At 50.3% G+C, this 137,802-nt stretch overlaps 7 protein-coding genes across 18 annotated transcripts in view; 2 read left to right on the top strand and 5 right to left on the bottom strand.

Annotated features, from left to right (window-relative positions):
• Positions 1 to 209: 209 nt before the first annotated feature.
• LOC117658171 (asialoglycoprotein receptor 1-like) lies at positions 210 to 26,361 on the bottom strand. 2 transcript variants are annotated; one of them, XM_087891606.1, is made up of 9 exons: positions 26,144 to 26,361; positions 10,023 to 10,117; positions 9,628 to 9,744; positions 8,614 to 8,709; positions 8,245 to 8,316; positions 6,542 to 6,628; positions 2,123 to 2,274; positions 1,553 to 1,659; positions 210 to 550 (listed from the first exon to the last, which is right to left on the bottom strand). In XM_087891606.1, the coding sequence occupies exons 2-9, from the start codon at positions 10,114 to 10,116 to the stop codon at positions 400 to 402; spliced, it is 876 nt and encodes a 291-aa protein (XP_087747732.1). In that variant the 5' UTR covers position 10,117; positions 26,144 to 26,361; the 3' UTR covers positions 210 to 399. The 2 variants fall into 2 exon arrangements, with proteins under 2 accessions (XP_087747732.1, XP_087747731.1); XM_087891605.1 differs by lacking the exon at positions 26,144 to 26,361 and adding an exon at positions 10,968 to 11,112 and having other exon boundaries at positions 211 to 550.
• LOC117658687 (diamine acetyltransferase 1-like) lies at positions 21,156 to 26,595 on the top strand. Its single transcript, XM_087891607.1, has 6 exons — positions 21,156 to 21,293; positions 22,080 to 22,134; positions 23,318 to 23,401; positions 24,458 to 24,559; positions 24,714 to 24,754; positions 26,072 to 26,595. The coding sequence occupies exons 1-6, from the start codon at positions 21,231 to 21,233 to the stop codon at positions 26,246 to 26,248; spliced, it is 522 nt and encodes a 173-aa protein (XP_087747733.1). The 5' UTR covers positions 21,156 to 21,230; the 3' UTR covers positions 26,249 to 26,595.
• Positions 26,596 to 27,428: 833 nt separating this feature from the next.
• On the bottom strand, positions 27,429 to 42,367 carry CHRNB1 (cholinergic receptor nicotinic beta 1 subunit). Of its 8 annotated transcripts, none has more exons than XM_060684668.2 (11): positions 41,777 to 42,367; positions 41,485 to 41,624; positions 38,628 to 38,672; positions 37,631 to 37,740; positions 36,929 to 37,037; positions 36,172 to 36,319; positions 34,663 to 34,854; positions 33,092 to 33,315; positions 31,282 to 31,448; positions 29,261 to 29,408; positions 27,429 to 28,082 (listed from the first exon to the last, which is right to left on the bottom strand). In XM_060684668.2, the coding sequence occupies exons 1-11, from the start codon at positions 41,826 to 41,828 to the stop codon at positions 27,942 to 27,944; spliced, it is 1,476 nt and encodes a 491-aa protein (XP_060540651.1). In that variant the 5' UTR covers positions 41,829 to 42,367; the 3' UTR covers positions 27,429 to 27,941. The 8 variants fall into 8 exon arrangements, with proteins under 8 accessions (XP_060540651.1, XP_087747727.1, XP_087747730.1 ...); XM_087891601.1 differs by having other exon boundaries at positions 31,282 to 31,434; positions 42,000 to 42,287; XM_087891604.1 differs by having other exon boundaries at positions 42,000 to 42,284.
• Positions 42,368 to 45,799: 3,432 nt separating this feature from the next.
• Positions 45,800 to 73,019, bottom strand: FGF11 (fibroblast growth factor 11). Its single transcript, XM_060684695.2, has 5 exons — positions 72,288 to 73,019; positions 54,075 to 54,185; positions 52,620 to 52,723; positions 48,382 to 48,580; positions 45,800 to 47,303 (listed from the first exon to the last, which is right to left on the bottom strand). The coding sequence occupies exons 1-5, from the start codon at positions 72,478 to 72,480 to the stop codon at positions 47,197 to 47,199; spliced, it is 714 nt and encodes a 237-aa protein (XP_060540678.1). The 5' UTR covers positions 72,481 to 73,019; the 3' UTR covers positions 45,800 to 47,196.
• A 10,463-nt stretch (positions 73,020 to 83,482) lies between these two features.
• On the bottom strand, positions 83,483 to 88,292 carry TMEM102 (transmembrane protein 102). The gene is made up of 3 exons (XM_034404701.3): positions 88,201 to 88,292; positions 87,444 to 87,656; positions 83,483 to 85,374 (listed from the first exon to the last, which is right to left on the bottom strand). Exons 1-3 carry the CDS (start codon positions 88,208 to 88,210, stop codon positions 84,353 to 84,355), a joined length of 1,245 nt encoding a protein of 414 aa, XP_034260592.2. The 5' UTR covers positions 88,211 to 88,292; the 3' UTR covers positions 83,483 to 84,352.
• A 2,999-nt stretch (positions 88,293 to 91,291) lies between these two features.
• Positions 91,292 to 104,863, bottom strand: LOC117656534 (uncharacterized). Of its 2 annotated transcripts, none has more exons than XM_060684682.2 (3): positions 103,853 to 104,863; positions 96,823 to 96,883; positions 91,292 to 92,319 (listed from the first exon to the last, which is right to left on the bottom strand). In XM_060684682.2, exons 1-3 carry the CDS (start codon positions 103,868 to 103,870, stop codon positions 91,472 to 91,474), a joined length of 927 nt encoding a protein of 308 aa, XP_060540665.2. In that variant the 5' UTR covers positions 103,871 to 104,863; the 3' UTR covers positions 91,292 to 91,471. The 2 variants fall into 2 exon arrangements, with proteins under 2 accessions (XP_060540665.2, XP_034260591.2); XM_034404700.2 differs by lacking the exon at positions 103,853 to 104,863 and adding an exon at positions 97,822 to 98,875.
• A 91-nt stretch (positions 104,864 to 104,954) lies between these two features.
• NLGN2 (neuroligin 2) overlaps positions 104,955 to 137,802 on the top strand; it is a 55,702-nt gene continuing 22,854 nt past the window's right edge. For 2 of the 3 annotated variants that reach the window (XM_034404688.3, XM_034404687.3), the window contains exons 1-3: positions 104,955 to 105,326; positions 120,665 to 121,396; positions 129,754 to 129,810. In XM_034404688.3, coding sequence (XP_034260579.2) covers positions 120,931 to 121,396; positions 129,754 to 129,810 — 523 coding nt within the window. In that variant the 5' untranslated portion in view covers positions 104,955 to 105,326; positions 120,665 to 120,930. The remainder of the gene's footprint in view (positions 105,327 to 120,664; positions 121,397 to 129,753; positions 129,811 to 137,802) is intronic. The other variant, XM_034404689.3, reaches the window with a different exon arrangement.

Genomic DNA, 137,802 nt, shown 5'->3' on the forward strand with positions numbered 1-137,802 from the left:
GATGCCCTCCAAGGTCCCTTCCGGCTCTATTCCGTTCTAAATCCCTGCTTGCTTGAGCGGGGAGGGGGGGAGGGGGGGCTGGATGCGCCCTCTGACCCACAGGCCCCTAGAGACCCCAACCGTCGCAAAGAGACCGACCCCTGAGTGGAAGACGGAGAGGCGGCTGCTTTAAAAGGAGCTTTATTGTTTTAAAAAAGACAGGGGGGGACCTTGAACCCCCACCCCACCCCCACCCCCACCCGGGTGTTTTTACAGCGTTTAAGCCCTCTCTGGGTCCCGGGTGCGAGAGACGGACCTTTGCAGGAGGCCTTTGTGATGGGCTGCCAGAAGCCTCCCAGGACATTCGCACGTGGACCGAGAGCCGCCGGCCAAGGGAGGAGGGGCTGGCTGTGGGGTGGTTCAGATGCCCAGCTCCATCTCGCACACCCAGGTGAACATGCGCAAACAGACGTTGTCGTTCCAAAGGCCGTTGGATATCATGTGGGCGCAGTCCTCCCCGCCCCCACTGCCGTGGCCGTACCAGTGGTCTGGCTGGCCTACATCCCAGTCTCTAAAATGGGGGAAAGAGAAAGAGAGGAAAGAAAGAGAGAGAGAGAGAGAAAGAAAGAAAGAGGGAGGGAAGGAAGGAAGGAGATGTGAGGGAGGCGGAGGGAAAATAAAAGGAAGGGAGAAATGAAGGAGAGAAGACAGGGAAGGAAGGAAAGAAGGGAGAGAGAGAAAGAAAAAGAAAGAAAAAGAAAGGGAGGGAGGGAAGGAAAGAAGGAGATGTGAGGGAGGCGGAGGGAAAATAAAAGGAAGGGAGAAATGAAGGAGAGAAGACAGGGAGGGAGGGAAAGAAGGGAGAGAGACAGAAAAAAGAAAGAGAGGAAGGGAAGGAGGATGGAAGGAAGGAAGGAAGGAAGGAAAGGAAAGGAAAGGAAAGGAAGGAACAATGGAAGGCAACAAAAGAAAAATGAATCACATTGAATATCTCCTGGCACCTCAAAGCAACCATCTCCAACCTCATTCCCCCCCCTCCACATTTTGGACTACAACTCCCATCGCCCCCAGCCTGTCACCCTGTTCTGCTCCTCCTTTCCCTGTTTCGACCTCTCCCCCGAGCCAAGCCAGGCGGGAGCAGAAGGAGAAGCCCACCAGGGATAAACCCCATGAAAGGGGGATTCCAAATATCTCAGGCCAGACAGGGGCTTCCCGGAGGCATTTTGTGCCCCCATGAAAATAGATGCCGTTGTTTTATCCGTGGCATAAAACAGAACGGGTAGGGTGGTGCCGTGGCCTCACAAACAGCTTTAAGAGATTAACAGAGTTCATATTCGTTAATCTTTCTCTCCCTCTGGGCACACTGAGAATGTATCTGCGGAACAAAACTCCTCACTGGCGACAAGAAGGGCATCCGGCCAGTAAAACCCTCCTTTAATGACCTCCATTCAGTAGGGGTCATTAAATGAGGATGATGATAAAATATAATGAGTCTCCTGGTAAAAATGGGGGGGGGGCTAATTTTAATTCCCTGTGTGTGGGGGGGAGAGAGCCAACGGTCGACTGGACTCACTTTGGGTCCACGCTGTAGGCCGATCCGTCCACCCACTTCCAGTCCCCGCTGGAGTCGGTCAAGCCAATCCAGGTGTTACTTCCCTGTCTGTGGCGCTTCACGAAGTCCTGGCGGGAGAAAACACGAGTGACTCACCGCCACAACTGAGCCCCGAATCTCCGTTGCTAAGCGAAACAGCTGTTACGTTAATTTTGCCCCATTTTACGACCTTTCTTCCCACGGTTGCTAAGTGAATTAAGAACGTGGTTGTTAAGTGAACCTGGTCAAAAGGTCACAAAAGGGGATCAGGCGACCCCTGGGGACGCTGCAACCGTCATAAATCGGAGCCAATGGCCGAGCGTCCGAATTGGGATTGTGTGCCCGCAAGGATGCTGCAGCGGTCGTAAGGGTGAGAAACGGTCGTAAGTCGCTCTTTCCGGTGCCGAAGTCGCTTTGAACAGTCACTAAGCAAACCGTTGTAAGTCAAGGACTGGCTGTAAGGGCGGAACATGGCAAAGCCAGTGTGGGAGGAAGAGCTGCCCTCTCTCCTGCCCCCTGCTGGAGTCCCAGGGAATAGCCCGGCCTACTTACTGTCTCATCGGCGGAGTTGAGGATGACCAGGTGGGCTTTCTTATCTTCGCAGTCTTTTTTGGCCCCCTGCCAGGTGTCCGTGGACTGGGTGGTCCAGTAGCAGCTGGAGCGAAAGTTCACCCAGCCTCGGGGGCAGCAGCCACTTTTGCTGCCTGGGGGGGTTTGGGGAGGGGGAGAGAAAAGATCGGGGCGTCAGAGCCAAAAAAAAAGAAGTTGAGACTTTGGAAAAAAGTGCAGAGAAGAGCAACTAAGAGGATCAAAGGCCTGGAGACTAAAACAGACAAAAGAACGGTTGCAGGATTTGGGTTTGGCCAGTCTAGAGAAAAGAAGGATTGGGGGGTGGGGGGGGACATGATAGCAGCCTTCCAATAGAGAAGAAGAGAAGAGAAGAGAAGAGAAGAGAAGAGAAGAGAAGAATAGAATAGAAGAATAAAAGACTAGATGATGGGAGGAGAGAAGAGAAGAGGAGAGGAGAGGAGAGGAGAGGAGAGAAGAGAAGAGAAGAGAAGAGAAGAGAAGAGAAGAGAAGAGAAGAGAAGAGAAGAGAAGAATAAAAGATTAGATGATGGGAGGAGAGGAGAGGAGAGGAGAGGAGAGGAGAAGGGAAGGGAAGGGAAGGGAAGAGAAGAGAAGAGAAGAAGAATAGAATAGAAGAATAAAAGACTAGACGACGGGAGGAGAGAAGAGGAGAGGAAAGAAGAGAAGAGAAGAGAAGAGAAGAGAAGAGAAGAGAAGAGAAGAGAAGAGGAGAAGAATAGATGATGGGAGAAGAGAAGAGAAGAATAGACGATCGGAGAAGAGAAGAGAAGAGAAGAGAAGAGAAGAATAGATGATGGGAGAAGAGAAGAGGAGAGGAGAGGAGAGAAGAAGAGAGAAGAGAGAAGAGAGAAGAGAAGAATAGAATAGAAGAATAAAAGACTAGATAACGGGAGAAGAGGAGAGGAGAGGAGAGGAGAGGAGAGGAGAGAAGAGAAGAGAAGAGAAGAGAAGAGAAGAGAAGAGAAGAGAAGAGAAGAGAAGAGAAGAGAAGAGAAGAGAAGAGAAGAGAAGAGAAGAGAAGAGAAGAGAAGAGAAGAGAAGAGGAGAAGAGAAGAGAAGAAGAGAAGAAGAGAATAGAAGAATAAAAGATTAGATGATGGGAGGAGAGGAGAGGAGAGGGGAAGGGAAGGGAAGGGAAGGGAAGGGAAGGGAAGGGAAGAGAAGAGAAGAGAAGAGAAGAGAAGAGAAGAGAAGAGAAGAGAAGAGAAGAATAGAAGAATAAAAGACTAGAAGATGGGAGGCGAGAGGAGAGGAGAGGAGAGAAGAATAGAATAGAATAGAACAGAACAGAACAGAACAGAACAGAACAGAACAGAGCAGAACAGAACAGAACAGAACAGAATAGAATAGAATAGAAGAATAAAAGATTAGACAACGGGAGAAGAGGAGAGGAGAGGAGAGAAGAGAAGAGAAGAGAAGAGAAGAGAAGAGAAGAGAAGAGAAGAGAAGAATAGACGATGGGAGAAGAGAAGAGAAGAGAAGAATAGATGATGGGAGAAGAGAAGAGGAGAGGAGAGGAGAGGAGAGGAGAGGAGAGAAGAGAAGAGAAGAGAAGAGAAGAGAAGAGAGAAGAGAGAAGAGAGAAGAGAGAAGAGAGAAGAGAGAAGAGAAGAGAAGAATAGAATAGAAGAATAAAAGACTAGATGACGGGAGAAGAGGAGAGAAGAGAAGAGAAGAGAAGAGAAGAGAAGAGAAGAGAAGAGAAGAGAAGAGAAGAGAAGAGAAGAATAGAATAGAAGAATAAAAGACTAGATGACGGGAGGAGAGAAGAGGAGAGGAAAGAAGAGAAGAGAAGAGAAGAGAAGAGAAGAGAAGAGAAGAGAAGAGAAGAGAAGAGAAGAGAAGAATAGATGATGGGAGAAGAGAAGAGAAGAATAGACGATCGGAGAAGAGAAGAGAAGAGAAGAGAAGAATAGATGATGGGAGAAGAGAAGAGGAGAGGAGAGGAGAGGAGAGGAGAGAAGAAGAGAGAAGAGAAGAAGAGAAGAATAGAATAGAAGAATAAAAGATTAGATGATGGGAGGAGAGGAGAGGAGAGGAGAAGGGAAGGGAAGGGAAGGGAAGGGAAGGGAAGGGAAGGGAAGGGAAGGGAAGAGAAGAGAAGAGAAGAGAAGAATAGAAGAATAAAAGACTAGAAGATGGGAGGCGAGAGGAGAGGAGAGGAGAGGAGAGAAGAATAGAATAGAATAGAATAGAACAGAACAGAACAGAACAGAACAGAACAGAACAGAACAGAATAGAATAGAATAGAATAGAATAGAACAGAACAGAACAGAACAGAACAGAACAGAGCAGAACAGAACAGAACAGAACAGAATAGAATAGAATAGAAGAATAAAAGATTAGACAACGGGAGAAGAGGAGAGGAGAGGAGAGGAGAGAAGAGAAGAGAAGAGAAGAGAAGAGAAGAGAAGAGAAGAGAAGAGAAGAGAAGAGAAGAATAGACGATGGGAGAAGAGAAGAGAAGAGAAGAGAAGAATAGATGATGGGAGAAGAGAAGAGGAGAGGAGAGGAGAGGAGAGGAGAGGAGAGAAGAGAAGAGAAGAGAAGAGAAGAGAGAAGAGAGAAGAGAGAAGAGAGAAGAGAGAAGAGAAGAGAAGAATAGAATAGAAGAATAAAAGACTAGATGACGGGAGAAGAGGAGAGAAGAGAAGAGAAGAGAAGAGAAGAGAAGAGAAGAGAAGAGAAGAGAAGAGAAGAGAAGAGAAGAATAGAATAGAAGAATAAAAGACTAGATGACGGGAGGAGAGAAGAGGAGAGGAAAGAAGAGAAGAGAAGAGAAGAGAAGAGAAGAGAAGAGAAGAGAAGAGAAGAGAAGAGAAGAGAAGAGAAGAATAGATGATGGGAGAAGAGAAGAGAAGAATAGACGATCGGAGAAGAGAAGAGAAGAGAAGAGAAGAATAGATGATGGGAGAAGAGAAGAGGAGAGGAGAGGAGAGGAGAGGAGAGAAGAAGAGAGAAGAGAAGAATAGAATAGAAGAATAAAAGACTAGATAACGGGAGAAGAGGAGAGAAGAGAAGAGAAGAGAAGAGAAGAGAAGAGAAGAGAAGAGAAGAAGAGAAGAATAGAATAGAAGAATAAAAGATTAGATGATGGGAGGAGAGGAGAGGAGAGGAGAAGGGAAGGGAAGGGAAGGGAAGGGAAGGGAAGGGAAGGGAAGGGAAGGGAAGAGAAGAGAAGAGAAGAGAAGAATAGAAGAATAAAAGACTAGAAGATGGGAGGCGAGAGGAGAGGAGAGGAGAGGAGAGAAGAATAGAATAGAATAGAATAGAACAGAACAGAACAGAACAGAACAGAACAGAACAGAACAGAATAGAATAGAATAGAATAGAATAGAATAGAATAGAAGAATAAAAGATTAGACAACGGGAGAAGAGGAGAGGAGAGGAGAGGAGAGGAGAGAAGAGAAGAGAAGAGAAGAGAAGAGAAGAGAAGAGAAGAGAAGAGAAGAGAAGAGAAGAATAGACGATGGGAGAAGAGAAGAGAAGAGAAGAATAGATGATGGGAGAAGAGAAGAGGAGAGAAGAGAAGAGAAGAGAAGAGAAGAGAAGAGAAGAGAAGAAGAGAAGAATAAAAGACTAGAAGACGGGAGGCGAGAGGAGAGGAGAGGAGGAGAGAAGAATAGAACAGAACAGAACAGAACAGAACAGAACAGAACAGAACAGAACAGAATAGAATAGAATAGAAGATTAGACAACGGGAGAAGAGGAGAGAAGAGGAGAGGAGAGAAGAGGAGAGGAGAGGAGAGGAGAGAAGAGAAGAATAAATGAGGGGAGGGGAGGGGAGGGGAGGAGAGGAGAGAAGAGAAGAGAAGAGAAGAATAGAAGAATAAAAGACTAGAAGATGGGAGGCAAGAGGAGAGGAGAGGAGAGGAGAGGAGAGGAGAGAAGAATAGAATAGAACAGAACAGAACAGAACAGAACAGAATAGAATAGAATAGAATAGAATAGAATAGAATAGAAGAATAAAAGACTAGACAACGGGAGAAAGAGGAGAGAAGAGGAGAGGAGAGAAGAGGAGAGGAGAGGAGAGGAGAGAAGAGAAGAATAAATGAGGGGAGGGGAGGGGAGGGGAGGGGAGGAGAGGAGAGAAGAGAAGAGAAGAGAAGAGAAGAATAGAAGAATAAAAGACTAGAAGATGGGAGGCAAGAGGAGAGGAGAGGAGAGGAGAGGAGAGGAGAGGAGAGAAGAATAGAATAGAATAGAACAGAACAGAATAGAATAGAATAGAATAGAATAGAATAGAATAGAATAGAAGAATAAAAGACTAGACAACAGGAGAAGAGGAGAGGAGAGGAGAGAAGAGAAGAATAAATGAGGGGAGGGGAGGAGAGGAGAGGAGAGAAAGAAAAGAAAGAAAATCTGGCTCTCTTTTTTTACCGTTGCTCTTCATTTCGATAATTTCACAGCGCAAAGCTCTGGTGTTCTTTTCCAGGGTGTCCAGCTGAATCTCTACCTGTACCATCACTGGAAGAAGAGCAAGAAAAGTAGAAAGAAGCTTCACCCAAACACGGCAGGATCCCAAGAGGAGAACCGAAGCCCATCCCTATCCCTGAAAGACCCCCGTCCTTGCCCTGATGCTCCCCCATCTCAGTGGCAGACCTTGTGGGTGGTCCAGTGTTGTTCAAACTTTTTTTTTTGAATTTTTTTTTGAATTTTAAAACAAAACCTAAAACACCAATCCATCATCCATTACAATTGCAAACAGTGTGTCTATCGGTTGCAAGTCTTTTGTGCTTCATCCCCATATTCAAAATTTAATAATTATCTAATTTCTCACATATCAAACAAATAAGTATCCTCATTTATCCTTTATTTAACCAGGGCTTTATCGCTTCATAAAAATTATTTTCAAATATTATAGTTATAAAATTCATTTCATGTTTCATTTTTTTTTTTTTTAAATTTGATTTATATGCCGCCCTTCTCCGGAGACTCAGGGCGGCTTACAAGGCGCTAAGCAATAGCCTTCATACTTTTGTATATTTTATACAAAGTCAGCTTATTACCCCCACAATCTGCGTCCTCATTTTACCTACCTTACAAAGGATGGAAGGCTGAGTCAACCTTGAGCCTGGTGAGATTCGAACTTACTAATTGCAGACAGCTGGAGTTAAATTACAATGCATTAGTCTGCTGAGCTATCCAGGCTCCTGGCTTCATTTCATTCATTTCATTTCCAGGTTTTATTATCTAGCCATAGATAAAATAAATCCCATATCTTATAATATTGTTTATCTTCTTCTTCTCTAATTTCAAATGTCAATTTACTCATTTCAGCACATTCCATAATCTTCCTAGTAACTTCATCTTGAGTTGGTACTTTCTCGTTTTCCCAATTTTTAGCAAACACAATTCTAGCCGCTGTTAAAACATTCCCAATCAGATATCTCAATTCTCTAGTTCAAACTTGACAAGTGGAAAGTTTGAACCCCAAGTTCAAATCCCAGAATTCCACCCATCTCCCAGTGTCCAAGTTTGGAAAACACCGTGTTAATTGGGGTGCCAAAAACCCCCACTGAGGCATCTGATTCAGAGGCAGCTGCTTTCATAAGCGTGAGCAGCTCCCTTCACGGGGGCATGCTGGCTGGGGAATTCTGGGAGAGTTCTTGAGAATTCTGGGGGTTGAAGTCCACCCATCTTCCGGTGGCCACGTTTGAAAAACACCGTGTTAATCCACGATTCCAAAAAACCCGCTAAAGCATTTGATTCAAAAGCGGGTGCTTTAATGAGAAGCTGCGACAGCAACAACTCCCTTCGTTGGTGCTTGGAGAGGCTGGGCTGATGGAGGGGATTCAATTGGGGAGGGGGAAAGAAAGGGAGGGGGAGACAGGTTGCCTGGTTGGCTGCAGCTGCCAGTTGAGCTGGCTCATGAAAGCAGCTGCCTTTTAATAAAGAATTGCTAGAATCCTCTCCTGACGTTGACTGCAGCGGTTGTGTCCTCTTTCTCTTGCCAGGGATTTTGAGACTGGAGAAAGGCAACAACAAGCATCCCTTATTCCTCCATAGGGACCCCAAGTCCCCCCCCACAACAACTGCACCCCAGCTGGAAGAAGGCTGTTTCCGGGGAGAAAAATGCTGACCATTGAACAGCTTATTGTTCTCCTGTTCCAAACTTTTCCGCAGCTCAGCCAGTCTCGTCCTGGTGCTGTTCCCTTAAAGAGGACAAGAAGGAGGGCCCGGTTGGAGTGGGGCCCATTCCCACGGTCCCCCAAGAGTTCTAGAGCCAAGGACTTTGGGAGAAGGAGGGCCCCTTCTTTGGCGGGAATCGCACCAGCAACCTCCCTTTCTTACGACCCTCCCAAGAGAAAGCTTGCCCCCCATTCTCCAACAAGTGCCCCCCAGTGGATGCCTATCCCACCTGGGAAAATGGAGCCCCAGGGATGGGGCTGGGTGGGGGAAGAAGGGGTCGGGTGCTGGCATGCTGCTTCTCGCCCCCTCTGGCTCCTTACTTTTGGCCTGGAGGTTGGTGACCTCCTGCTGGACCGTCTGGGTAAGATTCTGCACCCCCTTCTGGGTGCCCTGGAGGCTTTGGGTGAACCGGACACCTGGAACAGAGAGGGGGAGGGAGGAAGCAGAGCCGAGGGAGGGGGGGGCAACCAGTAACCTTACCTCCCTCTGTTATTCTCTCTATTCCTACAACACCCGAAACCCAGGTCAAAACAAAAAAAACCCTACAGCAATTGCCTGAATTTATTGCCATTCCATAGGAGGTGTCTGTGGGGGCTTCACACATGGACCAATCCACGTTTCTCTTCTTCTTTCCCATTTTCAATTATGACTGAAACTGCAGGCTCAATTACAGTTGTAAATCGAGGTCTACCTGTGATGGGGGTGGGACTACTGGATGATGTGGAAAAGCCCTCTAGCTTTGGCCTATTCTGACAAAACCTTCTTTCCTTCCCGTCTTCAGTTACGACTGAAACTGTGGGCTCAATTACGGTTGTAAATCAGGGACTACCTGTAGTTGGGGTGGGACTACTGGATGATGTGGGGCAGCCCTCTAGTTTTGGCCTATTCCGACAACACCCAAAACTCAGGTTAAAACAAACAACACAGTGGTTGCCTGCCTTTATAGCCATCCCAGCAGCTTTGTGTTTCACATGGACCAATCCACGTTTCTCTTCTTCATTTCCCATTTTCAGTTATGACTGAAACTACAGGCTCAATTACAGTTGTAAATCGAGGACTACCTGTAGGTGGGGTGGGACTAGATGACATGCAACAGCCCCTCCAGCTTTGGCCAGATCCTACAACACCCGGAAACTAAACACGGTGTCTCCCTGCATTTCCATCCCTTAGACTCCAGCAGCTTTGGATTTCACACGGACCAATCCACGTTTCTCTCCTTCTTTTACTTCCCCTCTTGCACGCTCGTTCTCCATCTCCGGGTCTGCCTGGCGTTTCCTCCTCCCTAGGGCCTCGCACAACCCACAAGTCCCAGATTGTTCGTGTGACACACTCACCTTGAATGCCCAGGATGCTGACCGAGAGGATCAGAACGCCACAGAACACCATCAGTACCAGAAGGAGCCGGCTGGTGGGACAGACACGCTGGGGGAAGGACTTCGACAACGGGAAGTCTGGGCAAAGAGAAGGATGGCCTGAAGACCCCCTACCCATCCTTCGAGGACCAGAAATGGACATTTGCAGGGTGGGGGTCTCTCCCTTGGGGAAACGAGGTGCTAGAATCTCTGAGAAGCCCTTTCCACCTTCTGGGCTTGAAGCCCCCTGACCCCTCCTCGGGACCATGACATGGCTCCCCCAAAGGAGGAGGTCTCCAGGTTCCCACCCCACCAACCCATGTCTCCCCCCCCACCCAAAATCAGCCGGTGCATGATTCGAATCTGCTTCCAGGTACCTTTTTCAAAGTGTGTTTCGTATTCCTTCTCCTCATTTGCAGACTGGAAGTTCTCGTACGTCTCGGGCGTCGTGGGGGCCTCGGAGGCTTCCATGCTGGGGAAAATGGGCAGAGATGGGTGGGAGAAATTGTAGGGGGGGCAATGGGGAAGGGGCTTGCGCTGGCTGGGGAATTCTGGGAATTGAAGTCCACCCATCTTCAAGTGGCCATGATTGAGAATGCTGGTCTGAAGAGAAACAACCCAACATTCCCCCCCCTCCGCAACACAACGTCTCCTCTTCAGCTGTAAACTGCCAAGAGTCATTTTACTATACAGCTAGTTCTCAATTTACAACCATTCATTTAGTGACGGTTTGAAGTTACAAAGGCACTGAAAAAAAAAGTGATTTATGACACTTTCCACATTTACGGCCATTGCTGAGTATTCAGACGGTCTCTTGGTTGAACAGGGGGTTGGATGAGAAGACCTCCAAGGTCCCCTCCAACTCTGTTAGTCTGTTAACTCCCAAGTTAGAGCACGTCCAGTCAAATGAGAAGAAGGACCAGGGGTGGCATGAGAGCAGAGTTCCAGTATTTGAGGGGCTGCCCCAAAGGAGAGGAGGGGGTCCCCCTATTCTCCAAAGCCCCAGAAGGCAGGACAAGAAACAACGGATGGAAACTAATAAAGGAGAGAAGCAACCTGGAATTAAGGAGAAACTTCCTGACAGCGAGGACAATTCACCCGTGGAACTGCCTGCCACCAGAAGTTGTGGGTGCTCCATCAATGGAGGTTTTTAAGAAGATATTGGACAGCCACTTGTCTGGAATGGTGTAGGTTCTCCTGCTTGAGCAGGAGGTTGGACTAGAAGACCTCCAAGGTCCCTTCCCACTCTGTTAATCACCCCACGGCATCGCTCTCCTTGGGACTCAGGGGAGGAAGCTCCTGACCACGTCCTGGCTACTCACTTGACCACCGAAGTCGCCATGCTGCCCTGCACCCCCTCCTCTTCCTTCGTGGATCTTGCAGGCCACTGGCAACCAGATCCCTCTGCTCACCCAAGCTTGGTTAGAAGGCTATCCCGGGCAAAGTTTGGGCACCGCAAAGATCCGTCACCAAATCCATTCCCCACCCACCCTGCCCGGCTGCTCTGAAAGCAGGGCTGGCCTGAGGGGGCTGGACCAGCCTGTAGGAGTAAGCAGTGTGGCCACTTCTGTCCTCTCCCCCCCCCCCAATCCCTCCCCACGGGACCTTTGCTCTGTCAATATTATTTCTCTCCAGAGTGTACAATTTGCTTAAAAAAAATGCACTGTAAATTGGAAGCAGGTCAGGGTTTCTCAACCTTGATGGCTTGAAGATGGGCGGACTACAACTCCCAGAATTCCCCAGCCAGAATTCTGGGAGTTGAAATCCACCCATCTTCAAGTTGGGTGGATTGAAAAAGATCACCGAAGAACGGGACATTAATAAAGGCAGGATAGAAGGGAGGGAGGGAGGGAGGGAGGGGAAAGGAAAAGGGAGGGAGGGAGGGAGGATAGAGAAAGGAAAGGAAGGAAGAAGAGAGAAAGGAAAGAAGGAAGGAAGATAGGAAGGAAAGGAAAAGTGTCAGATGTAAATGCCTTATTCCCTAATGTGTAAATAATATATATATGGGATATCAGGGGTTAACTTATTCTTTGACTCTTAATGTATTCATAATTCACCACTCCCACTCTTGGCTCCACCCTTTGTATATATAAGGAGCCACCTTCACCATTTTCTTTGCTTCTATCTGTGAACATTCAGTGAATATAGAATGCCTATTATAATTAAAGAGAAATATATTTAAACCTCTAACTCTTATTATTATTATTGAGTCTGATCCTGAAAATATTGCAACAAGCTGGTAGCAGAGGATGGTTAATTGACTCAATAAATACCTAAAAATGTCTAAGAAAGATAGGCCCAACACCAGGGCCTACAGCAAAGAAATAGAAACTGAACAAGAAATAATCAACGAATCCACAAACGCGATTTCGAGAGAATCCGGAGAATACACCACTGAAGAAGAAGAATTAATAAATGAAAATGATGGCCAGGAGGAAATCGAAATAGAAAATAACGAACTCAGGTCAGAGATATTGAAGTTATTAAAAAGCCAGAAGAATGATGAAAGCCTCATCGCGAACCTCCAAGAAATGCTGAAGAACAGCGGAGCAGCGAGAGAGAAAAACATCGCTAAAGAGAAACCCAAAGACCAAAAAACTGTGAGTGATATGACTACAGAGAAAGTCGTTATGAAAAAGAAAAGATGTGATCCCGCGCGAAATTTTGAATGGCAGCCATCTTGGTTTCAACAAGCCTCCAAAGTGAGCGAAGCAGAGCCAATCAAAATGCTCAGTTCAAAATTTCTGGCGCGAAAAACGTTATCAGACAACGAAAGTGAAAAGGAGGATTCAAACTCTTCGGAAGAGCCAGAATCAGAAAGTGAAGACGACTTAACGAAATCCCAAGTAAAGTCAGCAATGAAGACACTTTTTGCAGCATTTGGGCCAAAATTAAAAATTTCCAAAGCGCCAACGAAGAAGCAAGCGAACAAGCCGATACTTCAAGACCTGCACGCTCCCATCCTGACTTCGAGAGCGATGACGCCCGAGCCCAGAGAGCCATGTCGATTCCGCCCTACACCGCAGACCGAAGCAAGTGCCAACGCACCCAAAAGAAAGAGAAGAACAGTCGCCGCCATCAGAACTCCTAAGACCGAGCCAGAGACCGACTCGTCTGAAGAGGAGCGGAGCGAGCGAGCTACAATGGAGAGAACCTTCCACGACGACGCCAAAGAAGAAATGAACAACGCGCATGTGCGAAACTACGTAGACGGTCCGGAAAGACTTGAACTGGCCAGAGAACCGCGCAGACTCGTTGCGAGCATCCCCATGCCGTTTTGCAATTTCCTACACTTGCGAGACCACGGACTACCTCAGGTTGTAAGTAATGAACAAAATAATGTGGGAAACTTACCCAGTGACTTCCCAAAACTTAGGGTTGATGGCATTAATTTGCAAGAATGGTACCAACAGCTCCAGGTTGTCTTTATGAAAGAAAATTTACTATTTTTTATCACTAGTCCCCCAAGAAGACCTTGGACTTTAAAAATAGATTGTTTACACCATAAGGCATTTTTCTTAATAATATCTAGCGTGTCTCCTGCAATGTATCATAGCATGAAACCAAATCTAACTGTTTCAGAAATAATTCAATGCATGTTCAATTTGTTTCACAGCGATAGTGTAGCTACCACCACAAGAATGTCTAAGGACTTCTTTTCTTCCAGAGTAAAACCAGGGGTTTCCATAAGTGAGCATTTAATATCTTTAAACAAAATAAGAGCTGAGCTGCATTTGAGGGGGGAAGTGATTTCAGATCAAACAATGAAAAGTGTTATTATCAACTCACTTGATTCATCATGGGATAGTTTTATGTCACACTTAGACACCATCAATCTAGGATATTTATCAATAGAAAGTCTGTCTAACAAATTGATAGCAGAAGACAATTCAAGAAAAAATCGTTATAGCAATCACACAGAACACAAATCTTTTAGGAAGGTAGCTTTCCAAGAAAAATATAATGAAACTTTTAAATGCCACAATTGTGGGTCCAGGGAACACAATAGAAGAGATTGTCCCAAAATTTCAAAGGAAAGACATAGGTCAGAATATAGGAATAAATACAATTATAGACAGTCTTCCACAGATAGACATAAATATAGAAGCCCACCAAATTACAGAGAAAGTAGAGGGGGCAGAGAAAATTCAAAAGAGAGAAAATCTGGTTCACTGAATGGACTAAATAAACAAGACAACACTAAAACGCAACAAAATGAGAACAATAATTGGCTTATTGATTCTGGGGCAACTAATCACACCACTAATAACAAAAATATATTGTCTTCATTTACAGAAGATAAGTTTGTAATAAAGGTAGCTAATCAAGAAAAAGTTCAAGTATTAGGCAGAGGGAATGTGACCTTGCCTGGTCTAGGAAAAATAGAGGGGGTATTGTTAATACCAGAAATACCTCATAACATACTAAGTGCCATAAAACTAAGCAGAGATTCTGACATCAATATAGTTTTCTCAAAGGGAAAAGCAACTTTAGAGAAGAATAAAACAAATGTAGGCACTGTGATGATTAAAGGAGGCCTACCCTATCTGATAACAAAAGAAAGATGGTTACATAACATTGATTCAAATATGGAAGATTGTATTGAGGCAGATGATGAAAATACTAGTAACAGTGACAATGATGAATGTAAAATATCTCATGATCACACAGATACACACAATGAGAAGAAACCAAAAATAGGTAAACCAATTCATGACGAGTGTGCTCACATCTTACATAGGAAGTTAGGACATGCAAGTTTTCCTGTAGTACAAAAAATGACTGAACACGCAGAAGGTGTCAAAATAAAAAATTGTGAAAATTATTTAGAATGCTCAGTATGTAAATCTACTAAACTAAAAACTAGTCCCAGGCCAAAAACATCCACCAGATCAACTAACAAAATTTTTGACTTAGTACACATGGACTTAGTTGGCCCATTAACTCCATCAATCACTTATAGAAAACGTTACTTCCTAACAATAGTAGACGATTACAGTCGCTATGGTTTTGTTTACACATTAAAACACAAGGATGAAACCTTTCAAAAATTTAAGGAATTTTACAAACGCATAGAAACACAACATAATATCAGAATAAAACAAATTATGACAGATAGGGGATGTGAATTCATGTCTAAAGAATTCTCCCAATGGTTAAAGGATAGAGGAATGCTACATTACACGTCTAGTCCATTTTCTGCGTTCCAGAACGGGATTGTAGAGAGAAAGAATTCCACATTACAAACCATGATTAGGTGCACATTAGAGGATGCTGGTTTAGGCAAACAATTTTGGTCAGAAGCCCTACATTATTCAAATTACACTCAAAATAGAACCTGGTCCAGTATTGTGAATAAGACACCATATGAGGTGATGTATAATAGGAAACCAAAATTAGCACACATGCACATATTTGGGGTCACTGCAGACGTACACATACCTAAACAGTTGAGAAGAAAGGGAGAAAACGTATCCAGAAGACTAAGATTTATGGGATATGAAACTGGCACCAAAGGGTACAGATTCATTGATAATAATAACAAATTTATAGTTTCCAGAACAGCTGTGTTCCATGAACAGGCCAACTGGTCTAAATTACATCTTAATGAAATATTTCCAAATAAATGCATAGATACAAAATCTCGTGAGGAAGGGACAATAGAAAATCAAAATATCAACAAAAGTAAAAACAAAACCAAAACATGGACAAATAGTCAACACAAAATAAAGACAGACACATTAACAAAAAAGGAAGCGAGATATTTGCATGACTACCATAGCAAACCTGAAAGAGCTATTAGGAACAACAGAAATCAAATACCAAATAAATACAGAGATTACATAATGCATATGGATGGTGAACAAATAACACCTAATACATATGAGGAAGTATTAAAACTCCCTCGTGAAGAAAAGGAAAAATGGGAACTAGCTATGAAAAAAGAGATGGAAAGTTTGCAAGGATTAAATGTATTCACACCTGCGATTGCACCTAAAGATAAAACAATTATTGGTACCAGGTGGATTTATAAAATTAAGAACCTAGAAGGAGGCAATACCCTATACAAAGCTAGATTGGTTGCACAAGGTTATGCACAAAAATATCCGGAGGACTATACTGACACGTACTCCCCCACAGTAAGAACAGAGAGTGTTAAAACAGCTCTAGTAGTAGCATCCGCACTCAATCTTGATGTATTTCAATATGACATACAGACTGCGTATCTACACGCAAAACTAGATAAGGAAATATATGTAAGAGCACCTCACAGTCAATACACTAATAAAAATGAAATTTGGCTATTGAACAAGAGTTTATACGGATTAAAGCAATCTGGCAAAAGATGGTACGATTGCTTGGTAAAAGTACTTAAGACCATGGATTTCAACGCTACCACTGCTGATAACTGTTTCTTTGTCAAAAAGAGTGATGATTACATTGAATTTGTATTGATTTATGTAGATGATATTTTATATATAGGAAAACACAAAGAGAGAAGAGAAATCTTTGTAAACAAGCTAAATGAACATTTCTCGTTGAAATCTCTAGGTAAAGTAAACAAATACCTTGGTGTACAAATTAACAAAACTAGAAGGGGATTCAAACTTACTCAGAAAGATAAGATTATTGAACTTCTAAACAAATGCAATTTAAACAATGCCAAACCCTGTGACACTCCTATGCAAACTGATTTCCTTAGAAATACTGATGAATCTTCCCCTGAATTCAAGGATAATACATTTTATAGATCAGTCATAGGTTCACTTCTTTATATATCTAATTGGACTAGGCCAGATATTGCATTACCACTCAATTTATTATCAAGGCACGTTAGCAAACCAACAATGTATCACTGGGAAGCTGTCAAAAGAATTTTAAGATATCTGAAAAGTACATTAGACTTTTGCCTAGTATTAGAACCTAGTGATAATAAAGAACCAAAACTTACATGTTACGCAGATGCGGATTGGGCTGGAGATATATCATGCAGAAAAAGTACTTCTGGTTATATTTTTCTGTTAAATGACTGTCCAGTTTACTGGTACACTGGTAAACAAGAACTGGTAGCCACTTCAACCACAGAAGCGGAATATGTTTGTTTATCCAAAGCTGCAAATAACCTTGTATGGTTTAATGATTTAATTTCAGATGTTTGGAAAAAACCTGCTTTGCCTTTTGTTATGCATGAAGACAATAAAGCAGCCATTGAAATATCTAGATCCGATGCCATTGGACAAAGATCCAGGCATATAGATATAAAATTTAAGCATGTGAGACAATTGTCTCAAGATGGATTTATCAAAGCAGTGCATTGTGATACCTCTGAACAATTAGCTGACATATTGACGAAGCCTTTACCTTCTAAACAGCACAAATACTTAACTTCCAAATTGTATGTCTTATATTGTCCTGAATCTGAATGTAATTGGTGTTGTATAGCGAACCGGCATTTAGAGGGGGATTTGTCAGATGTAAATGCCTTATTCCCTAATGTGTAAATAATGTATATATGGGATATCAGGGGTTAACTTATTCTTTGACTCTTAATGTATTCATAATTCACCACTCCCACTCTTGGCTCCACCCTTTGTATATATAAGGAGCCACCTTCACCATTTTCTTTGCTTCTATCTGTGAACATTCAGTGAATATAGAATGCCTATTATAATTAAAGAGAAATATATTTAAACCTCTAACTCTTATTATTATTATTGAGTCTGATCCTGAAAATATTGCAACAAAAAGAAAGAAAGAAGAAGGAAGGAAGGAGAAAGAAAGGAAGGAAGAAGAGAGAAAGGAAAGAAGGTAGAAAGGAAAGGAAAGAAGAAGGAAAGAAGTAAGGAATGAGGGAAGGAAGGAAGATAGGAAGGAAAGGAAAGAAGGAAGGAAGATTAGAAGGAAAGGAAAGGAAAGAAGGAAGATAGGAAGGAGAGAGAAAGGAAAGAGAGGAAGAAGAGAGGAAGGAAAGAAAGGAGGAGGCAGGAAGGAGAGAGAAAGGAAAGAAGGAAGGAAGGAAGATAGGAAGGAAAGGAAAGGAAAGAAGGAAGGAAGGAAGATAGGAAGGAGAGAAAAAGGAAAGGAAGGAAGAAGAGAGGAAGGAAAGAAGGAAGGAAGGAGAAAGAAAGGAAAGAAGGAAGTAATGAAGGAAGGAAGATAGGAAAGAAAGGAAATGAAAGAAAGAAAGGAGGAGGAAGGAAGGAGAGAGAAAGGAAAGAAGGAAGGAATGTGGGAAGGAAGGAAGATAGGAATGAAAGGGAAAGAAAGAAGGAAGGAAGGAAGGAAGGAAGGAAGGAAGGAAGGAAGGAATCTCGTTGAGGGTCCCCTTTCTATCCTTCTGGGTTATGCATAATTTCGCACAACAAGGCATCTCCCAGCTACTGTGCACAAGGGAGCCAGGGATGCAAATTCCCGGGGGTGGGTGGGTGGGTGGGTGTCATCAGAGCCCCCTCAAGAGGGCCAAGGGGGCAGCTGAGTCAGACAGTCGTGGCCCCTGTCTTTTTCCCCTTCCCCCCAGGCCTCCCCCTTCCTCTGGCCCTGTCAGTTTCCCCGCCCCCAAGAGAGGGGTCTCTACCCGCTCCCTTTAAAACCCCCTCCCCTCTTGCAAAACTCATTTAAGAGCCCCTGCCGCTTGCAAAGCTCCCCCTCCCTTTAAAACCCCCTTCCCTACTTGCAAAGCCCCCCCTCCCAATTTGCCAGCCAGCCTCTTATCAAACCAAGGAAGTGGGTCCCCCAGTCCGAGGGTCCTTCTTAATGTGGGACTCCCCCCCCCATGCTAAACAAGGGGGAACGAACAGCTGGCCGCTAGGAGGGACATGGCTTACCACCACCCCTCCCAATATTTATCAGGTGGTCCAGCTGGGCTCCCTCGGAAGACCCTTGACCTCCCCATACCCCTGCAACTCCAACTCCCATCATCCTTCAGCAGCCTTCTTTTATTTATTCTTTTATTGTTATTTTTCTTTAGATATTTTTCTTTCTTTAATTACTGTATCTTTATTTTAATTCAGTATTTTGTCATATCTACTCTTTATTATTCTATTTAATGTTTTTTATATCTTTATTTCTATATCTTTATTCGATTAACGACTCTTTATTTTATGGATTAATTCATTGTTTTATTTTGCTATTATATTTATTGTTTATTGCCATTTCATTTAATTTGCTTTTATTTTGTTTTATTTCTTTATTTCTACCTCATTTTATTTATTGAAGGACTTCCTATTTATCTTATTTATTCTTATTTATTTATATTTAGTTTGTTATATTTGTTGTTTCTTATTATATTTAACGCTTTCATCTTATTGTTCGGCTTTATTTTATTTATTCTTTTTTTCCATTTAGCCGCCCTGAGTCTCCGGAGAAAGGCGGCAAATAAATTGAACTAATAAATAAATTTATTAACTTGTTAAGTTTTTTAGCGTTTTATTCTATTTCAGATTTATACGGCCGCCCATAAGAAGCGACTCCGAGCCTCGTACAGCAAATACAGAAACAAAAACGCGCACAAAGAAACATCAAATGTGTGAGTTTTGCTTCCTCTTTTGGTCTTTCGGCTCTTTTATTCCCGAGAATGAGTTGTGGGTCCGTGTGGTGCGTAGGTGTGTGATGGTTGCGCAGAGGGCTTGTATGGCTGGCTCTCATCTCGGCAAGGCCCCTCCGGGCGCTGATCCTTCCCGGCCACATCTGACGAAGCACAACTTTTGTGCGTGCGAAAGGTCGCACACAACTGAGCCTGCTTGTGATGTGGGAGTGGGGGCATGTGTGTGTCTCAGACTCCAACTCCCATCGCTCCCTGGCTTGGCTGGCATCCAATGCAGAGTAGCAGGTTGGGGAAGGTGGCTGTGAGCTTTGATGGGGGGGTGGGATGTGGTAGACTCTGTGTGGTTGTGGGGTTGTGTGTTTGTGTCCGCAAACAAGAGGGGGGGTTCCCCAGGACCTGGAGAGACGGGACTCCGAAGCCCAGAACGAGTGATGCAAGATCCCAGGCTTTGTAAAGACGCTAAACATTAATGATGCAGCCAGCCGAGAAGGACACCGTGTGCCCAACGGTCTCGGCACCTGGTAAAAATGTGCAGCCTGGTCACGAGTTCGAGATCCGAGCACTCCAACAAAATGAACCCCGAAATCACCTCTATTTAGGGGTCGGGGCTGAGCCGCTTCATTGGGCCACCTTAAAACGAGTGAGCATCGGATGAGTCAAGCGAGGGCTCTTGGTCACGTTGGCTTGGTGGAGCCTCCACTTTCAGGACCAGTCTACCTCTATGTCAGCTGCTGGGAATGGAGGTGGGGGGTCTTTTCTCACTGGGGGTCTCATCTGGAGACATTTCTGTCTCCAGAGTCCCATTTGGTGATGTTTGTAGCGCTGGGGAACTTTTTTTAAAAGAAAGATTCTTCCAAAACTCTTAAAAGCTGCCAGGCTGTTTACAGCTTTTCTAAATTAAATTTTGAGAAGCTCAGTCGTTTGCCGAGATTTAGCGGGGGGGCTATAGAAATGAAAAAGAAGGAAGGAAGGAAGGAAGGAAGGAAGGAAGGAAGGAAGGAAGGAAAAAGAGGGAGGGAGGAAGAAAAGAGATGGAAGGAAGGAAGGAAAAGAAAAGAGAGGGAGAGAGAAAGGGAGGGGAAGGAAGGAAAGGAAGGAAGGAAAGAAGGAAGGAAGGAAAGAAAAAGAGTGAGGGAGGGAGGAAGAAAGGAGACAGAAGGAAGGAAAAGAAAAAAGAGAAAGAAAGGGTGGGGAAAGGAAGGAACGGAAGAGAAAAAGAAAGAAAAAGAAAAAGAAAGAAAGGGACAGGAAGGGAGAAAGGAAGGAAGAAAAAGGAAAGAAAGAAATAAAGGAAGGAAGGAAGGAAAGAAAGAAGGGACAGAGGAAGGAAGGAAAGAAAAGGACGGAAGAGAAGAAAGAGAAAGAAAGATGGACAGAGGAAGGGAGAAAGAAGCAAGAAAAAGAAGGAAGGAAGGAAGAGAAAGGAAAGAGAAAGAAAGGGACAGGAAGGGAGTTAGGGAAGAGAGAGGAAAGGAAGGAAGGAAAGAAAAGGAAGGAAGAGAAGAAAGAAAGAGAAAGAAAGAAAGAGGGACAGAGGAAGAGAGGAAGGAAGCAAGGAAAAGAAGGAATGAAGAGAAAGGAAAGAAAAAGAAAGAAAGTTGCTTGCTCCCTTCCAACTAACACAACCTATAACTTAATTTTAATTTCTTTTCATTCTAATTTTTTCAAGCCCTGCTGATGTTTCCTAATTTGAGTCCTGAAACGTCTCCAAGAAAACAACCCAGACAGCACCAGGGATCCCCCCTCCTCAATTTGGTTTAATTTAAGATTGTTTTAATTTCTTAATCTTAATTTTTTAATTTTTTTAAAATCTAATTTTCATTTTCTATTTTTTTTCCCCACTCCCTGCCCTTCCCCTCCTTCCTCCAGAGAGGAGGGGCCAAGGCAGGGATCTTGCCAAGTGGGTCAAACTATGGAGGAGGAGGAGGAGGAGGAGGAGGAGGAGGAGGAAACCCCCTCCCCCCCCACTTCTCCTGCCCTTAAAGCAGCCGGCTGGAGCCCAGAGGCAGGCAGAGAGGCCAGCAGAGAAGGACCGGGAACCATGAGCTTTGTTGTCCGTCCGTGCGCCCCCAGGGATCTGAAGGACATCATGCGCCTGGTCAAGGTGAGGTTGATGGGCCGAGCCACAGCGGTGCAGGAGAACAAATACAGCTAGTAGATAGATAGAAAGTAGATGAAATAAGAGAGTTGGAAGGGTCCTTGGAGGTCTTCTAGTCCAACCCCCTGCCCAGGCAGGAAACCCTAAACCACTTCAGACAAATGGTTATCCAACCTCTTCTTTAAAACTTCCAGTGTTGGAGCATTTACAACTTCTGGTGGCAAGCAGTTCCACAGGCTCATTGTTTCTCACAGTCAGGAAATTTCTAAGTTGCTTCTCTCCTTGATTAGTTTCCACATAGTCCTCGCCTTACAACCAAAACTGGGACCAATTTTACCAGCCTATTTTTTTTTTTGCTCTGGTGGTTGAGCGAGTTATCGCCGTCATTAGATAGATCGTACAGTCATTAAGCAAATCCGGCTTCCTCCGTTGACTCTTTGCTTGTCAGCTGGGGAGGTCGCCAATCACGTGACCGTCATAAATACGAGCATCCGAATTTTGATCATGGGACCGTGCGGCGTTTCACAAGTTTGAAGACCGGTCGTAAATCAGGGTTTTTTTCCCCCCAGTGTCCTTTGAACTTCGAACGGCCACTAAACGAACGGTCGTAAGTTGAGGACTCCCTGCCTTCTTGAACACTTCATTTATTGCAATTGGATAGGAAAATGAGACCTCATAAGAGCAAAAATGGACCCCCCCTTCCGTGTTTCTTCCTTGTAGCGACTCAAGCACCCTGAGATCTGACCGCCGTCATAAATCCGAGACATTTTTTTCTCCCTCTTCTCTCCACAGGACATTGCCGTCATTTACAACGTTCCTCTGGAAAGCCTCTCCACCAACGTCCAAGGTATGGGATAGGGAATTCAAGGGATTTCTGAGCATGTGCAAAATTCACTTTTACTCGTGGACTTCGACTCCCAGAATTCCCCAGCCAGCATGGCTGGCTGGGGAATTCTGGGAGTCGAAGTCCACGAGTCTTAAAGGGGCCACGTTTGGAGACCCCAATTCATTGGTCCATGAACTCAACAAACTGGGTTCCCACCATATGGTACCATAAATTAACCATGGTTAACCAAAATGGTATCATAAATTAACCATGGTTCATATCAACCAGCTTGATCCCCGGATGCAAAATTTTGCAGCTTCAATTTTAATCCATCAATTCATCGTTCAATTTACAGCTTCAATTTAATCTGTCGTTCATTTTTTTAAAAAAAATTAATAGCTTCGCTGAAATCTTTTAATGAATGGCAAGTAGTCCTCGACTTACGGCCGTTCGTTTAGGGACCGTTCAACATCACAACGGCACGACGGGAAAAAAAAAGTGACTTACGACCGTTCTTCACACTTATGACCGTCATGGCATTCCTGCGGTCACCTGATCGGACGCTCGACGACTGACTCGTATTTATGACGGACGCAGCGTCCCGGGGTCACGTGATCCTTTTTGCGACCTTCTGACAGACAACAGGAAAGTCAGATCCACTGAATAACTGTGTCACTCACTTAACGGCGGCAAAGAAATGCCATAAAGTGAAGCAACACTCACTTCGCCGTTTTGCTTAATAATAGAACTTCGGGGCGCTATTGTGGTCGTAAATCGAGGACTAGCGGTACCCTGGAAGCCACCCAGAATCACTGCAAGAGTGAGAGGGCAGCATATCAATCAATCAATGTCAGCCAATCAATCAATCAACCAACCAACCAATCAATCATCAATGTACCCTTAAGTGTGCGGTGTGTCGCCTTCTTGTTTTTAATTTTTATTTTACTCCAAAGATTGAAATCCAAAATCCAAAAGAAAAAAATATTTATCAAAGACGAAACTAGAGAAGAACGTTAAAAAAAATGTGAATTAAAAGAACATTTTTTAAAAAAAGTGAATTAAAAAAGGGGAGTCACCATCTGACCGCAAACACAACACAGAAGGCCCCATAAAAATCTCTGCCCCCCCTAACTGCCCCCCCCTTTTCTAGCTGGCAAAAGTCGGCCTTTCCCCCAAAACAGCATTTTCCTCCTTTTTCCTCTAGAACTGGAAAAAGCCGGATTCGGCCCCCGACCGAAATTTGAGTGTTTTGTGGCTGAGATCCCTCCGGAGCGGAAGAGCCTCGAAGGTCTGTGAACCCCAATGGAGACCCCTCTTTTGGGGGTTGGGGGGGGCTGACAGGGCCAGGGGAAGAGGGGGGGCAGGGGGAAGGGGTAAAATATGGGGGTCACGGCTGTCCGTCTCAGCTGCCCCCTTGGCGCTCTTGGGGAGGGGGGGCTCTGATGATACACACAGACACCCCCCCCGAGGGATTTGCACTCCTGACTCTCTTGTGCACAGTAGCAGGGAGTTGCGTTGTTGTGTGAAATTAAGGAGACCCCACCTCAACTAGATGCCTTCCTTCCTTCCTTTCTTCTTCTTTCTTTTTCTCTCTTCCTCCTTTCCATCCTTCTTTCCTTTTTCATCTTTCCCCTCCCTTCTCTCTCTCTCCCTCTCCCTCCCTCTTTCTTTTTTCCTTTCCTTTCTCTCCTTCCTTCCTTTCTCCTTTCCATCCTTCCTTCCTTTTTCATGTTTCCCTTCTCTCTCTCTCTCCCTTCCTCCCTCCGTCTTTCTGTTTTCCTTCCTTCCTTTTCCTTCCTTCCTTTTTCATTTTTCCCCTCCCTTTTCTCTCTCTCCCTCCCTCTCTCTTTCTTTCTCTGTCTGTCTTTCTTTCTTTTTCTCCCTTTCTCCTTCCTTCCTTTTCTCTCCTTCCTTCCTCTCTTCCTCCTTTCCATCCTTCTTTCTCTTTTCATCTTTCCCCTCCCTTCTCTCTCTCCCTCCCTCCGTCTTTTTCTTCCTTCCTTCCTTCCTTCCTTCCTCTTTCCTTTCTTTCTCCTTCCTTCATTTCTTTTTCATCTTTCCCCTCCCTTCTCTCTCCCTCCCTCCCTCTATCATTTTCTTTCTTTCTTTCTTTCTTTCTTTCTTTCTTTCTTTCTTTCTTTCTTTCTTTTTCTTTCTTTCTTTCTTTCTCTCTCTCTCTCTCTCTTTCTTTCTTTCCTTCCTTCCTTCCTTCCTTTCTTTCTCCTTCCTTCCTTCCTTTTTCATCTTTCCTGTCCTTTCTCTTTCTCTCTCCCTCCCTTCTTTCTTTCTTTCTTTCTCTCGCTCTCTCTCTCCCTTCCTTCCTTCCTTCCTTCCCTCCCTACAGGTCACAGCCTGGCCGGATACGTCCTCTCCACCTATACCTACAGCAGCTGGAAAGGGAGAAATCTCTACATTGACAATTTTTACGTCATGCCAGAATTCAGAGGTGAGATTGCAGTTGGGTTCACCTTCCCTGCCAAGCCGCAGGTAATCCTGGTTTCCCAAGGAAGCCCCCTTGGGCTGCATTCACACGGCCTACTCCTCCGGAAACCATGGTTTAAAACTCCTGGGTTGGTTCACACAACTCTCTTCTTTTCCAGGGATGCGGATTGGGAACTCCCTGCTGAAGGAGGCAGCCAAGGTGAGACCCCCCCCGTCTTCTGGCCCCTTCTGGGCATCCCGCAAGGGCCTCCCACTGCGCCCACTTTCATGATTTCTCTCTTTATTTTTACATTATTTTTACAAATTGCCCAAGGTGGCAAACACACCTGCCTCCTCCTACTTTCCCCACAACAACCAACCCTGCGAGGTAGGCTTTGCTGGGAGGGAACGAGTGGCCCAAAGTCACTCAGCCGGCTTTCACACTTAAAGCAGGACTAGAACTCACCGTCCTCTGGTAATTAGCCTGCAGTCACCCAGCTGCTTTTCATTTATTTATTCATTTATTTATTTATTAGTCATATTTCTATGCCGCCCACTCTCCGAGGACTCTGGGCGGCTTACACCAAAGACAGTCTACTAAATAGCATATTGCCTCCCCAACAATCTGGGTCCTCATTTTACCCACCTCGGAAGGATGGAAGGCTGAGTCAACTTTGAGCCGGTGAGATTTGATCCGCTGATCTGCTGAACTAGCAGTCAGCTGAAGTAGCTGCAGTACTGCACTCTAACCACTGCGCCACCTCAGCTCTTTTTCATGCCTAAGACGGGACTAGAACTCCCAGTCTCCTAGTGATTGGCCCAAAGTCACCCAGCCAGCTTCCATGCCTAAGGCGGGACTAGAACTCCCAGTCTCCTAGTGATTGGCCCAAAGTCACCCAGCCAGCTTTCATACCTAAGGCGGGACTAGAACTCCCAGTCTCCTAGTGATTGGCCCAAAGTCACCCAGCTGGCTTTCATGCCTAAAGTGGAACTAGAACTCCCAGTCTCCTAGTGATTGGCCCAAAGTCACCCAGCCGGCTTTCATACCTAAGGCGGGACTAGAACTCCCAGTCTCCTAGTGATTGGCCCAAAGTCACCCAGCTGGCTTTCATGCCTAAGGTGGAACTAGAACTCCCAGTCTCCTAGTGATTGGCCCAAAGTCACCCAGCCGGCTTTCATACCTAAGGCGGGACTAGAACTCCCAGTCTCCTAATGATTGGCCTAAAGTCACCCAGCTGGCTTTCATGCCTAAAGTGGAACTAGAACTCCCAGTCTCCTAGTGATTGGCCCAAAGTCACCCAGCCGGCTTCCATGCCTAAAGCAGAACTAGAATTCCCAGTCTCCCAATTTCTAGCCTGCTGCCTTAAAAACCTCTAGACCAAAATTTGCCCACTTAAGGCGGAAGAGGTCGCTCAAGGGAGGCCAACATCTCCTCTGTCCCAGTTATCCCCGATGTCCAGATGGGGCAATCCAGGTGGGGATGCTGACCCTTTGCCAATGGCTTTTTTCTCTCCCCCCTCCCCTCCCCACATTCCAGGCCGCCTGGCAAGAGGGCTGCTCCGAGCTCCGCATGCACGTTTCCTACCTGAAGCCCGAAAATACAAGTTACCTGGAGAGGCGTGGAGGCGAGAACCTCACCGTCCAAGATGGCTGGAATCTGTTTCGGATTTACGGCGACCGGCTCGGCCAAATGGCGGATCGGAGCCGGGTCTAGCCTCAAACGGGGGGGGGGGCGAGAAGACATGGGATTGAGCCCCCCCTCTCCCAGCCCACCAGACCCCACTGGCTAGGCTGGCCTCGCGCCCGGTCCAGGTCGACCTAAGGGAGAGTGTGTGTTCCTGAGCATGTCTCAAGTGCCCTGAGCAATTGGGAAGTGGAGGATGGGAAGCGGCCGGGAAGCATGGATGCCGGGACCGTTTTTTTTGACCCGCACGAGGGTCGAAAGGTCCATACAAAAAAATAGTTAAACTTTTGCAAAAGTTTTCTCGTGGCCTTTATTCTGTAACTAATTTGGCACCATCTTTTCTTTTTAATATTTAACCGGATTCTCGATGTGACTTTTGAACCTGGCTGCTTCCGTCCTTCTGGGGCAGTGGGCCCCGATTCCAGCACCCCTCTGGTTTCCCCACACACCCCACAAGACCACTTTAGGGGGGCTGTTCACCCAACGGGAGGGGGAAACGGGGGGCGGGCATGCAAAGGGCTGAATCTTCAGACATCAAAATCAGGATTTTCTCCAAAAGTTTTCCTTTTAGGCAACCTGAAAATCTTTAAAGACCCCCCACTCCAAACCCTTATTTCCCCCCCCCCAATTCCGACACCTTTCTTAACTCCAAACTCCTGACCATTTGGGGAAAAACGGAAGAGAGAGTCCACAAGCGGGAAGGAATTAGGTTCCTTGAGGCTTCTACAGGTAGTCCTCGACTTACGACAGTTCGTTTAGTGACCGTTCAAAGTGACAACGGCGCTGGAAAAAAAGGGACTTCAAAGTGACCGTTTTCCCCACTTAACGACTGTTGCAGCCTTCCCGTGATCCAACTTCGTCGGCTTGGCAACTAGCATGTACTTATGCCTGTTGCAGCGTCCCGTGATCCCGTTTTGCGAGAAGGTTGCAAAATCGATGGGGGGGAGGGCGGATTCACTTAACAACCAGGTTACTCACTTATCAACCGCAGTGAACGACGGTGGCAAGAAAAGTTGTAAAATAGGGCAAAGCTCACTTAACAATGGTGTTGCTTAGCGAGAGAAATTTTGGGCTCCATTGGGGTCGTATGTCGAGGACTATCTATCTGTACCTGGAGAAGAGCAGGAAGTTACTTACGAGTCCCCGAAGGAAGGATTCGCACTCTACACTTTAAACCCCTTAAATTAAGAAAAATCGTTTTTAAAAAAAATAAAATAAAATGAGGGTTTAATTTTCACAAAGGTAAAGCAGAATCGGTTAAATCCTCATTGGCTGCCTGTGGCGTGTGCACAGGGTGATGGGAACTGTAGTCTCACCCTTCTGGAACGCCCAAGACTGGGAGGAGGGAATTTAGGGGGAGACCAGGAGGAAATTCAGGGTGACAGAAACCCTAATTACGTCTCTCCACAACCTCCTTCCGACGAGAGCAAAATTCCCAAGGAGTCATTCTTCCAATCCACAACTCAAAAGTAGCAAGACTTTGAGGGAAACCTTTCCTGGGGGGAGACAGGGTCTTCCACCCGTCTTGGACTCCAACTCCTATGAGCCTCAGCCCCCCTTCCGGTGGGGAGAAATGGGAGTTCCAGTCCAACCCATTCAAAGAACGCAACGTTGGAGGAGCTGCTGTTCCGGATGGAGACGGTTGAAGGCATCTCCACCAGCTTCTGGGTCGCCTTCTCCGGCTGGCCGGGGGAGGGTCTACCTTCCTGATGGGAGGGTCTCCTCAGGGGAAGGGCTTCTCCGGGGGCAGGTGGAGGCTGGCGTCCAGGAAGATGATGAGGGTGCCAATGGTGGTGAAGACGATGAAAGTCCAGAAGAAGAGACGGTCCACCACGAAGGCCACGTACTCCCAGTCTTCCTTCATCTGCAGAGGTTGGGAGAGAGGAGAGAAGTCCATGGATCGGGGTGGGGTGGGGGGCTTGGAAAGGCCCGTTCCGCCACCTGTGCGACCCTGAGGGAGGGAGGAGGCTGGGGGGGCCCCATTGTCCCCTTGTGCTGTCCAACCAGTTGGAGGATCTACCTACCTACACCCTTCTTTGGGAGACAAAGTTCTCACAAGCCATCGCTTGATGGTTTGGAGGGGGTGGGGTGGGCAAGCGGCCTTGGGGGTCTGACGGGGGAGAAGGTCCACCCCGTTCATGAAAAGGGTTAGGGCTTTTTTTGGGGGGGTGGACATCTTGAGCTTTGGGACCCACAGAAGATCTGGGAACTGATTGCTCCTTCCCTCCCTCCCTCTTCCTTCCATTTTCCTCCCTCCCGCTCTTCCTTTTATTTTCCTTCCTTCCTTCCTTCCTTCCTTCCTTCCTTCCTTCCTTCTTTTTCCCTTCCTCTCTTGCCTTCCATTTCCCCCCCTCCCTCCCTTTTATTTTCCTTCCTTCTCCCTCCCATCTCTTCCCTCTTCCTCCCTCCCTCTCTTCCTTCCATTTTCCTCCCTCCCTCTCTTTATTTTATTTTCCTTCCTTCATTCTTTCTCCCTTCCTCCCTCTCTTCCTTCCATTTTCTTCCCTCCCTCCCTTCCTTTTATTTTCCTTCCTTCTCCCTCCCATCTCCTCCCTCTCTTCCTCCCTCCCTCCCTTCTTTCCATCCTTTCTTTTCTTTCCCATCTCCTCGCTCTCTTTCTTCCTTTTATTTCCCTCCCTCCAGAGGTGGGTTTCAGCAGGTTCTGGCCAGTTCTGGAGAACCGGTAGCAGAAATTTTGAGTAGTTCGGAGAACCGGGAGTAAAAATTCTGACTGGCCCCACCCCCCATCTCTTCTCTGCCTCCTGAGTCCCAGCTGATCGGGAGGAAATGGGGATTTTGCAGTAACCTTCCCCTGCCACGCCCACCAAGCCACACCCACAGAACCGGTAGTAAAAATTCTGACTGGCCCCGCCCCCATCTCTTCTCTGCCTCCCAAGTGCCAGCTGAAGTGGGGATTTTGCAGTATCCTTCCCCTGAAGTGGGGTGGGAATGGGGATTTGGCAGTATCCCTCCCCTGCCACGCCCACCAAGCCCCGCCCACCGAACCCGTGGTAGAACAATGTGAATCCCTCCCCAACTGACGGCATCGTAGTCTTCCTGCTCCTGCAACTGCTGGGCCACGTAGAGGACGGCGTCCAGGGCGGACTTGAGGTCCGGCGGGAGGGCCAGGCAGTGGCTGGGGCCATCGATGAACCTCCTCATGTCCGTGGAGAAGGCCTCCAGCTGGAACCTGGGAAGGGAGGAGAAGACCCAGGGAGGAGGGAGGAGGGACCTCTGCCCATTGACCGGCCCCAGACTTTGGCCGGGGGGGGGAGGGGGGCTCTTCCTCCAGAAGTTTTAAATGCATGGACTTCGACTCCCAGAATCCCCTGCCTGGGCCTGAGGGGATCCACTTAGACTAGGTTTCCTTTGCACCCCAAGGGAAAGATTCTCGGGATCCAGGCCAGGTTTTCTTCATTCCCAACGATCCAGTGCAGAATCTGTGATCCTTTTCTGCAAAGTTCCCTTCCCAAGACCACCAAGGGGCCCTTTGAAGACGGGCTGGAAGTAGGGCCCCCTTTTCATGCTAGCACATCTTCCGCTTTGGGAAATATCCCAAAATTATGTCTCCTTCTCTCTCTCCCCCCCTCCCTCTTTCCCACTCTCCCTTCTCCCTTCCCTCTCCCTCCTTCTTCTCTCTCATTTCCTCCTCCTTCTCCTTTCTTTCCTCCCTTCCTTCCTCTCTCTCCTTCTGTCTCTCTCTCTCCCTCCCTCTTTCCCACTCTCCCTTCCCCCTTTTCTTTCCCTCCTCCTTCTCTCTCATTTCCTCCTCCTCCTTTCCTTCCTCCCTATTTCCTTTCCTCCCTCCCTTCCTCTCTCCCCTTCTCTCTCTCTCATTTCCTCCTCCTCCTTTCCTTCCTCCCTATTTCCTTTCCTCCCTTCCTTCCTCTCTCTCTCTCTCCCTCCCCCTTTCCCACTCTCCCCCTTCCCTCTCCCTCCTTCTTCTCTCTCATTTCCTCCTCCTCCTTTCCTTCTCCATTCTTCCATTCTCCATTCCTTCTTCCCTCCCTCCCTGTTCCTCCCTTCCTCCTTTATCCTATCCCTCCCTCCCTATTTCCTTTCCTCCCTTCCTCTCTCTCTCCTTTCCTCCCTCTCTTCCTTTCCTCCTTTCCTTCCTCTCTCTCCCTCCTTTGCTGTTTCCTTCCCTCTCTCCCTCTCCCTCCCTCCTTTTCCCTCCCTCCTTCTCTCTCTCCCTCCTTCTCTGCTCCCTCTCTCCCCGCCTCTCTCCTTCCCTCCTCTCCTTTCCTTTTACCTCCCTCTCTTTGTCCTTCCCTCCCTCCTTCCTTCCCTCCCTCTACATTCCTTTCCTCCTTTCCTTCCTCTCTCTCTCCCTCCTTCGTTGTTTCCTTCCCTCTCTCCCTCCCTCTCCTTTTCCCTCCCTCCCTCCTTCCCTCTCTCCCTCCTTCTCTGCTCCCTCCCCTCCCTCCCTCTCTCCTTCCCTCCTCTCCTTTCACCTCCCTTTCTTCCTCCTTCCCTCCCTCTACATTCCTTTCCTCCTTTCCTTCCTCTCTCTCCCTCCTTCGTTGTTTCCTTCCCTCTCTCCCTCCCTCTCCTTTTCCCTCCCTCCCTCCTTCCCTCTCTCCCTCCTTCTCTGCTCCCTCCCCTCCCTCCCTCTCTCCTTCCCTCCTCTCCTTTCACCTCTCTTTCTTCCTCCTTCCCTCCCTCTACATTCCTTTCCTCCTTTCCTTCCTCTCTCTCTCCCTCCTTCGTTGTTTCCTTCCCTCTCTCCCTCCCTCTCCTTTTCCCTCCCTCCCTCCTTCCCTCTCTCCCTCCTTCTCTGCTCCCTCCCCTCCCTCCCTCTCTCCTTCCCTCCTCTCCTTTCACCTCCTTTTCTTCCTCCTTCCCTCCCTCTACATTCCTTTCCTCCTTTCCTTCCTCTCTCTCTCCCTCCTTTGTTGTTTCCTTCCCTCTCTCTCTCCCTCCCTCCTTCTCTGCTCCCTCTCTCCCCACCTCTCTCCTTCCCTCCTCTCCTTTCACCTCCCTCTCTTCCTCCCTCCCTCCTTCCTTCCCTCCCTCCCTCTGCATTCCTTTCCTGCCCTAAAGCCCCCCCCCCCGGTTTCTACCTGTTGGGCTTGGAGAAGTCGCAGGTGGGGGTCCGGATGAAATACTCGTTGGCGTAGCGGCTGCTCTTCACCAAGGTCTCCTTGGGGGGCAGAGGGGGGGCCTGGAGGGGCTGCTCCGGCTTCGGACGCTGCAGGCACAGATACCGAGGGATCCTGTGGATGAAGACCTAGGGAAAGAAGAAGGAAGGAAGAGAATATTCCTCCCTTTCTCCTCCTCTTTTGAACCCGACTGACCGCCTGACTTTTCCACCCAGAAAGCAGAGCTTTAAAATAACACAATTTAAACAGTGCAAAAATAAATAAATGTTAATCTAAACTAAAAAAACAAAACAAAAAGTGGGATAAATGGGCTGACATTGGTCAGAAATGGCGTAGAGTTTCCTGCTTTGGGCGGGGGGGGTGGGGGTTGGACTAGATGACCTCCAAGGTCCCTTCCGTTCTTCTGCTCCTTCCAACCCAAGATTCTCACTGGTGTCAACTCGCAAAGCTTCCCTGGCCTGCTCTCGAGTTGCCATAGGCCAAGGGAGATGGGAAACTGACGAAGCAGCGGGGCAGCCAAAGACAGGAGCGCATTCCAGGCGTATCTCTCTCAAGGCTGTCTCCCAGGGTTACCCACAGTGGCCGGAGGGGAGTGATCTCTACAACCCAGGCTCCCGTTGGCGAATGTGATTGATGACACACCCTGGGGGGAGGTGGGAAACAGGGTCATGATTGGGGCGTAAATTACCTGGGGTCAGAGTTGGCTTCACTTGGGAATGTGCGGACATGAAGGTCCTAATAAATAACTGGATTTCTTTTGAAGCTTGGCTTGAGGCTCATGATTTAATTAGGGCATCCTTCGGGACCCTGACAACTCGCAGGACAGTCCTGGCCCAGGCTTAGCACCCGGACTCACAGGACCCCCTGATCCTACTCACGGGTCAGATCTCCCCCTTTGGATGCAAGACGAGGGATCGATGGAGGAGGAGTGGCTCTCAGGCTTTCCTAGGAGGCTCACATCACACTGGATCCCACCAGAGACTAAATCCATAGATCGACCCCCTCGGTTGAAACCCCGCATTGATGGCCGGAGGGTCATACGGGCAGTAGAGACAATAATTCTTAAACTACTGATAGAAGAGAATATTTGTAGATTGGGGTTCGTTTGTGGGGTCCTGGGTGCTCTCTGAGCTTGGGAGTATTCTGGAAGACGTTTCATGACCCAACTAGGGAACATTATCAGTGCTAGAAGGGAGGGGAGTTTGTGGAGAGAAGGAAGGAGAAGGGCAGGAGGAGGAGGAGGAGGAAGAAAGGAGCAGAAGAATGGATGGAGAAGTAGAAGGATGAAGAGGAGGAGGAGAAGGAAGAGAAGGAAGAAAGGAGCAGGAGAAGAAGGGATGGAGAAGTAGAAGGATGAAGAGGAGGAGGAGGAGTAGGGAGAAAGGAGCAGGAGAAGAAGGGATGGAGAAGTAGAAGGACGAAGAGTAGGAGGAGGAGGAGGAGGAGAAGGAAGAAAGGAGCAGGAGAAGAAGGGATGGAGAAGTAGAAGGACGAAGAGGAGGAGGAGGAGGAAGAGGAGAAGGAAGAAAGGAGCAGGAGAAGAAGGGATGGAGAAGTAGAAGGACGAAGAGGAGGAGGAGGAGGGCCGTGGGGGCGATGTCTGAGCTGTGTTTTTTCTTGTGGGCGTTTTCTCATCCAACCAAGTGACATCATCAGGGCTCGATGATCCTTGTCCCACTGAGGATGTTCCCTGGCTGGGTCACGAAAGGACTTCCGGTCAACCGCCCGGCTCAGGAGGCCCGAGGGAGGAGGAGCCCCCGGCCCTCTTTACCTGCCTGACCCAGAAGGGCATCTTGTAGGAGCTGGGTGAGCGATGGTGGATGTTCAAGACGACCACGCTGAAGATGACAGAGAAGGTGACCAGGATCATGGTGAACATCAGGTACTTGATGATGATGGGCACCGCCAGGGACGTCTCGGGGACCTTTTTGGCCAGCAGCAGCAGGAAGACGGTGAGGGTGAGGAGGGCGAAGATGGAGAGGGTCATCTTCTCGCCTGGGTCGAGGAGAAAGAGAGGTTGGGCTTCGGGCCAAGGAAGAGGCAGCTCAGCCTGCAACATCCACAGCAGGAGGAGGGTCAGGCAGGGGGGGAAAAATAGGGTTTGCACTGAAATTCCCCAGAAAGGAGAACCCGCTTCAAACGGCAGGAACCTCCCTATGAAATTGGAATGGAATGGAAAGGAAACAAGAGGGATGGGGAGGGGAGGCGAGGCGAGGGAGGAAAGGAGAGGGGAGGAGAGGGGAGGGGAGGGGAGGAGAGGAGAGGGGAGGAAAGGGGAGGGAAGGAAAGGGAAGGGAAGGGAAGGAGAAGGGAAGAAAGGAGAGGAAAGGAAAAGAAAAGAAAGGAGGGGAGAGGGGAGGGGAGTGAAGGGAAGGGAAGGGAAGGGAAGGGGAGGAAAGGAAAGGAAAGGAGAGGGGAGGGGAGGGGAGGAAAGGAGAGAGGAGGAAAGGAGAGGAAAGGAAAAGAAAAGAAAGGAGAGGAGAGGAAAGGGGAGGGGAGCGAAGGGAAGGGAAGGGGAGGGGAGGAGAGGAGAGGAAAGGAAAGGAGAGGGGAGGGAACGGAAGTAGAGGGGACAGGAGGGAAGGGGAGTGGAGGGAAGGGAAGGGAAGGCGGAAGAGGAGCGGAATGGAGCGGAGTGGAACAGAACAGAATAATGCAGAATGCAGAACACAGAACCTATATAGAATATAGAATAGGGGATGCTCCATCTCTTCATTCTTAGACACCCCCCCCCCCCTTTAAAAGGAGGAGCTCTACCTGAGGGATCCTTGGAGGAGCCCCCCCCCCCGGGGAAAGAAGCTGGAGAGGAATTAAGGCGAGGGGGACTTTGTGAAGAGGGGACGGAGCCAATTTTGCTAACTGTTTCAAATGTGTCCTAATATTCTATGTCCCCCCCCGCCCCCAAACCCCAAACATCGCTTTCTACTGCTGGGGCCTCCACAGCCTCTCCACTGTTGGGGAAGAGGTTCCCGGCTGTAGAAAGTGGAGGTTGGGGGTTGGGGGTACCCGGTGGAAACGATCTTGTGCCGTTTCAAGCGGATGAGCACAAAGGGAAGATGGGCCCCGTACAGAACGGGCCAACTCGCCGCAGCCATCTTGCTGCAGCCAACTCACCACCAGGCCAACTTGCCCTAGGACAATTCAACAATTCAACTTATTTACAACAACCTTTTCATTTCTGTCATTCACATTTCATTTTCTCCTTCCTTTTTTGAATGATTCTATTCCGCCATTTCTTCGAGATTAGCGTCCTTCTTGTCCTGTGGCGAGTTGTCCTAGACCGAACACCACCACCCCTTCGTCTGCCACGAAAGAACGCGAAGCCACTCATGTTTAGCTCACCAGCGTCCGGCGGGAGGTAAAACACGAAGATGGCCAGGATCGTAATCAAGATACAAGGGAAGATGACATTGATGAGGTAGAAGAGTGGTTTACGGCGGATGATGAGGTAGAAAGTGATGTCCTCGTAGAACGGATCTTTTGGATTAGTGTTCTTGCGGGAGGGCTTGTGCTTGAACTCCCACTGCCCGTTGTCTGGGGAAAGAAAGGAGGGAGGACCTCTGAAAGAAAGGGTTAGGGCAGGGGTCAGCAACCCGTGGCTCTGGAGCCGCATGTGGCTCTTTCATCCCTCTGCTGCGGCTCCCTGTTGCTGGTCGGCTCCACAATTGATAGGGCTTTCGGTTAGGACAGGTAGAGGAAAAAGGATACCACACTAGGAGGAGACTCTATGGTGGGGAAACTGACTTCCAGTCGGCTCCAGAATTGAACGGGGGCTTCCGGTTAGGACCTTTGTGACTTTGAGTGTTTAACGTTGCTGACCCCTGGGTTAGGGTCTCCTCCAGTGGGGCCGGGAGGTTCCCTTCCCGCCCTCTTGTTCTTTGAGCAGAATGAGGAAGGGCCCAGAAAGATGGAGTTGGACAAAGCCGGGGAGTTCCGGAGAGGACGGTGCGCACAAGAGGGGGGATTTTGTGGATCAATTCTGGGTTCCGTTGTCCGGAGATAGAAGGCCGCCCTGCTCCAGATCCCTTTGAGGTTGGCCTTAAAACAGAGTTCCCCAAACTTTCCGGGTTGGCGGCCCAGAGTGGGGGGAATGGAGGAAAGAGGGGATGATATTGTGGAAGGGACAAGCGCCTGTGTATACCTGTGCGTGCGCACAAGCGTATGCAACATTTGCTTGCGAGAGTGGGGCCATATACACGTGTATGTGAAGGACGTGTGACCTGGGGGCAAGGACCCCCCGTTTGGGTGGGGAAAACCGCGGGCCATTCAGAGTCGGGTTAGTGTCAGGGTTCCAAGTAACAGACCCAACGCAATCCAAACTCTGGAGTTTCCTCAAAGTATGGATCTATTAGGAAAGTCATATTGGCACAGCTGGTGAAAAACTGACTCTGAAGGACCCGAGGTTTTCCCCACCCAAACCAAATCCCAAAGTCCTTGCCCCCAGGTCACACGCCCGTCACACGGTCCAATCAGATCACAGTCCCAATTCAGTTGGATTCAGTCCATGCCTTCCCAGCACCTAACGAGAATGACCTTGGTTCTCAGGGAAAAGAATTTTATTTTGGCTATGGGTCCCCAGCTATCTCTACCTCCCCACTCCCATTCCCACAGCTTCAGCCAGTCTGGCTGTGGCAGCCCTGAAGACGCTCCAATATGGCTTCCGGGCTGACAGCAACATTGTATGAATTGGAAACGGAAGACGGGGTTCCCGTGAAATCCTTCCTTGGTTAGCTGAACGAAGCTGGTGTGCGGGTTTCGCGCGACCTCAATTTTGATCACGTACTTGGGTTCGCATAGGGAACGGGCAAGCATCACCCCATCGCGGGCACAAATCGGGCGACTTTTCCTCACCGATAAATGTGTTTTCGTATATCAGGATCTCCTTCACCTCCTGCCCTTTCTCGTTGACGGGGTGCAGGAGGGTGATTTCCGAGGCATCGTACGTCTTCGAGCGGAAGACCATCGTGCAGTTTTGCCAATCGAACGGGAAATAGGTCACCTGCAATCGCACAAAAACACAAGTGGGAGAACCGAGGGAGCATCTGCCGCCTTGGCGTAGGCCGGGAACAATGTCCTCCTTTATGAAGCAGTCCTCGACTTACAGCCACGATTGGGAGCACAATTTTCATTGCTAAGCAAGGAGGTCGTTAAAGAGCCATGGTGGCGCAGTGGTTGGAATGCAATACAGGCAGTTCTCGACTTACAACAGCTCACTTAGTGACCCTTTGAAGTTGCAACAGCGCTGGAAAAAAGTGACTTATGACCATTTTCCACCCTTATGACCGTTATAGCGTCCTCATGGTCAGGTGAATAAAATGTAGACTTTTGGCAACGGATTTGTATTTATGACGGTCACAGCATCCCAGGGTCGCATGCTCCCCTTTTACGACCTCCTAACGAGCAATGGGGAAGGTGGATTCGCTTAACAACCGTATGACGAACTTAACAACAGCAGGGATTCACTTAACAACTATGGCAAGGAAGGTCATTAAATGAGCCAAAACTCACTTAAGCTCTGTCTCGCTTAGCGACGGAAATTTTGGGCTCAACTGCAGTTGCAAATAGGCTGAACTACAAAGCCCATCATGCGGAGGGAGCGGAGTCGAACCTGGATGCTGCAGCTGCTCCGATAAAGGGCAGGGGGCTGCCACTGGACCCTCCCGTTGTGGTGCACAAGGACGTTTATGCTGAGAGCAATGTCAAAGACGCCATCGTTGCTGGATGGAAAAAGAGACGAGAGAGACGCCGTTGCTGGCGGCCGAGAAAAGGGAAACCAGCCCTCCCTTCGACGGGAAAATGAGACACTCAAAAATCTCAGCCAGAGGGTTGCAGCTGGTTTTAGACTGAAGTTTAGCCTTATGGGGGTAGAGGGACATCCCCCGCCCCAAGTGGGCAGCTCAAGATGAAAATAAATTTAATTAATTTAATTCAGCTCAACTGGAAAAATCCAGAGGGTCCACCTATTCTCCAAAGCAGCTGAGGGTAAAACAAGAAGCAACCGATGGAAACTAACCAAGGAGAGAAGCAACCTAGAAATAAGGGGAAATTTCCTGACAGTGAGGACAATTAACCAGTGGAACTCCTTGACTCCAGAAGTTGCGGAGGTTTTTAAGACAAGATTAGACAGCCATTTGTCTGAAATGGTATAAGGTCTCCTGCTTCAGCAGGAGGTTGGACTAGAAGATCTCCAAGATCCCTTCCAGCCCTATTCTGAGAGATGGAGAGGCTCCTGTTAGCTCCAACACCCTATCCTACCCCAACAGTTATTGACAAGGCCAGCATCAAGATTCTAGTCCTCATGAAGGCTCACTTGTTCATGAGAACGATATCCGGGAGCCACACTTCGCCTGCACCGAGTCGGATGGACGTGATTCCTTCGAATTCGGCTGGATTCCAGGTGAGCCGATAGTCGATCCACTCCTGAGGGAGAAAGGAAAGTCGGGCGAGGAAGAGGATGGAAGACTCAAGTAGGAAAAAAAGGGAAAAATTATAGACCAGCCAGAAAGTTAATGAATTATAATTAGGCAGTCCTTGATTTACAACAGATCGTTTAGTGACTGTTCAAAGTTACAAAAAGGGGCTTTATGACCATTTTTCACACTTACGACCATCGCTGCATCGCCATGGTCACGTGATCAAAATTCAGACGCTCGGCATGTAGTTATGACTGTTGCAGCGTCCCGGGATCACGTGATCTGCTTTCGCGACCTTCTGACCAGCAGATTTGCTTAATGACTGTGTGACTCACTTAACAACAGCAATGATTCACTTAACAATGTTTTGCAAGAAAGGTTGTAAAATAGGGCAAAACTCACTTAAGGACTGCTTTGCATAGCAAAAGGAATTTTGGGCTCAAATGTGGTTGTAAGTTGAGTACTACATGTGTATGGCACAGCGTAAGACTCAAGAAGGAGATACTGGGCAGAAATTGGAGACCGACTGAGTTTTTCTGGATGTCTTCAATTTTTGGCGACCCAGATGGAGCCACATTGATGGGCTAAGCTGCCTGGAAGCTCTGCGCTTCGTGGCTGTTATAGGCAACATCCCTCTTGCTAGAGGCCCAGACACTCCCCACCCCACAGTCTCTAAACAGGTGTCCTCGCACCCGTGTCTCTCTCTTCCTCTCCCCCCCCATCAAATAGCTGCTCTCTCTTCTACTCCAGCCTCAAATTTCTCCACCTGTTTGGCCTTCCGTGAACAAGAAAGTTCGAAAAAACCGTCCCTGCTTTTCTAATGCAGAAGGGTCCACAGAGGGCAAAAAAGTCAAGATGGCAGTCTGTGTTTTAGTTCGGTTTTGTTAAACTCACCTGGTCCAAGTAGCCCTTTGTGGTCAGTTCTTCATCCTTTTCATTCTGAAAAAAAAAGTGTGCATTTGTGCGCTTTCCGAAGCCTCCGTATTGCTGGGAGTTTCAACACTCGGGGAAAAAAAAGTGAGGGGGAATACCCTCCCAGGAAGAGCCAGTGTCTGAGGGAGGGGCTTCCCCCCCTGTGGTGGATGGGTTCATGCTAATGCTGGACCCTAGGCCTTCGTTTGGACTCCAGCACTGAAAGGGGGGTTGACTAGATGACCTTGGAGACCCTTTCCAAGGTTCTAGAATCCTCAGCTAGCCCAGTCCTGGAAAGGAGTCCATGCTTGGCTAAGGGGAGGAGGTTTCTATGTGGGGGAGGGGGGAGGCTCTCCTTGGGATCTCTCCCCCCAAGGAAATGCTTTTATTCGCTCTTTAAACCCTTCGGCTTTGAAATACGCATGATTTAATTCTTCCAGCAGACGGTTATATTGCGATGATTCGAAAAGGAGGCATTTCCCCCCCCCCATTTGCTGCTTCGCCTGGTTTCTTAGAAAAAAAGGAGATCAGGCCAGGATTCGGCACAAACCGCCATTGCTAAATTGCCAGACCTGCCATAGCTCGAACCTCTGAACAGGACCCATCCTAAGTTGGCTCCGTTTACTGAGAAAGGTGTAGTTTTGTTAGAGGTCAAGGGTATCGCAGTGGTGCAAAGCCAGGACTGAGAATCGCACGCCCAAATCCCTACGTTCCAGTTTTCCCTCCCTTAACTGCCCCTCCATGGCTCACCCTGGGGGTGAAATCCAGCAGATTCTAACCGGTTGTGGAGAACCGGTAGCGGAAATTTTGAGTAGTTTGGAGAACCGGCAAATACCACCTCTAGCTGGCCCCAGAGTTGGGTGGGAATGGAGATTTTGCAATATCCTTACCCCAGGAATGGGGAGGGAATGGAGATTTTGCAGTATCCTTCCCCTGCCATGCCCACCAAGCGACACCACACCCACAGAACCCACCACTGGCTCACCCCCCATCCCCCGCCCCATGACCAATCAGGTCCGGATGAGATGTTTTCATAATGGTCAGTCCGAGCTTGGTCTGGTAAGTGGCTCCATTCCTTCTTCCAGCTGGGTGACCTTGAGGCAGCTTCATACAGCCACTACTTTCGGTTTCCCCCAAGAATCCCCCTTCCCCAGAGTTCACGGCAGAGTGTGACTGCAAGGTAGCGAAGCACAGGTAGCTCACATAAGTGGCTTGGACATTCCCTCCTCTCCCCTCCCTTCCCCTCCCCTCCCCTCCCCTCCCCTCCCCTCTTCTCTCCCCTCCCCTCTCCTCTCCCCACCCCTCCTCTCCTCTCCTCTCCCCTCCCATCCCCTCCTCTCCTCTCCTCTCCTATCCCTCATCCTACTTATCTTCCTTTATCTTACAGCAATTTATTTATAACCAACCTATATTACTTTTTTGTAAATAACTCCAGGTGGTAAAAATATTTAATACTGCTGCCTCCTCCTGGTGATTGGCCCAAAGTCACCCAGTCAGCTTTCATGCCTAAGGTGGGACTAGAACTCCTCAACACCTGGTGATTGGCCCAAACCCACTCAGATGGCTTTCATGCCTAAAGTGAAACTAGAACTCACCATCTCCCAGTGATTGGCCCAAAATTACCCAATTGGCTTTCATGCCTAAGGCAGGACTAGAACTCACCATCTCCTGGTGATTGGCCCAAAGTCACCCAGTCAGCTTTCATGCCTAAGGTGGGACTAGAACTCCTCAACACCTGGTGATTGGCCCAAACTCACTCAGATGGCTTTCATGCCTAAGGTGAAACTAGAACTTACCATCTCCCAGTGATTGGCCCAAAATTACCCAACTGGCTTTCATGCCTAAGGCGGGACTAGAACTCCTCAACACCTGGTGATTGGCCCAAACTCATTCAGATGGCTTTCATGCCTAAGGCAGGACTAGAACTCACTCTCTCCTGGTGATTGGCCCAAAATGAGACTAGAACTCACTATCTCCTGGTTTTTAGCTTGGTTCTTCAATCAAGACCACATCTTCATCCTCCCACGATGAGAAAGTGAGGCTGGCCGGCCGATCCAGTAAATGGACACAGAGATGCTTGGAAGTAGATCACGGCCCCCCTCCCCAAAATTAGGGGCCGGGGGCCGGCTCAACCGGTCCCCTGCCCTGTCCCATCCCGAGACCAGTGGGGAAGGCCTTCTTTCAGCCCCACAGGGACTGAACACCCCAATTCCCCCCAGGCGCCAGGAGACACCAGTTCCAGGCAGGACCAGCGAGTTATTAATAGCTGCCTTCTCAGCTGTTGCTGCTTCCGCCGGCCTCTTGCACACTTGGTACCAAGCGTGCAAAACTCCCAGGGGATTGGGAGGTGGGGGGGGCAAGGACAGCTCGCACAGCCGCTGCCCAAAATAAATCTTGCAGATTTTGGGGGGAGGCTTGATCTGTGACTCGCACCCCAAGGGGGGACAAAGAAGCCTGTCTGTGCCCACTCAGATACTCAGGAGGGAGACCGGCAGAACTCCATGCCCCATCGTCCCCAGCCGCTAGCCATTGGCGGCCTTTGGACTCATGGGGTGGGAGGGAGCCAGGGGTCCTCCAGAGGCGGCTGAATCCAAGAGCCAATGGTCCCGAGTGGTGTAGTACGGTCTCCTGCTTGGAAAAGGGGGATGGACTAGAGGATCTCTAAGGTCCCTTTATCCTATATCTTGTATTCCCGGAGCCCAGCGGAAGGGAAGGAAGGAAGGAAGGCGGGGCTTGGTGTGGGCAAAATCTGGGGCTTCCCTCCCCCACCTCCCAGGGTTCCTGCCCTGTCCCTCCCCCCCCAGGACCCCCTCCGTCCCGCTCAGCGACCCCGACTTACTAAGCTGATCAGCTGCGAGAGCGACATGCCCAGCCTCACCGGGACCTTTTGGGAGAGTCGGCGGACGGGAAGCACCGTGGCGGTGTAATTCTGCAAGAGCCGCGCTCTCAGGTCCAGCTCGACTTCGGAGACCCCCGCGGCTGCAGAGGGGAGAGTGTGGGGGGGGGAAGAGAGGAGGTGGGGAGGGGGGCTAACTCTTGCCTTGCAAGCGCCCTGCAGGCGGACACCTCCCGCCTTGCACACTTAGGGGAAAGTCAGGTTCAAGTGTGGGGGGGGGGGCTCCAAGACCTACCTGAGACGATCAGCATCCAGAGGAGCCCCCCAAAGACCACCCAGGCGGGCATGGCGTCCCCTCGCCGAGCAGAACGAGCTTTCCCGGCCGCGCTTCGCCCCCCGCACCCCCGATCCCGGGAAGCTGCCTGCTGGCTCGCCCCCCCGCCCGGCCGCCACTCCCCAAATGCCGGGGAAGGGTCGTCTCGAGTTCCCTGTGGGGGGAGTTAGTGGGGGATTATTACCCAGCTGTTGAAAGCATTTCCGCCCGGCCGGAGCCTCTCCGGTTGCAGCTCCGGGGCGGGGGCGAGGGGGGCAGTCCAGGGGGCGTTCAGGGGCAGACAGACCCTCCCTCCGGACTGGGCAGAGAAGGGGAGCTCAGGGGCACCCGGGAAGGAATGGTCCCCCCAGGGAAACGGGAACTGGCTGGCTACCACCGGAGGCTCCGATCGGCCCGACAATTGGCACCTCTGCCCTTCCCCCACCCAGCTAAACCCTATATCTATAGAATAGAAGAGAAGAGAAGAGAAGAGAAGAGAAGAAAAGAAAAGAAAAGAAAAGAAAAGAAAAGAAAAGAAAAGAAAAGAAAAGAAAAGAAAAGAAAAGAAAAGAAAAGAAAAGAATATGGAACAGAACGGAATGGAAGGGAACAGGAGAGGACAGAACAGAACAGAACAGAACAGAAAATATGGAATAGAATAGAATAGAATAGAATAGAATAGAGGAAAGAAAAGAAAAAAGAAAAGAAAAGAAAAGAAAATATGGAATGGAATAGAATAGAATAGAATAGAATAACAGAGTTGGAAGGGACCTTGGAGGTCATCTAGTCCAACCCCCTGCTTAGGCAGGAAAACCTTATACCGTTTCAGACAAATAGTTATCCAATCTCTTCTTTAAAACTGCCAGTGATGGAGCACCCACAATTTCTAGTGGCAAGCTGTTCCACAGGTTAATTGTTCTCCCTGCCAGGAAATTTCTCCTTTAGTTCTAAGTTGCTTCTCTCCTTGATTAGTTTCCGCCCGTAGCTTCTTGTCTCGGTTTACAGTTCCCATCACCGCCAACCGGGGTGGGGGTGGGGTGGAGCAGCACCCCCAAACTGCCTCCCCCCCGTTTGGTAGCCCACCGCCATGAACCGGTGGGTGCCTAATTCCAACTTCCGAAACCCCAAGACCAACAAGAACGGGGAAACTCGGGCAGAAATAACAGAAGGATGGAGATGGAAGGGACCTTCGAGGTCATCTAGCCTAACCCCCTGCTCCTTATATAGTATACCATGCCGACCAAAGGGCTGCCTGCCCCCCCCACCCCCACCCCAGTCTCTCCCGTGTTGGAGCGCCCACAACTTCTGGTGGCAAGTCGTTCCTCTGGTTAATCGTCAGGAAATTTCCGGTTGGAAGCGCGTGCGTTTTTTTGTTTTTTTTTGGAAATCCCCCGCGCCCCAAAAGACCAGGTGCGAAAGAAACTGTAGAAAGTATCCTTTATTTTAGGGTGCCGGAGGGGTGGGGTGGGGTGGGGTAGGGGGGGCGGGCCTGATCCTTCGCGCCAGGATTTGGAGCGACGGTTGGACGGAAGCCAACTTCTCATGCAGGGCGCTGAGGACTCGCTTTCCCGCAATTATTGCGAATACGATGAAGTTTCTTCTTCTTATTAATTATTATTATTATTATTGCTTTTCAGTGGGGGTCGAGGGGAAGGGGACAAGGCAAGGGAGGGGGAGAGGCGGGGCCAGGGGCGGGGCCAAGGTGCCCAAGCCCCGCCTCCCCAGCCGCGCTTGTCAACAGACCTTCCTTGCGCCTTTGCGCAAATTGCGCGTTTGTAAGGAGAAGATCGTTTTTGGAGGGGTTTTTTTTCCCCTGAATTGCGCCTGATGCATTCCGGGGCGCAGCGGCATCCAAATCCCTACCCGGATTGTCCAAGGGACGTGGGGGAGGGGGTCCTTCCTTTAGGATTTGCATTACATTAATTAAGGAAAGTACTTTCAATATTCAAAGCGGGGAAGTGGGGATGTCCAACGTTTGGCCGCTTTAAGACCGGTGGACTTCAACTCCCAGAATTCCCCAGCTGGGAATTCTGGGAGTTGAAGTCCACCGGTCTTAAAGCGGCCAAACGTTGGACATCTCTCTTCTTTGCAAAGGTGTTTTACCGGACACAAAATTCCTAATTCAGGAATTTTGGCTCTTCTTGAAACGATCACTTTAAAACCATCCAAATAATCACTTCTCTGCCCCATGGTGCCTCCACTTTGGGGGGATCCGCCCCCTCCAATCGATCCCCCAGTCTGGGCCCACTCTCCAAATCTCCCACCCCATAGGAGAGCATAGCAGAATAGAATAACCGAGTGGGAACGGGACCCTTGGAGGTCTTCTAGTCCAACCCCAACAAACTCCGTATAGACTTTTTTTGGACCTCGCCTGAAGACCCCTCCCCCAAATCTGGTTGCACAACTCTTCAAAACGCACCAATTGGAGTTCAAAGGTGAAATCGGATGGGGGGGGTGTCGTGTGTCCCCCCCCCACAGCCAAGAGGTGGGGGGAGGACATACCCAGGCTCTGTTTTATAAGTGGGTCGCCTACCTTGAATTTATTTTTATTTTTTGGTTTTTGAATCAGGTGGTTTTTGACTTCTGAAAGGTGTTTAAGGCGAGGGCAGCCTCTCCCCACGCCAGTGGGATCCTGACTTGGTCTCAACCTGTTGGACTACAAGGCCTATCTTTCCCAACCGGACCCAAAAAAATAAATAAATAATGGGTTAGGTTGCATATTTTCATCCTGAAGTTCTTCCAGGACCTTAAGAGTTTGGGTAACATGTCCTCTCTTTGCTTTTCGCCACAGCTCTGTGAGGTAGCTTGGATTGGGGAGAGAACAACCGACCCCTTTGGGAAGCCTCTGAGGTCGAGTGGAGAATCCCCCACTCTACGCCTACTACCCCCCACTGTTTCTGGGGTGGGCCTGCCCTGAGGCCTATCATCCAGGCAAAACCAGTCGGGCCTTATGATAGAGAGCCCCTCTGTGGGGTCCTTGCTGCTTGCGGAGCTCGGGCGTTGGCTTCAGATGTCTCGGGACCTAGCTAAGATACTTCATCAGTGTCCTGATCATGGGTGAACGTCACCTAGCAGTGATGATGCCACCTAGTTGGGTCATGAAACATCTGTCACCAAGCTCAGATACCACCAAGGACTCCCCCACTCCTCTCCACAAACCCCCCTTTCCTTCTAGCACTGATGATGTTCCCTAGTTGGGTCATGAAATGTCTGTAAGAAAACCCCCAAGCTCAGAGAGCATCAAGGACCCCACAGTCCCCCTCCTCTTTATCCTCCTCCTCCTCCTCTCCAAAAACCCCCTTCCCTCCTAGCACTGATGACGTTCCATAGATGGGTCAAGAAACATCTGCCAGGAAATCCTTCCAACTCAAGAGTCCCCCAAGGGGATCCAGTCTTTTTCCTCCTCCTCTTTCTCCTCTCCCGTCTCCTCTCCACAAACCCCCCTTCCCTTCTAGCACTGATGTTGTACCCTAGTTGGGTCACGAAACTGCAGCAAAACTCAATGCCTGCCTCTCTTAGCGACAGAAATTTGGAGCTCCACTGTGGCTTGTTAAATCAAGGACGGATTATCCAGCCTATCAACGTGGCCGATTCCTCTCCCTTACAGGACTGGGTGGAGGCAGAGCCCTTTAACAGCTTGGTAGAAGGGCCGGGGAGGATGGGTAGTGTAGTGGGGAGCTGGGAGACAGGTTTGCTTGGGAGAACTGGAGGGGTCTGGACTCTGGAGGCAAGTAGTTCCATCACATTAGATCACACAAGGCAAGAGGTTAGAAAGCCCTCACAGCCGCCCCTCCCCACACCGATCCACAGGCTCGAGGGATCCCCCCACCCTGTAATCTCCCTCCCACCCACCCACCCTTCATTTATTGCCTGCGAAGAAAGGAATAAGTGACTTCAGGCTCCTGAGAGACGGACAGAGAGGGGACAAGTCGGAGGTGGCGGGAAGGCAGGTGAAATAAAACCTTAAGGAGAGACCCCCCCCTCCTCTCTCCCCACGCGCCCCCCCCCCCAATTCACACCGCGAGATGGCAAAGCGAGCGATTCCCCGCAGCCCAGCGCCGGGACGAGAGTGCTGCCACTCGGTGGCCAAAATAAGGTACTGCACTTCTCCCGCGGTCTCGCTTCAAGGACGGGGATGCGGCCGGAGAGAGGTGGTCGCGAGCGGTGGGGAGGGGGAGAGGGGGCGGCCACAGTCTCTCCAGCAGGCGAAAGAAAAAAAAAAAGGAGCCTCCGGTCCTCAGTTTGGCTTTTTCTGGCTGTCAGAAGGGATCCAAATTCCTTCCCTTCTCATTTTGATTCCCCCCCCCCAAAAAAGTCAACCCTTTGGATTGATTCCGAGGTCCTTTGATTGGCACGTAGTCAAAATTTGCAAGAAAGCAGGATTATCTTCGGTGGAAGAAGAAGAAGGGGAAAAAAAATCCACCCATTTCCTCCTTCCCCCCCCCCTTGTTTTTAAGCTGCACTGTTAGAACAGCAGGGGGGAGAAATTGGGGGGGGGGAGGAAGAGGAAGGTGACCTCACGTCCCGGTGATGGAGGGTCCCCGGCTCCCTGAGCTGATGGAAAAAGAAACCCCCCCTCCCCTCTGCTTTTCTGCTGCTGTCAAATCCGGTCTCCTCCCTGAGGTCAGCTGTGAAACAGTAGATAATTTGGCAATGGTTGGAGAGAGAGAGAGAGAAGAGGACAAGGTCACCAGCCAGGGGCTGAGCAGAGTACAGATTAAAAACAAAAACCAAGGAAGAAATAAAAAGAACCCTTCAAGAAACAGAAGATTTCCTCTGTCGTGGGCAGAAAGTGTTGCTTTGCCCTGGCGTTTAAAAAAAAAATAGAGAATATATATATATATATATTTCCTTTTCTCTGTTCTATGCTTCTGGAGATGCTTTTCGGAAGTTGCGCTCGCGGCCTGAGGGAGGGAAGCACCATAAGCCCCTGGGTCTCGTTTTGCGTGGAAGACTAGGATCGTCTCTGGTTGCCATAGGAAGAAGGATGCCCCTGTGCCAGGCGCCGGGAATCCCAGCAGCTGGAGAAAGAGCAGTGGGTCTGTCAGAGTTGTGGGACGGAGGTGTCAGCCCCTTTGCAGGGCCAGGGGGTCTCTCCCAGAGAGCTGGGCCCCGTCTTGGCCCCATAGCTTGGGACAGGAGATTCTGGTGGTGGGTTCGTCCTTCTGCGCCTGGGGACGGGCAGCGTCTCTCTTCGCCCCAGAAGGGGAAAACACCCCCCCTCCCTCTGTCAGCAGATCTCCTGAGCTGATCCTTTGCAAGTCAGGAATGCCAGGGGGGCTGATCGGGTGGGGGAGCCACCCTGAGAACGGAGTGGAAGAGGCGTCTGAAGGTGTGTTTCGGAGGGGCTGGCAAGGGGAGGAGCTGGAGGAGGAGAGGCAGCCCCCACCCCATCCTCAGGACTACGTGGCGGCCGCTTCCTTCCGGGGGGGCCCATCGCCCTCCTCGCCTTTCTTGGCCAGGGCCTGCTCGAAGAGGTTGTGCAGGGAAGGCTCCCGATACAAAGCCACTGCGGAGAGATAAGAGAAAGAAGGGGAGGGAGGGAGGGCATAAGGAAGGAAGGAGAAAGGAAGGAAGGAAGAAGGAGGAAGGAAAGAAAAAGGAAAGGAAGGAACGAAGGATGGATGGAAAGAGGCAGAGAGGGAGGGGATAAGGAAGGAAGGAGAAAGGAAGGAAGGAAGAGGAAGGAAGGAAAGGAAGGAAAGGAAGGAAAGGATGGATGGATGGATGGATGGAAAGAGGCAGGGAGGGAGGGGATAAGGAAGGAAAGAAAGAAAGAAAGAAGAAAGAAAGAAAGAAAGAAAGAAAGAAAGAGGAAGGAAGGAAAGAAAGGAAAGGAAAGGAAAGGAAAGGAAGGAAAGGATGGATGGATGGATGGATGGAAAGAGGCAGGGAGGGAGGGGATAAGGAAGGAAAGAAAGAAAGAAAGAAGAAAGAAAGAAAGAAAGAAAGAAAGAAAGAGGAAGGAAGGAAAGAAAGGAAAGGAAAGGAAAGGAAAGGAAAGGAAGGAAGGATGCATGGATGGATGGAAAGAGGCAGGGAGGGAGGAGATAAGGAAGGAGAAAGAAAGAAAGAAGGAGAAAGAAAGAAAACAAAAGAAAGAAGGAAGGAAGGAGAAAGAAAAAAAAAGAAAGGGGAAGGAAGGAAAGAAAGAAAGGGAAGGAAGGAAGGATGGATGGAAAGAGGCAGGGAGGGAGGGGATAAGGAAGGAAAGAAAGAAAGAAAGAAAGAAAACGAAAGAAAGAAAGAAGGAAGGAAGGAGAAAGGAAGGAAGAGGAAGGAAGGATGGATGGAAAGAGGCAGGGAGGGAAGGGATAAGGAAGGAGAAAGAAAGAAAGAAAGAAAGAAAGAGGAAGGAAGGAAGGAAGGAAGGAAGGAAGGAAGGAAGGAAGGAAGGAAGGAAGGAAGTTAAACTGTAATTCCATCCAACAAGTAGCAGCTGTTGAAGACAAACTGACTTCCTTTCATTTCTCCAACTTCAGGCCGTCTCCGGAGCCCTCCCTGCCCCACCAACCCCTCTCCCCCCCCCAGCAACCCGCTCGAGGGCTCGGGAGGATTTTCCCAGCCACCCAAGGCCCCTCGCCTACCTTCCAGCAGTTTGGGCAGGAAGTGGGCTGAGGCCTTGGTCTTCTTGACTCGGTTTCCCTTCATCACTTGCCCTTCTCGGTTGATGCCCAGGTACCAGGAGCGTCCCGATTCCCGTTGCCGGTAGAGGGTGGAGGAGTAGGTGACGTAGTAATTCTCAAAGACGCATTCCTTGAAACGGCACTCGGCGGTGAAGTGAGCCTGGGGGCGGGGAGGGGGGGAGGAAGGTTATGCCCTGCAGGAAGAGAAAGACCGCCCCCCCTTGACCCCCTCCCCTTAATAAAGTGCCCATCTGCCCCACTGCCCACCAATCGGGAGAAGGGATCAAAGGGAGAATTAGTCTGGACTTATTAAGTTGGGGATGGCGAACGATGGCCCTTTTACGACTTGTGGACTTCAACTCCCAGAATTCCCGAGGCTCAGGAATTCTGGGAGTTGAAGCCCACAAGTTGTAAAAGAGGCCACCGTTCCCCACCCCTGTGATAAGAAAACAGGGGAGAATAATAAGGCCGGACTCCCTTTGAATGACTTTTTTAGCCTGGATTTTCCTAGCTGAATCTGCCAGTCGGGGAAGATTCCTGTATTACAGGCAGAAAACAATAAAGTAGCTACCTTTGAACTCTACATTTGTAGATCTGGTTGTTTGGGCGGGAATGAGGGCGGGAAAAGAAAGACCAATGGCAGAATATGGGGTTCAAACCCTTCTTTTGGGGGGGGTGTCCCTCTGAAACCCCTTTAACTGGCTTGCCAATTTTTTATAAAAAATCTTCTTGATTTACAGATAGTCCTCGACTTACAAACATTCGTTTAGCGACCATTCAAAGTTACAATGGCATGGGAAAAAGCGACTTCTAAACGTCGTTTCACACTTACGAGCGTTGCAGCATTCACATGATCGAAATTCAGGTGCTTGGCAACCGATTCAAATTTATGACGGTCGCAAGAGTCCCGGAGGGTCACGCGATCCCCTTTTTTTTGCAACCTTCCAACCAGCAAAGTCCACGGGGAAATCCAGAGTCGCTTAACAACCGTGTGAGAAATCAGCTGTCGTGATTCCCTTAACAACGGCGGAGAGAAAGGTCGTACAACGGGGACAAAATTCCACTTAACAAATGCCTCGTTTAGCAACGTAAATTGGGGATTCCATTATGGTCGTAATTCGAGGACCACCCGTATTAAATTTATACGCAGCTTGTCTCACTAACAGGCCTCCCCCAGTTTTGGTTCGAGGCCGACCCCGAAAAACATCTGTAAAATAATCCCATCCTGTGTTTTTTTTAAAGGTTGGGAATTTTTCAAATCTTAAAAGTCTCTTCGTTTCCATAACGGTCGAAGGGATTGGGAGGCGGATTTTATTTTTTATTTTATTTTTTACAAAAGGATTAAACATGGCAAAGCCATGTTCCTACTCTGCTAATCCCTTTGTAAATGCCTCCATTTCGCTCGTCTTAAAACAAGATTTTCCGTAGCCATCTCCTCTCGCCCGGATTTAGGCCAAATGGGTGGGGTGTCATAGCAGAGACCGGCCACCAGGTGGCGATGCTCGTCTCTGCCTTAACCCAGCATTCCTCAAAGAATTCACCCGATAATCCAGCTGGATTTATTTTTTATTTTTATTTTATTTTTATTATTTTTTGGCCTTCCCAGAATGGAGGGATGGAAGGAAGCCAAAGAGTCATAACATTAATCAGAGCAAAATGTCCCAGCAAAAAACATCATTTTTCCCCTCCCCCCCTTTCTCTGCTGCTTTTGGGGAGGGGGAGGGGAAAATGTTCCCCCCACCCCCAGCCAAATTTCACCCAAACTCTTTTAATTGTCATTAAACGATCTTGGATACGTGTCTTTGAAGAAGAGAAGGAGGGATGAAAAAACACGGAGGGGCATAAGAAGGACAAGACAGAGAAGGAGTCCTCGGTTTACGTCCGTAAATGAGCCCAGAGTTTCCACTCGTCTCCTCCCTGGAGCCGTGGGTTGGACTACAAGACCTCTGAGGTGCCTTCCAGCATTAGGTTTCGATGGATAGGTAGTCCTCAGCTTATGACCCCAATTGCACCCAAAAATGTCCGTGGCTAAGCAAGGCAACAGCTAAGTGAGCTCTGCCCTATTTTACGGCCTTCCTTGCCACGGTCGTTAAGCGAATCACTGCAATTCTTCAATGAGGAACACGGTTGTTAAGGGGGAACCTGCCTTCCTCCTTGACTTCGCTTGCCAGAAAAATCGCCAAAAGGGATCACATGACAGACACACACACCCCTGGGACACCGCGACCGTCGTAAATATGAACCGGTGGCCAAGCGTCTGAATTTTGATCAATGACTATGCTGCAAACGGTCGTAAGTCTGAAACACGGTGGTAAGCCGCTTTTGTTCAGCGCCGTTGCAACTTCGGTCACTAAAAAAGGGTCGTTGGTCCAGGACTTCCTGTAGAGGCGTATAAAATTCACCCACCATCTTGTAGAACTCTGATGGGGAGGGGGTTATTAGGAAGTGCTTGGCTCCCACCCACCCCCAATTTGTGGGGGGGGGGTTTCCTTCATTTGAACCTGTTGGGTATTGCTTGGAAACGGGCAGGTTAAGGGGGCTTCTCCCTTGCAACGCAGAGGAGCCTTTGAGTCTCATTATTGGGGTGGGGGGCCCACTGGAAATGAAGGGTCTTTGGAGCTAGGAAGGGGTGCCACAAAAAGGAATAAACAGGGGTACTCTGTGTGTGTGTGTGTGTGTGTGTGTGACCCAATTCCTATGCCCAAATTTACTTTTCAAATCATTCCAGAGCAGTGTTTGTCAACCTGGGCCACATGAAGATGAGTGGACTTCAACTCCCAGAATTCCCCAGCCAGCTGTGCTGGCTGGGGAATTCTGGGAGTTGAAATCCACCCATCTCCAAGTGGCCCAGATTGACAAACACTGCTCTAGCCTAGAGTGTTATGGTGACCTTGGCAAACAGAAGAGTCACAGACTAAAAAAAACACAGTTAGATAAACGGTTGCTGAGCCCAGACAAAGAAAAAGGGAGTGAGAACAACAGCTTAAAAGAAACCCTCCCAAGTTTCCTGGACTTTATAGGAGGGGGGGGTGCGGGTGGGAAGAGATAGGTACTTTCCGACTTCGGAAGTTTCTTTTAGCGGAACTTTGCCCATAAAGTAGAATTAATTCAACCAGGGCCTGCTTCGGATCCGGAGTACCTCCCAAAGCGGACACGGGGTCCCCAAATCACCCCACACATGAACTGCTTTGGGGAATAAAGAGGGGGGGGACCCAGATATGATCAGAAACTTGGCTATGGGAGAGAGGGTGGCAGGGGACAGGTTGAGGGTAGGTGGGAGCAGAAGGGGCAGGGGGAAAAGCCTGGATACCAGACAGGTGTGTTCTTTTCATGGCCATTTTTGCACGAGAGAACTGAGCGGGTCTGGCACGCTGGACAGGGGGATCCCCCTCCTCCCATGGGGCTTCCTTAACAAAGGGCACTTACTAAAAACCCCCACCTCAAAATGCAAAAACCGTCTGGTTCGCTTCCCTACTGCAAATGCTGGAAATCATTCGTCCACCAGGAGTCCACAAAACCCCCCCCGACCGCTGCCCCATATCGGGCCACGGTCTGTTCGAAACCGTGGAAGCGGTGAGCCCCTCTCCCGGCCACGGATTCACAAAGCCGAAAAGGTTGGGGACCCCTACTCTAGGCAGCTATGAGTGGCACCTGGTCCTCCCCAGCTGTGCCGGTGGGAAGGGTTGAAATTGGGGGGGGCAGCGGATGTGGAAGAGAGGAGGGGGCTTGGGGGGGGCAGGTGAGGAAAAAGACCGTCGACCGTTATACGGGAGGTCTCCAAACTTGAGAACTTTTAAGACCTCTGGACAATTCCCAGAATTCCTCAGCGAATTTTTTTTCTCCCCATTTTGCTGAATTCAAGATATATTACATCGGTTTCCACGTTCCCACCGTCTATTAAGAAAGTTACCCTATCCCCAAAAAGACCAAAAAAAAAGGGATAAAGGTAATGTAGCCCCATTTGTTCTTGTCCTATCCATGCTGAATATTCTGCGAAACTCTGGGGAATTCTGGGAGTTGAAGTCCACGGGTCTTAAAGGGGCCCACGTTTTTGTAGACTCCAGTTATAGGGGATGAAGAAGGCGGGAGATCAGGGAAGGAAGGTGGGGCAAAAGAGAAAACCGGCCTGTTTTGAGGATAACGAAGCCCATGTTGCACATTCCCCCCCCAAGTGACCCCCGCGGGGTCGGGGTACTCACGGAGCTGTAGAGGTAGCCCTCGGCGTTCATGGCGACATACTGTCCAGACGTCGTACTCTGAATGGCCACGACTCGGAGCCCCACCGGAATCAGGTTGAAGAAGGCTGTGGGGCAGGGAGAGAAGGAGGGGAGGGGGCTTCAGAAATGATGCAGACAATAAAGAACCCCAGGAGCAAATGGGGAGGGGGGGTTGGCTCCCAGGGTCTAGAGGAGACCAGCCCATTGGCTACGGTATCCGGGGTCGGCAACTGGCAGTCCAGGTGAGATTGATGCCCCAGTGGGCGAAATTCGAACCCATAACTGGGTGCGAGTTAATTTAATTTTATTTGGACGACCCCCCCCACATCTCATCAAGTGACTCAGGGTGGGGGGTGGGGGTGGGGGAACAAAATTTCAAAGGTAAGAATTCAAATACGGGCGGTCCTCGACTTAACGACCGCCACCGAGCCCAATCTTTCCGTTGCTAACCAAGACAGTTGTTTGGCCTCAATTTTTCAGCCACTGTTGCTGCACGTCGTTCAGGGGGCATCCCGGTCGTTAAGCGAACCGGGGCTTTCCCCGTGGACTGGGCTCGTCGGAAGGTTGTAAAAAGGGGATCGGGTGAGCCCCTCCCCCCCTGGGGGATGCTACGACTGTCGTCCATCCGAATCGGTTACCAAGCGTCTGAATTTTGATCCTGCGACGGCGGGGATGCCGCCGACGGTCGTAAGGCTGAGAAACGATCCCCGGTTCCTTTTTTTTCCCCAGTGCCATCATAACTTCGAACGGTTGTAAGTCGAGGACTGCCTGTCATTGTAATTTTCAGCCCTTCATTCCAGTTGCGGTCAAAAAAGTCAAAATGTCAGCCGGAACGGCAGGGAGGCATCGTTTTATGGGGCATCTGGGGCTGCCATCTTGACTTTTTTGACCTCCCTGGAGACGGGGAGGTGGGGGGCAGGTGAGGCGACCCATGGTGGGGGTTGGGGCGGAGGCGAGGAGGAAGAATTGGGCATCTCCCAGGTGTGCTCTATGGCCCTGATTCCCGGGGGAGAACCGCTTGTGGGTCGCCAGGCAGCTGCAAAACGGGGACAGGACCAGCTTGTCGGTGGGTCGGGATGGGCCACGTGCCCGGACAGACACCAGCCTGCCAGATGGGACCGCCAGAGATCATCCATCACGTCCTCTTTCCTCCAGAACTGGGGTGAGGGTGAGGGGAGGCAAGAAGAGACCCCCAAAACCTGCAGACTAGGAATGTGGGGGGGGGGGACTTCGGAGTAGAGCTCCTTCCGCTGAGCAGAGCGGGCTGTGGGAGCCGAACACCAAAGCTAGAAGGGACCTTAGAGGTCTTCTAGTCCAACCCCGACCCGCTGCCTTTCTGCCGCTTCCATTGAAGGAGGGGGGGGGCAGAGTTCTGGGGCAGCAGCCGAAGGGGCTCAGAGGAAAGGGGCGGGGGGGGGGAGAGAGAGACCCTCTTACTGAACCCGCTGCCGTCTTCCCGCGTGCCCTCGATGCTGCCGTCCGGATGCGCCTGCAGGTAGTAGCCGTGCCGGCAGAAGAGTTTGGTGATGATGCCCTTCAGCTGCGGGTCTGCGGGGGGGGGGATAATTGGGGGGGGGGCGAGAGAAGAGAAAGGGGGGCGGGGGGTTACTGGGGGGATGAACGAAAGCCTGGAGCTCCTGCGAGGCACCCGAGACCCTTTCCCCCAACCGGGCGCCCTCCGAGGCTTCAGGAGCAGCCGCCCCTCCCGGATCACCTGGCTAGCCGAGAGGACAGGGAGGCTGGGCATGATGGGGATTGTGGTGCCGACACATCTGGAAACGGTGGTGGTAAAAGCAGGAAGAGGGGCTTTCCACGTTGCTCCCACAGGGATGCAGGAAGAGGGCAGGTGGGCAGCTGAGCCTCTTCCAACTTCACCCCCCCCCCGCCCTCCCTCCCCCCCCCCAAAACGTGAGTGTAGTTGGCACCTGCAGACTTCTTGCCCTCAAGTGGGGGCAGTGGGGCACCAGATCTCCCTCATGGACAAGGGGAAGGGGAGGGAAGGAAGGAAGGAAGGAAGGAAGAAAAAAGAGAGGGAAGGAGGGAGAGAGGGATGGAGGGAGGGAGGGAGGGAGGAAGAAAAAAGAGGGGGAAGGAGGGAGAGAGGGAGGAAGGAGAAGGGAGGGAGGGAGGAAGGAAGGAAGGAGAAAGATGCCAGGAAAGAGGGGAAAAAGTGATGAAAATGAAAAAGAAGGAAGGAAGATAAGAAAGGAAGGAAGGAAGGAAAGGAGGCAGGGAGGAAGGAAAGAAGATAGCAAAGAGGAAGGAAGAATGAAAGGAGGGGGAAGGAAGGAAAAGAGGAAAGAAAGAGGAAGGAAAGAAGGAAGAAAAAAGAGAGGGAAGGAGGGAGAGAGGGAGGAAGGAGAAGGGAGGGAGGGAGGAAGGAAGGAAGGAGAAAGATGGCAGGAAAGAGGGGAAAAAGTGATGAAAATGAAAAAGAAGGAAGATAAGAAAGGAAGGAAGAAAGGAAAGGAGGCAGGGAGGAAGGAAAGAAGATAGAAAAGAGGAAGGAAGAATGAAAGGAGGGGGAAGGAAGGAAAAGGAAGGAAAAGAGGAAAGAAAGAAAGAAAGAAAGAAAGAAAGAAAGAAAGAAAGGGAAATAGAAAAGAGGAAGGAAGGAAGGAGGGAAAGAAAGGAGGCAGGGCAGAGGGTGGCAGGAAGGCCTGAGTAGCCCTATTAATATAATGCCCGCCCTGCCTCCTGCTTGCCCAGGGGAAGCCCGGTGCCCGCCCTGCCTCAGCCATTCCTGCCCACCCAGCAGGGATTTTCCCACCCTGCCCTTCTGTGCCAAGGCAGCTGAACTGCAGCCCTTCGGATCTCTCCGGGCCCCCTTCTTCTCTCCTGCGCTCCCCGCTTTTGCTCCCACCGCCTCCTCCGATGCCCCACCACCCCTGGATGATGGATGGCCCCCCTCTCTCCGGAAGCAGCTGAGGCAGCAAGGAGCACCAGCGGGGGTGGGGGGTGGGGGTGGGGTGTCTAATCTATCCTGCCCAGGGACGGGGGAGGCATCTCCGCTCACTCGCTCCTCCTGGGGCTTGGAGACTGGCCCGTCCCAAGGGAAGCCACGGCCACCCCTGCCCCGGCCTTTGGGCTCCTGCTTCACAGGTGACGGTTAAGGGTGAGCGGAACAGGGGACTGTGAGGCACAAACGCCCTGCCAACCTTTGGCCTTGGGCCTGTTAAGAGGGAAAGACCCACAACCATACCCAGGACAGGAAGGAAGGAAGGAAGGAAGGAAGGAGAAAGAAGGAGAGAAGAGGAAGGAAGGAAGGGAGGAGGAAGGAAGGAAGGAGAGAAGAGAGAGGGAGGGATGGATGGAAGGAAGGAAGGGAAAGAGGAAGAAAGGAGAGAAGGAAGGAGGGAGGGAAGGAAAGAAGGGAGGAAGGGAGGAGAAGAGGAAGGGAGGAAGAAGGAAGTAAGGGAGAGAGGGAAAAAAGGAAATCAGAGGAAGGAAGGAAGGAAAGGAGGAAGGAAGGAGAGAAGAGAGAGGGAGGGAGGGATGGAAGGAAGGAAGGGAAAGAGGAAAGAAGGCGAGAAAGAAGGAGGAAAGGAGGGAATGAAAGAAGGAAGGGAGGGAGGAGAAGAGGAAGGGAGAGAGGGAAAGAAGGAAAGCAGAGGAAGGAAGAAAGGAAAGGAGGAAGGAAGGAAGGAGAGAAGAGGGAGGGAGGGATGGAAGGAAGAGAAAGGAAGGAAGGAGGGAGGGTGGGAAGGAAGGAAGGAGAAAGAAGGAGAGAAGAGGAAGGAAGGAGGGAAGGAAGGAAAGAAGGAGGAAGCATTGTGTCCTTCCATTCTCAGATGTGAATTATTTCTCCCACTGGTATGAAAAGCCCAATTATGACTTTTATCAGTGAATTCCTTCCTACAAGAGTCAGCTTTCAATGCTTTTCTCCCCCAACGCCTCCCCCCAAAAAACCCCACCGTCAATTCCCAACCTCCATTTTTCTCAACCAGGTGCAACTTTAAGCCGGGCGGACTTCAACTCCCAGAATTGCCCAGGCAGCACCCAGCTGCTGGGAGTTGTAGTTCACCCATCTTCACGCCAGCCTATAGAACGAGGGACTCTCCAACCTTGGCAACTTTAAGCCTGGTAGACTTCAACTCCCAGAATTCCCCAGCCAGCGGCTGGGGAATTCTGGGAGTTGAAGTCCTCCAGGCTTAAAGTTGCCAAGGTTGGAGAGTCCCTCGTTCTAAAGGGACCCTCATTCCTGCTGCTCCTTCTCCCAAGCACCCCCCAAAAAAGTGGCATTGCCACACCAGGCAAGGGGCATTTCTACCCAGGGCACCACCAGGTTCGGACACGGTGCAAACCGGGCTCTCAAAATTAAACCCAAACTGACCCCCCCACACACACTATTTTTCACTGACCCGTCTCCCAGGGGTGATCTGGGGGTCCCAATGCGAAATCAGCGGCGTGGAAGGAAGGAGGGAGGGGAAAAAAAATATTTAGATTTTTCTCTCCGTAGCAGCCAAGAAAACCCTTTGAAGGACATCTCTCTCTGAAAAGATGCCTTTTCTTGGCACTCTCTTCCTTTCTCCCTCCTTCTCCCACAGCCTCCTCCGTTCCTCCTTTTGACAGGTCTTGGAAGCCAAACTAGGACGGTGACAAAAGCTTCATTTTATTTTTATTTATTTATTTATTTTTTAAAAAAAAATCGCCTTCTGGCCCTGGCATCTGGAGGAGGATGCCCGGACTGAAGGTTTTTGGGCAAATTACCCTAAGTTAAGAAAAATTGCTCCCTTTAACGAGAGATTTTTCAATCAGCTAATGTGGAGTGGAGGAGGAGGAAGGGGGAAATTCTTCCATTTTATGCCTTGTAACCAAAGACAGAGAACTCAAAAGACCCTTCCTGGATATATGGGAGGGTTTTTGGGAGGTGGGGATGGGTGGGAGTCTTGCTGATTTAGAAGCTCAAGAGAAAACAAAACTCAGTTGGATGGGAGGCCACCAGGAGATTTAGAAGCTAAAGGAAAGCAAAACTCAGTTGGATGGGAGGCCACCAGGAGATTTAGAAGCTAAAGGAAAACAAAACTCAGTTGGATGGGAGGCCACCAGGAGATTTAGAAGCTAAAGGAAAACAAAACTCAGTTGGATGGGAGGCCACCAGGAGATTTAGAAGCTAAAGGAAAACAAAACTCAGTTGGATGGGAGGCCACCAGGAGATTTAGAAGCTAAAGGAAAACAAAACTCAGTTGGATGGGAGGCCACCAGGAGATTTACCGAGTTGTATCCTGCCTCTCATCGGGGCGTATATGCAACCCATCTTCCTCCTCCTCTTTTCCTCATAACAACAACAACCCTGTGAGGTGGGCTGGGCTGAGAGAGGGACTAGCCCAAAGTCACCCAATTGGCTTTCATGCCTAAGGCAGGACTAGAACTCGCCGTCTCCGGGTAATTCGGTCTAAACTCCCAAAAGCTGTTTTTCATGCCTAACGCAGGACTAGAACTTCCGGTCGCCTAGCAATTGGCCCAACGTCACCTAACTGCTTTCGTGCCTAAGGTGGGACTAGAACTCCCGGTCTCCTGGTGATTGGTCCAAAGTCACCCAGCTGGCTTTCATGCCTAAGGCAAACTAGAACTCACCGTCTCCTGTTTTCTAACCCAGCGCATTAACCCCTAGAGACCCACCTGGATACCCGAAGTGGAGGCCAGCTGCCCAACCATTCCAGCAGAAAGTTGCTTATGGATCACGCTAGCAGCCCTCCGAGGTAGGCCAGTCAGGAAGCACAGAAATACCGGATTGGAAGCGAACCATGTAAACGTGCTGGGAAATCTTCCTTTCCACTTCATGCCCATAAATGTTGGGTCGTTTTAAGTATCTTCCTGCATCCTTCTTCCCATCCTAGACTTAATTTGGATTAGGCTGATCCTAAAGCATCATTTCTTTACATAGAGCCCAGAATCTGAACCCAGGACCCATCCCTGTGCATCAGGCCCTCGGGAGTAAGCCGAGTAAGTCCCTGTGAGTTTTAAGGAATTTGGGCTCCAGCCCTTAATAATTTCCTGGTCCTGTCTTAGTCACACATATGCCCATTTCACAGAAGGGGAACACTGAGGCCCAACCAACCGGAAAGGGAGAGGAAGCTAAGAAGAAAGGGGTGGCACCTGAAAAGGGGTATCTTTTGCACAGGGGTCTTGTTGGTGCCAGTCTGATGCCACTGGGATGCCCCCTCCCCCCAGGTCCCCCAGATCATCGTTTGACCCTCTGCACATGTTCACTCCAGCAACTAAGAAGTTGATAGCACATAACTTCCCAGAATCGAATTTTCTTCTGAATTTTCTTATGGATTGTACAAGAATTTTAAAAATTTGAAATGCTACCTGTGTTTATCTTTATGAATAACTCAAGGTGGCCAACAGACCCCACACCCCCAATGCTCTTTTCCCCACAACAACAGTCCTTATTATTGCATAATGCATTGTAAGCCGCCCTGAGTCTCCGGAGAAGGGCGGCATATAAATCAAATTAAAAAATAAATAAAATAAAAATCCTGTGAGGTGGGTTGGGTTGAGAGAGGGAGGGAGGGAGGGACTGGCTCAAAGTCATCCAGCCAGTTATGATGCCTAAGGCGAGAATAGAACTCGCCGTCTCCTGGTGATTGGCCCAAAACCATCCACTTTGCTTTCATGCCTAAGGCAGAACTAGAATTCCCAGTCTCCTGGTGACTGGCCCCAAAATCACCCAGCCAGCTTTCATGGCTGTGGGAGGACTAGAACTCACCATCTCCTGGTGATTGGCCCAAAACATCACTCACCTGGCTTTCGTGCCTAAGGCAGAACTAGAATTCCCAGTCTCCTGGTGATTGTCCCAAAGTTACCCAGCCCACTGTCATGGCTCAGCAGGACTAGAATTCACCATTTCCTAGTGATTGGCCCCAAATCACCCAGCCGGCTTTCATGCCTAAGGCAGAACTAGAATTCCCAGTCTCCTGGTGACTGGCCCCAAATCACCCAGTCTGCTTTCACAACTAAGGCAGAAACTAGAACTCCCAGCCTCCTGATATCACCACTAGACCCAACCTTTCCCCCAAAAGGCTGTCCAGAGAGGTATTCCAAAATTTCCTCCTGGGTCATTTCACCCCAGCTGACTCTTCCACGGAGCTGGAAAAATAACCTCCCCACTCCACGTTGTTTTAAGCCCACCCACCCCCCACCCCCCACGGAGACGGGTCCCAACGGTGCCAATTTCCTTATCCTCTCTTAATTCCACCCTGCTTCAGGATGCGCCAGCCACACCGGTCTGCGCCATCCCGCAAGGACAGTGACATAACCGGTTCGTTCGCAAAACCCCTCCGTTAAAAGGGGGGGGCCGGGGCGGGGAGAGACACAGACCAAGTGTGCAAAACCGCAGAGGTAGGGAGGTGGGGGGCCTCCCTAATTGATCGTAAGGCGCAGCCCCCACTGCTCCCCCCCCCAGAAAGGAAAGGAACCTGCTGGCATGGGCTTGCAGGCTGCTTCTGTTTCTCTTCTTGGAGTGGGGGGCTTGAATCCGGGGTGGGTGGGTTTTGCAGGCTTCCCCTCCCCCGATCTGCAGCGTCCAAGGCCTGCTGGGGCTGTCCTTCTCCTTCTACTCCCACCCCCCAAGAAAGCCAGGGCATTCCCTTCTGGCTGAGCGTTGCAAACCTCCCTATCTCCCCCCCTCCCCCAGCATCTGGAAGGTCAGGTGGAGAGGGAAAAAAACCCCAGATTTCTCCTGTGTATTCCCTGACACCGTTCTCCATCGATTTCCCCCCCCCCCACTCCACCTTCCTGGGCTCAATTAAACCTGGATTGCAAACCGGCACTGGGGGAGGGGGGGGGGTTGCACTGCAGTAAATCCTCAGACACCGGCAGACCCACCGTGCACAGGGCCCACTCCACCCCCCTACTCCTCCCGATCCTGAAGGGATCCAGAGAGGATTCTGCACGTGCTTTTTTGGGGACTTTTTGGCTTTTGGATCCTGGCAAGGGATGACCTTCGGATTGGGGGGGGGAAAGAAAGCCTCCCTCTCCCAGACCCCTCCCCCAAAACCCGAGCCTCTGAATGCACCCCTTCCATCCCAGCCTCACAAGGCAGGGAGAGTTCAAGGTGAATTCTGCCTTTCTGACAGCCGGAGGGGCCTGGTGCAATGCCCCAGGCGTGCAAAAGAGCCCCTCCCAAATCCCCCCCCCCGCTGGATGGATGGATGGGGCCATGCCCCGAGGCCTTCCTGTGCCCCTCCCTTCCCACCCCCCCACCTCGCACACTCCCTGCCTTGCACAGCTGCAGTTGCAAGAGAGATCTCTCTTCTACAAGGTTACCCAGATGCCAAGGGAGGGAGGAGGGAGGAGGAGGGAGGGAGGGGGCTGCTGGGAAGAGGGAGGGCAGTAAAATATGGGCTTGAAGGAAGCCCCCACCCCACCCCCCACCCGCCTTGATAGATGGACAGAGGGAGGGAGGAAGACAGGAGGAGGCTGACCCAGAAGTTGGGAGCCTGCTCAGGTGTTGGTCCTCCCTAGGCACAGCAGGGGCGTGGGGGGGGAGGCAAAAGCCAAGAGGACTGGTCAGTGGGGCAGGGATCTCAGGCCTCCCCCCACCACCCCCTTGAGCAGTGGGGGAGGGGAGCCCCTAAGCTGCAAGACTGAAGGATGAGGGCCCATTGAGGACACTGTGCGCTGGGGGCACAGAAAGGTTTGTCCCGAAAAAAATCTAGGAGAAGGGGGCTGGGGGATGCAGGCTTGAAGGGCCCAGCAGGACCAGGGGTGTGGGGAGAAGGACAGGACATCATCTGGAATGGTTTTTTTTTGGGGGGGGGAAGCGGGAACTGCCCTGCTGTATAATTCAAACCTTGGAGAAGACAAAAAACGCGCCCATCAAGAGCGGAGCTGCAATGCAAAATGAAGGGCAGGGAAATCAGTGGGGAATTGCGGGAAGGGGGGGCGGGCGGGAGGAAGGAAGAAGGGGCACGGCCGAGCGAGGGGGGGCATCCTTTCTTTTACAACATTTTTATTCCCCCCCTCCCGGCATCAAACGCGCCCGTTATCCTTAAACGACTTGGCTGCGTTCCTGCCCAAAGCCACGCGAATTATTTTTATGGCTCGGATTGGAGTGCGGGGGGCACGCACCCATATTTGCGGAGCGGTGCCCGGCGTTGGGGAGGGGGGGGGGAAACCCGGGGCGTTAAGCCAGAGCAAGGCCGTTGGGGAGGGGAGGGAAAGCCGAAGGGGTGGGGTGGGGGGCGTTAAGCCAGAGCAAGCGAGGTGTCCCCAGCCTTTGAGTGAATCTGGAGGAAAAGGGGAGCCGCGTTTATCCTGGCAGCTGACTTGGAGGGCAGTGTCGTGGGGAGGGGGTGGTCGTGCCCCCCCCAAGTCCCACCTGAGTCACGGTGGGAGGGGAGGGCAGCGCTCGGCCCCCGGCCCAGCCTTCCACCTCCCAATCCATCCCATCACCAAACGACAAACGAAACGCGGCTGTTTTCCGAAAGGCGGCGGGGGAAGCTTCGCTTGGCCTCCGCGGACTCTCCGAGACCCATAAATAAATTCATTCCCGGCAATAAAAACGCCTCGTGGTGTTTTTTTTCTTTTCTTTTTTCTTTTCTCTCTCTCTCTCTCTCTCTCCTCCAGATCTCAAGTCGAAAGGTTCAATTGCCGCTCAGGCGGAAGGCGGGCCCCGCCGGCTCTCCAGGGAAGCCCCTCGGAGGTTCCCCGGCGGAGGGGGTCGCCCGGGATGACCCCCCCTCCTCTCCCCTCCCTCTCATCCTTCCCCCCCTCCCCAAATCTCCCCAAGCGGAGCATTTCTAGGAAGCTCTGCAAGGGATTAAACGAAAGGCGCTTCGCATTTTATGGGTTTTTGGGGAGGGGGGCTGCCCCGGTTGAGGTGGGGCCGGTTTGTGGGGCGGGTGGGGGGGAGGGAAAACAAGGCTAAGAAGAGACCCCGGGGGTTGGTAGGTGTGTGGGGAGCAATCCATGGGGAGGGGGCTGGGGGATAACGGCAAAGGAGAGAAGGAGGTTGGGAGGAAGGAAGGTGAAGATTCGGTGAAGCGCGCCGCACCGGCTCAAGGTGCCCTCGGTGCTGGGATGGAGGGGGGCGGCCTGGGCGGGACCCCGAGCCGGTAGGTCGAGGGTGGGGGCAGGAGCTAGGACTTCCCCAAAGGGTCCCCCTTAACCCCCCCTCCCCCCCGGGGAAGACGGGGCTTTTCCGGAGCTTCACGCCCTGCGCTTGGAGAGGCGGGTGGCACCTTCCCAAGCGCGTAATTGCGCCGCGCTTGGCACGCGGAGAAGGGGAGGGGGGGTCCGGCGGGGCCGCTGGCGTTTGCCCTCCCCCCTTTCCCTCCCCTCCCCCGGCACCTTGAACGGCTCCGGGGAGGGAGGGAGCGGGTGGGGGTGCCGGGGAAAGGGACAGGTAGGTGGATCCCAGGTGCCAAAGAGTGTGGGGAGGCATTTGCGGCCCCTTCCCTCGCTCTCTGCCACCGCCCGCTTCGGCTGTTCACAAATAGACTGCGCTGGGCTATGGGGGCTCCATTTCAGGCTCAGTCACTTCCTTCCTTCTCCTTCTCTTCTTCCTCCCCTCCTCCTCCTCCCTCTTCTCTCCCTCCTCTTCCTCTTCTTTTCCTTTCTCCCCTTCTCCTTCTCCTCCTTCTTCCTTTCCTCCTTCTCCTCTCCTCTTCTTCCCCTCCCCTCCTCCCTCCTTCTCCCCCTTCTCTCCTCCACCCCACCTTCTCTCCCTCCTCTTCCTCTTCTTTTCCTTTCTCCCCTTCTCCTTCTCCTTCTCCTTCCTTTCCTCCTTCTCCTCTCCTCTTCTTCCCCTCCCCTCCTCCAACCCACCTTCTCTCCCTCCTCTTCTTCTACTTTTCCTTTCCTCCTCCTCCTCCTCCTCTCTTCTTCCTCCCCTCCCCTCCTCCCTCCTTCTCCCCCTTCTCTCCTCCACCCCACCTTCTCTCCCCCTCCTTTCTGCCCCTCCTTCTTCTCTTTCCTTTCCTCCTTCTCCCCTCCCTGCCTCCTGCTTCCTCCTTCTCCCCCTCCCCCTTTTCTTCCTCCCCCCCCACTCCCTCATCTTCCTCCCTCTCCTTCTCCCCTCCTCCTCCAGTTTACCCAGCTTTCTCTGAAGCTGGTCAAGGCCTCCATTGCTGCCTCTTGCAGAAACCAAAGCCCCCTCCCCATCAACCCCCTCCCCCCAGCCCTCCCTTCTTACAGCGGGGGGGGGGGGAGGACGACCAATCAGGTGAGCTGCCCCAGAGCGCTATGGGTCTGCCAGAAGAGGTCAGGGGACAAGCAAGCGCCCAGACTCAGCACAGTCTCTGTATTGACCTGCCCCCCCCTTTTTTTAGAATCCAGAGTTGAAATGGGACCTAAGAGGTCATCCAGTCTAACCCTGCAGGATTTCCTAAACCCAATCCCGGCTTCTGATTGCCAGCAGCAATCAGGACCATCTCCAGGCCTGCTGACTAATTCTAGTGGTATTATGGGATGTAAGGGGTCCCTATGAATCAGACCCACTAGGAAAGAGGAGGGGGGCGGAACATAAGCCAGCTGCCATGGGGCGATTGAAGCCCCCCCAGTTTTTAATTTCTTCTGCTGGGGAGTCCACAGATTTAATACAGGTCATCCTCCACTTGCAACAGTTTGCTTAGTGACCGTTCCAAGTTACAACAGCACCGGAGATCAGGACTTAGGACCGTTTTCCACACTTACGACCGTTACAGCATTCCCGCAGTCAGGGGATCAAAATTCAGACACTTGGCAACTGACTCATATTTATGACGGACGCATTGCCCCCGGGGTCACGTGATTCTCTTTTGCGACCGTTATCGGACCTTTAAGCCCGATTCACTTAACAACCGGGTTCCTAACCTGACAACTGCAGCGGTTCACTTAAGAACCGGCGCAAGGAAGGTCGCAAAAAGGGACAAAACCCGTTTCACTTTGCTTAGTCACAGAAATGTGGGGCTACGCTCTGTCGTAAGTCGAGGACTACCTGTATTCCAGCAGATTTAAATTCTCCATGTTTCACTTAATTATGGCAGTGGTCACTATTTGGAAAAGTGTTTGTCAACCTGGAGCCCTTGAAGATGGGTGGACTTCAACTCCCAGAATTCCATCTTCAAGGGGCCGCAGGGGATGCTGGGAGTTGTAGTCCACCCATCTTCAGGGGGCTGCAGGGGATGCTGGGAGCTGAAGTCCACCCATCTTCAGGGGGCTGCAGGGGATGCTGGGAGCTGAAGTCCACCCATCTTCAGGGGGCTGCAGGGAATGCTGGGAGCTGAAGTCCACCCATCTTCAAGGGGCTGCAGGGGATGCTGGGAGTTGTAGTCCACCCATCTTCAAGGGGCCGCAGGGGATGCTGGGAGTTGGAGTCCACCCATCTTCAAGGGGCCGCAGGGAATGCTGGGAGCTGAAGTCCACCCATCTTCAAGGGGCTGCAGGGAATGCTGGGAGTTGTAGTCCACCCATCTTCAGGGGGCCGCAGGGGATGCTGGGAGCTGAAGTCCACCCATCTTCAAGGGGCTGCAGGGAATGCTGGGAGCTGAAGTCCACCCATCTTCAAGGGGCTGCAGGGAATGCTGGGAGTTGTAGTCCACCCATCTTCAGGGGGCCGCAGGGAATGCTGGGAGTTGTAGTCCACCCATCTTCAAGGGGCCGCAGGGAATGCTGGGAGTTGTAGTCCACCCATCTTCAGGGGGCTGCAGGGAATGCTGGGAGTTGTAGTCCACCCATCTTCAAGGGGCCGCAGGGAATGCTGGGAGCTGAAGTCCACCCATCTTCAAGGGGCCGCAGGGGATGCTGGGAATTGAAGTCCACCCATCTTCGAGGGGCCGCAGGGGATGCTGGGAGCTGAAGTCCACCCATCTTCAAGGGGCCGCAGGGGATGCTGGGAATTGAAGTCCACCCATCTTCAAGGGGCCGCAGGGGATGCTGGGAGTTGGAGTCCACCCATCTGGAATGCCCTTCCGAAGGGTGGAATCAATTCGTATCGGTCTTGAAGGCTCCAGGATCGGAGCAGATGCCACCCAGCCTGGCACCTCCTGAGGGTCACCTCCGTGGAGGCACCTGGCCGGCTGCCGAAAAGGAGAGACAACTTGGAACAGGAGAGTCCTTGGCTCAATCCAGCAGGGCTCTCTTTACAGGCAGTCCTCCAGTTACGATCCAAACGTCAAACCCTAACCGGTGCGGTCGCTAAGCGAATCGAGCCCTATTTTACAAACCCCCGTGGTCCCAAAACAAATCATCTGGATTGGACTTGCAGGGAGGTCGCAAATTAGGGACCATATAACCCCAGGATGCTGCAACCGTCATAAATACACGCCTGTTGCCAAGCAGCCCTCAACACAAGCACTGCAACGGTCGTAAGTGCGAGGACCCGTCCTAGGTGACGTTTTTTTGAGCACCTGTTGTAACTTGGAACGAACGGCCGCAAAGTGAGGGGTTCCTGGATGATTTACGCGAAGCAACCTTACAATCTTGCCAACCCCACAAAGGGAAAAGCCACCTTTTGAGTTTGGGACACCTGGTTTTCCCAAAAGGCTGAAAATGGTTCAGTTCTATTTATGGATTTATTTGCCTTTATTGTTTTTTAAAATTATCGGAGGTGGCAAACGTACCAAACACGCCTTCCTCCTATTTTCCCAGAACAACAACCCTGTAGGGTGGGGGGGGGGTTGAGAGAGAGGAACTGACACAGTCACCCAGCCGGCTTTCCTGCCTAAGGTGGGACTAGAACTCCCAGTCTCCTGGTGATTGGTCCAAAGTCACCCAGTTGGCTTTCGTGCCTAAGGTGGGACTAGAACTCACGTCTCCTGGTGATTGGTCCAAAGTCACCCAGTTGGCTTTCGTGCCTAAGGTGGGACTAGAACTCCCAGTCTCCTGGTGATTGGTCCAAAGTCACCCAGTTGGCTTTCGTGCCTAAGGTGGGACTAGAACTCCCAGTCTCCTGGTGATTGGTCCAAAGTCACCCAGTTGGCTTTCGTGCCTAAGGTGGGACTAGAACTCCCAGTCTCCTGGTGATTGGTCCAAAGTCACCCAGTTGGCTTTCGTGCCTAAGGTGGGACTAGAACTCCCAGTCTCCTGGTGATTGGTCCAAAGTCACCCAGTTGGCTTTCGTGCCTAAGGTGGGACTAGAACTCACGTCTCCTGGTGATTGGCTCAAAGTCACCCAGTTGGCTTTCGTGCCTAAGGTGGGACTACAACTCCCAGGCTCCTGGTGATTGGCCCAAAGTTACCCAGTTGGCTTTCGTGCCTAAGGTGGGACTACAACTCCCAGTCTCCTGGTGATTGGTCCAAAGTTAGCCAGCTGGCTTTCATGCCTGTGGGACTACAACTCACTTCTCCTAGTGATTGGCCCAAAGTCACCCAGTTGGCTTTCGTGCCTAAGGTGGGACTAGAACTCCCAGGCTCCTGGTGATTGGCCCAAAGTTACCCAGCTGGCTTTCGTGCCTGTGGGACTAGAATTCACTTTTCCTAGTGATTAGGCCAAAGTCACCCTTCCGGCTTTCATGCCTAAGGTTGGACTAGAACTCCCAGACTCCTGGTGATTGGCCCAAAGTCACCCAGCTGGCTTTCCTGCCTAAGGCAGAACTAGAATTCACAGACTCCCAGTTCCCAGTCTGGTGCCTTCCTCGCTAGACTGAACTGGCTCTCTTCAACCATCTGACGCCCTGCCCCAAACCCTCCATTCCTGAAAAGTTTGGCTGCTTGCAATCGGTCCCATTCTGCCAGCCCCACACCCTGCCTCCTTTCCACCCCCTTGCACAGGCTGCGGGGATGGGGGGGGCTGGTGACATCCCAGCCTGGCACCGGCAGCTCGTTTCGGTCGCCTGGAACCCTCACGGATCACTGGCTGCGCCGTGGAGTGCCGAGCAGTCTCTGCCTGCCCCCCTCCGGCTCCCCTCCATGTGTCCTTGTTGAGAAAGGCGAGGAAGGCAGCTCACCTCTTTCCCGAAGTCCACCGTCCCCCCCCCTCGCTTGTTCCGCCGACAGAGCCAGGATTGCCACGGAGGGCTGGCACCGAGCGTTTGGCACTCCTTCTTCCCAAGGCCTGCCCTCCACGCACCGCTGGAGATGCCCCGCTTAGCACATCTGGGGCGGCCTGGCCGAGCAAGGAAATTCTCACCTGCCACGGCCACGTGAGGGGCCACGGAGACACTCTCTGTGCCACCGAGGAATGCCTTACGTCTAGGGGGCCAGTGTGGGCACTTCGGGGAGGGGGAGCTTGTCCTCCATTTGGGGTCTCGGGCGCTGGGCATGGAGCAAGCAGCAATTTTTCGAGCCGCAGCCCCTTCGTCCTTCAGGGTGGGATTTCACCCTGCCAGATGTGGCCCAGATTTGAATTCACCCTTGTTTCTCCCCCCCCCTGCTGTCCTTTCCCCTTCATACCCTAGTTTGATCCCGGTCTGTTCAGCATTGGGGGATTATCTGCTGACAGGCCGGCTAAATCCAGAGCGCCCTTCCTTACGTAATCCCTTTCCGATACTCACTCGGCTGAATTGGAAAAAAATCGTGAAAAGCATCGGAGGAGCTCGGGGTCCTTCCCGCGGCCCGATTTACTCGCAGGAAAACCCAAACGCTTTCTTTCTTCCCGCCAGGAACGGGGGCCCAATTTAAAGCCTCCCCCTGCCCCATTTTCCCTGATGCCCCATTTTCCCCCACATCCCAACCCACCCAGCATGGCAAGGATAGGCCGGAGAAAAGAGGGAGTTCGGGGCTGCTGTGAATTGGGGAGGGGGCGTACATTAGCAGCAGAGGCTGAATCCCACCCCTCAAACTTTCCCCTCCCCCCGTTTCCTCCCAAAGAGAAATAAATTTGACGGCAGCAGAGAAAAGCGAAGGAAAGCAAAGAGGTTTTTAAAAATGGGTTGCAGACGAAAGAAAGAGAGATAAATGGAGTCGGGCAACGGCTCAAAATGTTCCCCTATGATTCTTTCTAAGCTTCTTCCCCACCTCCTTCCCATTGAAGGTGCACGACCAGTGCGCCGGCAGTGATGTCATCGCGGGGTGATGATGCCCCTTGCCCTTTAACCCCCCACTCCCACCCTGTCCAGAGGGTCTTTAGGGGGGTCTCCTCTGTAGGTTTTCCTTGGGGAAGGGGCACCCCACTTCGATCCCTCTAAGAGTGTCCGCAGGAACTCAAGCTAATGCCCATCTCCAGGCTATCATCGCGGTGCCAAGCTGGTGCCCACCATGGCACAAATCAAAAGAACAATTGGTGATTTTTTTAACCTGCATTGGTGCTTGGGTTGGGGGTCTTCCAATGACCAAATGCTTTGCCATGGATCTGAAAGGCAGCATCTCAGGGATTGAAGGAAAGGGGACCACTCGGAGATCATCCCTGGGGGAAAATCTTGCCTGGGGTGGCGATGGAAGGAGGGTTGAACCCTCAGCGGGTGGGCCCTTCAAGGGAGACGTGGCCCAGGGTTATGCCCTGTGGGTGGGGGTGGGGTGCCCCCCACTCTACCTCACCGACTGTGAAACCGTGCCCCACCTCCCTTTCGTACGTACGATTAACACCCAAGGGCCTGGATTCTAAAATTTTGGGGGGGGGAAGGGTTCCCACTTCCTGTTTTGCTTTAGAGTACAGTTGGATTCAGTCGGCAGCTGGATCTTTCCACCTTTTCCAGACTAGCTCTGATGACGTTCCCTAGCTGGGTCATGAAACGTCTACAAGAAAACCACCAATCTCAAAGAGCACCAAAAACCCTACAGTCCTCCTCCTCCTCCTCTCCACAAACTCCCCTCCCTCCTAGCACTGATGATGTTCCCTAGTAGGGTCATGAAACGTCTGCAAGAAAATACACAGCTCAGAGACCACCCAGGAGCCCTCATTTCAACCCTGAGCTACAAATATTCTCCTTTATTGCTTCTTTCCAACCCAGCCTTCCAGATGTTCAAGAGACCTCCCCCCCCAATGCCTGATTCCCATCCAGAATCCCCCATTGACTGAGGACCGGCCAATGGGGCCACAACTGCCCACCCAGAGACCCCGGGCTCTTACCCATCCCTAAAGTTACTCCTGATTTGCCTCGAGCTCTTAAGAGGAAATACAACCTTGGGGTCCTAAGGGAAGACCACCCCCCCATCCTTCTCCCCCGCCCCAGCCCCATTGGCAAACAGGCCAGGGCCCCAGAGAAGAATGGGGGGGGGTCTCTCAGCTAACCAGCTTTCCTGGTGGTCTCTCCCCCTCCAGGAGAAGCAGATTGGGGTCATGGCAGTGCCTCCAAAAGCCCCCAAGCGAGAGGCAGAGGCCGCCTTCCCTTCAGAGACCTTTAAAATTAATAGCCGATCTAACTCGCTCTCTTCCAACACCTGAAAGCCCCCCCTTCTCCCCTCCCTTCTTCCTCCCCTGCCATCATTTAAGGCTTATTTATTTGGCCTTTTTCTGCTGAGCCATCTGGGTAGACCCTCAAACAGGCTCTCGGCCTGAAGGAGGAGGAGGAGGCCTCGAGGGAGACAGCAGGAGCTCAAGCCGGAAGGGAGAAAGGGAGGGAAGAAAAGAGGGATGGAGGAACGAAGGAAATAGGAAGGAGGGAAAGAGGGAGGGAGGCAGAGAAGGAGGAAGAAAGGAGGTAGAGAAAAGGGGCAGAAAAATAAGGAAACAGGAAAGAAGGAAACAGGAAGGAAGGAAGTAGAAAGGAAATGGGGAGGGAGGGAGGGGAGGGAGGAAGGAAGGAAGGAAGGAAGGAAGGGGATAGACACGAGCTAGGGAGGGAGGGATGGAGCAAATAGGAAGGAGGGAAAAAGGGAGGGAGAGAGAGAAGGAGGAAGAAAGGAGATAGAGAAAAGGGGCAGAAAAAGAAAGAAATAGGAAGGAAGAAAGGAAGTAGGAAAGGGAGGGAGGAAGGAAAGAAAGAAGAAGGAAAGAGAGAGAAAGGGAAGGATGGAAGAGGGAGGGAGGAAATAGGAAGGAAGAAAAAGGAAGGAAGTAGGAAGGAAATAGGAAGGGGGGAAGGAAAGAAAGAAGAAGGAAAGAGAGAGAAAAGGAAGGATAGAAGAGAGGGAGGGAGGAAATAGGAAGGAAGAAAAAAGGAAGGAAGGAAGTAGGAAAGAAATAGGAAGGGAGGAAGGAAAGAAAGAAGAAGGAAAGAGAGAGAAAATGAAGGATGGAAGAGAGGGAGGGAGGAAGGAAGGAATTAATTCTGAGAAAGGGCCCAACCGACTGGCCAGGCAACCTAGAGGCCATCCAAACGTTTTATCCTTTTCCTGAAATGAGTAAAGAGACCCCCCCTAACCGTGGCAGGAGGGGGCTTCTGGACTCTCCTGGTCTCCCACCAGCCTTTGCTCCAAACGGGGCCTTACCTGCTGCGCGCGTGCCATTTGCACCTTTCCGTGGGAGTGCAATCTCCCACAACAGGTGTGAACGCACACCCACTCACCCGTCTCCCCCACTCCCAGGGGCACATGTGCCCATCAACCCTCGAAAGAAGGACCGGTGGAAAATGCCAACCTCCGAGTCTCCCGGATGGCAGCATCAGAGCCCACCGAACGATGACACCAAAACGCAGGCCGTGCCCCGACTTACGACCACCATTTTTTGTGGCTCCGTGAAACATTTCTTCAACGAACTGGACCTTTTGCGCCACCGTTATTAAGTGAATCACATGGTCATTAAGTGAATCCACCTCCCCTATGGACTTTGCTCATCAGAAAGTCTCAAGAGGGGATCCTGTGACACCCCCACCCCCCCAGGGATGCTGCCACCGTCGTTATGTATGAGTCGGTTACTAAGTGTCCGAATTTCGATCATCTGACCACGGGGATGGCTGCAACGGATCTAAGTGTGAAAAAAACAGTCATCAGTCACGTTGTTCAGCGCCGTTGCAACTGCAAATGGTCACTAAATGCGAATGGTCACTAAATGAACGGTCATAAGTCAAGGACTACCTGGATCCAAATCCATGTTTTTTTCCCCCCACGGCAGTTTTGCAGAGAACAAGTGTCACCTCTCAACCACGTTCACCAGAAGGGGCTTTCCCCCCCACAAACTGGGAGTCGGCTGCAAAGCCTGAGGGGGACCCCCTCCCCATTTTAAATCATCCCGTACGAAGCGCCCCACTTCTGAATTTTTGCCGAGTTTGTCGAGACTCGAATCTCAGACCGACCCCCCAATATTTCGGTTGGCTTTTCCACACACAACTCTCTTTGCAAAAAAGTCACTCAGCCAACAGGGGGCACTGCGGACCCCTCCTCCATAAGAAAACTTTGTACTGCGCCCAGTTTTGGCACCCAGTTTGCGACGTACCGGATCCCCGTCGCATAACAAGGCGTCCTTAAAGACCCTCGTCCACCACAATCCGCAACCGCACCCCAGCTTTTTACGCACCCCTCCACACGCAAGCAACGGTGCCCCAACTCCACCACCCCTCCTCTTAGTTACTCCTTTTACACCAACTCGATCGAGCGCCCCCTGCAGGTGACCCTTGGAAGCGCCAATGGGGGAAACAGCCCAGCTTTCTCTCCACCGTGGACAGCGCCTCCTGCTGGTGCCTTGCTGGGAAAAGCAGAATCCACCTTGAACCATCAAAAGGATGGAGCCCATCCTGACCACATCCTCACAATCCCCGGGGGAATAAAGGGGTGCCCTCATCCAAAGCAGAGCCTGGCACCCCCGGGGCCATCAACCCAGTTGGGACCCCTCCCTTTTGCCCCTTCAGAGAAGGGGGCATCCGCCCGCCCTCCCCTCCCCTCCCCTCCCCTCCCAAGTCCACTTACCTGGGGGCTTCTCCAGCCGGCCTTTTCTACCCCCGCACAGCCGGACTTTGGAGATTAGGATTAAAAGCTGTTTCTGGCATAAGGATTTGGTCCCTCGCGGGCAGACCTTCCGCTGGGTGGAGATGGGGCGGCTGGCCACCGGATCGCGGATCTCCCGTTTCTGCCGGATCAAGGAGCTGGCTAACGCGGCCATGCCTGCCCCATCCGGAGGGGCTGGGGGGCGGCGGAGAGGGAGCGGGGCTGGGGGACGCTGGCAACCTCGCGGGTCAAGGAAAGGGTGACCCTCCTCCTCCTTTCCTCCTCTTCCTCTTCCTCCTCCTCCTCTTCCTCGCCTCTCTCAGCTACCGAGCTCCAGGAAAGTCGGGGGGCCGGAGAGGAGGTGGGGTCCCCATCAGCCTGTCGGGGGGGCAGCACGAAGGATCACCCCCTTTTTTTTCCTTTTCCGCGCGCCTGCGGGAAAGTCGGGCAGACGAGCGCAGGTGCCCCCGAAGCCGGGTTTAGAGGGGCGCCTGGGGGCCGTTGCTCCCCGTTTCCTTCCTCCTTCCTCCCGCGATCCGGCCCAGCTCCCCGAGCCGCCCAAACCGGCTGCCGCCTCTCGGTTTAAACCCGGCGGAGGAGCAGCAGCAGCAGAAGAAGGCGCCTCGCCTGCCCTCCATCCATGCGGCGTCCGCTGCGCTGCGCAGGGTAGGAGGCCAAGCCGGAGACCCTGGCGTGTCCTTCAGAGGGGCTGAGCCGCGGGGAGGGGGGGGCGGGGGGGTGTAGGGGTGGGGTGGGGGAGGCAGGCGAGCGAGCGAGCGAAGGAGAGGCGCGGTGGGCAGGGAGGGACCCTCGCCAAACTGGGTGTGCCAGGAGGCGCGGGTGGGCAGCTCCGGCTGGGTTGCCAGCCAGCGAGCCAAGGAGCAGCTGCGAGGGAGGGAGGGAGGGAGGGAAGGGAAGGGAAGGGAAGGGAAGGGGGGGCGAGGAAAGGAGAAGAAGGACTCCTGTCACACGCCAGTGACAAAGCCGGTGGGGCGGGGAGGCGCTGCCCCATCGGAAAGCCGCCCCACGCCCCGCCGCGAGGAGAAAAAGCCGAAAGGATTTCAGCCGGAGATGGGAAATCCGTGGGGTGGGATGAGCTGGGGGGGGGGATAGTGATGGTGGCTGCCCTCGCCCTGCCAGGGGTCCTCTTTTTTTGGGGGGGAGGAACATATGGGGCAGAGGCATAGCCTCCCCTCCCAGAGAAAAGCGATGCCCCCAATTTTTCTGCACCGATCTGGGGAAGGGGTGGGGGTGTGTGTGGAAGGATTCAGCAGAGACCCCCATCGCGCGTATATAAAATCACTTGTGCAAAATCTAGATGTATAGATGCTGTCTAATTGAATGATTGAATGATTTTAAATTGGGTTTTAACTTTGGGTTTTAAAATTCGGCCAAAACTGTTAAATGATTTTAATTAATTTTAATTATGAAATGGTATATTTATGTTTTTTTAATTTTGGCTGTACACCGCCCTGAGTCTTTCAGGAGGAGGGCGGTATGTAAATAAAAAGGGGGAAAAGGGGAGGACAGAGAAAGGTGCAGGAAAACCCCCTGCCTGCTATTGGTTGGTAAGAGTGGCAAAGGGCACCCTCTGGAGGAGACAGTCTTCAGGGCCCAATTGAGAAGGGCAATGGTCGTAAGTGCGGAACGCGGCCAGAAGAAGTCACTGGTTTCAGTGCTGTTGCAACTTTGGAATGGTCACTAAACGAATCAGTTGTACAGAGGACCTGTGCGTAGTTTTGCCCCCTCCCCAAGCCCAGAGAAGGGGAGGGCAATTGGGGGCTCACCTGCCTTGACTCAGTCTTGCCCCCGTACCCATCTTCCAGAAAAACCCCCTCCCCACGTCCCCAGAAACTGCAGCCAACAATGCTCCAGTCTAAACTGCCTTGGGCCCCTGGAGGCCCGTTTGCAGGTTCAGAAGGACCCCTGATTTGCAGTGGGGCTGGGTAGGTGGGTGAGTGAGCAATGAGGGGGGCACGCTTGTGTGCAACAGGGCACATGGCTGGCACACTTCCCCATGGAGCAAGGGACAGTTTCTGCTAAATTTGATCTGTGTTTTTCAAAGTTGGGCCCTTGAAGGTGGTTGGACTTCAACTCCCAGAATTCCCCAGCCAGCTAGGAATCATAGAGTTGGGAGGGACCGGAAGGATTACCTAGTTCAGTGTTTCTCCAACTTTAAGACAGTTGGACTTCAACTCCCAGAATTCCCCAACTGACTTTAAGCCGGTTGGATTTCAACTCCCAGAATTCCCTAACCAGCAATTTAAGGTGGATAGACTTCAACTCCCAGAATTCCCCAACCAGCTGGGAATCATAGAGTTGAGAGGGACCGGAAGGATTACCTAGTACAGTGTTTCTCCAACTTTAAGACGGTTGAACTTCAACTCCCAGAATTCCCCAACCAGCAATTTAAGGTAGATGGAACTTCAACTCCCAGAGTTCCCCAACTGACTTTAAGACGGTTGGACTTCAACTCCCAGAATTCCCTAACCAGCAATTTAAGGTAGATGGAACTTCAACTCCCAGAATTCCCTAACCAGCTGGGGAATTCTGGGAATTGCAGTCCACGCATCTTCAAGGGGCCAAATTTGAAAAGCAGGGTGCTGGCTCCTCGGAGCTAAGTCCCCTGAGCATACGCAGAGCGCTTCCAAGCCTGAACGTCCGGTCGAGGCTGCCCAACATGCTCAGAGGCCCTCTTCTCCAAAGAAACCCTTGAGCTGAGCCTGGCGTGAGAGTCGCAGCCGGGGGCTCCGGGGCCTCCCCAAGAGACCTTGGCCGGGGTTCTTCTCACCCCAGCTCTGCAGAGCGACCCCATTAGCGAAAGAGCCGTTCCCGGTTGGCACCCGCTCGGAAGGAAAGGAGGGGGCGCGTTGCCAGGCCTGCCCTCTCCAAACCCATTTGCTGATTGCCTTGCAGCCCAGCGTGGCTGCCAGGGCCACCTCCAGGCTGTGGAGGATGGGTCTGGATGGGGGGAGAGAAGCAACCACTTCTGCTCTTCTTCTTGCTGATGGGTGTGTGTGTGTGTGTGTGTGATGAGTCCTTGAGTTATGACCACAATTGACCTCCCTCCCTCCCTTCCTATTTTCCTTCCTTCCCTCCATCCTTCCATTCTTTCCTTCCTTTCCTCTGTCTCTCACTCCCTTTCCTTCTTTCCTTCCTTCCTTCCTTCCGTCTTTCCTTCTCCCTCCTTTCTTTGTATCCTTCCTTCCTCTCCCTCTCCCTATTTTCCTTCCTTCCCTCCATCCTTCCGTTCTTTCCTTCCTTTCCTCTGTCTCTCACTCCCTTTGCTTCCTTCCTTCCTTTTTTCCTTCTCCCTCCCTCCTTTCTATCCTTCCTTCCTCTCCCTCCCTCCCTATTTTCCTTCCTTCCCTCCATCCTTCCGTTCTTTCCTTCTTTTCCTCTGTCTCTCACTCCCTTTCTTTCCTTCCTTCTTTCTTTTTCCCTCCCTCTTTTCTATCCTTCCTTCCTTCCTCACCCTCCCTCCCTTCTATCCTTCCTTTTCTCCCTCTCCTTTTTTTCCTTTCCTTCTTACCTCCCTCCCTTCTTCCTTCCTTCCTTCCTCTCCCTCCCTATTTTCCTTCCTTCCCTCCCTCCGTCCTTCCGTTCTTTATTTCCTTTCCTCTGTCTCTCACTCCTTTTCCTTCCTTCCTTCTCATCTTTCTTTCCTTCCTTCCTCCCTCCCTTCTATCCTTCCTTTTCTCTCCTGTGTTTCCTTTCTTTCTTCCCTCCCTCCCTCCCTTCTTTCTTTCCTTCCTTTCCTTCTCCCTCCCTCCTTTCTATCCTTCCTTCCGTCCTCTTCCTCCCTCCCTCCCTTTCCTTCCTTCTTTCCCTCTCTCCTTCCATTATTTCCTTCTTTTCCTCTGTCTCTCACTCCCTTTCCTTCCTTCCTTCTCATCTTTCCTTCCTTCCTTCCTTCTTCCTTCCTTCCTTCCTCCCTTTTATCCCTTCCTCTCTCCCTCTCTCCCTCCCATTCTTCCTTTTCTCTGTCTCCTTCTTTGTTTCCTTTCCTTCTTCCCTCCCTTTTTTCTTTCCTTCCTTCTCTTTCCTCCAAGAACTCAAGGCTGCTTGCTCCCTTCTTTCCTCCCCCCACAACCACCCTGCGAGGGAGGCCGCACAGGCACCAGGTCACCCAGGGAGACTCTGGGGCTGCAGAGGGGCTCCTCCCCAGTGCCCCCCCCCCAAGTCCTACTCTTGGTCTTTCTTTCCAGCACATCCAGCAATCAAATTTCACTTCCGAAGCCGCCCGGAGGTTTGCCTGGTTCCGAGCCAGGCACTTCTTCTTCTTCTTCGGCTTTGTCAAAAAACCCACAACTGCACAACAGGGTGTGTATGTGGCTGCAGAAGCCAAGGTGAGGGCGGGGCCCGAAGTTTTATCACTCCCAGCCCAGTTTCCAACCCATTTTGCACAATTAAAGGGGATTAAGTTAGTTAAAATGAGCTTTCAGCGCCCCCTGGTGGACGGCAGAGGAAAGGCAGCATACAGGGGGTCCTCCATTTACAATAATTCATTTAGTGACTGTTGCAATATTTTCAGGATCAGACTCAATAAAGATAATAGGAGTTAGAGCTTTAAATATATTTCTTTTTAATTATGATAGGCATTCTATATTCACTGAATATTCAAGGTAGAAGCGACGAGAATGGTGAGGGTGGCTCCTTATATATACAAGGGGTGGAGCTAGGAATGGGAGTGGTAAGTTATGAATACATTAAAGTCCAAAGAATAAGTTAACCTCTGATGTTCCATATATACATTATTTACACATTGGAGAATAAGGCATTTACATCTGACAAATCCCCCTCTAAATGCCGGTTCGTTACACAACACCAATTACATTCTGATTCAGGACAATATAATACATATAATTTAGAAGTTAAATATTTGTGTTGTTTAGAAGGTAAGGGTTTTGTTAATATGTCAGCTAATTGTTCAGAAGTATCGCAATGTATTGCTTTAATGAATCCGTCTTGAGACAGTTGTCTCACATGCTTAAACTTTATATCAATATGCCTGGACCTTTGTCCAATTGCATCGGATCTGGATATTTCAATGGCCGCTTTATTGTCTTCATGCATAATAAATGGTAAGGTGGGTTTCCTCCAAACATCAGTGATCAGATCATTGAACCATACAAGGTTATTTGCAGCCTTGGACAAACAAACATATTCCGCTTCTGTAGTAGAAGTGGCTACTAGTTCTTGTTTACCAGTATACCAGTAAACTGGACAATCATTCAATAGAAAAACATAACCAGAAGTACTCTTTCTGCATGATGTATCACCAGCCCAATCTGCATCAGCATAACAAGTAATTTTTGGTTCTCTGTCATTATTGGGTTCCAACATTAAACAAAAATCTAATGTACCCTTCAGATATCTTAGAATTCTTTTGACAGCTTCCCAATGATACAAGGTTGGTTTACTAACATATCTTGACAATAGATTGAGAGGTAATGCAATATCTGGCCTAGTCCAATTAGATATATAAAGGAGTGAACCTATAACTGATCTGTAAAATGTGTTGTCTTTAAACTCAGGGGAAGATTCATCAGTGTTTCTAAGAAAATCAGTTTGCATAGGGGTGTCACAGGTTTTAGCATTATTTAAGTTACATTTGTTTAGGAGTTCGATGATTTTATCTTTCTGTGTAAGTTTGAATCCCCTTTTAGTTTTGTTAATTTGCACACCAAGGTATTTATTCACTTTACCCAGAGATTTCAGTGAGAAGTGTTCATTTAACTTATTTACAAAGATTTCCCTGCTCTCTTTATGCTTTCCAATGTATAAAATATCGTCCACGTAAATTAATACAAATTCAATATGATCATTACTCTTTTTTACAAAGAAACAGTTATCAGCAGTGGTGGCGTTGAAATCCATGGTCTTAAGTACTTTTACCAAGCAATCGTACCATCTTTTGCCGGATTGCTTTAATCCGTACAGACTCTTATTTAATAACCAAATTTCGTTCTTATTAGTGTATTGACTGTGTGGTGCTCTTACATATATTTCCTTATCTAATTTTGCATGTAAGTATGCGGTCTGTATGTCATATTGGAATACGTCCAGATTGAGTGCAGATGCTACTACAAGGGCTGTTTTGACACTCTCTGTTCTCACTGTGGGTGAATATGTATCAGTATAGTCTTCTGGATATTTTTGTGCATAGCCTTGTGCAACTAGTCTAGCCTTGTATAAGGTATTGCCTCCTTCTAAGTTCTTAATTTTATAAATCCACCTGGTACCTATAATTGTTTTATCCTTAGGTGCGATCGCAGGTGTGAATACATTTAATCCTTGTAAACTTTCCATCTCTTTTTCCATAGCTAGTTCCCATTTTTCTCTTTCTTCATGTGGAAGTTTCAATACTTCTTCATATGTATTAGGTGTTATTTGTTCTCCATTCATATGCATTATGTAATCTTTGTATTTATTTGGTATTTGGTTTCTATTGTTTCTAATAGTTCTTTCAGGCTTGCTATGGTTATCATGCAAATATCTAGCTTCCTTTTTTGTTAATGTGTCTGTCTTTATTTTATGCTGACTATTAGTCCAAGTTTTGGTTTTGTTCTTACTTTTGTTAATATTTTGATTTTCTGTTGTTCCTTCCTCGCAAGATATCGTATCTTTACATTTATTAGGAAATATTTCATTAAGGTGCAATTTTGACCAATTGGCCTGTTCATGGAACACAGCTGTTCTGGATACTATAAATTTGTTATTACTATCAATAAATCTGTACCCTTTGGTTCCAGTTTCGTATCCCATGAATCTTAATCTCCTGGATACGTTTTCTCCCTTTCTCCTCAATTGTTTAGGTATGTGTACGTCTGCAGTGACTCCAAATATGTGCATGTGTGATAATTTGGGTTTTCTATTGTACATCACCTCATATGGTGTCTTATTCACAATACTGGACCAGGTTCTATTTTGAGTGTAATTCGAATAATGTAATGCCTCTGACCAAAATTGTTTGCCTAAACCAGCATCCTCTAATGTGCACCTAATCATGGTTTGTAGTGTGGAATTTTTCCTCTCTGCAACTCCATTTTGAAATGCAGAAAAAGGATTGGACGTGAAATGTAACATTCCTCTATCCTTTAACCATTGGGAGAATTCTTTAGACATGAACTCACATCCCCTATCTGTCATAATTTGCTTTATTCTGATATTATGTTGTGTTTCTATACGTTTGTAGAATTCCTTAAATTTCTGAAATGTTTCATCCTTGTGCTTTAATGTGTAAACAAAACCATATCGGCTGTAGTCATCCACTATTGTTAGGAAGTAACGTTTTCTATAGGTAATTGAGGGACTTAATGGACCAACTAAGTCCATATGTACCAAATCAAAAATATTGTTAGTTGATCTATTAGATTTTTTTGGTCTTGGACTGGTTTTTAGTTTGGTGGACTTACATACTGAGCATTCCAAATAATTTTCACAATTTTTTATTTTGACACCTTCTGCGTGTTCAGTCATTTTTTGTACTACAGGAAAGCTTGCATGTCCTAACTTCCTGTGTAAGATGTGAGCACACTCATCATGAATTGGTTTACCTATTTTTGGTTTCTTTTCCTTGTATGTATTTTTGTGATCATGAGTTATTCTACACTCATCATTGTCACTGTTACTGACATTTTCATCATCTGCTTCAATACAATCTTCCATATTTGAATCAATGTTATGTAAACATCTTTCTTTAGTTATCAGATAGGGTAGACCTCCTTTTATCATTACAGTACCTACATTTGTTTTGTTCTTTTCTATAGTTGCTTTCCCCTTTGAGAAAACTATATTGATATCAGATTCTCTGCTTAATTTTATGGCACTTAGTATGTTGTGAGGTATTTCTGGGATTAATAATACCCCCTCTATTTTCCCTAGACCAGGCAAGGTCACATTTCCTTTGCCTAGTACTTGAACCTTTTCTTGATTAGCTACCTTTATCACAAACTTATCTTCTATAAATGAAGATAATATACTTTTGTTGTTGGTGGTGTGATTTGTTGCACCAGAATCAATAAGCCAATTGTTATTCTCATCCTGCTGTGTTCTGGTGCTGTCTTGTTTATTTAGCCCATTCAGTGACCCAGATTTCCTCTCTTTTGAATTTTCTCTACCCCTTCTACCTTCTTTGTAATTTGGTGGACTTCTATATTTGTGTCTATCTGTGGAAGATTGTCTGTAATTATATTTGCTCCTATATTCTGGTCTATGTCTCTCTCTTGAGACTTTGGGGCAGTCTCTTCTACTATGTTCCCTGGATCCACAATTGTAGCATCTAAAGGCCTTATTATGTTTATCTTGAAAGACTACTTTCCTAAAAGGTTTGTGGTCTGTTTGGTTACTGGATCGATTTTTTCTTGAATTGTCTTCTGCTATCAATTTGTTAGATAGACTTTCTATGGATAAATATCCCAAATTAATGGTATCTAAGTGTGACATAAAGCTATCCCATGATGGATCAAGTGAATTGATAATAACACTTTTCATTGTTTGATCTGAAATCACTTCCCCCCTCAATTGTAGCTCAGCTCTTATTTTGTTTAGATTTATCAAATGCTCACTTATAGAAACCCCTGGTTTTACTCTAGAGGAAAAGAAATCCTTAGACATTCTTGTGGTTGTAGCTACGCTATCGCTGTGAAATAGATTAAACATGCATTGAATTATTTCTGATACAGTTAGGTTTGGTTTGATGCTATGATACATTGCAGGAGACACGCTAGATATTATTATGAAAAACGCTCTATGATGTAAACAATCTATTTTTAAAGTCCAAGGTCTTCTTGGAGGGCTAGTTATAAAGAATAGTAAATTTTCTTTCATGAAAATAACCTGAAGCTGTTGATACCACTCTTGTAAATTAATGCCATCAATTCTAAGTTTTGGGAAGTCACTGGGTAAGTTACCTACATTATTCTGTCCATTACTTACAACCTGGGGCAGTCCGTGATCTCTCAAGTGCAGGAAATTACAGAACGGCATTGGGATGCTTGCAATGAGTCTGCGCGGTTCTCTGGCCAGTTCAAGTCCTTCTGGGTCGTCTACGTAGTTTCGCACATGCGCGTTGCTCATTTCTTCTTTGGTGGCGTCGTGGAAGGTTCTCTCCCTTTCAGCTCTCTCGATCCGCTCCTCCTCAGATGAGTCGGTCTCTGGCTCGGTTTTTGGGGTTCTGGTGGTGGCGACGGTTCTTTTCTTCTTTTTGTGTGCGTTGGTATTCGATTTTGTCTGTGGTGTAGGGCGAAATCGGCATGGCTCTCTGGGCTCGGGCGTCGTCGCTTTCGAAGTCAGGATGGGAGCGTGCAGGTCTTGAGTCGCCGGTTTGATTTCTTGCTTCTTCGTAGATGTCTTGGTAATTTTCAGTCTTGGCCCAAAAGCAGCAAAAAGCGTTTTCATTGCTGATTTTACTTGAGATTTTGTTAAATCGTCTTCACTTTCTGATTTTGGATCATCTGAAGAGTTTGAGACTTCTTTCTCACTTTCTTCGTCTGATAGTGTTTTTCGCGCCAGAAATTTTGAACTGAGCGTTTTGATTGGCTCTGCTCCATTCTCTTTTGAAGTTCGTTGAAACCAAGATGGCTGCCATTCAAAATTTCGCGCGGGATCACATCTTTTCTTTTTAACAACTATTTTCTCAGTAGTCATCTCACTTACGGTTTTTTGATCTTTGGGTTTTTCTTTAATGACGTTTTTCTCTCTCGCTGCTCCGCTGTTCTTCAGCATCTCCTGGAGGTCCGCGATGAGACTTTCATCATTCTTTTGGCTTTTTAGTATCTTTAATATCTCTGACCTGAGTTCGTTATTTTCTATTTCGATTTCTTTCTGGTCATTATTTTCACTCATTAGTTCTTCTTCTTCAGTGGTGTATTCTTCGGATTCTCTCGAAATCGCATTGGTGGATTCGTTGATCATCTCTTGATCAGTTTCTATTTCTTTGCTGTAGGCCCTGGTGTTGGGCCTATCTTTCTTGGACATTTTTAATTATTTATTGAGTCAATTAACCATCCTCTGCTACCAGCTTGTTGCAATATTTTCAGGATCAGACTCAATAAAGATAATAGGAGTTAGAGCTTTAAATATATTTCTTTTTAATTATGATAGGCATTCTATATTCATTGAATATTCAAGGTAGAAGCGACGAGAATGGTGAGGGTGGCTCCTTATATATACAAGGGGTGGAGCTAGGAATGGGAGTGGTAAGTTATGAATACATTAAAGTCCAAAGAATAAGTTAACCTCTGATGTTCCATATATACATTATTTACACATTGGAGAATAAGGCATTTACATCTGACAGTGACCATTTCAACTTGCAACGGCCCTGAAACAATGACCTTTTTTTCACACTTAACGACCGTTGCAGCATCCCCATGGTCTCGCGATCCAAATTCCGACGCTTGGCAAATTGGTTCCTATTTATGACGGTCACAGCATCTCAGGGTTACAATTCCCTTTTGCGACCACTGTACAAAGCAAAATCAACAGGGAAGCCAGATTCGCTTAACGACCCTATGACTTACCAACAATGGCCGTGACTCATTTAACAACGGTGGTGAGGAAAGGTATAAACCCGGGGCAAAATTCACTCAGCCGCTGGTTTTACTTAGCCACGGAAACTTTGGGCCCCATTGGTCGTTAAGTTGAGGACCACCTATAAAAAAACAAAACTTTTCTGCCTCCCCCAAAGATGAGAAGAGATCTATGTCTCAAGAGAATTGTGATGAGTCCTCCAAGCAGTCTTGAGTTTTCAGGACGTGACCCTGTGTGAGTTCACACAATATGTTCAACCCTACAAGCGGAATCCGTGGGGTGTTTCAGATGCAGGGAGTAAGGCCAGGGATGACTTTTTAGGGCAGTATTTCTCAAGCTTGGTCCCTTTAAGAGGTGTGGACTTCAACTCCCAGAATTCCTCAGCCAGCTGGACCTGTTTTTTGTTTTTTTTCTCCCTACTACTGTCTGGAGGAGAGAGATTGCAGAGGAAGGGATTATAAGAGAGTAAGCAGGCCACAATGGGTATGTACATCCACAGCAATGCATTTGTGCCAAGGAATTCTGGGCGTTGAAGTCCACATCTCTTAAAGGGGCCATTACTTAATAGTGCCTTGCCCCCTTTTCACCTCTCCTGCCCCCTTCCTGGGAGCCTTTCCCATGAAATGACCCACACCAACACATTTCGTGGCAAATAAATCTTTATTCCGGATTTTGACAAAGATTCATACAAAATATAATTTATCCCAAGAATTCACAAAAGGCTCTTTTCCAAGCTGGATAAGATTTATTTTACTTTTAAGAAAGAAAAATAATTTTCTGTTTTGAAAATATTTAAAATATTTAGTGACTAGATAGGTAGCGCTCGTTAAAAAAAAGATTTGCATTGGAAATAAGACTATAGCGCTCTCACATTTAGTCCTCGACTTACAACCGTTCATTTAGTGACAGTTTGAAGTGACAACGGCACTGATAATTGTGACTTAGGACCATTTTTCACACTTACGACCATTGCGGTATCCCCGTGGTCACATGATCAAAATACAGAGTTATACAATTTTGTATAAATACAAAATACCAAGTATACAAAATACTTGGCAACTGACTCGTACTTATAGACGGTCGCGGTGTCCTGGGGAGGGTGTCATGTGATCCCCTTTGGCGACCTTCTGACGAGCAACATCGATGGGGAAGCCGGATTCGCTTAACGACTGTCTTACTGAGTTAAGCAGGGCAGTGGTTCACTTTACAACTTTGGCAAGAAATATTGTAAAATAGGGTAAAACCTACGCGAAAATTGTCTCGAATTTTTAGGGCTTACGAATTGTGGTCGTAGGTCGAGGACCACCGGCCCATCAGCCACCAGCCATCTGGAGGTTGCCTTCTGGGATATTCTCAGAGGTGATCCAGTTGGGGGGGCTGTCCTGTGTTGAAGGCTGGCACCGTGGCCCTGGCACGCATCCACCCAGCCCTCCTGAATGGGTCCCCCTTCTATCCGAAGAATACAAGGTGAGCTCGTTCAGGATCCGGTCCCTGCTGAAGCAGCCCCACGGTTAGGGCTCTGTAGGGGTCATCAGCTGGCGCCGATATGCCTTGGCCCGCCGTTTAGCTTCCTTGGCCCCTTCCACAGCCTGGCGAAGATACTTGGAGGGGTTGGCCCTCACCTGGGCTACGGCCCGCGCCAGGATCCTCGTGGCCTGAGGGGATAAGCCATGCAGGAGATTCCACTCGGGCAGGAAATAATTGGGGAGGTGTCCTTCGGCCAGGCTGGCCGACAGATCGTCCAGCACACCTAGGAGGGCGGGCGCTGCATTCTCCTCCTCGGCCAGGTAGCGGCTCGGTAGCCGTTCACAGGACCACAAGGCCAGCGTGAAGAGGTGATACGGCCCCAGGCCTTGCAGGTCACCCCAGGGGAGGGCGGCCGTGGTGGCTCGCAGGGACCACAACAGTGGCAGAGGAAAGATGCGCCTCAAGTGCAGCTCACTAGCCGAGAAGGCGAGGTACCAATCCGAGCCGGAAGTGGACGGGAAGAGATAGAAGCCGGTGGTCACGTCTTCGTCCCTCAATTTACCGTCCCAGAAATGTCCCTGGCTCAGCCACGGCCGGACCACCTCGGGCCACCCCCGAAAGGCCACTACAGGGATGATGTCATAGAGGACACGGTAGGATCCGACGCAGACGATCACGGAGGTGACGCGTCCTCGAAGTTCAACGCGGAAATCTTTGGCCACTGCGGAAAACGCCCGGAAAAACCACTCAGACACCAGCTCTGCAGAGAGGAACGTCTCATCCCCGGAGCTGCACTCGGACCAGCGTTGCAGGGTGGGGGCATCGAAAGGCTCGAGGCTGATCCGGGTGTGTCCAGGGGGGCTCTGCGTCATGTCCAACGTGACAGGCACACCGGCCACGTTCAGAACTGGCACCAGGAGTGTAAAACTGGTATCGTAGTCGCCGCCGGGAGAAAGAGGCCACAGGTTGGTACCATCCACGTGGACTGTGCCCTGCTGGGTCCCACCGGAGAGAAGAAGGTAGCGGTTGACCGGGGGCAATTTTCCATCGGATTGTTGGACCTGGCCTGTGGGGAGAACAAGGCAGGGGGTGAGAGACCTCGTCCACATGTGAAAATCCAATTAATTTGCTTTATTGCTGAAAGCCTCTGCGCAGGAATCTTCTAACTCAACTGCTTTATCGCTGAAAGCCTTTGAATCTTCCCAGCTAATGGTTGGCACCTACCAGATAGTTAGATTAGGGTCCACGGAATTCAAGGGGGAGTTGTACAGGTGTTCCTCAACTTTCGACAATTGAGCCCAAAATTTATGTTGTTAAGCGAGAAATATGCAAAGTGAGTCTTGCCCCATTTTACGACGTTTCTTGCCACGTTCGCTAAGTGAATCGCTGCAGCTGTTAATTTAGTAACACGGTTGTTAACTGAATCTGACTTCTCCATTGCTTGTTAGAAGGTGATCACATGACCCCAGGACACGGCAACCGTCATAAATGTGAATCAGTTGTCAATCATCTGAATGTAAATCATATGACCGTGGGGATGCCGCAGTGGTCATAAGTGTGAAAAATACTCATGTCACTTTTTCCGGTTCTGTTGTAACTTCAAATGATCACTAAGCGAACGGTTGTAAGTCGAGAACTATTTGTACTTAGTTCACTTCTGGCTACGTAGGGATTCCAGGCTGATCCCTTGCTTGACTCCACCCACCCAGGTTCCGCCACTCCTCCTTTTACATGAGGGAGAACCGAATTTACTAAATCTAAATTTGCAAATACAGCTAGTCCTCGACGTACGGCCACAATTGAACCCAACAAGTCTGCTGTGAAGCGCGATACTTGTTAAGTGAGTTTTGCCCTGTTTTACGACCTTTCTTGAGACAATCGTTACACGAATCTCTTCTTTTTCTTCTGCGTCTTTCTCTGTTATGACTTTGGATGTCAAGGGAGTGAATCCCTGCAGTTGTTAAGTGAGTCACATGGTTGTTAAGCGAATCCGGCTCTCCTCCCCCCCGTTTGACTTTTATTTATTTTATTTTATTTATTTTATTACATTTTTATACCGCCCTTCTCCTGCTGGACTCAGGGCGGTGCACAGCTTGTCCGAAGGTCGCAAAAGGGAATCACCTGATCCAGGGACACCACAACGGTCATAAATACGAGTCAGTTGTCAAGGATCTGAATTTTGATCATGTGATCGTAGGAATACTGCAACGTTCTGAAAGTCTGAAAACCAGTCCTAAATCCAGAGGTGGGATTCAGCCAGTTCGCACCGGATCAGGCGAACCGGATGTTAATTTTAATCTGGTTCGCCGAACCGGTTGTTCCAAGAACTGGCTGACCCCGCCCACCCCTCCTCGCCCCTCCCAGGCATCTCCACGCGGCCCGTTTTGGATGCCAGGTAAGTGCAGGACGCACACGGAGGTTCAGGGAGGGTGAAAAACGGGCCTACCGGAAGTCCGGAAACAGGTCTGGAGGCTCCAGAAAAGCCTCTGGAGCCTGGGGAGGGCGAAAAATGGAAAAACAGCTTACTGGAAGTATCGGAAGTCCGGAAACAGGCCCATTTCCTGCCTCTGGAGGGCGCGCGAAGCGAATCGGTTGTTACAAACAGTGAATCCCACCACTGCCCAAGTCCCTTTTTTCAGTGTCATTGCAACTTTGAACGGTCACTAAATGAATGGTTGTCAGTTGAGAACTAGGTTTACCGGGACAAGTCTTCTACCTGCACCAAGAAGATACAGGTAGCCCTTGACTTACAACAGCTCACTTAGTGACTGGAAAACGGCACTGGAAAAAAAGGGACTTATGACCACATTTCACACTTACGACCGTTGCAGCATTCCCCAGGGTCACGTGCTCACAATTCAGCCGCTTGGCAACTGACCCACATTTATGACCGTCGCAGCGTTCCAGGGGTCACATGATCCCCATTTTGCGACCTTCTAATAAGCAAAGTCAATGGGGAAGCGAGAGTCACTTAAAAACCATGTGACTCACTTAACGCCTGCAGTGATTCACTTAACAACAGTGGCAAAAAAGTTCGTAAAACGGGGCAAAACTCCCTTAACTAGAAGGGGCTTTTGGGGGAAGGGGGGTTGCTTTCTCTGCCTCTGTGACCCCCCATACCCACCCACAACTCACCCAGCAGCGAGAAAACCAGATCTTTGGCTTGGAACAATTCGGGGTCTTCCCTGCCTTCGGGGGTCCGGGCTTGGTACTCCTGGATGAGTTGGTTGAGCTCCGCGATCTGCACCCCGGAATGGAAGTCCAGGTCCGTGAGGGGCTTGGCGGGGGCCGGCTTGGGCGGGGGGTCCTCGGCAGGAGATGCCATCCCCGACGGGTCTCTCAAAGCACCTTCCTTGCAGAAGGAAAAGTTAGTCAAAAGAGGTCGGGGGGGGGGTTGGACTAGATGACCTACAAGATCCCTTCCAACTCTGTTTAATCTAATCTAATCTAATCTAATCTAATCTAATCTAATCTAATCTAATCTAATCTAATCTAATCTAATCTAATCTTCCTGCTTGAGCAGGGGGCTGGACTAGAAGATCTCTAAAGTCCCTTCCGGCTCTGTTCTATTCTATTTTACTCTAACCCCCCCACCCACCCAACTGGAATACAGAAGGTAATCAGGGTCTTGGGATGGGAGACCACCAGGAGACCCCGGATTACCAGCTTCACCAGGAAGCTGAGAAGGTTGAAGGAAGGACCGGGGACACGCCCACAGGTGTGGCCCGGAGCATCCGGGTTAGGACAGGTGCAGCCTCCCCTCCCCCCCCATGACCTTCTGGGGCGCCCCATCTCCTCCTCCTCCCCCTCCCCCACCCCCAAGGTCCTGAAAGGGGCAGAAGCGACCCCTCTCCACTCCTTCCTTGCCGCCCCGGTGCAACATCCCGCTCACCTGTGTGCATCTACCTGGCTGAGCCCGAAGCCCCACCCACCGAGGGCGGCTCCCGCCAGGAACCCTGGGAGATGTAGTTCCAGAAACCTCATCCCTCCCCCCCCCACTCTTAAAGCATGTTGGGGGAAAGCCCCCCCCCGAAACGGGGAGGAGGGGTCTTAAAGCATGGTGGGAGGGGCAGCTAGCCCTCTCTCTACTTTTGGGGAAAAGCCCCCCCTCCCCAGAAACGGGGAAGGGGGCGAGGATGGGAGAAACAGAGTGCGGGGCTAAAAAGTACGACCCTCCCCCAATATACCCGGTAAACGCCCCCTCCCCTTTGCAGCATTCCCACGTTCAGGAAAGTTTCTTTCTCTGCCCTCCGGGGAATTTGCAAATAACTGAAACTCCCCCCCCTAAGACCCCTGGAGCTGCTCTTTTGGGGGGAATTAGACTCCTTTTTAAAAGCCCCTTCTGGACCCGCTCCCAGCCTCGGATCGTCTGAACACGTGCGCGGATCCAAAACTCGCAGCTGACAGCCGATCGCCTGGCTCAGGCTTTCCCAGCGTGCTGGACTCTCCTACCCCCATAATCTGGACTGCCATTTGTCAGAAATGGTGTAGGGTCTCCTGTTTGGGTGGGGTTGGGGGGGGTTGGACTAGATGACCTATAAGGTCCCTTCCAAGTTCTGTTGATCCTCAGACAGGAGCTATAGATAGATGGTGGGGAAGGGTCAGTTCAACCCGTTGCAAGGGGGGGCCTTGAAGTCATGGGGTGGGGGACAAGCTACGAAGGAGGGGGGGCTGGAGGGGGTCTTTATCTAGAGTGAGGGGCCCCTCCTAAGAAATCCGATGGGGAGGGGCTGACTTGGAAGTTACTGTACAGCAATATTTTTCCATCTTGGCCCCTTGAAGGGGTTTGGACTTCAACTCCCAGAATTCCCCAGCTGGGAGCTGGGGAATTCTGGGAGTTGAAGTCCACACCCCTTCAAGGGGCCAAGATGGAGAAATTCCGCTGTAGAAGTAGTTCTTGACTTTAAACCATTTATTTATTTGTTTGTTTGTTTGTTTGTTTGTTTGTTTATTTATTTGTTTGTTTGTTTGTTTGTTTATTTATTTGTTTGTTTGTTTATTATTTTATAAAATTTGTATGCCACCCTATCTCCAAGGACTCAGGGCGGCTCACAACGACAGTTGGCCAAGCGATTGTTAAAAACAACGAATATACATAAAAATCAAGAAAGTTTTTTTTTTTTTTTAATTAAAATATACTACCCCATCAGTCCAGGCCGAGCGACATAAATAGCCAAGCGGCCCTTCCATGTTACGATGGCACTGAAAACCAGTGACTTACAACCAGTCCTCGCACTTATGACCATTGCAACATCCCTACGACGTCTTGCGGTCAAACGTCGGGCACGGATCGACGACATTTGCAGCGTCGCGGGTCACATGACCTGCCGGTTTTGCCGTCCATCCCAGCCGGCGAAGTCAAGGGTGGGAGGAAGGGGGGGGAGAAAGCTGGATTCGTTTAACGACCGTGTGATTCGCTTAACCGCTGTAGCGCTTCACTTAACAACCATGGCCCAAAAGGTTGTAAAAGTGGGCGGGACTCAACCGAAGGAATTATTTTAAAATAATCTGCTGCTTTTGATGTTTTATAGTTCGATAAACATTTTAGGTGCTGGTTTTGTGACGTTCAACGCATTTATTAATTAATTAATTTATTAATTCAATTTGTATGCCGCCCCTCTCCGAAGACTCAGGGCAGCATTAAGGCTGTATTGTGTGAACACCGTACAAAATACACACTCGCATACTTAAAAACCGTCTTGTTTAGCAGTGGAAATCCTGGTCTTAAATTTGTGGGTCGTAAGTCGAGGACTGCCCTTCTCCCATATGGCTTCCTTGCGGACAAGCTCTCCGCACTCGTTTGTCTGCAATTGCATGTTCTGTGAACCTAGGCCTTACAAACCACCATTCAGGGTTTAGTACCGTATGTTGCCTGAATCTGGTGCCTTATGCCCCTGATTAAGTAACCCATGGTTTGGAGGACATGCCGTTCAGATGTTTTTTGTCTGAAATGGCCTAGGGCCGTGATGGCGAACCTATAGCACGCGTGCCACAGACGGCACATGGAGCCGTATTTGTGGGCACGCAAGCGTTGCCAACTCAGCTCCAGTGTGCATGCGCGTGCCGGCCAGCTGATTTTCGGGCCTTCCGGTCCCACCGGAAGTCGGGAAAGGGGCGGTTTTTGGCCTCTGGGGAAGTGGGGGAAGGCTGTTTTCACCCTCCCCAGGCTCCAAAAAAGCCTCTGGAGCCTGGGGAGGGCGAAAAACAGGCCTACCAGGCCCACCGGTAACCTTTTTGCCGTCGCATGTCAAAAGCGGGAGGAGCGGGGTTGGGGGGGTTGCGCGTGCATGCACAGGGGGCGTGGGGGGCATTGAATTATGAGTGTGGGCACACACGCGCGCAACCCCCCTACACTCCCCCTGTTTTTGCCACGCGACGGCAAAAAGGTTAGCCATGACTGGTCTAGAGTCTTCCGCTTGAGTAGGGGGTTGGACTAGAAGACCTCCAAGGTCCCTTTGACCTTGGAGGTCTTCTAGTCCTCCAAGACCTCCAGAGGAAGGCCTCTGTTATTCTGTAACTTTCTCGGGTTCTCCAAACAGCGCATCAAAATGTAAACGATGCCCTTAGAGGTCTGCGGAAATTATGCTCAGGTTGAAAGGCAGATAAAAATCATTAGCATCAGGGCCGCCGTGCTGATGACAGCAAAAACATTCTGTCCTTGGGAAGACGCTGATTGACAGCTGTCAAAGGGGGGCGAGAGACCGTGGCTCCTCATTTGCATAATAGCATTTAATTTCCTGATGAGTTGCAATCAGCGGCCCTCCGGTTGTTTCTCCCCCACCCGCCAAAAATCAGGCAGGCGGGCAGGACCTTTCTGGCCCTGGATGGGGGTAGGTGAACAAACTTCTGTGGGTGAGAAATGGAGTTTCTTGGAGGGGGTGTCCACAAATTGCCCTCCCACCCCCCCAAGATCGTTGGTTGAGACACTTTAAAAAGAAAGTGTTTGCAAAGACCTCAGAACACGTGAGCAGCACGCCACGAAATTTATGGGATGGATGGATTTGCCTTTAATGTTTGTTCCCCAAGCCAACATGGACCCACTGTGGACAGCTACGGGTCTGTCCTTCCTCTCTCCTCCTCCTCCTCCTCCTCCTCCTCCTCCTCCTCCTCCTCCTCCTCCTCCTCCTCCTCCTCCTCCTCCACCCTGCTTTGCACTTGAGGGTTTACTTGGAGCGGTACACCCAATCGGATGGTGGGGTCTCGGCCCGGGACGGCCTCTTTGTGTTGGCTGCCCCGCCTTCAGTTGGCGTGGTCCCTGCTTGCATGATGGTGTTGACTATGTTATGGAACCGGGGAGGACTCCCGGCAGAGACCTGCAGCTGCTGCGTTGCAGGGGCCGGTGTCTCCGATTCCCGTCCTCGGCGCTGCTCGCGCGCCTCTAATTCCGCCTGTTCGTCCTGGCTGAGGGTCCGACGCCGGCGCCCCCTTTCAGGAGTCGGTGACCGACTCCCCGGTGGGGTCTGAGGGTGGACGGGGTAGATGTACACTCGGGCAGGACGCCGGGAGTGCTGTCCGGTTGGTAGATATTCCGCCTCCTGGCCGCTGGCTATGGAACGACGCTGAGGTTCCGCCACCGGGGTCCGTACGTACGGTTCTGTGGCCGTGATGGTGTTCCGGCGTTCCTCGGTAGGGACATTAACAACCAGGTCGGAAGTCCCCACGGCGACATCTCGGAAATGGGGGTTGGGGTAGGCTGAGGGGGCCGAGGAGGTGCGGGGCCGGGGTCGGGGTCGGTTGTCGCATTCGCAGTTGTAATAACAGGGCAAGCTGCACGGCAGATAATCGGGGTACAAGTGTCGGTGATGACAGTGTTCCCTGCATCGGAAGTGCCTGTTTTCTAAGTTCATGGTCAACTTGAGCGGCTCCAGGGTACACTGGAGACAGCGCCGTTGGGGCGATCGGCTTCGTCGGCGCCGCCGTCGCGGGGGATCATCGTCGGAGTATTGTATCGATGGCTTTTGGGGATACACTTTCTTCACCGGGCGGACGAGAACGGGAGGTTTTTCGGGTTCTGGAAAAGAGAGAAGATCCGTTGGCAAAAAAATGACGTGGAACGCGAGTGGCCAGGCTGGGCACTGCCCTGCCAGCATCAAAGCCATTTGGCGTCTTGGCAGCCTCTGTGGACCCAAAGCTGGTGGGGTATCGCGAGCGATATCGAACCTCAGACCTCTCGTACGGGAACCCTTTTTACGGAGTGTCTTTGAGAAAACTATCTGACGGTTAAAAAAGGACTTGGGGTTTACAAGTACTCCTCGACTTACAACAGTTCATTTAGTGACCACTCAAAGTTACAAAGGCCCTGAAAAAAGTGACACATGGCAATTTTTCACACTTACGACCGTTGTGGCATGCCTGCAGTCACGTGAGCAAAACTCATATTTACGATGGCCGCAGCCTCCCGGGGTGTGTGGGTGTGTCACATGATCCCCTTTTCTCGACCTTCGGACGAGCACAGTCAACGGGGTGCCGGATTCACTTAACAACCCTGTGACTAATTTAACAACGGCAGTGATTCACTTTAACGGCGGTGGCACGAAAGGGGGTAAAATGGGGCACAACTCACTTAAGAACGGTCTGGCTTCGCAACAGACACTTTTGTGGTCGTAAGTTGAGGACGGCCTGTACACAGAGTGCAAAAATGAGACACACGCACCGAATACTCCCTGCTGAAACGCAGAAGGGAACAACTGCGAAATTCATCCCTGCTCGCCTGCGTGTCAGAGGCCACCGAACGTGGCACCCATGCCTGCTTTCGAGACCCCTGAAATTATGCAACCAGGCTCAACCCCTTCCAGACGAAAGAAACGATGCGTATTTGCCATTTTTTTAAAAAAAGGGGGGTTTAAGTTCTATTTTCATTTCGTTCTACGCGGTTTCGTTTTATGGCCTCCGCGTGGGTTTCGGCTTGCTCTGCGCTTCTCCCAGGAGAACGAGGGGGAAGAAAATATTCCAACACCTGGGAAAAAAATTCCCTCGGGAACGCAACTTTGTCGCTTGTTTACACCGCACACTTCCACGTGTGCCACAACGTTTCGTGACCCGATGTTTTTATCTGCAATTTCTTGCCTTTCCGCCATTCAGGGTAGCGGTTTTAACCATTCGCTTATCTATTTACACAAGAGGGATTAACCCCGCATTCAAGCGGAAACGTTGAGAGCCCAAGAGTTCTTGTGTTTTAAAGGGTAGATTTGCGGTTCGGCACCCACCCTGCCAAAGTGGGCAGAGAATTCTAAATAAATAAACGTCAAATAAACAAATATAGAATCAAAATCAGGTGAAGAGTTAGCACCGCTTTGTAAAGCCTTAGTAAGGCCGCACCTGGAATATTACTGCATCCAGCTTTGCACCCGCACGTTACAAAAATGAGTCTGAGACTTTGGAAAAAGTGCCGAGAAGAGCAAATAAGATGATTTAAAAGCCCGGAGATTAAAACCTAGGAAGAATGGCTGCAGGAATTTGGGTTTGGCCAATCTAGAGAAAAGAAGGAATAGGGGGGGGGGACATGATAGCAGGGTTCCAATATTTGAGGGGCTGCCCCAAAGAAGAGGGGATCAATTTATTCGCCAAAGCCCCTGAAGGAAGGACAAGAAGCAACGGGTGGAAATTAACCAAGGAGAGAAGCAACCTGGAATTAAGGAGAAACTTCCCAACAATTGACCAGTGGAACAGCTTGCCACTAGAACTTGTGAATGCTCCATCACTGGAGGTTTTTAAGAAAGGACTGGACAATAATTTGTCTCAAATAATAGAGGGTATCTTGCTTATTGATTGATTGATTGATTGATTGATTGATTGGTTCGATTTATATGCCGCCCTTCTCGGGAGACTCAGGGCGGCTTACAATGTGTTAAGCAATAGCCTTCATACTTTTTGTATATACCTGCTTAGTAGGGCTTTTTGGGCCCCCCCCTAAGCAGTGTTCTTTTTTATACAAAGTCAGCTTATTGCCCCCACAAGCTGGGTCCTCATTTTACCTACCTTAGAAAGGATGGAAGGCTGAGTCAACCTTGAGCCTTGGCGAGATTCGAACCAGCAGAAATTGCAGGCAGCTGGCAGCTAAGTGCTACTTTAACAGCACTTTAGTCCACTGCACCACCAAGGCTCTTGAGCAGGGGGTTGGACTAGATGACCTCCAAGGTCCCTTCGAACTCTGTCACTGTTACAACCACCTTTATCCCAATGGGTTTTTTTTTCCCAAGAGGCAATTGGACTTTCTGAGTTTTTTTTTTCTCCTTTGAAAACGTTTCGCTTTAAGAAAGCGTTAACAAAGAAAAAAATATGAGACTGGAACTAAAGAATTTAAGAAAATAATTGGAAATTGTATTATGTTATAAATTTAAGAAAATAATTGGGAAGTGTATTATTATTATTATTATTATTATTATTATTATTATTATTATTACTTCAATTTATATGCCGCCTTTCTCCGGAGACTCAGGGTGGCATATTATGTTACATGAATGTAAATGTAGAGATATTGGAGTAAGATTGATACTTAATTGATTTTTTTTATTGAATATCTTTAATTGTTGAAATGTGTTATTTGGAATAGTTGATAAAAGAATCATTGGTGACTGGAATAAGAGAATTTAAGGTAATAACTGGGGATTGTAATATGTTACATGAATTTAATTTTAGGGGTTCAAATTTTAAGGAGGGAAAAGAAAAATTGAACTATATTAGGATGCGAAGTTAAGAGGAAGGGTAATATTGGTTTCTTAGAATTAGAGAGAATAAAGGAGGTGAGAAAAATTATATATAAAATTGTGTTAAAGATGAACCAAAATCTGTATAAATCCAATATTCTGTTCAGAAAAGATGGATGTTTCTTTGTGTGTTTAAAAAAAAAAAAATTACTACAAAAAAAGAAAAAGAAAGAAAATGTTTCGCTTCTCATCCAAGTAGCTTGTTCGGCTCCGAAGGAAAAAACGAAATGTCTTCAAAGAAAGAAAAAAACCTCCCAGAAAGTCCAGTTGCCTCTTGCGGGGTGGGGAAGCACCTTTACTTTTACCTATTTAGCCTACCTGGATTGTAGTGGGGGTGGGGTGGAGGGGAGGCCCCCCCAGAAAGCTCCCTTGGGGAACCTGTAATGTTGCGTAGGACGGAAGGCGAGAGGAGAAGGCGAGATCCGCCCAAAGGGCACCGATGGAAGAGCTGAAGGACAAGATTGAGAACAGAACCTGCTGGAGGAGACCTCCGCGGCCTCACCAACCGGATGGCCCAGAGTCCATTCAATCGTGGGTCCATGTTTTATTTTTTTTTAAATTTAAATTCAAAATGTTAATTTTGGAAGGAGGTGAGAGCCACCCCCAGGTTCAGGGTGGCATCAGGAAGAAAAGGCTAAATTACTTACATCCGTGAATGGCGAACCTGTTAGGACGTGACTGTTACCTAACTTGTTGGGTTAGCAATATATAAACCATCAATGTTGCTTTAAGACTGCTGTATTGCATCATACTGCGTCCTGATTGGTTAGCTCTGTCCTTAAGAGGGAGCTAGAAAATGGTTTGTTTTCTCTTTGCTGTTCTTGCTCTCTGATAGTTCTGTTTGCAAATCCAGAAGAACTGTTTATTGTGAATGACTGCGACGACTGGTAAGAAGACTTTGTTATTGGATTATCCCTGGACTGTCGTTTTGCTATCTCCTGCTTTATATGTGTATGACCCGGACTGTTTATTGGACTGTGCCTTACTATTTCCTGAAAGTAAACACAACTCAGTGTATCTGTGTGTTGACTGTGTTTATTCGTACCTACTCTCAGTCGCTTTCATGTGCACACCCTTGCTACTCAAGGGTTACTCTGCGAATTCCTTAACAGAACCTATGGCACGCGTGCCAGAGATGGCATCAGAGCCCTCTCTGTGGGCACGTGTGCCGTCGCCAGCTGCTTTTCTGGTCTTTCACGAAGCACCGGAAAACAGCCTGAAAACGGCCCCAAAACTGCCCAAAATGCAGGCTGTTTTTTCAGGCCTTTTTTGGGCCTTTTTTGGGCCATTTTCAGGCTGGTTTTGGCCCCCAAAACAAGCTGAAAACAGCCCAAAAAACGGCTTGAAAATGGCTTGAAAAACGGCCAAAAAGCAGGCGTGAGTGCACCAGCGAGCTGGTTTTTGGGTTTCTAGCGTTCCGGTTTGGGCACTCGGTGCCAAAAAGGTTCGCCATCACTGATTTATATCATCCTCTTTTAATGACCCCATAATCCCTTGCATCGGGGTGAAGTCTGGGCAACTGAATGGCGCTGAGTGTTTTACTGGCCGGATGCCTTTCCTGTCGCCAATGAGGAGTTTTGTTCGGCAGATATATTTCTCAGTGTGTTCAGAGAGAGAAATATCTGTTTCTACCTAGGATAGAACTCACGGCCTCCTGATTGGGAGGCGAGAGCTCTGCCTTTAGGCCACCGCACCCCTCAATGATTTACTTCTATACTTTACTAATATTCAAAAACATTTCAACGGAAGTTGTTCCACGCCGGCCGCCCCCCAACTCCCCAGTTTCTGCCATCAATCCCCCCCCTCACCTTTGGTGGCAGCCTGCCCTCCGCACAGGTTCCTCACGAAGCAGCAGAAGTAATAGCAGATCTGGGATGGAGGAAAGAGGGAGGGAGTTTAATCCATAAATTTTATAATAAACCAAGGGCCAGAGGTTTCTCTGTGTATTTATTCATTTAATGTCTACACCGCTCGTCCCATCTATAAGTGACTCTGGGTGGTTGAGAAAACCATATAAAAATATGTGAATAAAAGCAGAAAGTTAAAAAAAAAAAAAAACAGCTAGAAAGCATCATTTAAAAATGCCGGAAAGACAGACTTTTTCACGCCCAACTCAAAAAAAAAAATCAAGGTGCAAAATTCGGCAGAATTGGGCTCTGAAACTATGAGTCCTGTTCTTGGACAGGACTACAACTCCCATGGGGTACACCCCCCCCACCAATCATCTATAGACTCCTACGACAGACAGACTGGAACCTGTAGTAGAAGTAGTCCTCGACTTACAATGGTTTCGCTTAGTGACGGTTCGAAGTTACGCCGGCACTGAAAAAAGGGACTTATGATCGTTTTTCACGCTTACGACCGTTGCAGCATCCCCAGTGTGATTTACATTCGGATGCTTGGCAACTGTCTCATATTTATGACGGTTGCAGCATCCTGGGCGGGGGGGAGTGTCTCGCTATCCTCTTTTGTGACCTTCTATCTGACAAAATCCATGGGGAAGCTGGATTCGCTTAACAACCATGTCGCTCGCTTAACGAATGCAGTGATTCGCTGAACCACTGTGGCGTGGAAGGTCGTACAACGGGGCAAAACTCAGAACTGTCTCGCTTAGCGACATAAATTCTGGACTCCGTTGTGGTCATAAATTGAGGATTGGATTGAACCGTTGTGGGTGCCACCTTAACTCTTTCCATCGTATTCGGTGCCTGCCCCCCACTGCCAACAGCCCCCCCCCAAGCCAAGGCCGCCCCCATTGGAGGCTGAGGCCTCCCGCGTCCATCCCCGGGCCCCCAGGGGCCCCTCACCACGGTGGCCAGTTTGAGGGCCAGTTGCACCACCACGATCAGTGCCAGCAAGACGGCCACGGTCTCGTGGAGCTCCAGGCAGCAGCCCTCGGGGGGTGGGTGGCACAGGAGGCTGGTGTCCCCCATGGGCGAGGCACCTCGGCCGGGAGCTGGCCGCCTGAGCCAGGCATCCCCTCTGCCCCCTCCGCTTGGCACAGGGGCTGCTGCTGGCCCTGGCAGGGGGGGTGGGGTGAGAGAGCCCTGGAGGGGCTGGCCCAAGCAGGGTTTGTGATGCAACCCAGCCTTCCCCACACACACACACACACACCCAGGGATTGTGAGCTGGAGGAGGCTTGGGGGGGCTGGTGGGGGGGGGCAGCCTTCCCTCCTGAGCCCCTGGGTGCCCCCCTCCCTCTTTCGTCTCCGTTGTCCCCTTCACACCCTTCCTCGCTCTTTTCTATATCTACCTTCCTTCCTTTTCTCTTCCTTTTCTCATCTTCCTTCTCCTTCCCTCCCTCCCTCTTCCTCCCTTTTTTATACCTTCCTTCCTTCCTCTGCCCTCCCTCCCTCTTTTCTCTATCTTCCTTCCTTCCTTTTCTCTTCCTTTTCTCATCTTCCTTCCTCCCTCTCTCCATTTTCTCTCCTTCCTTCCCTCCCTCTTTTCTATCTCTCTCTCTCCATTTTCTTCCTTCCTTCCATCCAACCCTCCTTCCTTCCTTCCCTCCCTCCCCCTTTTCTATATCTCCCTCCCTCCCTCCCTCTCTCCATTTTATCCCTTCCCTCCCTCCCTCCCTCCCTTTTTCTCATCTTCCTTCCTTCCCCTCTCCATTTTCTCTCCTTCCTTCCCTCCCTCTTTTCTATCTCTCTCTCTCCATTTTCTTCCCTCCATCTAACCCTCCCTCCTTCCTTCCTTCCCTCCCCCTTTTCTATATCTCCCTCTCTCCATTTTATCCCTTCCCTCCTTCCTTCCCTCCCTCCCTTCCTGCTCTTCACTTTTCTATGTCTCCCTTCCTTCTTTCCTTCCTTCCTCTCTCTCTCCCTCTCTCCATTTTCTCTCCTTCCTTCCCTCCATCCCTCCCTTCCTTTTCTCCCTTCCTCCCCCTATCCCTTCCTCCCTTCCTCCCTCCCTCCCTCCTCCTTTCTCATTCCTCCGCCTCCCTTCCTGCCTCTCTGGCTCCCACAGTCGTCCTCCCCCCCCACCGCCCCAGAGTCCCCCCCCTCCCCACACATTCTGCCACCAGATGGCGCCACCAGGCTGCCAGATAAAAGCAGGAGAATTTACAAGATCCACCCACTGCAAATGTCATCCCTGGCTGGGACCACCCTCCGAAGCCCCTCACCACCACCGAGCCAAACAGTTGCTAAGTGAACTTTGCCCCACAGTACGACTTTCCCGGCCACCGTTGTTAAGCGAGTCACTTGCCGTTAGTAACCCCATCCTTAAATGAATCTGGGCTCTCCCCGTTGACTTTGCTTGTCGGAGGGTCGCTAAAAGGGATCGCGTGACACCCCCACCCCCCACCCCCAGGAGGCTGCAACCCTCACAAATAGGAAGCAGTTTGCCAAGTGTCTGAATTTTGATCCCCCAAGTAAGGGAATGCTGCAACGGTCGCTAAGTGTGAAAAACGGTCGTAAGTCCCTTTTTTCAGCGCTACTCTCAGGTTGGTCACTAAATGAACCATTGTAAGTCGAGGACTATCTGTATTATTTTTTATGTTTCAACTCCTGCCTCGGTAAAAAAATGGGGTTGCTGGTTTTTTTTAGGGCTCCTATCCTTTAAAATCCAGTCTTGGTCCCTTTAAGGCCTGTGGAATTCTGGGAGTTGAAGTCCAGAGGTCTTAAAAGTGGCACTCCTGCTTTAAACCTTCCCTGGTTTGGGTGTAAAACTAAATCCCCGATGAGCTCAAGGGAAGAACTCCTGACAAAGGGCGTAACTGATGATTATTTGACTTTTCTGCCCTTTAATTCCCACCCCGGACAGATCCGGAGGCAAAACGCCAGGTTTAAATTCTGGGCAGAGGCATCGAGGTTAAACGCTTGGCACAATCGTCTGCTTACACACATTTTCTACACACTTCTTTTTTGTGCTGGTGGGGATTTTCAAACCCAGATGAGCTCAGGGGGGGGGCTTTGGGTGGGGTGGGAGTGAGGTCAAAGCCATAATCTTCTCCCCATCATTTCCACACCTGTGGGCCAGGTAAGGGCTACACAAACAGGTCCTGCCAGATAGCAAAGAGCCCTCGTGGTTGCCCGCCTGACGAGGTGCCAGGGTGCCCAGGGAGAAGGTTGGAACTATGCCAGCTGGAGAAGGGGGGGCACTGGGGTCTTGGCTTGTGTGTGGGGGGGAGGCAGCAGGGCAGGAAGAGAGGAAGGTAGGAGTTGTGCCCGAAGAGGTGAGAAGAACCTAATTGCTAATTAGATCAGCCCAGCCTGCATCCAGGTTGCCAGCTTCGGCCTCGGGAAGCGATTATCCAGGGCAAGGCATCTCTGGGGGAAAGGGAAATGGGGAGGGGGGGGCTTGCTGTGGGGAGGTGGGGCAGTAGATGGGGAGGACAAGGCTCAGAACAGGAGCTGGATCTCTTGGATCTGACTCTGCCGCACCCTGGAGCTGTTTGCAAGGCGAAGACTGGATCTCTCCTTGGGAGGAGGAGCAGGAGGAGGAGAGGAAGAAGGAGAAGAAGGGGGGAGGAGCAGGAGAAGGAGAAAAAGGAAGGAGGAGCAGGAAGAGAGGAGGAGGAGGAGAGGAAGGAGTAGAAGAAGGAAGGAAGGAGCAGGAGGAGAAGGGATGGAGAAGTAGAAGGATGAAGAGAAGGAAGAGAAGGAGGAGGAGAGGAGGAGAGGAAGGAAAAGGAGAAGGAGGGCAGGAGGAGGAGGAGAGGAAGGAGTAGAAGAAGGAAGGAAGGAGCAGGAGGAGAAGGGATGGAGAAGTAGAAGGATGAAGAGAAGGAAGAGAAGGAGGAGGAGAAGGAGGAGAGGAAGAGGAGAGGAAGGAGGAGGAGAAGGAGGGCAGGAGGAGGAGAGAAAGAGGAAGAAGGAGGAGAAGAAGGAAGTAAGGAGCCGGAGAAAAAGGGATGGAGAAGGATGAAGAGGAGGAGGAGAAGGAGGAGAGGAAGGAAGAAAGGAGCAGGAGAAGGGATAGAGAAGGAGAAGGATGAAGAGAAGGAAGAGAAGGAGAAGGGGAAGGAGGAGAGGAGGAAGAGAGGAAGGAGGAGGAGGAGGGCAGTAGGAGGAGGAGGAGAGAAAGAGGAAGAAGGAGGAGAAGGAGAGGAAGGAGGAGAAGAAGGAAGAAAGGAGCAGGAGAAAAAGGGATGGAGAAGGATGAAGAGTAGGAAGAGAAGGAGGAGAGGAAGAGGAGTGGAAGGAAGAAAGGAGCAGAAGGAGAAGGATGAAGATCTCTCTCTCTCTCTCTCTCTCTCTCTCTGTGTGTGTGTGTGTAAGTGAGTGAGTGCGTGTGTATAATTTCCAAATTGTCTCCACCTGCAAGGTAGGCCAGGTCTGGAAACAGTTATGACTAGAAGGAACTTTGCTTTATTGTTGAAGTGGGGTGTATTGATTTTGACAAAGGGGGGGGTACTTCCATCCCCTCTAGTTTAGCCTCCCCCCACCCCCTCTTGGGGGGGCTTACTTCCCCCCACCCCCCAGTAAACCTGGCCTCAAATCTTGCTCCAAAATCTCCTTTTTTGTTTTTCTTAAATTTATTTTTATATGCCGCCCTTCTCCGGAGACTCAGGGCAGCTTACAATGCGTTAAGCAGTAGCCTTCATCCTTTTGTACATTTATACAAAGTCAGCTTATTGCCCCCACAAACCGGGTCCTCATTTTACCTACCTTAGAAAGGATGGAAGGCTGAGTCAACCTTGAGCCTGGTGAGAATTGAACTCACAGTAATTGCAGGCAGCTGGATGTTAATCACAATGCTATCAGTCTGCTGAGCCACCAGGCTACCTTGAACTGCATTTCGGATCGAATTTGCATCGGGTTCGTGTCTCTTGTGTGCGAGACCCTAACACGGCGACTCCTCAATTTACGGCCGTTCGTTTAGTGACCGTTTCAAAGTTACAACGGCGCTGAAAGAAAGAGACCGAGGGCCGTAACTTTTCAGACTTAACGAACGTTGCAGCAACCCCCACCCCCATGACCAACATTCAGAAACTCGGCAGCTGACTCGCATTTATGACGGTGGCGGCATCCTGGAGGTCACGCGATCCCCCTTTTGCGACCTTACGACAGGCAACGTCCGTGTGGAAGTCGGGCTCGCTTAACTCACAACCGCTAAGGCAAGCGAGTCGTTAAATGGGACCAAACTCACTTAGCAACCGCCTCTTTCTTAGCAACAGAAATGTGGGGGGGGGAGGCTCAATGGCGGTCGTAAGTCAAGGATTGCTGTTGGGGCAAAGCCTCCCTGGTTCCCTTGGAAGGGAGGCAGTCAGGCTGTCCATGGATCGGACACATTCTGGGAGGGGGGGGGGCATCAGGTGTTTTTCGGCCCCCAGGCCCCCTCCTTGCCTCCACCTTCAAATTTCCCAGGAGGCCGTTCACTCAACAGCAGTCCCCTCTCTCTCTCCAAAACTGGCCTTACAGATTTATCTCGAGTTGGAAGGGTCCTTAGAGGTCATCTAGTCCAACCCCCTACTTAAGCAGGAAACTCTGTGCCGTTATCAGACCTGATGAACTTCAGCAGAAGGTACGTAGGTTTGGCCCGTGGTGGAGCTCACCTCTGGCTGTTTTGGGGTTCCCCTCTGCAGACAAAATGCCGTACCAACCCACGGGTGGGTGGGGGAGGGCTCCTTGCCAGAGCTCCCCTCCCCGATCGCCGGATTCTTGCAATTTGACCACCTCAAATCACGACGAATTCTAAGCATGGGCTCCACGCTGTGCCTACCACGAGGATGCCCACCGTCACAGCTTGGTGGGGTTGATTGTGTGCCCTCCGCCCCCAATTCTCACCCTTTATTTTGGCAGAACTAGAAGCGAGATATTTAGCGGCCGAGGATGATGGGAGCTGGAATCTATTGTTGTCAGAAGGCGACAGTCCAACCGCCCTGAGTCTCCGGAGAGGGGCGGCGTATACATTTAATAAATAAATAAATTTAATAAATAAGATGCAAGAGGATGTTGGGTGATTTTTTTTAACATTTTGCTCGTGGGAACTTCTCCACCGTCTTCACAGGTTCCAAGGATGTCACATCAAAATGCAGGTGAGGAGGGGGCTTCAAACCGTGGGTTCAAAGGGGAGGGGGGCTTCAAGCCTTCAGCTGCGCAAGAGAGAAGAGCAACTAAGAGGATGAGGGGGGCTGGAGGCGAAAACGTACAAAGAACGGTTGCAGGAATTGGGGATGTGACATTTAACGAAAAGAAGGACCGGGGGTGACATGTAGACATCTTCCAGTATTTGAGGGGCTCCCCCAAAGAAGAGGAGGGGGTCCACCTATTCTCCAAAGCCCCTGAAGGCAGGAGAAGAAGCAACGGATGGAAACTAATCAAGGAGAGAAGCAACCTGGAATTAAGGAGAAATTTCCTAACAGTGAGGACAATTAATCAGTGGAACTGCTTGCCACCAGAAATTGTGGGTGCTCCATCGCTGGAGGTTGTTATGAAAAAACCGGAGAACCATTTGTCTGAAACGGCATCAGGTCTCCTGTTTGAGCAGGGGGCTGGACTAGAAGACCTCCGAGGTCCCTTCCAAGTCTAATATTCTGCATTCTTGGCCTACTTAAATCCAGCACCGGATGCCTGTTTGAATTTCACCAGTTGGGCTAACTGTATTCCAGGCGAGATAAGCCATGATTGATGGGTTTAGGATCGCGGGTGGACAATGGTGGCTTATTCAACAAGCCACAATGCGTCTAATCGGAGCGTAGCCTGAGAAAACAAGCCCCCATCTTCACCTTGGAGGCAGGTGGGCTTCCGTTCTTTCAGAAGGCTGGAGGGCCACCAACATGGACGCTTTGGAGACTACAACTCCCAGAATCCCCCATGCTGCGTTCTGGAAGCAGAATGGTGGGGGCACCAGGTCTGGGGTGGGGGGTGGGGGAGGGGCCAGATTTCTTACCAGATGTGGGGTCTTCATCCAGCTGGGTGGATTTATATCCAGCAATCGATGGGTCGGATTAATCAATTGATGCTCAGGGCCCCCTAACAGAGAAGACCCTCAACCCCCCCCCATTAGCAGAGTGTGTCCAGATTCAGCACTTGTCCAAACCCCCCCAACTCAGGTGCCCGTAAACCCCTCCCCCACACCGAAACCTGGTCCTCCAGCCTAGGGAAGGGTCTGGGTGTCCCTTTGGGAGCTGAGACCCTCCCCAATTGCTCCGTCCTTGACAAGGAGGGGCTACTCGGCCTTAAGGGAGCCTTCCTCCCCCCCCCGCCACATGGGGGTCCGGACTGCACGACTGGTCTGCCTTGCGCCCTCCCACCCTTCTCCAGAGGCCTCCCCCCTCCTCAATCCCTTTGGCCCCATCCAGAAGGGTCTCCCCGGCCTTGAAAGGGGGGGACTGCTGCCCTGCCACTTGGGGGGGTCTGGGTTCTTTCCGCTTCTTCCCCCCCACATTCGGCCTTGAGGGGGGCCCTGCCACTTGGGGGGTCCAGCCTGCGCGACTCATGCCCCCCCATCCTTCTCCAGAGGTGCCCCCTCCTCAATCCCTTCGGTCATGTCCAGAAGGGTCTCCCTCACTTTGAGGGGGGCTGCCCTGCCACTTGGGCAGGGGGTTGGGTTCTTTCCGCTTCTTCGCCCACCTCTCGGACTTGAGGGGGTGTCCTTCCACTTGGGGGTCTGGCCTGCGCGGCTGCCCCCCCTTCCCCAGAGGCGCCCCCTCCTCAATCTCTTTGCCTGCGTCCAGAAGGGTCTCCCTGGCCTTGAAGGGGGGGGGGTGCTGCTGCCCTGCCACTTGGGGGATCCGGGTTCTTTTCGCTTCTTCTCCCACCCCTCGGCCTTGAGAGGGGACCCTGTCACTTGGGGGGGGTCCGGCCTGCGCGACTCCTCGCGCCCCCCCCCGCCCTTCTCCGGCGGCGCCCCCTCCTCAATCGCTTCGGCCGCGGTCCCTGCTACTGGGGGGGGGTCCGGGTTATTCTTTGCCCCCACCCCCACCCCTCCTCCCCCCGCCCCCCGCGCGGCTCCCGCCCCCCGCCCTGACGCGGCCGCTGATGCGGGAGGTGGGCGAGGCAGGCGAGCGAGCGAGCGGAGCATCATCGGCGGGCGGGCGGGCGGCTGGAGCAGCGGCGGCGGGGGTCGTGGCGGCCGGTGCATCTGTGGCTCGGCTCCTCGGGGTCTCGGCGGCCCCTTCCCCCCCCCCATGGCCTTCGGCTGAGAGCCGCCTCCTCCCGCGCCCGCGCCCGCGCCCTCCCCCCAGGATGCGGCCAGCGCGCGTCGAGGGCGGCGGAGGCGGAGAGCCCCGCGCGGCGGCTGCACCCCGAGACCCGGCCGGCGAGCGCGGAGCCCAGAAACGGCGGCGGCGGCGGCGCGGCGGCTCTTTCTTCTCCTCCTCCTCCTCCTCTTCTTCATCTTCCTCTTCCTCCTGCTAAGGCCGGTAAGCATCCCCCGATTGGGTGGGTGGGCGAGCGAGCGAGCGAGCGAGGGACCCCCGACTCTCCCCGGCGCTGGCATCGCGCTTCGCATCCCTGGTCCTCTCCATCTCTGCTTCTCTCCCCCCGCCTCTCTCCGCAAATCCGCATCTCTCCTGCTTCTCGAAGGCTGGACCCCCCCCTCCCTTCCCCCTCCATCCATCCATCCATCCATCCATCCATCCATCCATCCATCCATCCCCAGCTCCGAAATCCCCCCTGGCCTGGAGCCATTGGGGAGGGGGGAAGGGGAGGGGAGGGGAGGGGGCCAAGGCCCCAAGTGCTCCTTCCACGCGCCGCCCTCCCCCACTCCCCAAATCAGGGCAGCCCTTCCCTCGCCCTCCCCCCCACCTCATCCCACACCATCGTTCCCAACCGAGGAAAGTCTGCTCCCCCTCTCTTCCCCCCCCCCGGTAGATTTCCCTGCGGGCAGGTGGTTTTCCTGAAATCCTGAAGCCCACCCACCCACCCTCCTTTCCCTCCTGCAATGATGGCTCCTTCCCTCCATCCCTTTCGGATGCTCCCCCACCCCCACCCCGCTTTTCCAGTTCACCCAGCTGCCGGTTTGTTCCGTCCATTTTGCTGCACCTCCCGCGCGGACACCTGGGCAGCTGTCCGGCTCCTCTCCCATCCTTGGGGGCCCCCTCCCCACTCTCGCACCCGGAGCCAGCTTTGTCCCCGTCCCCTGTTCCCCCCCCCCACTTTGGGTTCCCTGGAGGCTGAACGTGGCTTGGGGAGGGGGGCGCAGTGAGTGAGGTGCTGACACATACAACACTCTGCCTGGCAAAGCGAACCCCCCCCTCTTTTCACTCCCTGGCGGTGGGGAAGGGGGCAGAGCGAAGGAGGGGATTTTGGGGGGCAGAGGGATGTGGGGGAAAGAGCAGCTGTGATCAAAGACAGGGAGGCAGAGGGAAGGGGAGGGCAGAGCTGGTGGGGGGGGGAGAGATGGCTGGCTTGGGGGGGGAGTCAGTAGCAGCAAGGCCTGTTGTGTGTGTGTGTGTGTTGGGGGCTTCTGGAGCCCCAAAAGAGCAGGTGGGGTTTGTGGGGATGCTACAAGAGGTGGGGGGAATCTGGAAACACCCCCCTGCCCATCTCTAGATGGGGTTTGCTATTCCTGGAAAGATGGGGGAGGGGCAGGTGTGGGGAGAGGGGTCAGAGGCAGAGAAGGAGTCTCCCCCCCCATGATGAGGAAGCCCTTGGCACTGGGGAGGGGGCTCCTCTTAATCCTGTCCAAAGATGACCCCCCCCCTCCTTCCCCAGGCCTCTTTTGCCCCTAGGAAAGAGGATTAGACTGTTTCATGCTTTCTTGGGTGCAAAATCTCGGATTGGGCCCTTGGGGGTGGGGGGCAAAGCAGACAGAAAATCCCCCTCCCCACTTTTAAGAGATTCTAGCTTGGGTGGGGGGCAGAAAGACTAAGTGGGGATGTGGAGGGGGAATCCCTCCCCCCCATTGTGTCCTGATTGTAGAAACTAATGGACTTCATTCTCAAGCTCAATTTTAGTTGGGGGGGGGAGCGCGGCCCATTTACAAGGACTCCTGGCTCTGGGAACCGGTGGTGGTCCTGGGTTCAAGGCCTGCCAAGTATAAAGAATTGAATCCATTCCCCTTCAGAAACGCTTCTGGGATCCTTCTCTAGAAATTGTGAGGAAATTGGGGGGGGGGAATGTCCCCAAATTGAAAGGGCCAAGCCACCCTGGAGATCAGACCCTCTTTCTGTCTGGGGAGGGGGCTTCGGAGCCTTCAGCTTCTCTTATCTCCCCCCCCCCACACACACACCTCCTCCTCTCTTCCAGGCCTCAAGGAAGTCTAATTGAGCACATGTTCCAAAAATGGGACTTGCAAAAAAAAAAAATGATAATAAATTTTGTTTTGTGATCGGGTGAGTTGCAGGGTGTGGACTCCGAAATTTAACGGATGGGGAAATAAATAAAAATAAATAAATAACAAGCATAGGTCAATAAAGGGGGTTCAGTGTGTGCGGGGTGGACCCCCGAAACGGGCTGATGAAGGAAACGGGGCCAAGGTTTTTGGGCCGGATGGAGCGCTCTGGATTTCTGGTTCCTGACCATGTGCTATTTGGGGCCTGGTCCATTGGAGAGGAACCCCCCCCCCACTCTCCCACCAGGCCCAGGCCTTTCCAGCCAGCCTGGCTGGGGGATGCTGGGATTTGTGGTCCCCAACCCATCTGGAAGCAGCAGTTTCTCACAAGGGAGGAGGGGGAAACAGGTGGAGGGGGGCCCTGAGACCCCCCTCCCAGTCTGTACTCATGTGGTTTGAATTGGGGTGGCCCTTTAAGCCAAGGAAGCTTCGGTTCCCCCCCCTTCCTCCACCGGTGTTCCCCCAACCCCACCAAGTCGATTGAATAAAATAAGGGGGGTGGGCTATTTGAGCATAGCCTGAGTAGACATTTATGGGCAATGTTTCCCCCCCCCAAAAAAACCCCCTCTTGAGGCAGAGGGAAGAGCGAATAATAGGGAAGTTGGCAGGGCTTATGGGCTGTGTAGTAGCCCCCCCAGGCCTGGAGGAGGCCTGCCTCTTTTTGATTTAAGACTGCAAAAGGATGTTTTTTGGGGTGGGGGCTTAAAAAAGGGGGGAAGGGGGCTCTGATCCCAAAGCTTTGCAGCCCAGATTCTAAGTGCTTCATTGGTGAAGGGTCTTTTATCTGTACTTGGCCTCTGGAGGCCTCCAGAATTTGGAGGGGGGGGGAAGGGAGCTGTGGTAGAGAGAGTAGGGGGCTTTGATTTCTGGGCAGGGGGCAGTGCTGTGAGCAGCCCCACCGGCTGGGAAGCTCAGACATTCTGGAAAGAGGGGAACCCCCCCCTTCCCCTCCTTCCCCGCACCTTCCGGCCCCGGTGTTGAGGGTAGTCTTATCTGCTCCTGACTGGGACTGATGGGGTGGGGAAGGCTGCCCCCCTACCCAAAGCCTGGCCCTTGACTGGCTGTTGCTAAGAGAGCCGTCAGCTGGGAAGCAGCGGGGAGGGGGAGAAAGGAAGGGCGGAAGGCAGGCAGGCAGCCCCCTCCCCTCCCCTACCCTCCCAGGCCCGCTCCGCACCCTCCCGATCTGCCGGGGCTCCAAGTCGCAAAACGGGAGCAAGGCACATCTGGAGGGGTAAGGGGGAGGGGGTTGATGGAGATTGGGGCGGGGGGGGAGAGGGAGAGGGAGGGAGGGATGCCTGGAAGGAAAGGGAAGGGGGAAGGGGAGGGGTCTTTGTGCCAGGCACGATTCCTGCAGCCAGCAGAACCCGGAGCCATCCCTGGCTCTCTCCCCCCCCACCCCCACGGGCCTGCGGGTGGGGACCCTCTTCTGTTCCTTCCCCAAAATTGTGGGGGGGGGGGGGTCGGAGGACTGAGCAGAAACCGCACTGCCCCTTTCTCTCCCCCTCCCCCTCTTTGTAAGCCTTGGGGACCCCCAGCATCGTGAACGGCTCTGCGGGGGGTGGGGGGAGAAGGAGGGGTTCCGCCCCAGCCTCCGAGGCGGGAAGAGCAGAGCAAGAGGGGCGGCTGGTTCGGCTTGCATCCCACCCCCCAACCCCCCAATGCCCAGATGTGCCGAGAGAGGAAGCTTTCCAGGCAGAGAGGGGGGGGGATTCAGGGCTCTCCCCCCCACCTCCCCAATTTCCCCCTGGCTCCATCCTACGGCCGCGTAGTAACACCGGGTGGGGGGGTGGGGGCTGGTAGGGCAGAGGAGGGGGCGGCAGAGGCTCGGGGGGGGGGAGGCGGTGGCAGATGGGTCTGGGGGTGCCTCTTGGCTCCTTTCCCAAGGAGGGGGGGGTCCGCGGGCCCTTGGGGGGGTGGGAGGCTGGCCCACCCCGCTTGCCTTCCTTTTGACGTCCCTCCCTACGTGGGTACGTGTCGTGTGTGAGTATATGTGTGTGTGCGCGCGTGTGGATGCGTGGCGCGTGTTCACGACGTGAGTGTCCCTGCAGTGAGCTCGTGTGTGCCGGGTAAAAGCCAACATCCCCGGATTGGCAGCCCCCGAAACCCTAAAAAGTCCCAATGGGGCAGCTTGAAAGCTTTCCCCCCTCCCCCGTAGAGGGGGCTCCTGGCAGCGGCCCCCCCTCCCCCCCCAACGCTTTCATTTGTGGCACCCCAAAATCCAGTTTTATGGCCAATAAATATTTCCTCAAAGGCTTTTCCTTTTTGCTGTCTGGGGTGGTGGTTGTGGTGGGGGGGCTTGTATTTCCCCCACCCATCATCCCCAACTGGCTGGCTGGCCGGGGAAGGGGAGGAGGAAGGGCAGGCAAAGAGAGGCAAGCCAGCCCATCTGGAGGGCGCCAGGTTGGAGAAGGCTCCGGCCGGTCCCAGCCGAGGACTTTTCTCTTCCCCCAACCTGGCGCCCTCTTGGTGGTCTGGAGTTCATCTGGAGGGGATTCCTGACTCTTCTGGGGGCTTCCCTGCAGGCATCACTAGGTAAGACTGTTGCCTCCTCCTCTTCCTCTTCCTCCTCCTCTTTTTTGTCCTTTTTCTCTTCTTCCTCCTTCTCTTTGCCCTCCTCTTCCTCCTCGTCCTCTTCCTCCTTCTCTTTCTCTTTCTTGTCCTCTTCTTCCTCCTTTTCCTCTTCTTCCTCTTCCTCCTCCTCCTCTTTGTCCTTTTTCTCTTCTTCCTCCTTCTCTTTGCCCTCCTCTTCCTCCTCGTCCTCTTCCTCCTTCTCTTTCTCTTCCTTGTCCTCTTCTTCCTCCTTTTCCTCTTCTTCCTCTTCCTCCTCCTCCTCTTTGTCCTTTTTCTCTTCTTCTCTTTGCCCGCCTCCTCCTCCTTTTCCTTTCTCCTTCTCTTTCTCTTTGTCCCCCTCTTCTTCCTTTTCCTCTTCCTCCTCTTCCATCTCTAGGAGAGCCCAGATCCACCCCTCCACCTTCTCCCCCAGGACTGAAACCCCCCCCCTCCCCAACCCCCCCCCCGTTGTCTCCCAGCGACCCCAACTGGACCCGTCTTGGGAGGGGCTCCTTCCCTTGGCAGCCCCCTCCCACCTGTTTCCCCAGCAGGCCGGAGAGGTTCAGGTGGAGGATGCGGGATCCGGGCCTCTCTGGATGCCCGCTCTGGCCCTCTGCCCGCTTCAGAGCCGGTGGCTGCCCAACTCTGGCAGGCATCCAGCATGGCTCTTTCTATTGAGGCTCCTGCTTCCGCCTGGAGCCCCCTCCTCCCTCGCGGCCAGCTGCACGGAGAGGCAGCCAGCCGCTGGAAACCCCCCTCCCCACAAGCAGGAAGACCGAGGGCTGGGGGGAAAGCGTGCCCCTTGCGGGAGCTTCATCCCTGGAGGCTTTCAAAAAGAAGAGACCGGACTGCCATCTGTCAGAAATGGGGTAGGGTCTCCTGCTTGGGAAGGGGGGGGGTTGGACTAGATGACCTCGAAGATCCCTTCCAATTCTTATTCTCAACCAAAGGATGGCTTGCTTTGGTTCACACAACCTTCCTGAAAGCAGGTCAGGTCCTAATTTAGCATAGGGGGGGTCAGTTTGGGGACGTCGACTCCCAAGTTAAAAAAACAAAACAAAAACAGGCAGTCCTCGGTTTACGACCACATTTCCATCGTTAAGGGAGAGATCGGTGAAGTGAGGTTTGCCTCGTTTTACGCCCTTTCGTGCCAAAAGCTGTTGAGTGAAACCCTGCGGTGATTTTAAGTTAGGAAGACGGTCGTTAAGTGAATCCGGCTTCCCTGCCGACCAAAGGGATCACGTGACACATTTATTATTTATTTGATTCATTTTATTTGTATACCGCCCTTCTCCAGCAGGACTCAGGGCGGTGAACAGCCAAGGTAAAAACATAGCATACAAAATTTAAAACAATTTAAAAAGATATTAAATAGTTTCGGCCCACAATTCGGCCCCCGGGGATGCTGCGACCGTCATAAATTGGGATTTTAAATTTTATGGATTTGGGGTTTTAAATTGGGTAGCCAGTGATTTAACTCTTTTTAATTATCTTAACTTTTGCTTTTGCATGTTTTTTAATTTTGGCTGTTCACCACCCTGAGTCCCTTCTGGGAGAAGGGCGGTATACAAATTAAATTAATAAATAAATAATAAATAAATAAATATGACTCGGTTGCCAAGGGTCTTTCTGAATTTTGTTCCTGTGGCCCTAAGGGTCGTAAGAGTGAAAAACGGTCCTAAGTCACTTTTTTCCAGTGCCGTCGTAACTTCGAACGGTCACTAAACGAACTGTTGAGGGCTATCTGCATTTTGCAGACCTGCGTTCCTCCATCTCTGTAAGACGGGTGGACTTCAACTCCCAGAATTCCCCAGCCAACTGCTACACCTCTCTTTTTTTTTTTTCCCCCCCTACCATTTCCTGGAGCGGAGCGATTGCAGAGGAAGGGATTCTAAGAGAGTGGGTATCTACATGAAAAGGAATGCATTTGTGCCAAGGAATTCCGGGAGTCGAAGTCCCACCCGTCGTACAGTTCCCAAGGCTGGAAAACGCAGGTGTAAAACACGCAAAGGATGAATGTGAGAACCCGCGGAGTGTCTGATATGGACCTCGGGAAGACACCTGACACTCGACACATCCCCACATCCTGCTGCATGGTGATGTCACAAGCGATGATGTCATCGTGACGGCCACACACCGGCTGCTCCTTCTTCCCATCCTTTGCAGAAACCTAAGTTTGTGTGTTTGTGTGTTTGCGTATGTGTGTGTGTGGTTGCCCAGATGTCAAGGACCCCCAAATCAAGCCGCCTCCCCCAAATCAAGCCCCCTCCCATCCTAAAATTTCCCAAGGGCTCTGGCTTTCCGCACCCTTCACTGAGTCCTGGTGGCTTAGTTGACCTCAGTTTAGTTGTAGTTGCTAAACCATGGTTGGTGGTGTACGTGAGAGCCCAGAATGATGGTTTCCGGAGTCAACAAGCACTCAGAACAATGCGGGAAATCAGATCCCCGATTTCGGATCAACCTTGCGAGGCCGGGAAAGCAGAAGGAATAAATAGCAAGGCAGATCTGCTTTCTGGCAGGTCTGACTATCAAACGATCAAAGCGGATTTTCTGAATTGCGATTAGCTGCCAAGCTGTGCAGCTAATCCTCGTTTTACAGCCGTCCGCTTAGTGACCGAGGTTACCGCAGCACTGAAACGGGAGCCTTATTATGACCGTTATTCAAACTTACGACCTTCCGACGAGCAAAGTCAGTGAAAGAAGCCAGATTCGCTTAACGAATCCCTGTGGTGAGAAAGGTCGTAAAACGAGGACTCTAGTGTCGGTCCCCTCAAGATGCCATTTGGACGGGGGCATCCTCTTCGGCCCCCCCAAACCCCCCCTCCCCATCGATGCCTTTTAAAAATTCCTGGCTCAACTCCAAGAAACAACTAGACATCAAACGAGTGAAATTTCTTGTCATTTTGGCGTTGGGAGAAAGCAACATTATTCCTCCGCCGAGCTCCGGCTGGGGAACCATGGGACTTGTAGTCCAGCTTCAGGGGAGGAGATGTGGGCCCCCTCATAACCTTAAAAGGGGAGCAGACAGGCTGTTGTTGAAACGCCACAAATCCAGAGAAATGCACTGTAAGGTTTAGACTTTAGAGTGTTCTTACATTTCTCTGGCTCGAAAGCAGAGATTTGCAACCTCAGCGAGTTTTAAGATTTATGGACTTCCACTCCCAGAATTCCCCAGCCAGCATCTCTGGTGAGGACGTCCACGTGTCTTAAAGCATGCTGGCTGGGGAATTCTGGGAGTGGAAGTCCATCTGTCAAAGCAGGCTGGCTGGGGAATTCTGGGAGTGGAAGTCCACCCATTTAAAGCAGGCTGGCTGGGGAATTCTGGGAGTTGAAGTCCACCCATCTTAAAGCAGGCTGGCTGGGGAATTCTGGGAGTGGAAGTCCACCCATTTAAAGCATATGGCTGGGGAACTCTGGGAGTTGAAGTCCATCTGTCAAAGCAGGCTGGCTGGGGAATTCTGGGAGTGGAAGTCCATCTGTCAAAGCAGGCTGGCTGGGGAATTCTGGGAGTGGAAGTCCACCCATTTAAAGCATATGGCTGGGGAATTCTGGGAGTGGAAGTCCATCTGTCAAAGCAGGCTGGCTGGGGAATTCTGGGAGTGGAAGTCCATCTGTCAAAGCAGGCTGGCTGGGGAATTCTGGGAGTGGAAGTCCACCCATTTAAAGCATATGGCTGGGGAATTCTGGGAGTGGAAGTCCATCTGTCAAAGCAGGCTGGCTGGGGAATTCTGGGAGTGGAAGTCCACCCATTTAAAGCATATGGCTGGGGAATTCTGGGAGTTGGAAGTCCAGATGTCTTAAAGGTTGCTGGTGGAGTAAATCTGGGAAGTGAAACCCACATGTCTGAAAACAGCCCAGCTGGGGAATTCTGGGATTTGAAGTCCATTCGTCTTGAAGTTGCTAAGGTTGAGGAAGGAGCTCTAAAGGAGCAATAGACCAGGGAATAGAGTAGAAGAAAGCCGGAAGGGACCTTGGAGGTCTTCTGGTCCACCCCCCTGCTCAAGCAGGAGAACCTATGCCATCTCAGGCAAGTGACTGTCCAGACTCTTCTTAAGCCCCCCCGCCACCCCAGGGAGGGAGCGCCCACAATTTCTGGAAAGAGAGAGGCAGAGTCCTAGAGAGGCCCCGTAAAACTCTTCATCTTGCTGGCTTCTTTCATTTTCCCTTTGGCTCACGCCCTCCAGCGGGTTGGAGGATGGAGGAATGCAAATTTGGGCACGTGGATCAGCTCTGGATTTTGTCTGAGCTGGCATTGACCTCGATCCAGATATTGCAGAATAAGTGGCCTCGGTGGGAAGGAACGTGGCATCTTCTGGGCCTCCATCGAAGCAGGCCGAGGAGGACCAAGCAGCCTCCGTTGGCCTTGGTGCTGCTGGGAGTCTTGGCCAGTGCCTGGCACACTTGGCCAGCCGTGCGATGCCAACCCAGCCAGGATCCACCCAGTGCTGCCAATAGAATTGTGTCGAGGAAGAGAAAAATCAGCCGTTGCAGAGAGCTGACTTTCAGAGTATTCAAGGCGCTAGTCCATAGTGGCCCCAGATGCAACTGCAGGGAGTCCCCCGACTTGCCACTCTTCATTTAGTGACAACAGTGCTGGAAAAAAATGACTTATGACCGATCCTCGCACTTACGACAATCATAGTGTGTCCCGTCCCCCCCCCCCTCCACAGTCGTGTGATCAAAATGCTTGGGGTCTGACTCGTATTTATGACGAGGGTCACACGATCCCCTTTTGCGACCTGCTGACGAGCCAAGATAACCATCCGGGCGGCTAACTTAACACCTGTCTCGATTCACTTAACAACGGTGGCAAGAGAGGCTATCAAATGAGGCCCAACTCACTTCACAAAGCTCTCACTTAGCAGCAGAAATTTGGGGCTCCGTTGTGGCGGTCGTACTTCGAGGCCGACCTGTATACATTTAACAGCTGCAGTGATTCGCTTAGTAACCGTGTGGGAAAAGGTCATAAGATTGGGCGCGGCTCCCTTAACAACCTTCTTGCTGTGCAACTGAAATTCTGGGCTTAATGCTGGTCGTAAATTGAGGACTATGCATGTTTTAGGAGAAAAATCATTCATGCATGCTCAGAGGTCATCGGCACGTGGGAAAAATGATTTCATTGTTCAAAAAAGGCAAATTCCACCATTCTCCCTCTGTGTATAATGATGTCACGGATGGGGGTGATGTCACTTTCCCCTCCCCTGCAGATCCATGCAGCTCAGCAGGAAACCCCCCCCCCCAAAAGTCCTAACAGGACCCCTGGAACCTGGGAAGATCTTCCCACTCTTTGGAATGGTTTTGAGTCACCTTTATCAGTTGTGTTGTGTGTTGGTTGTGATACAGAGATGCAGAATTGGCCGTCTGATGCTTAAGAATGGGAAAAAATAAGGTTTTGATGGGATTAGAAAGAGTTACATTTTCAAACCTGGCCCTTTAAGATGGGCGGACTTCAACTCCCAGAATTCTCCAGCCAGCTTGCTGGCTGAGGAATTCTGGGAGTTGAAGTCCGCCCATCTTAAAGCGGCCAAGTTTGAAAAACACCAGTGTGGAATTAAGACAGAGGTTTTCTTCTTTGGCATAAAGGCATATCCCCTGTCTTGCTAAACCACAACTCCCAGCAATCCCTGCCAGCCTGACCCTGAAGGATGCTGGGAGTTGCAGTTTAGAGAGCTGGTCAGGTTTGAAGTCAATAGACAATCTGCTGCATTCGTCCATTCCGGTTTTAACCCTGCGGACGGGGGATGATGAGTGTTGAAATCCTGCCTACTGGGTAGGGGGATGCTCTTCTCTCCTGTAGACCTTGCAAAGTCTCTAGATGGGTTGCTATGCCGGCTTAGTTGGCCACGTTGTGGTCCTGAATGGGGTGACCATGGTTGATGTGTTGAGACTTTGATGACTCTGGTTGAAGTGTTTGAGGCTTGGATGATCGTGGTTGATGTGTTTGAGCATTGGATGATCATAGTTGATGGGTGTGAGCATTGGGTGACCATAGTTGATGTGTTTGAGAGTTGGGTGATCGTGGTTGATGAGCCTTGGATGACTGTGGTTGATGTGTTTGAGCTTTGGATGACCATAGTTGATGGGTGTGAGCATTGGGTGACCATGGTTGATGTGGCTGAGCCTTGGATGACTGTGATTGATGTGTTTTAGCCTTGGATGACCGTGGTTGATGTGATTGAGCATTGGATGACCATGGTTGAAGTGTTTGAGCATTGGATGGCCATGGTTGATGTGTTTGAGCTTGGGGTGGCCATGGTTGATGTGTTTGAGCTTTGGATGACCATGGTTGATGTGTTTGAGCCTTGGGTGACTGTGATTGATGTGTTTGAACATTGGATGATCGTGGTTGATGTGTTTGAGCATTGGATGACCATGGTTGATGTGTGTGAGTCTTGGGTGGCCATGGTTGATGTGTTTGAGCGTTGGGTGGCCATGGTTGATGTGTTTGAGCTTTGGGTGACCATGGTTGATGTGTTTGAGCTTTGGGTGACCATGGTTGATGTGTTTGAGCATTGGATGACCATGGTTGATGTGTGTGAGTCTTGGGTGGCCATGGTTGATGTGTTTGAGCTTTGGGTGGCCATGGTTGATGTGTTTGAGCTTTGGGTGACCATGGTTGATGTGTTTTAGCTTTGGATGACCATGGTTGATGTGTGTGAGTCTTGGGTGGCCATGGTTGATGTGTTTGAGCTTTGGGTGGCCATGGTTGATGTGTTTGAGCTTTGGGTGATCATGGTTGATGTGTTTGAGCTTTGGGTGACCGTAGTTGATGTGTTTGAGAGTTGGGTGACCGTGGTTGATGTGTTTGAGCATTGGGTGACCATGGTTGATGTGGTTGAGCCTTGGATGACTGTGATTGATGTGTTTTAGCCTTGGATGACCGTGGTTGATGTGGTTGAGCATTGGATGACCATGGTTGATGTGTGTGAGTCTTGGGTGGCCATGGTTGATGTGTTTCAGCTTTGGGTGGCCATGGTTGATGTGTGTGAGTCTTAGGTGGCCATAGTTGATGTGTTTGAGCTTTGGATGACCGTAGTTGATGTGTTTGAGAGTTGGGTGACCATGGTTGATGTGTTTGAGCATTGGGTGACCATGGTTGATGTGGTTGAGCCTTGGATGACTGTGATTGATGTGTTTTAGCCTTGGATGACCGTGGTTGATGTGTTTGAGCATTGGATGACCATGGTTGATGTGTGTGAGTCTTGGGTGGCCATGGTTGATCTGTTTGAGCTTTGGGTGGTCATGGTTGATGTGTTTGAGCTTTGGGTGGCCATGGTTGATGTGTTTGAGCTTTGGGTGGCCATGGTTGATGTGTTTGAGCTTTGGATGACCATGGTTGATGTGTTTGAGAGTTGGGTGACTGTGGTTGATGTGTTTGAGCATTGGGTGACCATGGTTGATGTGGTTGAGCCTTGGATGACTGTGATTGATGTGTTTTAGCCTTGGATGACTGTGGTTGATGTGTTTGAGCATTGGATGACCATGGTTGATGTGTTTGAGCTTTGGGTGGCCATGGTTGATGTGTTTGAGCTTTGGGAGGCCATGGTTGATGTTTTTGAGCTTTGGGTGACCATGGTTGATGTGTGTGAGTCTTAGGTGGCCATGGTTGATCTGTTTGAGCTTTGGGTGACCATGGTTGATGTGTCTGAGCCTTGGATGACTGTTATTGATGTGTTTTAGCCTTGGATGATCATGGTTGATGTGTTTGAGCATTGTATGACCATGGTTGAAGTGTTTGAGCTTTGGGTGGCCATGGTTGATGTGTTTGAGCTTTGGGTGGCCATGGTTGATGTGTTTGAGCTTTGGGTGGCCATGGTTGATGTGTTTGAGAGTTGGGTGACTGTGGTTGATGTGTTTGAGCATTGGGTGACCATGGTTGATGTGGTTGAGCCTTGGATGACTGTGATTGATGTGTTTTAGCCTTGGATGACTGTGGTTGATGTGTTTGAGCATTGGATGACCATGGTTGATGTGTTTGAGCTTTGGGTGGCCATGGTTGATGTGTTTGAGCTTTGGGAGGCCATGGTTGATGTTTTTGAGCTTTGGGTGACCATGGTTGATGTGTGTGAGTCTTAGGTGGCCATGGTTGATCTGTTTGAGCTTTGGGTGACCATGGTTGATGTGTCTGAGCCTTGGATGACTGTTATTGATGTGTTTTAGCCTTGGATGATCATGGTTGATGTGTTTGAGGTTTGGGTGGCCATGGTTGATGTGTTTGAGCATTGGGTGGCCATGGTTGATGTGTTTGAGCTTTGGGTGGCCATGGTTGATGTGTTTGAGCTTTGGGTGGCCATGGTTGATGTGTTTGAGCTTTGGATGACCATGGTTGATGTGTTTGAGCCTTGGGTGACTGTGATTGATGTGTTTGAGCATTGGGTGACCATGGTTGATGTCTTTGATGAGTGATGTGTCAGTGAATCTTGAATGACCTTGGTGAAGTCTGTGTGCTTCTTTGAAGACCATGCATGGTTGTTGTGGGAACTTCAGAAGATCATGGATGATACATGCGTGAATCTTTTTACGCCATGGATGACGCATCTGTGAGTCTTGGAAGACCATGGATGGCGTGTGTGTATATCTCCTCTATCCACGGTGTCTTCCTATTCTTCCCCTTTCTCCCTTCTTCCTTCCCATTTCCTCTTAATTTTGCTTCATCCATCCATCCGTTAATCCATCCATTTCCCCCACCTCCCCGGGCTCTCCCATCTACGAAATCCCAAGGGTGGGTCGCTGCTTCCTTCGCCCCCCACCGCCCCCCCAGATCCCTTTCCCTGGCTGTCCAGGCATTGTGGGGAGGGCGTGGGGTTCTGGGCCCCCCTTCCCAGCCCCTCTCTCTGGGCTTTTGGATTCTCCCAGACACAATTTGGTAGTAATTACACGTTCCTGCTTCTAATTGCCACATTGTGAATGATAAACAAAAAAACTCCAATTTTATTTAATTAAAGACCTGGGAGAATCCACTGGGGGAAATTTTGTACGGTGAAGATGGGGAGCTGGGAGAGAATGGCACAGCCCTCCGCGGAGGAGCAGGAGGCCGGCCCAACCGGGGTGCTGACGCTAACCGGGACTCCTGCCCCTCCGTGGGTCTGGGCCGTCCCAGTCGGTGGGGTAGTCTTCGATTAACGTCCATTCGTTTACGTCCGTTCAGCCTCACTCTATGGCAACCAAGCCTCTCTGTAGACGTTCCTTTAGCAACCGTTCAAAGTTACAGTGGGTTTGGGGGGAAAAAGTGATTTATGACCAGTCCTCGTATATACGACCGTCGTAAGTGTGAACATTTAGACGCTTGGTGTGTGTTCAAGAACGGTTGCAGCGTTCCAGGGTCACGTGATCCCCAAAGGCTGACCTTCCCCGCCGGCTCCCAACATGCAGGGTCAGTCAGGGAAGCCAGATTCGTTTAACGACTATGTGATTCACTTAACAATGACAGCGCTTTGTTTTTTAAAAAAAAGGTTGTAATATGGGGCAAAACGTACTGAACAAAATCCCCTTGCTTAGCAACGGAAATCTGAGGCTCCATTGTGGTTGTTAAGGTGAGGCCTCCCTGTACTGCATGATTCGTTTAACAACGGTGTCAATGAAGACCGTAAAACCTAGTGCGACTCGCTTAACAACGGGCAATTGTGGTCGTAGGTTGAGGACTGCCTGTGCCATTTTCTCCAGGCTGGGATGTCGCTTGATGAGCCCCAGGAGACCACAGGCCGTCCTCGACGTACAACCATTCATTTAGTGACCGTTTGAAGCTATAGCAGCCCTGAAACAAGGGACTTGGGGCCGTTTTTCACACTTACGACCGTTGTGGCATCCCCGCGGTCGCATGTTCAAAACTCAGACGCTTGGCAACTGACTCGTATTTACGATGGTTGCAGGGGTCCCATGATCCCCTTTGTACGACCTTCCAACCAGGGGAAGCCAGATTCATTTAACGACCGTGTGACTCACTTAACAACTGCAGGGATTCACTTAACAACCATGGCAATTATGCCTTCTGTTATGAAAGGTCATAACAGAAGGCATAATTTACTGAAGAACTGTTAGCGACAGAATTTTTTGGGGGGGGGCATTGTGGTCATAAGTCGAGGACTCCCTGTATAAGACAGGAGTCCTGTGGGTTGGTCTTAACTGTGAGTCACCTGGACATCTCCTTTGTCCTTCCAGTCCAGGGGCCATTTTGGTTAGAGGTGACCCTGGAGCTTGGGACATCTCCTCATCCAGGAGAGTCCCATCTTGGTGTCCTCAGGGCAGAAGAAGAACATCTTGAGATCTCCACATCTCCTGCGATGTCCCCATACAGTAAAGACCGACGTGGAGGGCGCCCTTCCCCAACACAGGATGAGTTATGGGTTCTCCTTGGATCGGGGACCCCTGATCTCATCTCCTCCCTCTTTTTCTTGAGGGATCTTCTGGAATCCTTTAGGTGGACCTTGGATGCTTTGCTTAAGGTTGAGGAATCCACCCTGATGTGGATTGCTCCACGCTGTGGCCTGATGGTGGGGTATTCTTGGGTTCCTCATGGAGACATGGTCCTTCCCTCTTCTCTTTCTTGGAACTGGAACCCTGTGAGATGCTGGTCGACCTTCAGCATCTTGGAAGTCCACCACGAGAACTTGGCCTTGCCCGTTAAGCCCTCCTACACTTTTGCTCACACTGGTCTGTTTCCCCGAAATGAGATTTGGGGTTGGGAGACTTGTGGGGGGGAGTCTCAACAGGTTTCCTGGGGAAAGGGGACCTCTTCAGCAGAGATTGAGAAGGTCATCTCTTCTTCTTCTAAAGCCGTTGGGTCCACCAGCTCCTCCTACCTGCTGCCTTTTCTCTTATTACTTCTGGTTGACCCACAACTTCACTTCTCTCTCTTCCCCCTCCCTGGACTTCTAGGTGCCTCTCTCAGACCCCCTCGCTGGCAGTTGTGGTGCTCCAGACCCACCATGGAACGCAACAGATGTCCTATTTCAGCCAGAACATTTTTGGGGTTCTCCTGCTAGGACGGCTGGGTTTCCTCAACTTCTGGGCTCGGGCTGCAACCTCTCCGGCCTACTTCTTCTTCCTCCTCCTCCTCTTCTGGTGCTGCTTCTGTTCCAGTCGGCCACTTCTGACTCTTTCTCTCCCCGCTTGTGAAGGACCTGGCACCTTCTCCGGCCACCATGTTCCTCTCGTCTCCGAGCTTCGTCCGCCGGATGTTGAACGTCCGGCCGGGTTCCGCTCTCCTCTTCTGGCTCCTGGGGCTGGCCCTGCGCCCGTCACCCCTCTCGGGGCAGAAGCCCGAAGACAAATACCCCGTGGTGCCCACCAACTACGGCAAGCTACGTGGCATCAAGAAAGGCCTCAACAACGAGATCCTCGGCCCTGTAGTGCAGTACTTGGGCATCCCTTATGCCACGCCGCCCGTCGGCGAACGCCGTTTCCAGCCGCCCGAGGCGCCGGCTTCCTGGTCCGAGGTGCGCAATGCCACAGCTTTCGCCCCGGTGTGCCCGCAGAATATCCACGGCATGCTGCCCGCCATCATGTTGCCCGTTTGGTTCACCGACAATTTGGAGATCGTAGCCGGCTACGTCCAGAATCAAAGCGAAGACTGCCTGTACCTCAACGTCTACGTCCCCATGGAGGATGGTAAGCAGCGGGCAAGGGTGGGCACAGGCGGTGGGTGGGCACGACTGGTGGGTTCTTAGGACCCTTCTCGGTCCCGCAGGTCTTCCCTACCAAAGCCCCCCCCTCTTTTTTCTCAATTCTTTCCCCGTTTGAATTGTCCCACCTGCAACCCGACCCAGTGTGCCAACTTCATCCCTACTTCGACCAAGAGGTGCCCACCTCATTTTTTTCTTTGGAGGTGAGGAGGGGGCACAACAGCTTTCTTCCAGCAGGCAAACGAAGCCCCCTTTCCTTGGGGGGGAAGGGTCTCTCCAACTGGAAAATGAGGGTCTCTCTCTCTCTCTCTCTGCAGATGGGCCAAGGGGAAGTGCCACCCCAAATGGCAGGAGGTCTTGTTCTTTGGGGGGGGGTATCTGGGGTGGGGCTTGCAAACTGTGGATGGAGACCCCCTCCGTGAAAGAACCCACAGAAGCACAGCTTGGCCAGTTTGGGTTCATTGGGGACCCCTCCTCTCCTTTCTTTCAGCTCAATCTCGAGGGGTCCAGGAGGGGCCACAACCTTCTTGAGAAGGTTCCACAGCTGTGGTCCATGGCATACCGGCTCCTAAAACCTGTCTGGATTTTACAGGCAGTCCTCCACTTACAACCGTTCGTTCAGTGACCGTTCGACGTTACCACGGCACTGAAAAATGTAACCGAGGACCGTTTTTCACACTTACGACCGTGCAGTCCATGTGAACAAAATTCAGAGAGTTGGCCACTGGCATGTCCTTATGCCTGTTGCAGTGTCCCTGGAGTGAGGGGTGTCCACCACACGATCCCCTTTTCCGATCTTCCAATAAGCAAAGTCAAGGGGGAAGTCAGTTTCGCTTAACGACCGTGGGATACGTTACTAATGTACCAACTGCGGCGATTCACTTTGCAACGGTGGCCAGGTCGTAAAACGGGGCAAAAAAAATGGGGCTTTTAAAAAAAATGTTTCGCTTTAGCCGCAGAAACTTTGGGGCGTCATCGCCGTCGTCAAGTTGAGGACTATCCCTCACAGGCAGTCCTCGACTTATGACCGTTTGTTTTAGCCACCCTTGGAAGTTACCACGGCGCTGGAAAAAAAAGAAGTCCTCGGACTTGCAACCGTCCCGGCGTACTACGGTCACGGGGATCTGTGACCGCGGTTGTGGTTATAAGTGGAGGACTACCTTGAAGACTTGCGACATAATTTCCGTCACTAAGCGAGGTGGTGGTAAAAGAGAGGGGGCGAGAGGTGCCGGTTGGGAAGGGAATGGCTTCAAACGGTCGCTGAGCAAATGGTCATAAGTCGAGGACTACCTAAAGACAACTGAATGTCCCAGTTGCAGATCCCATAAACTCTCCTTACTTCTTCCTTCCTCCTCCTCCTCTTCCTCCCCCCTTTGTTCTCCCTTTCTAAAATTTCTGATTTTATTCTCCCACACCCTCAGTCCTCAACTTACGACCACAGTTGGAACCCGGATTTCCGTGGCCAAGCCAGGCAGTCGCTAAACGAGCTGCGTCCCATTTTAACACCTTTTGGGGCAGGGGTTTTTGCCCCGGTCATTAAACGAATCAAGCCTTCCGCCCTTGTTGGGAAAATAACATCGTTATTAAGTAAGTCCCACGGTCGTTAAATGAATCCGGCTTCCCTCAGGGACTTGGCTGGTCAGAAGGTCGCAAAAGGGAATCGTGTGACCCCGGGACGCTGCGACCGTCATAACTACAAGTCAGTCGGTATAAAAATTTAAAAAATAAAATAAAATAAATAAATAGTTGCCAAGCATCTGGATTTTGATCATGCGACCATGGGGATGTGGCGACGGTCATTAAGTGTGAAAACCGGGTCATCAATCAGTTTTTTTCAATGCCGTTGTAACTTCAAACGGTCACTAAACAAACGGCCGCAAGTCGAGGACTACCTGTATTCATTTATTTCTCATTTGGGGTGCCGCCCTTAATTAGGCAGCTGCTCCCCTATTTCCTGCCCCCCTTTTTTTCTGAACCCTCCGGTGCCCCCCAAATGTCTCCCATCCACAAATTCTGGTGCCAGTTTCGGATCTCGACACACCAACCTGTCTGGATTGCTGGGGGGGGGTTGGACTAGATGACCTACAAGGTCCCTTCCAACTCTGTTAGGCCATAAGCAACTCAAGCCCCCTCCCCTAAAACAGGGTTGGGTTCTCTGCTTGCAAAACCCCTGCAAGCCAGCAGGCAGCAGCCCAACAGGTAAAGTCTTCCTTGGGCTTTGCAGGCTGCATGCTGAAATCCGGCGCAAATGCCAGTCCGTCTCTCTCTTTACACGCACGTGTACAAAAATGCACACTCACCTGAACTTCCTCTGCCAAGACGGGTGATGAGTGGGGTCTCCACCCCCCCCAGGGACAGGAATGCTGGCTAGGAAACCCCCTCCCCTCCTGGCACACGCACACGTATGGCACGAAGGAGGATGACAGGATCTGCCTTCCTTCCTCGCGCGCCCCCCCTTGGGCTCGGTTGGGTGGGGGTCTCCCTCCTTCCCTCCCCAGCCCCCAAAATCTTCGGGGCGACATCTAATCCTGGCCAGAGCGTGGGAAAATATCGGGGTTTGCATGGAAGTCGTGGGCAGAGATATTATATATTATTATTATTATTATTATTATTATTATTATTATTATTATTATTATTGAATAGATTAGAATAACAGAGTTGGAAGGGACCTTGGAGGTCTTCTAGTCCAACCCCCTGCTTAGGTAGGAAAAACCCTACATTACTACTACTACTACTACTATTATTAATTATTACTATTAATCGAATTTCGGTTTTAATTGGGTTGTTTTAAATTCGGGCCAATATTATTTAATTGTTTTTTAAAATGTTTTTAAATTTTATATGCTATGTTTTATCCTGGCTGTACACCGCCCTGAGTCCCGCAGGAGAAGGCCGGTATAGAAATATAATAAAATAAATAAATAAATTATTATTATTACTATTACTATTACTATTATTATTATTATTATTACATACTTTTATTCATTAAACATGAAACTTAGTCAACTGAACATTTAAAAATGGATCTCAAATATCATTGACACATTATTATTATTATTTATTTATTTATTTATTTATTTTTATTTTATTTCAAATTTATATACCGCACCTTCTCCCAAGGGACTCAGGGCGGTGTACAGCCAGATAAAAACATATTTATTGTAAAAACATTGTATTTATTTATTTATTTATTTATTTTATTCAATTTGTATACCGCCCTTCTCCTAGTGGACTCAGGGCGGTGCACTGCCAGAACTAAAACACATAACCAATACAAAATTTAAAATTATTATTATTATTATTATTAATGCAGTTAGTCCTCAGGTTACGACCTCAACGGAGCCCAACACTTACGTTGCTAAGCAAGACACGGGTTAACTTGAGCTTTGCCCTGTTTTACGACCTTTCCCCGCCACCCTTGTGAAGGGAACGCCCGCAATTTTTAAATGAGCAACGAGGCCGTTAAGCGAATCTGGCTTCCCTACAGACGGTCGCAAAAGGGGATCGGCCGACCCCCCCCACTGTGACCGTCGTAAATGCGAGTTGCCAGGCGTCCGAATTTTGATTCCCTGATCCTGCAACTGTTGTTAAGTGTGAATTGGTCCCCAAATCGCTTTTTTTCCCCATCCATCGTTACCTTCGGACGGTCACTAAACGGACCGTGGTAAGCGGAGGACTCCGGGTAAGGGCTGCCTTCGAAGCAGCCGCGTGAGCCTTTCCTCCCCTCCTTTCCTCCAGGCAGGGTGTCCCCCCCCTCCCCAATTTCCACCCCTTCTTTTGCGGTACTGCTAAGTCAGGTTGCCTTGGCAACAGGGGAAAAATTGCATTAAAAAAAAACCCCAGCTCGAGCAAAACCGAAATCGGGAGACGGCAAAACAAGACAGCCGAGTCTCCCTTTTTTGCTGATGATGGTGATGGGGGTGGGGGTGCAGACACCCCCCCCAAATCTCTTTTCCCCCCCGTCCTCCCTCTCTTTGCCCCCCCTCCCCTCCCCTGCCCCCCCCCCACAGCCCTTTGCAGATTCTCATCCTTGATGCTTGTTGCAGGAAAACCTCCCTCTGGGGGCCTGCCTGCCCCCTCCATCAAAGGGGTGTGAGGAAGGGGGGGTTCCCCTGATTGGGGAGGGGGGCAGCAGAGCCCTCTTTCCTCCCCCCCAACACGCCTCTCCTGCATGGGGCGGGGGGGGGTTAGGAAAGAGAGAGAGAGAGAGAGAGAGAGAAAGCAGGCCAGGCCAGGCGGATTTTGCTGACGTGAACCAAAGAAAGGCTGAGCAAGTTTACACCAGGTGAAAAATGGGTTTAATTTGGAAAAAGGGGAGGGGGCGATTGCAGGCTTGGGCTCCAGATTCAGCCTCCCCCTCCTTCTCCTCCCCGCTCTTCCTTCCTCTTCCTCCCCCCTCTCCTTTTCCTTCCTGTCCTCCTTTTCCTTCTCTCTTCCTTCTCCCTTCCTCCTCCTCCCCCCTCCTCAATCTCCTCCTTCCTCTTCTCCTCTCCTTCCTTCTCTCTTTCCTTCCTTCCTTCCTTCCTTCCTCCTCCTCCCTGTCCTCCTCTTCCTTCCTCCTCTTCCATCCCTTCCTTCCTCCCCTCCTCCTCCTGCTCCTCCCCATGCTTCTTCCTTCCTCCTCTTCTTCCTCCTTCCTCCCTTCCTCCTCCTCCTCCTCTCCTGTCCTCTTCCTCCTCCTCCTCTTCCTTCTTCCTTCTTCCTTCCCCCTCTTCCATCCCTTCCTTCCTCCCTTCCCCTCCTCCTCCTCCCCATCTTCCTTCTCTTCCTGCTCCTCCTTCCTCCTCTTCTTCTTCCTTCTTCCTCCTCCTCCCCTCCTTCCTCCCCTCCCCTCCTCCTCCTCCTTCTTCTTTCCTTCCTCCTCTTCCTCCTTCTTCCCCTCCCCTCCTCCTCTTCCTCCTCCTCCTTCCTCCCCTCCCCTCCCCCTCTTCCTCCTCCTTTTCCTTCTTCTTTCCTTCCTCCTCCCCCCTTCCCCTTCCCTTCTCCCCTCCTCTGAGGGGAGATAGATGTGCAGAAGACAGGATAAAATATTTTTCCAGGGTTCTTCTTCCCCCCCCCACCCTTTCCTTCTCCCCCTCCCACAATTCCTGCTTAGTCAAGTCAGGGGAAAAACACAGATGCCCACCCCCGAAACCCCTCCCTGGCATGATATGCCATTAAAAAAATCTTGTTTGCTGCTGACTGGGAATTAGTTTGGATCTTCTCCCCCTTTAATTAAAAGTCAGCCCCTCCCCCAGATTCAGGCAGGGGGAGGGCTGGGGAAAGAGGAGAGGCAGCATAAATCTACATAAATCTGCATGGGAAAGAGGGGCCTTTAGTTTCCCTCCCCAGGAAAGGGAGAGGTGTGGTGGGGAGGGGGCTGCGGTTTTCCAAGTATTTCTAGGAAAAGTAATTAATTGGGGTGGGGGGGATAATTGGCAGATGAAGCCAGGGTCCCTAAAACAGGGGCTACTTTAAGACTTGTGGACTTCAACTCCCAGAATTCCCTAGCACTAATGCATTCTTTTTTTATATGTAAACCTGTTGTGGTAAACCTGCTTACTCTCTTATAATCCCTTCCTCTGCAATCTCTCTGTTCTAGGGAGTAGGAGTGGGGAAAACAGGCACGTACTGGCTGAGGAATTCTGGGAGTTGAAGTCCAGAAGTCTTAAAATGGCCAAAATTGGAGACCCCTGCCCTAAAAGGAAGTCTCCACTCAGTCGTTCTAACTCCTCCATCCCCAAAGAGTTTCCAGGGAGTCCTCGGCTTATGACCACCATTGAGCCCCGTGGACCACGGCGGTTGTTAAGCAAACCTAGCTTCCCCGTGGACTTTTGCTCATCGGAAGGTCGTCCAAGGGGATCACATGACCCCCCCTGGGACACCGCCACCGTCATAAATACGAGATAAATATATGGTCGTAAGCGCGAGGACCGATCGCAGGTCACTTTTTTCAATGCCGAAACTTCGAACAGTTATAAGCGGAGGGGTTTGTTTACTCTACCCTCAAAACGTCCCCCCCCATTATAAGGAAATACCCCCCCCCCTGATTCTTCCAGCTGCAATTTGCAAAAATGTGATATAAAACAGGTTTTGGGATTCACTGTGTTTTTCCATAGCTTTAAATAAAATCAAAGCATTGCAGGATAAATCCGGTTTATTGCTCAGGTGTGCACAGTAGATCCCTCGAATGGACCTTTGGGGGACCCCTCCCTACCTGAACTCCTTTCAATGGGATCCAGAGGGTCTTTTTCGCAGGTTCAAGGAAGGATAGCCCCTTCCCCAGGTTGCCCAACCCCCCTCGGTGTGGGGGACGATGGGAGTTGCGATCCAGCACATCTGGAAGGGACGAAGTTGGAGGCCAGCAGAGTAGGGTGGGACATGACCTGTGAGCTATGTCCCAATCGGAGCACCCTGGGAATTACAGTTCGGGAAAGGGAAAAGCGAGAAAGACTACAATTCCCAGGATTTGGGGGGAAAGAGGGTTGCGGTGGGAGGAAGGGAACAGTAGGGCAATTGGAAAGGATGATGGGGGGGGTGGTCCTTGGGGGTGGGTGAGGGGCTCAGGAGTTGGTCCCAAGCCTGGAGGTCTCTCTTGCGCCTGGTTCTGCTTTTTTCCTTCTCTCCCCTCTTCTCACTAGCTTTTTGCTTTAAGGGGAGCGAGAGCTCCTGTCTTCACCCTCCAGCATCCCCACATAAGGCAGAGAAAGGAAGGGGGGCCTCTCCCCCTACTTGGCCAACGGAGCTTGGGGAGAATTTGAACCCTTCACCGCTTGGCCAACAGAGCTGGCGGGGGAAAATTCGTACCCTTCCCCCTTCCCCTGAGGTCCCCTCCGGGCCATCCCGACGTGCCCCTTGCTGGCTCCTGTATCGGTCCACCTTTCCCATCCCAGTAGGTAGTAACAATACCCATCCTCCACTGCCTTCCCTGGCTGGAGAAGGTAACAGCTTGAAGTCCTCGAACCAGGGATGAGCTGTGTTGGAAGAGTTGAAGGGCTACCATCCTGCCTCTTGACATGTGTGGAGGACCCCAGAAAAGAGAGAGAGAAATTGTGGGTGTGCATGTATGGGTCATTTTGAGGGGTCCTGGAGACTACCCAGTTTCCCATCGATTTGGATGGGTTTTTTGGGAGCGGGGCTGAGGGTTGAGACAGAGATGGAGAACTTTGTAGAAGCTTCTCCCAATTTTGAAGGCGACTACATAAACCACCCTTGTCCATCTTTCTGGGGGGCCCTTCTGGGCTTACTCCCTTCCGCAATTCGAGCAGCCTGTTTGGCCCCCACTGCACCTGCATCTACGTGTGTTGCATGCACAACCAGCCTGCAATATTGTACATTATTGTATATTAATTGTGCATTATTGGTACCCCAATAATCCAGCTTTTTCCCTAAGCAAAAGTCCCAAATTGTGGCCTCCTTTCCATTAAACCTTGGGTCTGTTCTCCCAGTGTCCTCCTGGCAGGACTGGTTAATTGAGGGGGGGGGGTCCCCAAACGTGGCCACTTTTAAGACTTGTGGACTTGTGGACTCCCAGAATTCCCCAGCGTCCAGGGTTTACCAGAATTCAGCATGGATAGAGGATAAGAACAACTGTGGCTAGACTAACCTTTATCAAGTTTTCTGAAAAGGCTTAATAGACGGAGGGAATGCAGTAGACGTAATATATCTTGAAGTCAAGGAAGTGGGGAAAAAAGAACTGGCTGGGGAATTCTGGGAGTCGAAGTCCACAAGTCTTAAAGTGGCCACAAGTTTCGAGATCTCTGGCTTAATCCTACAACGCCAGGCAGGTGCAGCCTTTTCAACCCACGAATCATCTGGCTAAGATGTTTCTACCCCGGTTGAACGACTACCTGTTCCACCTCTTGTGAAATGCAAAGCTAGGGAGAAAAAAAAAAGGGGGGTAGGATTGGAACTCGGGATCCGGGCCTTCATTTCCCACTCTTGGGGGGTCTCCAAACGAGGCATTCCCCAAATTTTAACCATCCGCGATCGCCCGATTTGCTTCCTCTCTAACCAACCTTTCATTTCACAGCTTCGTGCGTTTCCGTGTCGTATTTTTATTTTATTTTTTCTGGTGGGGGAAAATAAAAACAAAACAAAATAAATCGCTCTCGCACACAAGCAAACACACGTGATACGGAATTCCGGAAAATGAAACGAACGAACGAACGAACCAAAAAAAATAAAAAAGAGCCAGCCCTTAAAAATTGTTTGTATTTTGCTAAAAGACAAAAATGTTTTTTTCCCTTTTTGATGCACCAAAAAAAAAAAAAAAAAACCAATTTCTTTTTTTTTCTTGATCTTTCTCTCTCTTTTTTTCCCCCTGTCCCATTTTTCCTTTTTCTTCTTTTTTCTTGTCCATAGGTCCGCTCACGAAAAAGCGTGAGGAAGCGTCAGCTAACAATCCCACTCCAGACGAAGGTATTTTTTTCTGCATGTTTCACAATCTTGCTCTTTTTTTAAAATCAGAAAAATATTTTCCTTTTTCGTTTTTGGTTTTTAACTTCTTCTTCTTTTTTTTTTTTAAATAAAAACCAGAACAAATGAAATATATACGTACCGTATGAATTTTGGCCAACTCCACTCCCATTTTTTTTTCCTCTTTTTTTGGTCTTCTCTTCGAACTAAAAAGCCCCTTCTTGTTTTGCAAAAAAAACTTTCCGTTTTCACCAGTGGTTCAGTTTCCTTCTTCCTTTAGCTTTTCTTTTTTTTTTTCTATCTCCCCAATTTTTGGGAAGGGAAAAAAAATGGCCTTTATCCAAGTAGATCAATAGACAGAGGGGCTTACCAGATTTTTTGCTAAAAAAAAAAAGAGAAGTGCTTTAGCTGGGTGTGGGAACAGTACAGGTAGTCCTCGACTTATGACTGCAATTGAACTCAAAATTTTGGTTGCTGGTGGTTGTTAAGTGAGTTTTGCCTCATTTTATGACTTTTCTGGCCACTGTCGTTAAGTGAGTCACCGGTTGTTAAGTGAATCCGGGTTCCCCATTGATTGCATGACCTTGGGACACTGCAACGATCATAAATACGAGTCAGTTGCCAAGCGTCTGAATTTTGAATCATGTGACCATGAGGAAGCTGCGATGGTCATAAGTGTGAAAAATGGTCATAAGTGTGAAAAACGGTCATAAGTCACTTTTTTCAGGGCCGTTGTAACTTCAAGCAGTCACTAAACAGCAGTATACATGTATAGGTAGTCCTTAACTTACCAATAATTTGTTTAGCGACCATTTGAGGTTGTGACGAAAAAAGTCATATTTATTTATTATTAGACTTGTTTGCAGCATCTCTCTGGTCATGTGGTCACAATTTGGGTGTTGGCAACTGGCATGTACTTATGACAGTTGTAGCATCCCAAGGTCACGTGATTGCCCTTATGCAATCTTTCCAGGGGGCTTCTGCCAAGCGAAATCCAGCGGGGAGAGGGAAACAAGATTCGCTTAATAACAACCCAAACAGGAACAGGTCGTAAAATGAGGTGTGACTCACTTAATGACCTCCTCAGTTAGGGAAAAAATGGAGGTTCCACTCACCATCGTGGACATAAGTCGAGGACTACCTGTTAAGTAAGGAGGTGAAATATTCTTTCAGCCTGTGTTTGTAATTTAAGGCGGATTTTCCTGGAGAATTAACCAAGTCAACCATGAATTTGTAAAAAAAGAAAAGAAAAGAAAAGAAAGTTTTAAAAGGAAGGGGGCAGGAAGAAGGGAAGAAAGGGGTTTGACTGGAAAGAGGAATCTCTTTTCCTTCCTGGGGACGTTCGTTCCTCATGTTTGCATCCTTGACCCAACCTGTAAACATTTCAAAGGCTTTGCGTCTGTCCTGAAGGACCAGGATAGATGCAGCATCATGGAAACCATTTTTGAGAAATTTTGGACGAAAGGGTTGTGGGACCTGTATAGTACAGAGGGGGTGGGGGGGTTTGATCTGCCCACAGCACCCCACCAAAGTTGGGGTCCTGTGTGGATTGTACATCTTGAAAGAATCCAAGACCCACTTTCCCGATGGGAATTTGCACGATGGGCTTCTTCGCCAGGTGCGTAACCGCTGGACCTGCGTTTCAGAAGAAAGTTCCAATTTTCCTGGGAAATGTTTGGGTCTAGATCAGGGGTCTCCAACCTTGGCCACTTTAAGACTTGTGGACTTCAACTCCCAGAATTCCTCAGCCTGTTTCCCCCCCCCTACTCCTTAGAACAGAGAGATTGCAGAGGAAGGGATTCTAAGAGAGTAAGCAGGTTTACCACAATAGGTTTACGTATCAAAAAAAAGAGAGAATGCATTAGTGCCAGGGAATTCTGGGAGTTGAAGTCCACCTGTCTTAAACTTACCAAATACCTTAAAGTAGCCAAGACTTTAGAACAGGGCAGGATCGGGAGGAAATTCCAGCTTCAGACAAGGCTCCCTGCCAGGAGCAGAGTAGAATGAGCTGGTTTAGGGGCTTCGGGCTATTTGCTTAATTGGCAACCGCCGAGGCGCTTCACCGGCAAATGTGCTGAATTTCTTTCCTGCTGGATAGGAGCAAGAGAACTTGTAAGCCCAACAGGAGGTCCTCGATTTATGGAAGGGGAATGGGGCTGCTCCAGTGGATGGGAGGGGACTGTTGAGGAAAAGTCTTCGGCTCCCTGATCTTCATCGGAAGAGGCTGGGGCTGAAGTGGGGGGTTTTTCGTAGGCCAAATAGCAGGATTTCCATTGAGGTCCCCCCAGTTGAATTTGCAAAGCGCTTTTTGATACATAGATAGATAGATAGATAGATAGATAGATAGATAGATAGATAGATAGACAGAAGACAGACAGACAGACAGACATTACAAAATGAGATTCGTCACTGAGGAAAAGGAGGGAGGGAGGAAAGAAAGCAAAAGGGAAGAAGAATGAAAGGAAGGAGAGAAATGATAGAAGATAGAAAAGAGGAAGGAAGGAGAAAAGAAAAGGGGAAGGAGGATGAAAGGAAGGAGAGGAATGAATGAAGATAAAAAAGAAGAAGGAAGAAAGGGAAGGAAGGAAGGAAGGAAGGAAGGGACAGGGAGTGAGAAGAAGGAAGGAGAAACGAAGGAAAGGAAATAAAAACTGGAAGGAAGGAAGGAAGGAAGGAAGGAAGAAAAGAGGCAGGAGGAAAGCAAAAGAAGAATGAAAGGAAGGAGAGAAATGATAGAAGATAGAAAAGAGGAAGGAAGGAGAAAAGAAAAGGGGAAGGAGGATGAAAGGAAGGAGAGGAATGAATGAAGATAAAAAAGAGGAAGGAAAAAAGGGAAGGAAGGAAGGAAAGAAGGAAGGAAGGAAGGGACAGGGAGTGAGAAGAAGGAAGGAGAAACGAAGGAAAGGAAATAAAAACTGGAAGGAAGGAAGGAAGGAAGAAAAGAGGCAGGAGGAAAGCAAAAGAAGAATGAAAGGAAGGAGAGAAATGATAGAAGATAGAAAAGAGGAAGGAAGGAAGGACACTGAGTGAGAAGGAGGAAGGAGAAAGGAGAAAGGAAGGAAAGGAAATAAAAAGTGGAAAGAAGGAAGGAAGGAAGGATGTGGGAGTGAGAAGGAAGAAGGAAAGAAAAGGTGGAGGACGAAAGGAAGGACAGAAATGAACGAAGATAAAAGGAAGGAAGGAAGGAAGGAAGGAAGGACATGGGAGTGAGAAGAAAGAAGGAGAAAGGAATGAAGGAAAGGAAATAAAAAGTGGAAGGAAGGAAGGAGGAAAGAAAAGGTGAAGGAGGATGAAAGGAAGGAGAGAAATGAACAAAGAAAAAAGGAAGGAAGGAAGGAGGAAAGAAAAAGGGAAGGAGGATGAAAGGAAGGAGAGAAATGAATGAAGATTAAAAAAAGAGAAAGGAGGAAAAGGAAGGAAGGAAGGAAGGAAGGAAGGAAGGAAGGAAGGAAGGAAGGAAGGAAGGAAGGAAGGAAGTTCTATTGTGGGAATGCCCCTGCCAGCTAATTCATTTTGCCCACCCGGTCCTCCAGGCCAAAGAGCCGGAGAGAAAGAACAGCTGCCAAACAAAGCCAGCCTCTCCAGGACAGGACTCGCTGGCACGGCCAGGCAGCCCAGGATAAGCCCCTAAGCACCGATTGGCTGTGCTGGTCAAGCTATACGGATTGCTCTTACCTGGCCAGTGGGAGGGGCTTAATGATGTCACGAAGCCTTGCCAGGCCTCTTCAGCCGCAAGGGCTGATGGGATACTCTCAACAAAACCTGGGAGGGGGGGCATGCTTTACTCCCCCACCCCACCCACCCACTCCCCCCCCCCGGCCAAAGGGGATGATTTAACCAAGTTAGTGTGATTATGTGCTTACCCACGTCACAAAAAGAGGACTTTAGAGCCAGCAATTGATGAGATCAACTGGCTTGCCTCACCAGGACTAGAAACTTGATTTTCCAACCGATGATGATGATGAGGAGGAGGGATATTTTAGCCAGTGATTTCCCCCCCCCCACGTCCGGTTTAAGCTCTGATTTGGGGTTAATCCCACTGCATTAGATGAGAGAGGCGCTCCAGTTTCAGAGCGTGGGTGTTGTTTGTAGCATGTAGCACACAATGTGTGACGGGGCCGTGCCGCGTTTCACATCCAGAGCCCCAAAGGTGCTTTTCCGCAGGCAGGCGGGGGGGGGGGGGGAGAGAGAAGGAGGTGGGGCTGTGAAATTTCCAAAACAAAAACCTCTCCGAAATCCAGGCGATCGCTTTGTCCTAGGATTATGGAGTTGGTGCAGCTGTGCAGGGTTTTTTTTCTGCCCCCCACCCCCCACCCCCAAGAGATGCACAAGAGATGCTTGTGTGTTTGTGTGTATGGCTTGGATCGGGCCCTAAGCCCCCTCGCCCAAAGACCCTGGCTTAGGCCTGAGGGTCATTTGCCACTCCTCTGCCCCCCCTCCAGGGGTGGTGGGAAGGCAAGAAAGGATGGAAATAAAGGAAAGGTGTTTTCTTTAAAAAAATAAAAGGTGTTAAATAGGAGTTGTGAAAGGAAGGCAAAATACACTGCCGGATATATTTCTATCCTCCTTGTCCACAGGGGTGTAATTGCCGCAGGAGGGAAGGTCCGGGAGGGTCAGCTGAGGCTTATTTCAAAATTATATGATCTGCAAAATTATTTCAGGCTGAGAGGGGAAAAAAGAGAGGATGCCGGAGAGTCTTCCCCCCTATCATTCTCTCTCTCTCTCTCTCTCTCTCTCTCTCTCTCTCTCTCTCTCTCTCTCTCTCTCTCCATCTATCTCTCTATCTCTATCTCTATCACTGGCTTGAGGCTCCTCGATGTCAGCACTTCAAGCTTCATTTACTCTAGTGCTGACATAAGAAGGAGAAGCGGAGGCGTCTGGAAAGGGACGTTTGACTTTTCACCCACTTATTTTCCCTGGAGATAATATCCCCTAGGAGATGGGATGGGAGGGGGGAAATTCCTTTGAGCTGGAGCAGTAGGTTAGGGGTAGAGTGACTTGGAAGATGGCCAATGAGTGCAGGGGAGTGGGGAAAGGAAAGGGAGGGTTTTGGGTCTGGAAGTCAGTGTTGGCTTCGATGGAGTCAGAGTTAGAATGTCGTGCTTAATAAATAGGAGTTTTTCTTCAAAGACTTTGTTTGAAACGCAATTTATTTGAGACGACCTCGAAACCTGACACTGCTTTTATTAGGGCATCAGTCGGAACCCTGACAATATCTATATCTGTCCTCCATTCATCCATCCATCCATCCCATCTATCTATCCATCTTCCCTTCAACCATCCATCCATCCATTGTATCTATCTTTATCTATCTCCCCATCCATCAATCATCCTGTCTGTCCGCCTATCTATCTATATCATCTGTCTCCATCCATCCATCCACCTACCTACCTATCCAGGGGTGGGTTCTAAATTTTTTTTACTACCGGTTCTGTGGGCGTGGCTTATTTTGTGGGCATGGCTTGGTGGGTAATGTGATGGTGGGCATAGCCAACTTCTTTTTTTTTGCTTTTAAAAGCATTTTTTCTACAACCTTATCTATCTATCTATCTATCTATCTATCTATCTATCTATCTATCTATCTATCATCTATCTATCTATCTATCTATCTATCTATCTATCTCCATCCATCAATCATCCTGCCTGTCTATCTATATCATCTGTCTCCATCCATCGCATCTATCTATCTATCTATCTATCTATCTATCTATCTATCTATCTATCTATCTATCTTATCTATCTTATCTATGAGCCCCAGTGGCGCTGTGGTTAGAATGCAGTACTGCAGGCTACTTCTGCTGATCACCGGCTGCCAGCAGCTTGGCAGATCGAATCTCATCAGGCTCAAGGTTGACTCAGCCTTCCATCCTTCTGAGGTCAGTAAATGAGGACCCAGATTGTTGGGGGCAAGAGGCTGACTCTGTAAACCACTTAGAGAGGGCTGGAAAGGACTGTGAAGCGGTATATGAGTCTAAGTGCTATTGCTATCTATCATCTCTCTCTCTCTGTCTCTCCATCCATCCATCCATCCAATCTATCTAACCATTCTCTCTCCCCCCCCCATTTTATTTATACACACACACACACACACTGTCTATCAATCTATATCTATCTATCTATCTATCTATCTATCTATCTATCTATCTATCTATTATCTCTATCATCTATCATCCATCTATCATCTATCTAATATCTATTGTTTGTCTGTCTGCCTATCTATCATATCTATCTTTATCATCTATCTATCTATCTATCTATCTATCTATCTATCTATCTATCTATCTATTATCTCTATCTATCATCCATCATCTATCTATCTAATATCTATCGTCTGTCTGTCTGCCTATCTATCATTATATCTATCTTTATCATCTATCTATCTATCTATCTATCTATCTATCTATCTATCTATCTATCATTAAGTCTATCTATCTATCATGTATCCACTGTATTTATCATTTATCTACATAGATATATAAAATTGGCTGAATGTATTGATTTACAGATCAGCTACGTTTCCTTTTGAGTGGATTGAAGGAATGGGGGGAGGGGAAGGGGGGGTCAGTTGCTTTCTGCCTACTTATATCTTCATGGAAGGAGTTTCAGGTGTAGCTCTTGGGGGTCTTTCAACCCATAAAGAAAAGTGGTCCAGGATTTTTGGTAAATTCCCAGCCATCATAGGAAGAAAAACCTTCAACCTACATACATTTTCCCATGCTAGTTTCTGAGGGGGTAACCACCTGAACAGGTGGTTAGCCCTGCTCCTCCTCCCTTCACCCCCTCCCCAAAATGGCATCACTATGAAGCAGTGTTTCTCAACCTTGGCAATTTTAAGATGGGTGGGGTTCAACTCCCAGAATTCCACAGCCAGCTGTGCCTGTTTCCCCCCCCCCCCCATCACTCCCTGGAGAGGAGAGATTGCAGAGAAAGGGATTATAAGAGAGTAAGCAATGCATTAGTGCCAAGGAATTCTGGGAGTTGAAGCCCACCCATCTTAAACTTGCCGACTACTGTAGAGTCTTTACTCCGGATGTTAGCGGCCTCTCTGCTTCCCGACAAAATCCCAGCCTTAAAATTAGCAAACAAGGCAGAGGAGGCTCCAGTGCATCCCTCAGGTGCACACAAGGACCTATTCACACAACCAAGTCACAACCTCACAGTCCTCTTCAGCTTCAGCCCCTCGCTCGATGAGGAAGCTGGAAGTTTCAGCCGTGAATGGAACCGGAATGTGGTTTCTTATAAAACGGTGGTTTCAGAGCAGGCCAGACTCCAAAGCCACAGTTCAATCCTGGCTTGTTGTAACAAACCACAATTTTAAAGAAACCACCCTTCTTTGAAATGGGCCGCAGAGGGCAAAATACGGTTGGCCTGAAGAAATTAATATTTCAAGTTTTCTTCAGCCATCCAAAGAAGGAGGAGCTTGCAACTTTTCCTTGATTGTATGCACAGATAGTCCTCGACTTATGACCACCATCGGGACAGAATGTCGGTTGCTAAGCAAGATGGTTGTTAAGCGAGACACCAGCTTTTATGACTCTTTTTGCTATTTGTTAAGGAAATCACTGCAGTCGTTAAGTGGATCACATGGTCATTAAGGGAATCTGGCTTCCTCCGTTGACTTTCCATGTCGTAAGCCAGCTACGACAGTCGCAAATGGCAATCATGTGACCCCCAAGATGCGGCAACAATCATCAATAAATGCCAGTTGCCGAGTCCCCAAATTTTGATCACGGGATCATGGGAATGCTGTGATGGTCATAAGTGTGAGGACTGACCATAAGTCACAATTTTCAGTCCCATTGTTAACCTCAAATGGTCACTAAATGAATGGTTGTAAGTCGAGGACTAACAACTGATTGTTTTTCACACTTACGACTGTTGCAGCCATGATCAAAATTCAGACACTTGGCAACTGGTTCATACTTACGACGGTTGCAGCTTCCCGGGGAGGGGGGGTTCATGCGACCTCCTGACAAGCAAAGTCAAGGGGGAAAC

This window comes from Pantherophis guttatus, chromosome 4, assembly GCF_059756535.1.
Source record: "Pantherophis guttatus breed Tessera chromosome 4, ASM5975653v1, whole genome shotgun sequence".
Taxonomy (NCBI): Eukaryota; Metazoa; Chordata; class Lepidosauria; order Squamata; family Colubridae; genus Pantherophis; species Pantherophis guttatus.

Excerpts from the sequence above, each read along its gene's own strand:
- TMEM102 (XM_034404701.3), bottom strand. Across the intron at positions 85,375-87,443 it reads TCTGGTTTTCTCGCTGCTGG|GCCAGGTCCAACAATCCGAT; the intron begins GTGAGTTGTGGG and ends TTCTCCCCACAG.
- LOC117658687 (XM_087891607.1), top strand. The coding sequence starts at position 21,231 with ATGAGCTTTGTTGTCCGTCCGTGCGCCCCCAGGGATCTGAAGGACATC. Across the intron at positions 22,135-23,317 it reads CCTCTCCACCAACGTCCAAG|AACTGGAAAAAGCCGGATTC; the intron begins GTATGGGATAGG and ends TTTTTCCTCTAG. Across the intron at positions 24,560-24,713 it reads CGTCATGCCAGAATTCAGAG|GGATGCGGATTGGGAACTCC; the intron begins GTGAGATTGCAG and ends CTTCTTTTCCAG.
- CHRNB1 (XM_060684667.2), bottom strand. The coding sequence starts at position 41,828 with ATGCCCGCCTGGGTGGTCTTTGGGGGGCTCCTCTGGATGCTGATCGTC. Across the intron at positions 41,625-41,776 it reads CTGGATGCTGATCGTCTCAG|CCGCGGGGGTCTCCGAAGTC; the intron begins GTAGGTCTTGGA and ends TCCCCTCTGCAG. Across the intron at positions 31,435-33,091 it reads TGCCCTTCTGGGTCAGGCAG|GATCCCTCGGTATCTGTGCC; the intron begins GTAAAGAGGGCC and ends CTTCATCCACAG.
- LOC117656534 (XM_034404700.2), bottom strand. The coding sequence starts at position 97,947 with ATGGGGGACACCAGCCTCCTGTGCCACCCACCCCCCGAGGGCTGCTGC. Across the intron at positions 96,884-97,821 it reads CCCTCAAACTGGCCACCGTG|ATCTGCTATTACTTCTGCTG; the intron begins GTGAGGGGCCCC and ends CCTCCATCCCAG. Across the intron at positions 92,320-96,822 it reads AGGGCAGGCTGCCACCAAAG|AACCCGAAAAACCTCCCGTT; the intron begins GTGAGGGGGGGG and ends TCTCTTTTCCAG.
- FGF11 (XM_060684695.2), bottom strand. The coding sequence starts at position 72,480 with ATGGCCGCGTTAGCCAGCTCCTTGATCCGGCAGAAACGGGAGATCCGC. Across the intron at positions 52,724-54,074 it reads GGAAGACGGCAGCGGGTTCA|CCTTCTTCAACCTGATTCCG; the intron begins GTAAGAGGGTCT and ends CCTGCCCCACAG. Across the intron at positions 48,581-52,619 it reads AGGGCTACCTCTACAGCTCC|GCTCACTTCACCGCCGAGTG; the intron begins GTGAGTACCCCG and ends CCCCGCCCCCAG.
- LOC117658171 (XM_087891605.1), bottom strand. The coding sequence starts at position 10,987 with ATGGCGACTTCGGTGGTCAA. Across the intron at positions 8,710-9,627 it reads CAGCATCCTGGGCATTCAAG|GTGTCCGGTTCACCCAAAGC; the intron begins GTGAGTGTGTCA and ends TCTCTGTTCCAG. Across the intron at positions 8,317-8,613 it reads CACCAACCTCCAGGCCAAAA|GGAACAGCACCAGGACGAGA; the intron begins GTAAGGAGCCAG and ends GTCCTCTTTAAG.